The sequence below is a fragment of the Ruditapes philippinarum genome, unplaced genomic scaffold (genome assembly GCF_026571515.1).
Source record: "Ruditapes philippinarum isolate M1 unplaced genomic scaffold, ASM2657151v2 ctg3247_1_1_1_1, whole genome shotgun sequence".
NCBI classification, from domain to species: domain Eukaryota; kingdom Metazoa; phylum Mollusca; class Bivalvia; order Venerida; family Veneridae; genus Ruditapes; species Ruditapes philippinarum.
In genome coordinates, this window is record NW_026863213.1 from 123 (window position 1) to 144,301 (window position 144,179).

General features: G+C 33.7%; 7 protein-coding genes across 14 annotated transcripts in view; 3 read left to right on the forward strand and 4 right to left on the reverse strand.

Moving 5' to 3' along the window:
- Positions 1 to 1,959: 1,959 nt before the first annotated feature.
- Positions 1,960 to 15,117, reverse strand: LOC132721491 (very-long-chain 3-oxoacyl-CoA reductase-like). Of its 2 annotated transcripts, none has more exons than XM_060705803.1 (10): positions 14,901 to 15,117; positions 14,159 to 14,281; positions 11,880 to 11,990; positions 11,169 to 11,233; positions 10,294 to 10,338; positions 8,798 to 8,914; positions 8,242 to 8,307; positions 6,902 to 7,051; positions 3,678 to 3,809; positions 1,960 to 3,160 (listed from the first exon to the last, which is right to left on the reverse strand). In XM_060705803.1, the coding sequence occupies exons 1-9, from the start codon at positions 15,082 to 15,084 to the stop codon at positions 3,696 to 3,698; spliced, it is 975 nt and encodes a 324-aa protein (XP_060561786.1). In that variant the 5' UTR covers positions 15,085 to 15,117; the 3' UTR covers positions 1,960 to 3,160; positions 3,678 to 3,695. The 2 variants fall into 2 exon arrangements, with proteins under 2 accessions (XP_060561786.1, XP_060561787.1); XM_060705804.1 differs by lacking the exon at positions 3,678 to 3,809 and adding an exon at positions 3,885 to 4,016.
- An 8,954-nt stretch (positions 15,118 to 24,071) lies between these two features.
- On the forward strand, positions 24,072 to 66,349 carry LOC132721489 (serine-rich adhesin for platelets-like). Its single transcript, XM_060705801.1, has 21 exons — positions 24,072 to 24,220; positions 27,485 to 27,672; positions 28,919 to 29,048; positions 29,695 to 29,849; positions 31,499 to 31,635; positions 32,524 to 32,646; positions 33,295 to 34,375; positions 34,666 to 34,802; positions 35,616 to 35,738; positions 37,008 to 37,177; positions 37,716 to 37,887; positions 40,927 to 41,468; positions 43,815 to 43,889; positions 53,263 to 53,450; positions 54,830 to 54,959; positions 55,661 to 55,815; positions 56,848 to 56,984; positions 57,846 to 57,968; positions 58,838 to 59,007; positions 59,684 to 59,855; positions 60,774 to 66,349. Exons 1-21 carry the CDS (start codon positions 24,176 to 24,178, stop codon positions 66,347 to 66,349), a joined length of 9,729 nt encoding a protein of 3,242 aa, XP_060561784.1. The 5' UTR covers positions 24,072 to 24,175.
- A 350-nt stretch (positions 66,350 to 66,699) lies between these two features.
- Positions 66,700 to 70,519, forward strand: LOC132721490 (uncharacterized). The gene is made up of 2 exons (XM_060705802.1): positions 66,700 to 67,326; positions 67,458 to 70,519. The coding sequence occupies exons 1-2, from the start codon at positions 66,700 to 66,702 to the stop codon at positions 70,218 to 70,220; spliced, it is 3,390 nt and encodes a 1,129-aa protein (XP_060561785.1). The 3' UTR covers positions 70,221 to 70,519.
- Positions 70,520 to 84,140: 13,621 nt separating this feature from the next.
- Positions 84,141 to 98,372, reverse strand: LOC132721493 (uncharacterized). 3 transcript variants are annotated; one of them, XM_060705807.1, is made up of 7 exons: positions 98,305 to 98,372; positions 93,796 to 94,246; positions 92,809 to 92,880; positions 90,625 to 90,832; positions 90,349 to 90,399; positions 86,752 to 89,173; positions 84,141 to 86,047 (listed from the first exon to the last, which is right to left on the reverse strand). In XM_060705807.1, exons 2-6 carry the CDS (start codon positions 94,204 to 94,206, stop codon positions 86,769 to 86,771), a joined length of 3,147 nt encoding a protein of 1,048 aa, XP_060561790.1. In that variant the 5' UTR covers positions 94,207 to 94,246; positions 98,305 to 98,372; the 3' UTR covers positions 84,141 to 86,047; positions 86,752 to 86,768. The 3 variants fall into 3 exon arrangements, with proteins under 3 accessions (XP_060561790.1, XP_060561788.1, XP_060561789.1); XM_060705805.1 differs by lacking the exon at positions 98,305 to 98,372 and adding an exon at positions 96,288 to 96,560; XM_060705806.1 differs by lacking the exon at positions 98,305 to 98,372 and adding an exon at positions 96,288 to 96,560 and having other exon boundaries at positions 86,727 to 89,173.
- A 17,831-nt stretch (positions 98,373 to 116,203) lies between these two features.
- Positions 116,204 to 130,304, reverse strand: LOC132721494 (inactive hydroxysteroid dehydrogenase-like protein 1). 2 transcript variants are annotated; one of them, XM_060705808.1, is made up of 9 exons: positions 130,061 to 130,304; positions 126,023 to 126,145; positions 122,550 to 122,660; positions 121,844 to 121,902; positions 120,900 to 120,944; positions 120,078 to 120,112; positions 119,268 to 119,349; positions 118,140 to 118,367; positions 116,204 to 116,980 (listed from the first exon to the last, which is right to left on the reverse strand). In XM_060705808.1, the coding sequence occupies exons 1-9, from the start codon at positions 130,269 to 130,271 to the stop codon at positions 116,825 to 116,827; spliced, it is 1,050 nt and encodes a 349-aa protein (XP_060561791.1). In that variant the 5' UTR covers positions 130,272 to 130,304; the 3' UTR covers positions 116,204 to 116,824. The 2 variants fall into 2 exon arrangements, with proteins under 2 accessions (XP_060561791.1, XP_060561793.1); XM_060705810.1 differs by lacking the exon at positions 126,023 to 126,145 and adding an exon at positions 126,211 to 126,333.
- A 2,214-nt stretch (positions 130,305 to 132,518) lies between these two features.
- Positions 132,519 to 142,409, forward strand: LOC132721495 (protein ILRUN-like). The gene is made up of 5 exons (XM_060705811.1): positions 132,519 to 132,799; positions 134,471 to 134,625; positions 136,028 to 136,225; positions 136,817 to 137,121; positions 138,871 to 142,409. Exons 1-5 carry the CDS (start codon positions 132,645 to 132,647, stop codon positions 138,934 to 138,936), a joined length of 879 nt encoding a protein of 292 aa, XP_060561794.1. The 5' UTR covers positions 132,519 to 132,644; the 3' UTR covers positions 138,937 to 142,409.
- Positions 142,410 to 143,251: 842 nt separating this feature from the next.
- The window catches only part of LOC132721496 (thymidylate synthase-like), a 26,642-nt gene continuing 25,714 nt past the window's right edge, over positions 143,252 to 144,179 (reverse strand). For all 4 annotated transcript variants that reach the window (XR_009624468.1, XM_060705812.1, XM_060705814.1 and 1 more), the window contains one exon: positions 143,252 to 144,179. This exon is cut by the window's right edge. The gene's annotated coding sequence lies outside the window, so the exon portion shown is untranslated.

The window sequence follows — 144,179 nt, forward strand, 5'->3', positions numbered from 1 at the left end:
CACTGCGTTAGTCACGCAGTAGAAATTTAGTGATAAATACTGCAAAATCAGGCAGCCATTCATTGCATTTAACATGTATGGTATTTTTTTTGAACACTTTTACTTTTCTTAAAATCTTATACATTTTACTTTTCTTAAAATCTTATACATTTTACTTTTCTTAAAATGTTATACATTTTTCTCTAGGTTGATTTTCTTGAAATATTTTGGCATATCTAGAGGCATGCAGCTTAATAAATATATGATATAATTGCTAGTTATTTTTTTTGTTTTGTTTTGAATTTCAAATTTTGAGCTCACAACAAACGGCACAGGTTTGCCGACAGATCATGGTCTGCACCACAGGCGTTCGGCACATTTACCATGCCAATTATGGACAAATTATCAATAAGTAATCTCCCCTTGATCATCAACAACAATATTGCTATATATCATAAGTTGACTATATAAAGTATATAGTTTATATAGTAAACGGGTACTGGATCTTGATGATAAAGGGGAGATTATTTTATGATAATTTGACCATCATTGGCATGGCAAATGTGCCGAACGCCTGTGGTTTGCACTGGTCGCATAGACATGCTCTGTTGCCGACAAAGGCTCAATTTGAACACTTATGGTGACCCTGTATCTACACAAGTGAGCATTACCTGCTCGGAGTGGCACCCGAGGTCTACCTCGACCAGTAAAGCTTGAAAATCACCACATGGCCTTTACTGTGTTGGTGCGACGTTAATCCCAACCAAAAGAGACAGAAGCTATATTACTAGCTTTATTGTGATAAAACTTAAAGCAATTTTATCCACTCTCGATTCTGCTTCAGGACTAATGTCAAAGTACTTAAAGTGACGTCACTTGAGCACAAACTCACGATCTGTTGGGTAAAAGGCAGATAACTGACCACTAAGCACAGCCACCTTTAAAGTAACCACTAAGCAGCGCTACCTTTAAAGTAACTGTTTAAAATCCACTAATGATTTTGAACAATAATATTTTGCTCGACATAAAATGCAGAAAAACCGTCAAAGTAGATTTCAGATATAAAGAAAATCTACAGTGCAAGAAATAGAAAATGACAGTCACGGTATTTTAACACGGGATCTACATACATGCATATACATATTAGCTAATTTGTTCTAAGTCTACATACATGCATATATTCGCTAGTATATTGCAAGTCTACATGATTATGCTATATTGCGTGCAGGAAATCTAGAACAATCACCAAAGAATTCACCAAATGCTTTACAGTAGAACGTGCAAATTGAAACTTTTAAAATCAAAGGGAAGCAACTGTCAAAAAAGCCTTCTTTTTCAACAGCAAGGGAGACAACTCTCAAAAATGACTAGCAAGCTCTTAGTTAATGGGAAAATAAATCAAAGTTGTAACAATTTTGGGTTAAAAAACACCATTATTTAAGGAAATGCAGTGTTTGTTGCAGAACAATTATAATTGTTACTAAATAAGAAATAAAAAGAAAGTGGAAGACTGGCTTTGGTAATTAAAATTGCTGTTCTTAGTACATTTTTTAGGCTAGAATTTACAAAGATTTTAATCCAGGAAAGCAATAATGATTATATCCATCATAAACAATATTTAACATAGAATTTTACTTTCAGTAATTATATAATTGTTAAAAAATAAAACTTAAAAATTATTTACTTAGAAAATAACAGAAAAGACATGGAAGTTATTTTCGTAGAAAGAGCAGAAAGTCACTGTTATGGCAAATTTGAATGTTTTGCAGACATGTAGTGTCTGTACCAACATGAACTAAAGCATTGGCCTGGTCAGGTCACCAATTATATTGATAATCATCCATGTAAAGTTTGGCACAATTAAAGATGTTACATCTTTACCTTTATTGTGTTACAGTTGTATTATATGGGACAATTAGCCATCAAATATACATGACTTACTCATTTATGGTATATTTGGAAAAATGAAAATAAAATTCATCAGGTGAATAATTCTTTATTGATTATTTAAATTGCTATTGCATGATTTACAATGTACATACGAGAATTATCAAAATAAATTAACATCTATAAAAATGATTAAGTGCAAAACAGACAAAATTCAGGATAAAAAATGTAAGAAAATAAAATAGTTACACACCAAGTAATAGAAAATACACACCAAGTAATAGAAAATATACTATCATTTAGGGCAATATTAGTCTTTGTATCATCCGTTCACAATTCAGACAGTAAATACTAACTTTAATGTATCATGATCAGGTTTCACGGATGTACAATGTACAAGCTGATCTTGGCTTGCACTGGTCATATTGTAAAATTCAGTTGCTTCCAGTAGAGTAAATGAGCCACGTCACGACAAAACCAACATAGTGCGTTTGCGACCAGCATGGATCCAGACCAGCCTGCGCATTCGCGCAGTCTGATCAGGATCCATGCTGTTCGCTTACAAACCCTATAACAAGTAGAGAGAGATAGTGAACAGCATGATCCTGATCAGACTGCGCGGATGCGCAGGCTGTTCTGGATCCATGCTGGTCGCAAACCCATTATGTTGGTTTTGTCATGACGCGCCTCAATGGGTTTAACTACAGTGTTGGCATTAATTATGCTATTGAACACAATACTTTAACCATGTAGTTATCTCACTAACATATCTGATTAAAAAAAAAAAACATTAATAAAGAAAAAATAATAATACAAAGTAACAAATAAAGTAAACAGAAAGAAAAGCCTATATCGTAAGTTCTTAACATACATCCTTTGGAATACATTCATACATACATTCTTTAAATAAAGTGAATAAATAGTGTACATTGTATTTATATTTTCAGTAGAAAAGAAAATCAAAACAACAAAAGATGTTGAGCTTTGGTCCATAATGGAATTAATTTATTACTACATTATATCCATGATAAAGCATTGTTTAAATTCAACTTTGAAAGTTAATGTTGTTAGCAATATGTTAAATCTTTTTCTCTTTTTTTTCTCTCAGAAAATTTGAATTTTTTTAAACAACTTTCTTCTTATCTTAAATGTTTAACAAAAATTATTATCATTAACATTAAATGTTATAAAAGTTCAATAACAGGATCACTTGAAGGAAAAATATGGGTTTTATTTGGAATCTGCATCAACCAAAAAGACAGCTCCTGATTTTCATGTTTTGTTGAAACTCTCTCTAAAAGGAAAACAGAAATAACAGTAAGTAACCACATAAAATCTACCAAAATCCATTGCATCTACTTTACAACTAAACAAAATTAATATGAAATGAGGGTGATCAGAAAGTTTGATACTGTCTCTGACCTGGAACTATGACTTTGATCAGAAGAGATGTGATTAATGCATGCAAAACAACATGTCTAGAAAGTCATTTTAGCAATATTTGCAATGGTCCATCTAAAGATAGCATCTGATCAGCAGTTATGGAAGTATCATTTAAAAGTTTGTCTATTTTTAACTTAATATTTGATTCTTTTTTCATTTTATAAGTGGTTAAGAGAAAGAGATTTGTTTACAAAAAAAAAATTCAATAAACAACTCCCCAACAGACAGATGCTGTTCAAAAGACATCACCTGAGCTCAATCTAGCCACAAATCAATGTATCAGTCGAGACATCGAACATTTCAAATCTAAACAAAGTTCAGACATTTATTTTTCATGTCTACAAAATTGTTCAAGTTTTAAAACTTACATCAATAAACAGCCTTTATCAATTTGCTTTCTTGCCAGCCTGCTTCCTTTTTGCTCTTTTGTTTTGATCAAGTAACAGTTTATATTGATATTTCTCACGCAAAGCGCTTGGAAATGAGCCTAACAACCAGTCCTGGTGAGAAAACAAAACAAATACAGGATACGATTATATGGGAAACGATCATACGAGTCTAGTTCGACAACTTACTTTGTACGTATATTTAAATTAGTTAGTTTTCTTTGAAGCGAGCTTCTTTTTAGAACGAGCACCAGCTGCTGACAGGATGTTACATATGATACGTTGTGACCATTTTTCTGGTAACGTTTTAACAACCAGGTGCTAACAAGAAAAGAAAATAACTGGTGAAAGACAAGGCGAGCTATATAAAGTTGTGGCAATATATATTTTTGTTCAAGTTAAAAATATGAACAGGGTCGACAAGGAAGCAAAACTTGGGTGTACATGGAGCAGGAATGTTGATCAGGGGCGGTTTTGATAATGGAGACCAGGTAACTAGAGAGGGTTTATTACACAGAAACTAACTGCACAGAAACTACCTGGAAATGATTTATTACACAGAAACTAACTGGACTAGACTTATTACTGGGAAACAAATGGCTAGGGTGGACATTAATGGGAGCAATTAAAATATGAAAACCCAGAAGCATCTTTTCAAAAAATTTATAAGCCAATAGAGCACAAATCTTTCAATCAATAATTGAGCCGCATCACGACAAAACCAACATATTGCGTTTGCGACCAGCATGGATCCAGATCAGCCTGCACATCCGCGCAGTCTGATCAGGATCCATGCTGTTCGCTATCAGTTTCTCTACTTGTTATAGAGTTTGTAAGCGAACAGCATGGATCCTGATCAGACTGCGCAGGCTGGTCTGGATCCATGCTGGTAGCAAACCCATTACGTTGGTTTTGTCATGATGCGGCTCAATTATACATTCAGAATACCACCATTTATAGTAAGTTTTATTTAATCCTTACCATGCTAAAGATCTTAAATGTATATGGACAAAACCATTTATTATTTAAGAAAAATTTCTAAAAACAACTAGTACTACTGACTGAACTGGTCCTATCGGTTGTAACAGTTGCTGACAGCATGCAAAGAGGTTATATTTCTTTATGCATACATGAGATACAGTTGACTCTCTATAAGTCAAAAATCAAAATTTTGCCTTAGTTGAAAAATTTCTAAAGTCCCGTCAAATTTCCTTCTTTATCTTTGTACTTAAACTCCGTTTAGATCAAATTTTGACTTACTTAGACTCCTGATTAGTCGAAACGAGTTTTTGGTCCAATCAATTAAAGTCCAACATATATTCATGTAATTGAGCCGAAGAATAAAAACAGCTGACTGATCAATGGTGAGATGTTGTCACTCGGGAAGCGTACTCTGGTTCACACGTTTTATAGTTATTTTAATTGACAGCCATCAAAAGTGACATTTATCGGTATAAGGACTTAATCAGTTTTAACAGTTACATAACTAAATTAATATGTACTCCCTGTTCACGATATTAGCTACTTTCATTTTCGCCCGATGATTAATTCAAATTCTACAAGGTATTAGATATATTGTTGTTTAAATAAATGTGTTATTGTGCTTCTATAGTAATGAACTTTCATGAGTGATTATTATAAATATGTGCTTAATATTATAACTGATGAATACTGATCAACTTGATTTTCATTTATGCCATTGCTATTAAAGTTTGTGTTAATGTTTCACTATTAATATACATGTTTAAATTCTAAATAATATCTTTCTTTTCATTTATAATTTGTAGTTGTGAGTAATTAACCCTCATTTCAACGGTGATTTAACAATAACAATGATATTACTTTGAAAATTCAATCAGGCACATGTATATAAATGTACAAATGTAAATGTAATGGCAGCAGATCCCTGTTACTCAATTTCGTTTCTCTCAAAGTAAAATGTCAAGTCTCTTAAAATTTGAATTACCGAGAGTCAACTGTATTTATTTTCTGCAAATCTGTTAAATATACTTATAACTTTCCTTATGATGTAAAATTTTACTGTGGGAAAGTTAAAATTTAGACTGTAAATGAAAAGCTCTTGTCAAAGGGATTTAAGCAAAAGCCACACTTTTGATATGAAAATAGGGGGATCTAGACAATTAGTTACTAGACTTGTTAATATCCATTAAACAGGATAGATACATTTTGTGCATAGGGGTGCAATAGAGAGTGTTATCTACTTATAGATTAACTAATCACTATTAGGTATATATGCTTGACTATTACAAAATATAGCATAAATAACATATATAGAATACATGTGTGTTAAACAGAGTCAAATGTTACAGAAAACAAAGATTGGCAAACCAGTCTAGAAATCAAGTACTGCCATTGGTCAAAATAAAATTCTTGGTCAAATTCAACCAATCAGGATTGGATTTTAATCACTAACCTGCTGATAGTGTGAAATGGATTTGTCCTGCTTTGAATTTAGAACAGTCCATTCAAAGTTTAAGGGATCTTATTATCAATATATCACAACAAAACAAAATACTATTTTTTGATTGGGTTTTAGGCAGTATCAACTAAAAAGCTTCCTAAAATAAAAGATTTATCTACCAGCAATAAAGAGCCTGGCCAGAATGCTCAGATGTGCACGCTGGCCTGGCTCTATACTGATGTTAATGGCTAATCATTTAAATATCAGCAAGTGAACGGTTAGGACTGCTCTCCACTTTTTGTTATGATAACAAGGCCAAAAAACATATTGTTTGAATCACAAAAGTTGATTAAAATATTTAAACATTTCATATTTTAAAAGTACTGCATTTTTTTTTTATACCTTTCATATAAATGTATCAAAATTTTACAGTGTTCATGAGCAATATCCATATTTTATCATGACTATTATCTATGAACCAAATGTTGATAATAGATTTTATTTATACAACATAAGTGCAAGAAGCCACATTTACTACTACCAATATTTATCTCTATAAATACTGACTCGACTTTCTATAAATACTGACTTGACTTGAATTGTAAAAATATGAAAAATAAAAAGTCTAAGAACAAAGATATAAAAATAAAATCTTACAAAATCTATTGCCTTTTCCCATTTGTGCTCACACACAAAAAAAAGCAATCTGAAGTAAAAACAAATGCTAAATTTCATTCTCCAACCGCATTCCACCATTAAAATAAAAAATAAAAACATCACTTACTGTTAATGAATGAACCCAGTAACCATTGGTTACAGAACTAATTCCAACTGTGTTCAGTGCTGAACATACATAAGTCTTCGCAGACGGAATAAACATACTTGGTTTCCTTACTTTACTCATGTTACTACACACAAAGTAGGGGTTTACACACTGAAGATCAAAAATATAACAGTTTATAGAGCAATTTGATATTCAAATTTTTGTCGTTTAAAATTTGATCATGTGGGCTATGCCCACAATTTCTTTTTTTGTTTGTTTTACTGTAATTTTTCTTTTTGCTTCTACAGCTCCTTTGCCTGAGTGAATACCCTTGATATGCAAGTTTTCTATGCCGTATGCATTCTGTGTAAATAAAATAGGTACCATGTCAGAAAAGTATCAAACATGAACATTCAATTTCTACTTCCGTTTCAACAAATTTTAGTAGTTTAGTTCTTAAACAAATCATAAATGCTTGTGAAAAGTCATTTCAGACTGACAAGATAGTAAGTTTTAACATTAATATTCTATATGCTCCAATATTTTGGAATATTCTTCAAATTTTTCACTCCATACGTCGTGTCCTAAAACATTTTGTTGCACATGCAACACAAAGAGATTATCATCTACAACACAAATTTCTAATATACTACTACAGTGACATTTTAATGTTTTTTTTGTGTTTTAAAAAGCAACACCTATTAAGCTAAAACTTTCCTGGATATTCCTTTCAGATTTGCCATTAACCCTGCTGAAACCAAAGTGCTTAGACTCTACCACTAATATAGTGGTCAATCTGCAGATTAGTGCAGTCTGACTCTATTCTCAATTTTAATATTTTGATATTGAAATGCCTGTAACTTTATATGCACTGCTCAAAATTCAAATAATGGCAAATTCTTTACACATATTCAGCAGGTTACGGGTTAACCACTCTACAGTCCATCCTTTTTTTAAAGTCTTAAATGATCCACAACTGTGGGAGTTATAACCATTCCATCAAAGCATACAAGGTCCACAATGGGAAAAAGGTTTCAATCTCTTCCTTTTTTTGTTATCCTTAGTAATGCGTTGCCATGGACACGGTTACTACACATGCTTGTATTTTATTTTAATATTTTTCTTATATTTTATGATCACAACATGTGTCTTACCAGTGTATCATTTTGATACTGAAATAAATCTGTTTGTTTGTTGGATTAGGTTTTACGTCACACCAACATGGTATAGGTCATATGGCGACGTTCCAGCTTTACTGGTGGATAAAGACCACAGGTGCCCTTCAGTGCATTTTTCAAGATTGAACGGGCACCAGAGTATGCTATCTATTTAACCTATATATTAAACATATATCTACTCACCTGTACAGTAATTCCTTTGCTAGCATATTCAAAATTTAAACACTCAGATAGGTATCTCACATATGCCTGTAAAATAAATCATTATATTATCACTAGATAAGATTTTGTCTGAATGATAGCAAATATCTATTGTAAGAGATAAAATGCAAATATATGCACTGCTTATGAAAGTAACACGGAATATCATTTATCAATAAAATAGCAGATTCTTTTTCTGTCATAATGGTTTGCTTTATTTCACATTCAGACCTTTATACCGATATCAAGAACATACTTCTTTTAAGGGAAAGAATTCTATATGTTTAGTATTTCATTCTTATTCTCCTCCTGTATGACAAGTTGACAACTATGCCTTTTGAAAGTGTGTACCAGGAAATGTACATTTTTATATAAAATTGAGAAATTATAAGATACTCAAATAAATTTGTTCCTGTGACTTTTTTAAATTAATCATATACATGTATGAAGAATAAATCAATATGGACAATTAATTTATAACATTGTCTAAAGACAGATAACAAATGTGTTTATAGGATGAACAAGTTCTTTATATTACCTTACAAGCAGAGTACACGGACAACAATGGTGTAGGTGTACATCCAGCAGCTGATGCTACATTTATCACCACACCTTTCTTCTTCTCCAACATGTCTGGTAACACTATACTAGTCATCTGTTCATTTAAAAGTATATAAAATAATTATATCATTAACCCTTTCCATGCTAAATATCTTTAACAGATTTTTTCATCATTTAATCTTGATGAAACCATCATTTTAGAGAAACTAGAAATGTGTCGTCATGCCACGGATGCCCCCGCATGCAGCCAAAATTTCAGATGTTATAATATTTAGTTCCAAATTTGTTTGCACAAACTATTTTTTTCATTTTAAGTTCAAAGCCATTAAAACTATTCAATGTTAACACAAACCAGTCACTGAAACTATTCAGTGTTAACCTTTTGTAAATTGCATATTGCATATTTGTAGCCAAAACAGTGACTATATACACTTCCACAAAAGTATGAGAACTGAAACTGAAAATTCAAAATTTTTCCAACATTCAAGATAGATAACTTTGTCCAAAATCATTAAACCATGGCCAAATTCAATCTTCAACTGCTTATCCTAAAATGTATCAATATATCAAATTTGAGTTCAGTGTGTACAACCATTGGGAAGATAATGAACGAAAACTAAAAATTTCTGATTTTTTTTCAAAGTTCAAGACTGCCAAAAATCATCGAACTATGGCCAAATTTAAACTTGACCTGCGCATTCCTTTGACTTATCCATATGTCAAATATGAGTTGAATGTGTAATACTGTTGGGGAGATAATGAATGGAAACTGAAAATTTTATATTATTTTCAAAGTGTAAGGGGCATAACTCTGCCAAAAATCATCAAACCATGACCAAATTCGAACTTGACCTGCACATTCCTTTGACATATCCATATGTCAAATTTGAGTTGAATGTGTACATCTGTTGGGGAGATGATGCATGGAAACTGTTGGGGCATAATAAAAATCAAAATTTTTACTGACTGAATCGCGAACAGTGCAAACCTTGATCAGGCAGCATGCTGGTTACCATGCCAGCAGATCTTGGTCTGCACAAGTCCAAGTAGCATGGGTAGAATCTTTTGATGCCAGCAGCTTAAGGCTTAACTATCAGCCCACAGCCATAATTCTTTATAACTTTATTTATAGAACTTAATTTTGTCAGTACATTATGCGAGTGCAAATTGTAAGTCTAAACCATATTAAGATATAACTCCTAGTCCTATATTACTTGCACACTACTAAAAATAAAGCTGACCAGAACACTGACATCAAAATAGACTAGTGTGCATTAATTGCTGTTTATAGGTCAGGTAAAAAACTGACTGCTGTACTAACATTCATACTGAGATAAATAATTTAATTCATAACATGCTTCAGAATAGAAAAAATACAACTTGACAAATTACATAGCATTAAAGATAAGAAATATTATTTCACCTAATTTCTTCCAAGTAAGAAGTAAATAAAGATTTCACTTAATGACTTACCGCTGTCATAGATGTACAATTCACATGTAAAAGCTTCATGAAAAACTGAAATAATAGAAGACATAATGACATGTCAGTCTAATGCGAGATTCGAATCATTTTAAGAGATTCTAAGAAAATAAATATATGGCCTGAGGTTATAAAAGTTGAACTTTTTCTTGAGACCAATCTGTAATCTCAGGATTTTCTTTGGTCAGAGCAAATCATGTGCCAGTTTTTGACCTCTGAGTTTGAGCTTGGAAAACTGTTTTTTTATAACTTTGGAGGCTTGGACCCACTAAGAATCTTAACTTATTAAACTTAAAATAAAATTGTGATGATATGTATACTTATATAATTTTTTTTCCTGATATATTATATTTGAAAATGTTTTTATCATATCAAAAATAATCTTGAAACAATCTTAACAATTAATATACAAATGCATTGCTTTTTTGTTTGTTTAATTTTATGCTTTTCTCCAACAGTATTTCAGTCATATAGGCGGGTAGTTTCCTAACCATTGGTCCTTGAGAGTTACACCAGTACTGGATACCTTCCTCCGCGCTAAACTACCAAAGCATCTCCCGGGGATTGAACCCACACGAGAGAGGTAACTGGATTTGAAGTCATCGACTCTAGCCGCTTGACCACAAAGGCGGTTTCAAATGCATTGCAAGTTGTAGAGGATGCATGAGACTGGACAACTAAATCACTTCACATATTAGCCTCTGTCACCAGTATAGAGCTAAACCAGTCTGCATATATATGCAGTATATGCCTGACTACAAATTTTCATCTTGATATCCCAAAATTTCCATAAAATTAAACATGTACAAGTCTATTTTTCAAAAATTCACCATTTTTTAAACAATTTCTTTGCAAAATATACTTACATTATCCCTGTCTGGGACATCAAGGAAAAATTCTGGGAAATCATATGAAAGCCCCACATTGTTTACTGAAATTCAAAATATGTAAGCTCATAAAACTTAAATAACACTAATACGGTGACAGAATTTTTTAACATTGCTATCGTTTTTCAACTGAAGTGAATAAATTTACTGTGTCATAAATACATGCATGTTAACATGTAAATAATTTATTTTAACAGTTTAAAGCATTAATTTTTTTAAGAGAGCACATGTAACACATTTTTTGCCCGTAAATTATGCATAGAGCGTTTGCAACCAGCATGGATCCAGACCAGCCTGCGCATCCGCGCAGTCTGATCAGGATCCATGCTGTTCGCTATCAGTTTCTCTACTTGTAATAGGGTTGGTAGGCAACAGCATGGATCAGACTGCACGGATGCGCAGGCTGGTCTGGATCCATGCTGGTTGCAAACCCATTAAGTTGGTTTTGTTGTGACGCGGCTCATATTTGTTTTTGAGTTTTTATAATATCATACATTTTAACTGTTTATAAGCCTGTTTCCAGGAGCATAATACAGCTAGAGAGAAAACATGAAGATATAAATACAGTTGTGGCCAGTGTCAGGCCTGAACCTACAAGCACTGGGTTGATGGCGCTCACTTACACACTTTCTTTACTTGCAGCATATTTTCAATTTTTTTTTACCTTATCTAAAGAGAGGAAAAGCTCACCTAAAACACCTATATCAAGACCACGAAGCTTGTTTCTTATATCATCATAAATTGTTTCACCATTGGAATAATCTGCAGCTATAATTCTGGTCTTTACCTTCTGTGCGGATTCTGAATAAAAAAAAACAAGAGGGCCATGATGGCCCTAGATCGCTCACCTGAATTATCAAACTCATCCAAACAATTACCTAGACAAGCATTCTGACCAAGTCTCATGACAGGTGAGTCAAAAATGTGACCACTACAGTGTTGACAAGGATTATCCATATTTGAGCAGTGCGACCTAGTTTTTTACCCAGGTGACACATATTCAAACTTGACCTAGAAATCATCAAAACAAACTTTCAGACCAATTTCTAGGATACTTGGATCAAAATAGTAGCAACTAGAGTGTTAACAAGATTTTTCTATTTTTAGCTCCGGTGACCTAGTTTCACATGCGATTTCGAACTCATCCAAGCAATTACCTAGACAAACATCCTGACCAAGTTTGATGATAATTGAGTCGAAAATGTGACCACTAGAATGTTAACAAGGTTTTTCCATATTTGGGCGGTGTGACCTAGTTTTTCATCCAAGATGACCCATGTTCGATCTTGACTTAGAAATCATCAAAACAAACTTTCAGACCAATTAACAGAATATTTGGATCACAACAGTAGCCACTAGAGTGTTAACAAGATTTTTTCTATTTTTAGCTCCTGTGACCTAGTTTTTTCATCCGAAATGTCCCATGTTCGATTTATTCCCAGCAATGACCTAGACAAGTTTCCTGACCAAGTTTGATGACAATTGAGTCAAAATTGTGACCACTAGAGTGTTAACAAGGTTTTTCTATTTTTAGCTCCTGTGACCTAGTTTTTTCATCCGAGATGACCCATGTTCGAACTCATCCGAGCTATCACCTAGACAAGCATCTTGATCAAGTTTGATGATGATTGATGCAAAATGTGACCGCTAAAGTGTTAACAAGGTTTTTCTTATTTTTAGCTCTGGTGACCTAGTTTTTCATCCGAGATGACCCATGTTCGAACTCATCCAAGCTATCAACTAGATAAGCATCCTGACCAAGTTTGGGTGACCTAGTTTTTCATCCGAGATGACCCATATTCGAACTCATCCGAGCTATTATCTAAACAAGCATCCTGACAAAGTTTGATGATGATTGGGTCAAAAATGTGACCACTAGAGTGTTCACAAGGTTTTTCTATTTTTAGCTCCTGTGACCTAGTTTTTCATCAGAGATGACCCATGTTCGAACTCATCCAAGCAATTGACTAGACAAGCATTCTGACCAAGTTTGATGATGATTGGTTCAAAAATGTGACCACTAGAGTGTTCACAAGGTTTTTCTATTTATAGCTCCTGTGACCTACTTTTTCATCCGAGATGACCCATGTTCGAACTCATCCAAGCTATCACCTAGACAAACATCCTGACCAAGTTTGATGATGATTGGGTCAAAAATGTGACCTCTAGAGTGTTCACAAGGTTTTTCTATTTTTAGCTCTTGTGACCTAGTTTTTCATCCGAGATGACCCATGTTCGAACTCATCCGAGCTTTCAACTAGATAAGCATCCTGACCAAGTTTGATGATGATTGAGGCAAAAATGCGACCGCTAGAGTGTTCACAAGCAATTGTGGACGGCCGGACGGACGACGGACGACGGACGACGGACATTCACCGATCCTAAAAGCTCACCCTGAGCAAGCTCAGGTGAGCTAAAAAAAAAAATAAGAAAAAAAATAATATGAAAAAACAACCATTCATATAGCAAAAGTTCTTGCAGTCAAATGAAATCAAGCATATCTGATAATACACTATACAGTCAATAATGTGCTTACTTCCATCACCAGTTAGCGTTTTTTTTTAAAAAACACAATTTTGGCCATATCTCAGCAGGTTGTCAACCTAACAGGCTTTTCTTGATAACTAACCAGTAGTTACTACATGTACCAATATCTCCACATGTGACTGAATACTAATCAGACATGATTTCTGAATCAGTGTTTAAGAGACAAATGACCATTAGACAAATTGTCATACAGAAATTCACCCCCTCAACGATTTCAAATATTTCTCTTACATCAAAAGTTTGAATATTAAGGGTAATGAAGTGCAATGAAAATCTTATTTAACTTTACAAGTTAACAAACTTTCTTAGCTTGGATTTTTAACACCTATAACTAAAGTGCTATTTTTTATAAAAGATATTATTCAAACTTTCTCTAAAATAAATCCAACCAGATTATAATGAAATAAACTGTTTAATATTACCTATTTCAGCTGCAACTTGTTCAAGTTTGGATTGTGTTCTACTGATGAGTACAATATTAATACCATAAGAAGCCAGTTGTATAGCATATTCCTTGCCTATACCATCAGTTGCCCCAGTAACAACTGCAAAATTTACAAAACATCATTTAAGCATTTGTATTTGATGATGCAAAATTTCAGTGGATAAAAAAAACCCAAAAAACCCTGATGAAGTGTATTTAGAATGGAAGTTGTGTTCAGTCTTGGTAAAAAACCCAAACCCAACTGGTCCATTACCGATTTTATGTGCAGGTGCCAAAACATGATCATTTCTATGCAACAAACAATGTACAAGTAATAGAAAGAGCCTCACATAAACTTTTAACAAGTTCTTCAAAACAGAAAAGCAAAAAACACAGGGAAATACTGATAAGACAGTAAAAGACCTTAATTCAACACCATCATTTAATTCTGTTAAAAAAAAGTAACGGCAATGTTAACACTGACATTCTGTAATAATTTTTTCCTGAATACATTGATGGGATCTTAAACATTTAGTGTACATCAACCCAAAATTATATCAGGATACACATCTGAAATATTCAGTTAACAAATTTATTAGCAATTCCAAATTCGGAAAGGTTCAATACAATTATTCTTAATAGTTTAAATTTAATTCGGATATAAAGCTGCATTCAAATAAATGCTTTCTTATCATTGATATTTAGTGTACTTTGACCCGGAAATTGAAGCACGCACTGACCTGCCCACTCTCCCTTCTTGCGTAGATACGGCCCGATTCCTGCATATTTTGACAAAACGAAAGTATGCAGTGCTTTAAAAACTGATAAGCATAACCTCAATGCGACATATGAAACTGACACTGCTCCAGCAACTGCTAAGTACTCTGTAGCACCACCCAAAATTGTTCTCACGCTGTCTGCCATTTTGACGCTTTCAAAGGTCAAGGTTTCAAAAGAAAGAACAAAAGATATTCCTCGTACTCATTCCGGACAAAAAGGTTTTAGGTCAGACATATATATTGATTTTCTTGATTTGCAATGCTAATCCTACCTTAGAATTCAGTTTTCTTGCTAAAGAGATGATTTTTCTAGAAGAATAAAATGCCTGACACAGAATATGATCTTGTTATATGGGGTAGCAAGATCTAACCAATAGCAATACATCCTTTGCATGGACATGTACAATATGTGATGAATCAAATCTTTCGAATATTTCAAGCATCCTCTCAATCTCATCACATAACAGCTTCTCACCTCTAGTAGATGAAAATACAGATACACCTAGCTCTATAAATCCCAAAAATCCAAAACAAAAACAAATTGATTATGTATCCAAACTGAAAATTATATGCATAAACTGCCAGTCAATAGTCAACAAAAAACATGAATTTCAAAATTTATTAATAGATCAAAACCCAGATATTGTTACAGCCACAGAGTCATGGCTAAATAAAGAACACTATAACAGTGAAATTTTCCCACCTGAACTCGGCTACACAGTTTTTCGCCGTGACAGACTCAAAGGTAAGGGCGGTGGAGTGTTTATCCTTGTTAAAAACAACCTCCTACCAAGTGAACAACCAAAACTGAACACCGATTGTGAAATAATATGGATAAAAATAGAAATCAAAGGTAGTAAGTCACTCTTTCTGGCATCTTATTACAAACCACACGAACTTGATATGAAATAGTATCTTAGAATTTGAAAAATCCCTTGAACTTGTGCGTAACTTAAAAGGTACAAAGTTAATCCTTGGCGATTTTAACCTCCCAAAATTAAATTGGGACTCTGAACATACACCATATTTTAAAGAAGGCTTAAACACAAGTCCTGTGTATGATAAATTCCCTGAACATCATTGATGATCATAACCTCGTACAAATGGTCAATGAAAGTACACGAAATGACAATATTCTTGATCTATTGCTCATTTCAAACCACACTCTTGTTAACAATGTCAAGGTCATACCTGGCATATCAGATCATGACATCATATCCACAGAAATATCTTCTAGGCCTACCCTCCTCAAACAAAAAACCTCGTACTTGCACCTTGTATAAAAAGGCAAAATGGACTGAGTTGAAAACCTTCATTAAAACCTCAACATCTGAAATACTTCAAAAAGCTGAATCTTTTGTCTGTTGAAGAACTTTGGTCGCAGTTCAAACACACACTTGAGGATGGCATATCAAAAAATTCATACCCACTAAAAGAATTAACAGCTAAACCATCTTTGCCCTGGGATAACAAAATCCATTAAAAAATTAATTCATAAAAGAGATCAGCTCTATAAAATATTAAAAAACCAAAAACAAATAAAAATAAATCTGTTCATGATCAATGGCTAAAATTTTAAAAATTTGAAATCGCAAATAAAAAGCTAGAATTAAACAATCATATGAATCTTACTTAGAAAACATCCTGAACCTTGCAGATGATGATGATGAAACTAATAACAAAGTAAAGTTTGTACAAAAAAACTATACTCACTTATAAAAAACTCTAACAAGATTCACAAAAGTGTGTCTCCATTAAAAGATCAAAAAAGTCAGGTTCTCTCAAAATTAATAACACTGAAAAAGCAAACATTCTTAACAAACAATTTCAATCAGTTTTCTCACCAATTATACCACTCGCACTTAAAGATCAATGTATACAAAAACTGAGACTCATGGATCCCAGAAAGTATTGTCAGTACCACAATGAATGACATCATCATCGGTAGGGCAGGTGTACTAAAGCTCCTCGCCAACCTCAATGCCAACAAAGCTGCCGGCCCTGACAACATTAGACCAATTGTCCTGAAGGAGCTGAGAGAAGAGATTGCTGACATCGTTGCAGTTCTTTTCCAAAAATCCCTGACCACCGGTAATATTCCCAATGACTGGACCCGTGCAAACGTATGCCCTGTCTACAAAAAAAGGTGATACAAGTGATCCAGCAAACTATCGCCCAATTTCCCTTACATGCATCCTCTGTAAAAACACTCGAACATATAGTTGCCTCTCAACTATCCTCTCACTTTACCACCCACAACATACTCTTTGATCTTCAGCATGGATTCAGAGAAAGACGATCATGTGAGACACAAACATTGAACTTACTGATTACTTTGTAAACAACCTTTCAAATGGCAAACAAACAGATCTTATACTTCTTGACTTCTCCAAAGCTTTCGATAAAGTAAACCATCTTAAACTCTTAGATACCCTGCAAGAACATGGTGTTTGTCCTCAAATTCTAAACTGGATACAGTCATTCCTTATTGGCCGTAGACAGACAGTAGTTGTGGATAGTGACTGCTCATCTGAAGTCCCAGTTACCTCTGGAGTGCCCAAGGCTCGGTCCTAGGGCCCTCTGTTTCCTTCTATATATAAACAAGTTACCATCTTCTGTCCTCAAATCCCAAGTCAGATTATTTGCAGACGACACTGCTGTATACCTAACCATCAATTCCTCCTCAGACCCCCCAACTCTCCAACATGATCTAGACAATATGGTTCTGTGGGAGAAGCAGTGGGACATGGAGTTTAACCCTTCAAAATGCCAAGTCATCCATATCACCAAAAATAAGACCATAATTAAACACAAATATATGCTCCATGGCCAAATCCTAGAGTCTGTTACAAATGCTAAATATCTCGGACTAGATCTATCTGCTGACCTTAAATTTAATACACATATATCTCGAATAACTTCCAATGCAAAAGATCCCTTGGCTTTATTAAAAGAAATGTCATCACTAAAAATGAGAAAGTAAAAGAACTAGCATACAAGTCCCTGGTCCGCCCACAAGGTTGAATATGCCTCATCTATTTGGTCTCCTTATACTAAAACCAATATTGACAAAGTTGAGATGATCCAGAGACGTGCAATAAGATGGGTTAAAAGGGATTACTCCCCTCACTCTAGTGTCACAGCCATGCAGGAAGAACTGGGCTGGCGATCCCTTGAAACATCGCAGACTGGACTGTAGACTGATAATGTTTTATAAGATATACCATAACCTAGTTGCAATTAATCCTCCCAACTTATGTTCAAACCCCACATAGATTAACCAGACATATGCATCCCTTATCCCTACGTCTAAATACAGGTATCCTCCGACTACCATAAGTACTCTTTCTTCCCTCATAGCATTATACTATGGAATAAACTTCCTAGTAACATTGCCACCCTGCCCAACCTGAGTCAGTTCAAACAGGCAGTGGTGGGTTTGCAGTACTAGTCTTACTCACAGTGTTTTTAAACTATTTTATGTCTTATCATCTTGTTTCACTATTAACATTTTAACCATGACTAGAATACATTTTCAGTCTCACCTTCCAAGCATGTCAATGTTTGGACTTTTCTTTTTAGCTTTTCTCTTCACCTTTTACTAACAATCCGACGTGCACTAAATTCCTGCCTTTAACACTCGCAAGAGGGGTTGGCAGTATCCAGAGATAGATAGATAGATAGGTAGCCCACAGGCGCTTGTCACATAATCAAATATTTTACATAATTGGTCTATATATGTATATAAAGATATCTTTATATACATATATAGACCGATTATGTAAAATATTTGATTATGTGACAAGCGCCTGTGGTAGGTGGCGCCTTTTTCCAGAATTTTTATTTTTAAAAGAAAATTGCCCAAAAATTTGAAACAAAAAATTTTCCCCCTTTTTTAATTTCTAAATGGTCCCGGGTGCTTTTTTAAGAACTTCAGGGCCAAATTAAAATTTTCGAAAAAAAAGGTTAGTATCCCGGTTTTTCGCCAGTTTTAATTATAACTCCCGTTTTTCCCCTTAAAAGCCCCATTTCCATAAATCACCTAAGTCCCAAAAGATAAAACGGATTTTATGCCTAAAGTTCTTATTTAGTAACTATCATTTTAGTATGTTTGCTAATGGGCCCTTTTAAACCCTTAAATTTTTCTATCCCCCCCCCTTTATTTTGAGAAATTTTTTTTGATGAAAAAAAAAAAAAAACCGTGACGTTTAAAATAAAGGAAACAAATGTAAACAAAAAATTAAATGATGATTATTTTGGCAAAAATTGAAATTTCGGAAAAAAAATCTATCATGTATGAAAGGCATTTTTCATTGTTTTTACTATTTGTTTCTTAATCATAGAAGATGTTTTCAATTTCAGACATAGTCACTGGTCATAGTTGTTGGAACAGATGTGCCAGTCTTCTGCAACCCCGGTAAAGGGGTTTACGGTAATTGTTTTTAATTTCTAGAAAAGAATAAAAGTGACGATATACTGATTGCTTTAAATTCCAATAAGGGTTTATTGTCCGTAAGTTTATAAAAATTGTCCTCGCAGCAAACATTTTTACTTCTTCTATTTTAATGATAAACTGGCTGCTGAAAATAGAATAATCAGTCTTGAGTTAACTAGTACAGGGTCTTTCAAATATTACTATTTGAAAGACATTGACTAGTACATTACTGAATTAATTAAGACGCATGTTGGAGTTATGTACACCAGGATGATAATAAACAATAGCTTTGAAGAGGTAAATATACTTGTTTGTATACTTTTTTTTAATTCACACTGTTCCATCCTGCAGGGACATAGTGAATATCAAGTAGATAACAGTCCGTCATAGTGTTTTTCAAACAGTTTCTTTTTTCTTTCTTTTTGTTTCTTATGTTCAAAGGTAACAAGATATTTTTTTGCTGTTTGGTTTACTCGTCATTAGAGGACGCGTCATTGTCAGAAACGATTGCGATGCTTCTGTAACCCGATTCATCAAAGTCACTCAGCACCCTGTCAATGTCTATGGTGTGACTGAGGTAGATATGCATCAGAGCAAGACCATTGAGTCGCTGTTCTGAGATGGTGCTAAGGATGTACGTTTTCAGTTCCTTAGACTGCTGAATGACCTTTCAACAGTTGCTGTTGACACAGGCATTGTCAAGAGGATCCAAAAAATGATGTGGATGTTCGGCAGAAGTTGGTAGATTTCATCGACGCCTTCCACAAGATTTTCTTCCACATCGCCATGCGATAGTCGGTGCCTCCACACCTCAAGTTCTGTGTCAAGTTCCTCCGTGTCGATGAAATTGGCAACTCGTTTATATGTCCTCCATTATTTCAGGTGTGAGCTGACCAACTTTGTGCGGCAGGAGATACTGTGCTTTCATTCTTGGAAGAACATTGCACAATCTGTCCGCAAGTTCAGTAAGTAGATGATCCATGAAAGGGAGGTACAGATTCAGCCTCCAGTAGTCTTCAAAGGTGTCTGCAGGAATGTTGTTCCTGTGGACTTGTCTAGCAGCAACCCTCGGGCGACCAATTGGAATATTTTGCTGGTCAGCAAGCTCCACCGATTTCTGCCACAGCTGATTGAATTAGTCCACACTGCCCCGCTTCTCACTCAGGAGTCCATGGATCCACAGTGCATGATCAGACGCCTTTACAAGATCACAGTTAGGTTCTATCATAGAATCAGAGAGTGGGTTCAGGAAGTCAAGTGGGCCGCTAACAACACACAGGGCGACGGCAAATTCAAACGACATCATAGCCTTTTGCAAGGCCGATGCTGTTGGCATTGTTTTCGTGTCCATGCCCACTTGCAAATCAGTGAGTGTGTCAGCTATGGCCGAGAAGTTTTTACAGAAGACATTGACACTTGGGACCACCTGGTTGGGAAAAACGTTTTCACTTTTTCTCAATTGTCAGTGTGCTGTTGCATTGATAGATGGCAAGGCGTTTTGGTGCGTTTGTCAAAAAAAAAAACAACAACAAAAAAAACAAACAAACAAGATGTCACCGATAGTTGTGAACATAGACTCGACACGCATGGCAGATCGCTAGGTTTAGACGATGGTTTCGGCAGTGTACATACTTAGCATGTTGATACGCCTCAGCAAACCTTGCTTTTACGCCACGAATCCTGCCCGCCATGTTCCCAGCACCGTCGTACCATTGGCCAACAACCAATGCTGGGTCAAGGTCATGTTTTCTTATTTCTTCTGTCAGAAAAGTGGTCAGCGCCGCACCTCTTGTACTTTCAGCAACAACAAAGGACAAATATTCTTCACGGACCACATGGTCACCCGAACTTTCCCGATCCACGTAGCGTACACAGAACGCAAATTGTTCAATGTCGCTTACGCCTGCTGACTTATCTGCCATAACTGTGAAGTACTTAGCGTTTTGGCATCGTTGGGTAATCGAGCTAAAAAATTTGTTTACCATAGATAGAGATAAACTCGTACTGTATTTCTGGGCTCGTATACTGGGCATGTTTTGGTGCTGATGTCATGTGTACCTTCAGAGAGGCGTCGGCTTTTGCGAGCTAGTTGAGGAGAGCTCTTATGTTTCTGCGGTTTTCAATTTTACCGCGTAAGGCTATATTTTGTTGCCCACAAAGAATTATGGTCTCAATGATGGTTTTTTAACGCCTTCCTATTCTTTTGTACTTTCTGTCGGTAGGCCGTTGATCCAAACTCGACCACATTCTGCTTTTCCTTCCTGCAGATGCGTACAAAGTGGTCAGCTCTTGTGATGGAATTCATATGTTTTTTTTGAGTGTGCCAATTAAAGTCTATTATTGCGTTGCTCCAGTCAATCAACGTACGAGCAACAGGCACATTTTTCAGCCGCATTAAAGGCAAAACACGGAGCACAAAATACCCCATCAAGTAAAGGGCTGTACCTTAAGTAAGGGTGCTTTTCTTGTTCAAACACAAAGTCCGGCATTTGCCTACTTGTTGCCTTTTTTCCGAGTTTGCTGAGAGGTGCAACCCAACCTCTATGTGGCTCGAACCGTGTGGTGAGGACAGCATATTTTTTAGAATCTGCATGGCATTCTTAGTCCGCTTTCGATATCAAAACTTCCGATATCAAGGAATCATCCTGAAAGGGAACTTGTAACGGTTCTAGAGGGGCCAGAAGAAGAAGCGGGGGACAAAGAAGAGGAGGTGGACAGAGAAGAAGGGGGAGAAGGAGACGCGACATTGGTGTCTGATTTGCTGATCACAGGAGGGTCACTTGCCAGGACTTGTGAATTCTGTTTTGTTTCTGCCTGGTCAGATTCATTATCGACTTGTATGGGGTCCTGTTTTAGCACCTTAAACAGGGTCGCTTGTCCTGGAATTTGGCGGATGTTTCTTTTCAGTTTTATTGCTTATTACGTATCAGATTTAATTATCAGATTTATTGTTTAAGCAGCAGTATGATACTTTCCTGGGATTAAAACCGTTTAAAGTCGGTGCTAGGGGGCATAAATGATGCTGTATTTTCTTCTTACAACATAGAACCGACTCTGCGATTTTTAACAATGACATTTTTGTTTTTGTTTTTCTTGCTCTCCAGGTATTTCCTCTATATCAGTTTCCTTAAAGTGGAAATTGAGGTTTACGTTAAGTAAAATAACAACAAAAAAGTTGACATAGTTACAAAAAATAATGTTTTCGTTACCCTCGACACTTATACATAAATCACTGACAATATTTAAACAGTAAGTTAATTCATGGTAAGCATGTTGTGAAATAGAAGTTTCGACCCAAATAATAATAATAATAATGATGATGATGATGATGATGATGATGGTGATGATGATGGTGGTGATGATGATGATGATAATAATAATAATAAGAATAATAAATAATAATAATAATAATAATAATAGTAATAATAATACAATGTAATAATAATAATAATAATAATAATAATAATAATAAAACAACAACAAAAAACCCCGAAAAAACACGACACATTATAGGTCATATGGCGACGTTCCAGCTTTACTGGTGGAGGAAGATCTCAGGTGCCCTTCCGTGCATTATTTCAGATACGAACGGGCACCTGAATAGAACCACCGACGTTCCTTAAGCTAGCTGGATAGCTTCCTCACATGAAAGTATCGGGATTCGAACACACAGCGGTGAGGGGCAAGTGGTTTAAATGTCAACGACCTTAATCACTCGGTCACGGACGCCACACAATAAAACAACAATAACATCAACCACAACATACACATTCATGAACACTTTGCCTCAGAAAAGTTATACATGTATAATAATTTGCTTGATATATACCACTATCATGCATTTGAACTCTCACTATTTAATTTATTTGTGTCACCCTTCAATAGTTTCAATACCAAAATGTTTTGGTGCTTTTCATCATCATCATCATCTTTATCATCATCATCATCATCATCATCATTTTAATATTTATCATTATCATCATTATCATATCATTTTGGTGTTTATCATCATCATAATCATAATCGTCAGCGTTATCTTCATCATCATTTTGGTGCTTATCACTATCATGATGATGATTATCATTATCACTAAATCTGCCACCCCACCCTCATCATCATCACCATCATCATCATCATCATTATTGGTTCTTATCATCATAATCATCATAGCCACAAACCTCCTCCTCCTCCTCCTCATCATCATCATCATAACCACTAACTTCATTTTCATTACCATTGTTACCGTCATCATAACCATCATTTTATTGAATTTATTCTTGTCATAATCATCATCATCATCATTTAATCTACCATCATCATCAATATCATCATCATCACCTTCATCATCATTTTTGTTTCTTATCATCATCATAACAACCAATATCTTCATCATCATTATAATCATTATCATAATCATCAGCAGCCCCATCATTATCACCATTCGGTTTTATTTTTAATTTTCTCATGGCAAAATTAAAGAATGAACATTTTTTATGTCACCCACTTCAAACATAGAAAACAATATATTATTCGAAGTATTTACACTAACAATTAGTGTAAGTGTTTTTGAAGACTTCCGTTTTAGACTAATTTAGATCAACAGTGTCAAGGGAAACAGTGGCACAGTTTTTCAAGTACAGTTCTATTCTTCGAGTCAAATTGACATCGCTCTAAGATGTAAAGTCTACAATTTGAATGAAAATATTTTGAAGTGGTCATACACCATTCTCAGGGCACCAGTTATGAAGAGTGCAAGTACAAAATGTATTCTTAGGATGTTTTATATATTTATGAAATAAATATGACTGGGAATTCACTGTACTTTTTCCTTTTATTGGCATTATGCGTAAGTTTTTTTTTATTTTTCATTATTATGATATTAATTTTTTTAAATCATTAACAGCTTTCGTAAGCAGAAATGCATTTTATTTGATCGATTCGTACTTAGTGGTGAATAAAATGTAGGTAGATAGGTAGATAGGTGGAAATGGTTTTTGGTGTAGGTTGGTAGGTAAAATGCTTTTTATTTGACCGTACATAGTGGTGAATAAAATGTAGGTAGGTAGATAGGTATGTGGAAATGGTTTTTAGTGTTTGATAAGAATGAAGGTCGGTAGGTAAAATGCATTTTATTTGATCGTACATAGTGTTGAATAAAATGTAGGTTGGTAGGTAGAAATGAATTTCATATGACAAAACCTTGTGCTGAATAATGGATAATTCTGTAAGAAATGTAGGTAAGAATAGATACATTTTTGATAATTGTAAGTAGTGGTGGATAGAGGATGCGTTTGAAACAAATGTAGATAGGTGGGACATGGATTTTATATAACCATACACAGTGATGAATAAAGGATACTTCTGAAAAAAAATGTAGGTCGGTAGAATGCATTTTTATTACAGTACATAGTTTTTAATAATGGAAACTTTTGTAAAAATCAAGGTAGGAAGAAATGCATTTAATATGACCACAAAAGTGATGACTAAACGATTCTTTTGTAATAAATGTAGGTAGCTAGGAAATCAATTTACATGTCGGTACATAGTGGCGAATAAGGGATAATATTTTTGTAATTGATAGAGAGAAATAACACAGGTAACATTGAAATAAATGTTGGCATGTTTGTATGCATGTATGTGTTCTAGGCGTAATGAGGGTACATAAGCCCTTTCAGACACTGAGAACATGGACCCCGGACATGTGACCATTCATGTCTTTCAATGTTATTGCCCTATAAATTTTGAATTCAATAATTAACTCAATAATACTAAATATGTATGCAATTCAATTTTTATGATGTGCACGGGAGGAGAATGAGACCATTATGTGCATCATGTACAAAATAAGTTGTTATGCAGTTTATATAAAGGTACATACTGTATAGTGTAGGAAATGGACCTGTAAATCATGCTTATTTTGGGGATCAAGTAGTCTGAGTTTCCTACACTAATAGTGGTGAATAAGAACTCCCGTAAAATGTAGGTGAGAGTAAGATGAACGCACATATAAGCGGATAAGACTAATTCCAGACTGTCTATAAAATTATCTATAGATGTATTTTGTATGTATCTGAACGTACTATATAACTACGAAAAAAGGTAATAGTTTATATCTCATAAAATTGTTTTAACATTATAGAAGATATTTAGTAATATATCACGTGTGCGTTATAAAATCAGACGTTGAATGGTTAAAAGAATCCAATTATATCACTGGTTGTTCAGATCAAGGCACTTCTAAAGCAGCATACCTGAAGATTCAGGCTATTTTTTCATGAAACCGTTTAAAAGTACAATAGTGTGAAGTAAACAAAGACAGTAATTTATATATTGTAAATGGCTATTAAAATATGCTTAAATTACTCCAAATAGGTCAGAATATGTGAAAATAGACCTTACTGCGTTAGTCACGCAGTTCAAATATGGTGATAAATACTGCAAAATCAGCCATTAAACGCATCTAACATATTGTTACTTATACTGAACGTTGAATCTTTATACTTTTCCTAAAATCTTAGTACATTTTTCTCAAGTTTGTTTGTCTTGAAACATTTTGGCTCATCTAGAAGCATGCAGTTTAAAAGTACATACAGCTGCAATTGCAAGTTGCTTTCAAGCATTATTGAATGTAAGTTTCCAAAGCATTGTTTAAGTTCAGGGTACCGTGCTCATTTTAAGCTATTGTCGCCATATGCTATCAAAATATTCCATTAAATCATAAATTAAAGTCGGAATCATCTAAATTGAATTTTAAGACATCTTATTAATCTTTTTAGGAGACTGAATGAAAAATGTAAGAATCGTAAAAAAGCGATTTATCAATTTTGTGATCGTGATTTCTTCAAGCGTCTAGAGTTACAGCTCCCTCCTTAAACTTTGAAAGGGCTCGTCCAAATTAAAAACAGGGTAGATCCATTATGAAAATTTAGCTAGTTATGGATTGAAGCACTTTAAAAGTATATACCGGACAAGGTACTTGAATTATTAAATGCATAAATCTCGCTTTTTGTCCCACTGAAATGTACCTTAAGACGTCTAATTCATCATTTCCCAGTAATGAGTAAAAATCTGAGAATCTGCGAAAAAAAGCTATATTTCTATCTTTGGGATCTTGATTTCGGCGTCTACCTCTCCGACACCAGAAAATGTACAAACAAACAACAATCAAACAGATATTTTAAAACTCATTCGAAATAGTTTGAAAAAAAGAAATGTCACATTATTTCAAACTGAATTTTACAAACAAAAGTGATTTGTATTAAACACGTGTAGTCAATTCGGACGAAAATTAGGAACTCCACTTGCGATGCAATATAGAAAATTAAGGAACAAGTATAAGCATTGAAAAACATTGTTTGAAAGAACTGACAATTACAAATTATGTACACGATACAAAATTTCTAACTCAAATAAGGGCTGTTTAGATTTACTACGAGAAAAAAAATCGCGATTCTGAATTTCCAGTTATAAAACATTTGCCTATTGCTTTTAACTAACCTGAGCATAATTAATAAGAATTTTGTAAAAAAAAACAATTTTGTTTTGTCAGTTTAAAAAGGTCTACTCATCATGAGCTGTATGTAGTCTTGCATCTTAATATAATTAGGTAAAAAGAAACACTTGCCCCGATTTAAAACACAAGATATCAATACTCGTATCACGTCAAACAAGAGATTTCATTCATCATACTGCCCCTCGTTGTGCATATCTGTTAAATTTCGTAAAATGTTTTTTTTAAATATACTCCTTCCTGAACAATATAGCAAGTATTTATTCCTGATCTTTTAGAGAAATATTCCATATGTTATTTTTTCCCCGTAGGAGCCTACACATTGGTTTCGAGCTTCGTACATGAAGATAGTACATTTAAGTATTCCGGTTCAATAAAAAAGTGAAGCGGATGGCGTACCCTAGGTCTTTATGTCATCCATTTATATCATATGGTATTAAATTCTCCATTCTGGTTGGCTTGAGGCAGACGGGAGAAGGTAAGAAATGGTCAAATGTTAATTTTATATGCCGCCGTCCGTGGACATCGACAATCATAAACTGTTTGATAACATACAAGCATGTACGAGTCATATACTGTTGAAATATTATTATATTTTAGACAATAAGAGATGTTCATTGCCTTGGATATATAGAGACGAACTTCAAGGAATTTGTTAACTTCGAGGGAAAGCGTTTCGATGGGAAGTGTTGTGACAAGTCAGGATTTTGGAGCTGGGGCGGTAGCAAAGACAAATGCACAGACGAATGTGACCATACTTTCATCATCTGTTTGGGAAATGCCACGCAGTAAGTTTTAACAGATTACATGTAATACTCGCTTATATATGTATAAATAATATTTGCCGTAGTGGAATATGTAAAAAAATCATATCTCACCAAGAAAAGTGAAAATATCAAATAGGCCAAAGACCGTGTATAAGGAGTGAAATATAAAACAATTTACTTCGAAATAAGATTCATACCATATTTTCATATTCCCAGTATTTGAAAATGGCGACAGTGATTATCTGATGATTATCCCTGTCCGTTCATGCGTACGAGCGTAAGTTTGTGGTAAATTGAATTGATCACCGCAACGACTGCCACAATGATTTGTTAACAATATTAACATTGATTCTTCTTATCACTGCTATTTCTTCGTATAACCACTCATTAATACATATCTTATGTTACACTGACATTTACAATATTTTTTAGTAAACGACTATTGTATTTTGGAATCTTATCAAAGTGTTACTATAAAAATACATGTACTTGTAAAAAGGTGAAATCCAGCTATGAATGTTTCTCCCTATATCTTATATGTTACGGTTCTGACCAAAGTACATGTTAGTTCTGTTCAATGGTCATAAATCATTAACATTTATGTCAAGGTTTTATAGAAACTTCGTTTAAATACATGTACAGGGTGATCCAAAATATCTGATACTGTTTTGAAGTTGAATAAATAAGTCATACCTGATGCAATAATTAAGTTCTATATACCATTTTCAAGAGAATTGTCATAAGTGTCTGTCATAAGTAATTTACGGGAATGTTGACTTCACGACGTCAAAGATGTATAAAAATTGTATTTGATATTCCGGCTCTAACCAATTACATTAGATGAAGACTTAAACTCCACATGGAGTATATTTAAGCTGACGTGACATGGTTCTATCATACCTTGTGATATCTTTTTCTATCACACCTCATGGTATTTTTATCATAATAATAACTATAAGTACCATCAGTCAAAGTCCGAGAAATGAGGTTGTCAACCCTAGTATGTTACTTAATTAAGTTAGTTCGCGGACAGAACTGTACGATACAAAACAGATAGAGAAATGAGATTACACAAGATATTTGAATAGGTCCTTAAAACAAATAAAATATTCTTTCTGTTTCTACTTATAAACTGTAGGTATGAATATAGAAATCAACTCCAATTGACATAAAAAGACAACAACGCACACACGCAAAAATCAACTTTAAATTCTTCATCAGGTTTATATTCTTAACAAACTATGAAAAATTCTTCTCTGGATTTTAGATCAAGCAGCATGTCCGAGTGTGAATATGGTCAGCAAGAAATTGACCAGGTCGGGGGCAATAAAATCACGTTTAATGGTAACGTGGGAGCTGCAAGGAACCCAATTAAGTTTCAATTTGGAACATGGCCGGTAGGTATGAGCATAGGTTTAAATTTTTTGGTTGAGTTTATTATGACGCACCAACGCATTACAAATCATATGGCAACATTCCAATTTACTGGTGGTAGAAAACTCCAGTTGACCCTCCGTGAATCAAGCTCAGGTTATTATAGGTTCCATTATCACCTTATGAAACCATGTGCGGGTGTAACTTACATTTACCATTACCGACCATCTCAATCAATTAAACCGAGCAACATTTTCAGTTATGTTGTTTTGTGCGTTTTAAGGGATTCCGTTTTCTCTATTTTATAAGGAATTGTGCTGTATGAAATAAAGTAAAGGAATTTAATATTATGTTTATTTAAATATCTCAGAGAGGCCAATTACATGTGTGTTATTGCATTGCATATCATACGCAGTGTTATAAATAAAATAACACTAAAAATGGTTATTAGAAACATTAAGATCTATCTAGACAAAATTTTTAACAAAACATATCACACGAACATATCACACGTGGAAACAATGCATGCAGATTATTCTTGTTTGTAACTATACATTTCATATCTTAGTGAAAGTTTATATTAACTAGCCAACTAAATTGATCCCTAAATGCTTATAACAATTCTTTATGATACATACAACATAATAACAATGATACCATTTAATCCAGGGTGCTGTCAAGGTAAAAATTGATGTTCATGATACAGACGGTGACGACGAGTATGACTTCATTGATCATTATGAATACCAGTACAACACCCGGGACCTTCGGAGAGAAATTTATGCCCCGCAGGAATCAGTCGTGCTATTAGGTACTCGTACAAGGTTAGTATTTCCACTATATAATTATGCTATAATAGGGACACGTTCACGGACGGCTAGTATTTCCTCTACTCGTGTTAACAGGTACTCACACAATGTTATTATTGGAGAGGTCATCAGACCTCTCCACAGTGTTGAGACTGATTGCTGGTGGCATTCATTTTTGCGTATCTGATTGTAGTCAATGAATCTCATTTAAAGCGTAAAATCATTAGGAGCAGTCTACAAAAATTGTTTTGCGCATGCTCCGTTTCAAAATACGACTTAACTTAAACGAAAAATTAACATCGAAGTGAACAAATCGGTACAAAGAAAAATCGGAAAATATCATTTACGTTACTTAGCGCTACGTGGATGTTTCATACCGTTTTAATATTTTAAACTGTATAAGTCGATTACCGTATTGTTTTCTGAATAGTGTTTTACTATTTCATGTTCCGATAAATAGTAACAGTGAACATTATAGCTACAGTATCACCATGCACTATTATATGACCGAGTGAACCGTGTACCGAAATTTTGCTGCTCCTTAAACTTTTGAACTGGTATGACTAAATAACGCAACGGAGATTTTTTGGCGCAAATGGCACAAATTTTACTCAAGTTTGATTTTCATCAAATATTGTGGTTAGAGGCATGCAGCTTTATATACTGTTTATTCCAATCAAATGATATAAACATTTTTGTATGTAAATCCTGGACTTAAAATTGTTTGATTAAAATACTTTATGCCCGTTTTGGAAAATGTAGAAGAAATGTTTCCATATACTTACCGAAACTTCAACCGAAAATTTGCTTATTGAATTTTACAAGAAACTTTTATTTTGATACAACTTTTAACATATATATTAACATATCATTTATTTTATATTTAGTAACAGAAAGAGCATCGAAACATGAGGCTATCTGATTTGTATGTGGGGCGTAGCCCCAAAGTATTAGTCAGATTGCCGAGTGTTTTGATGTTCTTTCTCTTTTGTATCATAGTCAAACATAAAACACGTTCCCTGTTGTCACAATATGAAACCCCACAAAAAAGGAACTAATGAACGAGCATCTAAATATGATATTTTTGTCGCTTTCTCTGCCGTCACAATAAGTAAACCCCAGCAAATATGAGCCAACAAATGGGCATGCCAATGAGTGCGGGTAACTGATACCTGCACTCCAGTTAACTCCCTGTGCATGTATATGTATATGATTTAACTCTGACACATTTTCAACAGAAAGGTCCCCAAACTATGATACAAGTTCCCTTTGTAGAACAGGTATCCCTTTATGCGCCAAGAAAAAAGTCCATTTCTCCGGCATATAATCTTTCAAAACATTTTAAAAAATGAAGTGTTAAACAAACTTTCATTATGATACAATATTCAATATATTAAATAAATTATATTTTGTTAAATAATTGTGAATTGTAAAATATATCCCCGAATATTTTCGATCCACAGCAGCAAAAAGACCTCTTGCATGCTTCTTTTTAAAGAAGCAAAATCGTTTACACTTCTGATACTAACAGATTCTCGGACAATGTAAGTATTTCACCTATTCGTCCTTACAGGTTTTCGGTTGATATATTACCTTAAACATAAAACAAATGTTTTGTGTTGAATTGGTGAAAAATTCTTATTGTTCGTTCTTCAATTATTCAGATTTGTCATGGAACTAAAAGTTTACTGTGAACTAAATTTCTACGGTCCGGAGTGTGGTATATTTTGCAAGGAAACAGACGACGTTACCGGCCACTACAGGTGTGATCTTTCCACAGGAGCTAAAATATGTAAACAAGGTAACATTGTTATAATTCATGTTCACTTGTTTACTCATCCAACATCACTTCAGACACATTACACAATTAAATAGTATGGACCTGTTGTATTTTGTCTATTATTTGTTAACTTTGCTAATTCCTTAACCCAGATATACACGCCTTTGAACGCCTTTTTCACCCCCCCCCCTACTTTTGGTCACAAATGGTGAAAAAATGCCTTATTTAGGCCCCCAACTCTTGTTTTTGTTTGAAAAATGTTGTTTACAACGTGAGCACTTTTACGGCGCCGCCCCCTTTTCAAAAGATACATCAAGGGTTTCCAGAAAGGGGATGTGCCCCCGTTCTGTTTGGGGGGTTTAAAGGAGAGTGGCAGCCCCCTCATCGCCAATACACTTTTGGACTTTTGAGAGGCTAAAAATGACCCCAGGTCGATCATAAGATAACGTGTAACCAACGCTGAAAAGCCTTTAAGACTCTATCTCAATCCATTGAGAAGTTGCAGCACTTTGATATCAATTTATATGGAAAAAATTAACGCAAAATAGTGATTTTTGGCAGTTTTGAGATGTTTCCACGTTGTCATGGTAACAGGAAATTTAAGCCTGAGCATGTTGTTACAAAGGCAATGGTCCAATCAACATTTGTGCCAAGTATCATTAGTATTGAAGCAGTTTTTATTGTTTTATAGCAATTTGAACTTGTAACGGGAGACATTTTAATAAAAGCAGCAATTTTTCACAAAATGCTCATGCAATAATGGGTTAAGTGACCCATTCAAAAATATGTTTTTGTGTTATTTCTTACTCATACTCTGCACATATAAATTAGCAAACGATAAAACAGCAAATGGTTGAGTTCAGGGATTAGTTTGTCCAGGAAATAATGTAAATATAATTACATTGACAGGTTGGAAAGGTGATGACTGTCTGACAAATATTGACGATTGTGTCGGAAACCGTTGTTACTATGGTGCCACGTGCATTGACCATGTCAACTTTTATAGCTGCCTGTGTCCACAAGGCCGAACAGGTACGTCTTTGTAACATGATTGCTTATTTTATGCACGTCATTTCAAGATTACTAGCGTTAATGCATCTGGAAAGTAAGCTATGCCGATTTGCGGATGAATGATTTATAAACTAATAAAAAAAGAACATGAACAATGCTTTCAATTTGGGCTGAACCTTTCCTCATTTTTAGGGAAAATTTGAAAATAAATACTGATGAAATAGTTGACAGTTCAGAACATGATCGCCTGGTCTGCATCTGATCCAGTTGCCGCAAACAGGAAGCTTAGTCTGTTTGTCAAAGAGTCTTTCTGTCTTGTGTTTTTCAACTTTGAATATACAAACATAGATTGTATGCTGAATAAAACTTTAAAACTTTGGTTCTAAAGACCGCCTCCGTGGTCGAGGGGTTAGAGTCGATGACTTCTAATCCAGTTACCTCTCTGATAATCATATAATTGTATAGAAATAATTTCATTTGATATTCAATGCTAACTTTTAGGTGAACGCTTCTTAAAACATATGTTTGTCTTGTTTTGTGAAAGAAACTACCAGTTGCAATTTAGGCTTCTTTAGATGAAGAAATTCCGGTAAATGCTTGCATTTGTCAAAGAAACCCTGCTTTTTATTGGATAAAAATGTAAAGAAAGTCATGCCTTTTGATTAATAGGCAAGAACTGCAGTGAGCACAACATTGACGAATGTCTTAGTGATCCATGTGGGAATGGCGGCAGGTGTTTAGATAAAGTAAACTCTTTCGAGTGTCAATGTCAGTATGGCTATACTGGTGAACTCTGCGAAGCCCGAATAGATTATTGTGATCCCAACTATTGTCTTAACGAAGCTACTTGTTCAAGTTTAGAGACTACTTTTGAATGTTATTGTACTGAGCAGTTCTACGGTCTGTGGTGTGAATCAGACGTAAACGAGTGTGACAACGGTTCTGAAGTTTGTAATGGCAGGGGATTGTGTGTAAATACGTTTGGAAACTATCTATGTGCTTGTATGGCCGGCTACGAGGGAAAGAACTGTGAATTAGAAATGGACGAGTGTCTGATCGTGGAAACCCCGTGCCTTAATGGGGGACTTTGTATAGATTTGATTGGAAGGTATCGTTGTGATTGCTCCGGCACAGGGTTTCATGGAACTAAGTGTGAACAGGAAATTAACGAATGCGAAAGTGATCCTTGTGAAAATGGAGGTTATTGTAAAGACCGGCTAAATGACTTTTCATGTGAATGCCCAGTCGGTTTTACAGGATTTACGTGTGAAATTACATTAACAATATTATCATCATCATCAACAACATCATCATCATCAACAACAACGACAACACCGTCATCATCGTCACCATCTTCGTCATTAATACTAATCCTATTGCCACCACCACCAACAACATTATCACCATCATCATTCACAACAACAACAACAGCAGCAGCAGCAGCAACAGCAACAATAACTATAACACCATCACCAAAAACATCATCATTATCGTCACCAACATCATCATCATATGTAATACCACCACCACCACCACCACCAACATCATCATCACCATCATCATCATTAACAACAACAACAATAAAAACAACAACAACACATCCACCACCACCACCAATAACACCATCATCATCGTTACCATCATCATCATCATCACTTATACTACCATCACTACCACCACCACCGTCAACAAGGCCAATAACATCAACAGCAACTTCAGCATCTTCACTTGAAAACATCACTTCTCCAAGGTATGAATTAACTTATTCATTACCAAATAATGATTTTTTATCTTCAGCTTTTAACTGTTTATCGACAAAATCTTTGTCTCAAAATGTAACTTTAACTACAGCGCAACTACCCTCCACTATTGCAAATGTCGAATTGAAATATTTTTTTGAAATAAAAAACGTAGTACTATTGAAGTACATCTAAGTTAACTTGATTTTTTTATCTAAATGAGATGATATAATCTTAAGACATAACAAAACATATTTTAGGTTTTTATTTTTGAATAATAGTTTAAAGTGAAATTATTCAGATTTGACATGGAACTAAATATTTACTGTGAACTAAACTTCTACGGTCCGGAGTGTGGCACTTATTGTAGGGAAACAGACGACGAGACCGGCCATTACAAGTGTGATCCTTCCACGGGAGCTAAAATATGTAAACAAGGTAATATTGTTATAATTGATGTTTACTAATCCATCATAACTTCAGGCACAACACATTAAAAAAAAACAGCACATGTATCTCGTGGTAATAGTGCATATTAGCAACAATGCTTATTAGCAATCCAAGAGTTGTCATAATTATAGTCTCTTAGGGTAATAGTACTTTTTATCAACCAGAGAAATGAAATAATTATTTCAGTTCAAAGGTTGTTATTACGACATGTGTTATTTTTCATTATACCACTACGGATGGCATTCATTTTTTTATCAGGGGAGAGAACTTGAATGTTACGTTTTCGTACGTCTATATAGATAACTCACCCCTTGGAAATGTTGCAAACATTTTCTAGGATGATAAATCGAAATAAGACCATGTGACGTAACATTAAGCTTAAAGTAACATTTCGTAAGGTATGATACAAACAGTATGGTCCTTCTGTGTTTTGTCATAAAGTTATTTGTTAACTTTGATAGATCCTCTAATGACTCAGTCAAATGTGAATATGTTTGCGTTTGTATTTGTTATATATCCCGCACAACCACTTACAAAATTGACAAACCTATTACTAACTCGACATTTTTTCTGCGAATTGTATTTTCACTTTTTGAATTTGACTGTGTCTATTCTGGATGTTGTGTATTTAATCTGAAATATTCACAAAGATTAAACTTAGATTCTCATGGCGTATAGAAGTTATTGATCGCAAAGAAGTAGAAGTATAACAATCACAAGGGTATTAAAAAGAAAAAAAAACTGGATGAAATGCATGCATATGCACATATTCGGGAGAAATAAATGTCATTACATTGACAGGTTGGAAAGGTGATGATTGCCTAACAAATATTGATGATTGTGTCGGAAACCGTTGTTACTATGGTGCCACCTGCATCGACGGTGTCAACTTTTACAGCTGCCTCTGTCAACCAGGCCGAACAGGTAAGTCATATTGATATGATTTCTTATTTTGTGTGCGTTATTTCAAAATGCATCTGGACAGAAAGCTTTTTTGATTTACAGATGAATAATTTATTAAACTTACCTTTTTCCATGGTCGAGGGGTTATAGAGTCGATGACTTTTAATCCAGTTACCTCTCTGGCGTGGGTTCGATCCCCGGGAGATGCTTTGGTAGTTGGTAGTACTGGTGTAACTCTCCAGGAACGATGGTTAAGAAACTACCCGTCTATATGACTGAATACTGTTGGAAAAGGGCATAAAATGAAACAAACAAATAAACAAACAAACAAAACAATTTTTTTTTCAGTCAATCAAGAACAACGTGAACAATGCTTGCCTAGTCCAACTTTCAATCTTGACTAAATATTCCTCATTTTTAGGGAAAATTGAAAATAAATACTGAGCGAATGTGAACAGTTCAGAACATGATCTCCTTATGTTGGCGCGCATCAGTTGTCGCTAGCAGATTAAGGGTTAAATTACTTGATAAGAAAGACCTTTTTGGTAGTGAAGATGATTGACCTATAATGACAGGTTGCCTTCGGGTTGCTATTCTGGTGTGACTGGATTTTGTTGTGGGCTGCGTTCTGTGAACGTTGCCTTGCCTTGTTGTTCTTTATTCTAATTTGTTTTTATAAACATTCGAGACCATGCAGGGTCCAATGTTATAAGGTAAACTATCTAAGCTCACACTCAGATCTAAAGTATGTGATTGGTCAGAAAACAGCACAGAATGTACATGTATATTGACAAATGAAATCCTGAGATTTGAGACTAACTCTGGGCCTTAGAAAAGATATTGTTTGTTTCTTCTGCAGATACCCTAATTTTTATTGCAAAACGATATTTAACATAACATGGAAGCAGAGTATGTCTGTTAATGAGTCTGTCTGTCTCATGTTCCATGTTTCCATTTTGAATATACAACATAGACCTGATGGTGAATAGAACTTTGAAACTGTGAAATGATACTTAGCATTCACATTTTACTTCAAACGTAAATGAAATTATGCTCAAATGAAAAAAATAATATTTTGGATAATTTACCTTCCTACCTACCTACCAACCTACCTATCTACCTACATTAACTAACATGTGTCGCGGAAGGGGAAATAAAGATACTTTAATGACTGGTCTTGAAAAAAAGTATTATAACCTCAATGCACATTACATTCTGATGACTATAGATATCTAGGAAAATATAACTGTTTGGTTGCGTATTGTCATTGACTGATTTGTTGTTTACAAGGGTTTACTTGTGAGGCTGAAATAAACGAATGTGAAAGCGGTCCATGTCAAAATGGCGGGAAATGTTTGGATGCGTCTAACAGTTTCATCTGTAAATGTGCCCGCGGGTTTGTCGGATTATTGTGTGAAGTTGAAATAGACGAATGTAGATCGGGTCCATGCTTAAACACGGTAAACTATAGTTTATAACTGAACTACATTTCATAAAATACTTTTTATTTAATTTTGAAAATAGAAAAATAGTGTTGTTTATTTTTCTATTTATATGTTGTACATATTTGCCAATTTCAATATAATCTCCTTGATACAATGGACTGTAGGGGGGCACTTAATTGATTCTTATACTGTATAATTTCCACAGACGATTTGGGAAAAAGGATTTAACAGATAAAAGATGTGCGTGTTTTATTGTTTAAACCCTTAAGTAAATCAAGCAATCTGCAATATATAAATATCACATCCTAGCGAGGGTGTTCGCCCGAGACAGGTGATTATGATTATTAATTTGTCAAACATATTGGTTATATAGTAAGGTTATATAGTAAATAAATTAACTGAGGTGAAATAATATTCGCTCGAGTGTCATAACTTAAGAAATAACTTAATTATTCCTTCCATATTAAGCAAATAATGGTGAAACATATTTTTCTTAAGTTTCTTCACTTGAGATTTTATCCAGACAAATGACATACAAGCAAATCGGTTTCAGGGAGTTTGCATTGATCAGAGAGGTGATTATATGTGTGTATGTCAGGACGGGTTTTCTGGGGAGCGATGTGAGTTGGACCTAGACGAATGCCTGTCAAACCCATGTATAAATGCTGACAGGTGCATAGACTTACCTGGAAATTATATGTGTGAGTGTTTCCCAGGTTTCAAGGGTAAGTTTAAGTTGATTGATATTATATTATTAAAAGCACACCATCATGCCTCAAAAATATAAAAAAAATTGTTTATGTAGGAAGGGCAAACATGAATAGTTTGTAGATGCTTGTTTCCTTAGGAAAGAAGCTCTAAATATGAAATTATTTGTCATAAAAGAAGTAAAATGTAAACAGAGTAGTATTTTGACTTCCAAACAAAATACTCAATCACTTTAATTGCACTTAATACCAAAAACAACAGAAGAAACCGATGGTTTAGATAGTTGACCAATAAGCAACTTTTTTTAACTATAAAAGTACCTAAAAAGTCTTTAAGAAATGAAATTCAAAACATTTCTGGGCCTTTTAAATTGTTGTATTGTAGATATCACTATTTGATTACGACTGAAATAACTTAATTGTATGTGTAAATTAGGTCTATTTTTTAATAGATTCCATTTCTTCATTATTCATAACACAATATGATAATTATATAATTGTATATCAATAATTTCATAATGAAATGCAATGCTTACTACTAGGCGAACGCTTCTCAAAACATATGCTTGCCCTGTTTTATAAAGAAACAAGTTTGCTTCTTTAAAAAGAAGCATGCGAGAGGTCTTTTTGCTGCTGTGGAAAATTTGTTTAATTCGAAAATATTTGGGGATATTTTGCATAACAGACACAATGAATGTTTATAAATTAGAATTATTAAACAAAATATAATTTATTATATATATTGCAATGAAAGTTTGTTTTACATTTCATCTTTTTTAATGTTTTAAAAGATTATATGCCGGAGAAATGGACTTTTTTCTTGGCGCATTAGGGATAATTTTTCTACAAATTTTTTTTGTAAAATTACTTAATGTAAATTAAATGATATATACCATTTACATTTGTATTTTAAATTCAGTTACCTTTGTAGAAAAATTATATATATATTAAAAGTATTTTCAAAATAAATGTTTCTTGTAAAGTTCAATAAGCAAATTTTCGGTAACTGTTTTGTTAAATATAAGGAATTATTTCATGCTTTCCAGTGTTTTATTGTAATATATCAGATGATTATATTCTGATAAACCACTAGTGAAATTTATAAAATATAATTTTCACTGTAGCCGGACTATATCTGAATGCGGATGAAAAGGAAATCATAACTAAATGAAATAACAAGCAGAAATAATTGCCGTCATGCGTAAATTTTGCTTCTTTAGGAAAAGAAAGTCGATGTCATCATACATCATGTAAAAATGTAACAAAATTAGAGAAAATTAACAGAACTATATTTCAAAATTGATGATGTGACGTCATGATATGATGACGTCACATAGGAGAATGCGTGACGTTACGCGGTAAAATCAGTAAAAATATACCTAAAATCCCTTAAAAAGCATAAAATAAAAAGAAAATTTATTTGTTTTACATATAAGATTGAAATATATTTCATTCGTGAACACCAGCTATTATATTTTCACTCGTGGCTACGCCACTCGTGAAAATATTGCATCTGGTGTTCACTCAGTGAAATTATATTTCAATCTTACATGCAAAACAAACAAATATCCTCTATGCATTTCCTCTACATTTTCAAAAACGAGTATAAAGTCTGTTAATCAAACAAGTTTACATAAAAAATGTTGATATCATTTGATTGCAATAAACAGTAAATACTGTTAGATACTGTTATACTGTTATATACTGTTTATTGGAATAAACAGTATATAAAGCTGCATGCCTCCAACCACAATATTAAAAGAAAATCAAACTTGAGATAAAATTTGTGCCATTTGCGCCAAAAAATCTCCCTTTGCGTTATTTAGATATAACGGTTCAATACACGGTTCACTCGGTCATATAATATGTTTGTTTGTTTCATTGTACGCCTTTTCCCAACAGTATTTTAGTCCTATAGGCGGGTAGTTTCCTAACCATCGTTCCTGGAGAGTTACACCAGTACTAGACAACCTTTCTTCGCGCTAAACTAAAAAAAAGCATCTCCCGGGGATCGAACCCACGCCAGAGAGTTTACTGGATTACAAGTTATTGACTCTAACCCCTCGACCACGGAGGCGGTATATATTGTGCATGGTGATATTGTACATAGCTATAATTTTCACTGTAACTATTTATCAGAACATGAAATAGTAAAACGTTATTCAGAAAACAATACGGTAATCGATTTATACAGTTACGGAATGAAGCATCCATGCACGTAGTGTTAAATAACGTAAATGATATTTTCCGATTTTTCTATGTACCGATTTGTTCACTTCGATGTTAATTTTTCGTTTAAGTAAAGCCGTGTTTTGAAACGGGGCATGCGCAAAACAATTTTTGTAGACTGCTCCTAATGATTTTACGCTTAAAATGAGATTCATTCACTGCAATCAGATACGCAAAAATGGATGCCGCCAGCAATCAGTCTGAACACTATGGAGAGGTCTGATGACCTCTCCAATAATCTACTTGTTGCAATAAACACTTGAGAAAATCAAAAGATACCGGTAAATGCTTGCGTACATAAATGAAACCATGCTTTTTATTTGATAGAATAAATAATACATAAAGAAAGTCATGCCTTTTCATTAATAGGAAAGAACTGTAATTGTACTAAATACCAGAACGCAACAGAAAGATAAAACGGTTCAGATAATTGACTGATAAGCAACATTTTTAAAACTATAAACATTTCTGAGGCATAATGGTCCTTTAAATTGTAGATGTAGATGTCACCATTTGATCATGTCTGTAACAATTTACGTGTCTGAGTAAGGTAGTTTTATCTTTTTTAATGGTTCAATTGGTTCATTATTTATAACACAATGTGATAATTATATAATTGTATAGAAAATATTTCATTTGATATTCAATTTTAACTTTTAGGTGAACGCTTCTTAAAATATATGTTTGTCTTGTTTTGTGAAAGAAACTACCAGTTGCAATTTAGGCTTTTTTAGATGAAGAGATCCCTGTTTATGCTTGCATTTGTCAAAAAAGCCCTGCTTTTTATTGGATAAAAATATATAGAATATCATGTCTTTTCATTTATAGGAAAGAACTGTGAGCACAACATTGATGAATGCCTTAGTGATCCATGTGGGAATGGCGGCAGGTGTATAGATAAAGTAAACTCTTTCGAGTGTCAATGTCAGTTTGGCTTTACTGGTGCACTCTGCCAAGCCCTTATAAATAATTGTGATTCCAACTATTGTCTTAACGAAGCTACTTGTTCAAGTTTAGAGACTACTTTTGAGTGTCATTGTACTGAGCAGTTCTACGGTCTGCGGTGTGAATCAGACGTAAACGAGTGTGACAAAGGTCCTGAAGTTTGTAATGACAGGGGAATGTGTGTAAATACGTTTGGAAACTATATTTGTGTGTGTATGGCGGGATACGAGGGAAAGAACTGTGAAATAGAAACGGACGAGTGTCTGATTGCGGAATCCCCGTGCCTTAATGGGGGACTTTGTATAGATTTAATTGGAAGGTATCGTTGTGATTGCTCTGGCACGGGATTTTATGGGACTAATTGTGAACACAAAATTTACAAATGCAAAACTGATCACTGTGAAAATGAAGGCTCTGTAGGACCAGCTAAATGACCTTATATGTGAATGCATAGTTAGATTTACATGATTTACGTGTGAATTTACTTTAAAAATATGAACATCATCATCAACAACAGCAATATCAACAACAAACTGCACCACCACCAACAACAACAGCAACACCATCATCATCGTCACCATCATCGAAATCACTTATACCACTGCTACCACCACTAATACCACAACCGTCAACAGCAGCAATAACATCAACAACAACTTCAGCATCTACACTTCCACACATCAGTTCTCCAAGGTATAAATTAACGTCTTCATTACCAAATGATAAATCTTTATCTTCAACTTCTATCTCTTTATCGAAAAATTCATTGTTTCAAAATATAACATTAACTACGACGCAACCTACATCCACTCATACAAATGTAAAAATACGTTTAACAAATACACCGGTAACAGGCACAGTTAGTAATACATCTACAGCACAACCTTCATTTAACAAAGCAACAAATGATCACAATTTATATGGAACCGATTTTCATATACATGTATCTTCAAATGCCACAGTAATAGGAACCACTGAATCTATAAAATCTTTGAAACTTCAAAAGCCACTGAACACTATTCAGTCAACGCTAAATCGACAGCAGGGTTTGAAACAGATTCTCAAGTAAACGTGACATTCTTGGAAACACTTTCAGGCAATTTGACAACCTACAGTACATTTACTGAAACACTGACACATTTATTGACAGTCGATGACACTTCTGGCAAAAATCTCACATCAAATGAATCAACAACAATTTCTTTTGAATATTATTCAACTACAAGTGAAGCAAATAAGAAAAGTGATGAAATAGACTTGAAATGGACAAAGCATAAAGAAAAACATTTATCCTCAGATGAAATTGAGTCGTCTTGGGAAATGTCGACTTTCAGAAAATATCATTTAGTACACATGTAGATTTTGGTGAAGCACTAAGTACAGAACAAAAATCGTAAGGCCAATACCGGTATGACTATTCCAAAAGGAACAGAAACGAAACATTTATCATCTGGGGAATATGAATCTTCTGGAGAAAAAATCTATACACAATGGGTTGGAACATAATCGTCAGTCCGTCGAGAATATGTTTGCCGATGATCCAGAGGAAGATATCCCACTGAATAAGCTTCGGTTACTTCTACATGAAAATTACCCAGATTCCTCCGTCGATGCGTAGGTGTTTCAAACGTAATCGATTCACTAAAACATTACTTAGGTTCTTTGAGTGCGAGTCTGACGTTTAATCAGATACATTCTCAAATCTTGCGAATATAGAACAACTTTTGCAAGATATGGTGAAGACAAAACAAAGATAACAACATTTTTTTAGTAAATTTTGCTTAAATTAACATGTATGGAAAATTTTTACTTTTTAAAAAGTTTTAAATTTTACTGTCAGAGAAATCATTATGTTTTATTAAAAATTCGTATTTTGTTTTAAAAAGTTTTCCTTTTACTATCACTGACGGTTTTTATTCATTAGCTTTCAGTAATACATGTTCAAGTTTAATATATTATATACATGTATACGTTGATTCGTAGATATACATGCTATAAATGCAGTAGAATAAAATTACCAGAGTTACCTGCCTTTATGATTTTAGACTTCAAAAAGAAGTCCCGACGATCTCTTTCTATCCGGAGTGCACTGTACCACATATTTCATCTGGTGAATATGATTCTTTGGACAACAAGTGTCATCTATTGAATAAGAAATCTTCTGGAGAAGAAATCGATTTGCCACATGTATCATATAGCTGGTAAATATGAATATTTGAAAACAATCGACATACAAACAAGTATCATGTGGTGAATTTAAATTGGGGAGGAAATCGTTGTGCAACATTTTTTATTTTGTGAATACGAATCTTCTGTAGAGGTAATTGACATACCACATGTATCATCTGGTGAATATGAATCTTTGGAAACGGTCGACATACAACAATTATTACTTAGTGAATAGGAATCTTCATTTGAAACAATCTATATACCACCGCCTGGTGAAAAAGAATCCTCAGTAGTATTACTACAACAAAATCAATTATTGAAAATGTTACCAGAATTACTTATTCTTCTGATAAGTTAAATGAGTTCAATAAATAATTAATGTGTTCATCTGTCAAGTACATGGTCTACAACAACCGATCGAGTTACTTAAGAAACGGAATATGCTTTGATTAATTATATTGAATACAATATTGGCAGTTCAGGAGATGGTCCTTATCCTGAATTTCGAGTAGATCACAGTTCGTCATAGTCTTACTTCAAACCGTTATTCTTCATTGGACACTAAAAACATGCTAAAAAAACAACTTGAGCTTATATTTCAGGCAGTTCTTATAATGTTCACACCACCCCTCACCGCTGTTGGTTCGAATCCCGACATAGACTTTGGATTCGTACATGTGAGTAAGCTATCCAGCTAGCTAACGGAATGTCGGTGGTTCATGCCTGAAAAAAATACATGTTTGGGCACATGAGGTCTTCCTCCACAAGTTAAGCTGGAACATCGCCATATAAACTATACTGCGTCGGTGTGACGTAAAACCCAATCAAACAAAGAGACAAATGCTCACACATAAAAATGTCATGTGTGATACTTAATAAATATAAAAACCATTAAATACTCTAATGCCTGATTTTATTATTGCTCTTGGCGGATCTCTCCTTATCAGGTTTATTGTTTAAGCAGCAGCACTATTCTGAATACCGTTTAAAGTCGGTGCTGGGGGAGGGCATATTTGATGCTGTATTTTCTTCTCACAAAATAAAACCGACTCTGCGATTTTAAACCATACTAAACCAAAAAAGAAACTTTCGCAAAGTATGTGCCAGTTATTCAAGGGTACCACTTAGATGTACACACTTATATACATGTAGTAGCTTGTAAAACTCGTTTTGTTTGCAAAATCGGTCAGCTAATCCCAGTATAAAAGCCCGATATGTTTATTCAACGTAAAAATCGATTTTCAAAAGGATTGAAAAACTGTACTAACATATCTACATTCAAATTTGGAGAAAGTTTCTTTTTTTTTTCAGTATATAATTATTTTTTTGTTCTTCTTGCTGTCCAGGTATTTCCTCTTTAAAAAATTAAATCGGTTTTCCTTATGTTAAGTAAAATAACAATATTGATGACCACTCATCGCACCAAGATAATAACAATAGTACAAACAAACAAACAAACAAACAAACAAAAACTCGTAACCGGCGAGACTTATAATTCAATGACGTTATTTAAACAATAAATAAAATCGTGTTTAGTACGTTGTAAAATAGAATTTTCGACCCAACGACACCTTTGTATTACAAATCAGTAAAAATAATAATAACAACAACAACAATAATAATCATAATAATAATAATAATAATAACAATAAACAACAACAACAATAACAACAAAACAAATACCCATGTACACTTTTATGAACATTTTGCCTCCAAATTATGGTCAGAATAGTTATTTTATAACTTGCTTCACATATATCTGTTAAGCATTTTTGAACAATTACTATTTGATTTATTTGTGTCTCCCTTACAGTGTCAATATAAAATGTTTTGTGTTTTTTATTATCATCATCATCATCATCATCATCAACACAACCCTCATCATCATCATCACCATCATCATCAAATCTACTACCTCCATCATCACCATTTTCAGCAGCCCAATCATTATCACCATTCGGTTTTATTTTTACTTTTCTCATGGCAACAAAATAAAGAATGGACATTTTTTTCATGTCACCCACTTCAAACATAGAAAACAATATATTATTCGAAGTATTAACAGTAACAATTAGTGTAAGTGTTTTTGAAGACTTCCGTTTTAGGCTAATTTAGATCAACAGTGTCAAGGGAAACAGTGGCACAGTTTTTCAAGTACAATTCTTTTCTTCGAGTCACATTGACATCACTCTAAGATATAAAGTCTACAATTTGAATGAAAATATTTTGAAGTGGTCATACACCATTCTCAGGGCACCAGTTATGAAGAGTGCAAGTACAAAAATATTATTAGGATGCTTTATATATTTATAAAATAAATATGACCGGGATTTCACTGTGCTTTTTCCTTTTATTGGCATTAAGCGTAAGTTTATGTTTTCTTAAATTTTTAAGGTAATACTTTCTTTGATACATTACTATATGCAGTAACAGTTTTCGTAGGTAGATGTGCATTTTATTTGATGATACATAGTGTTGGAAAAAAAATTAGGTAGGTAGGAAAGTAGAAATTCATTCATATGACCGTACATAGATAAATCTGTAAAATATGTAAGTAGGGAGAAATGCATTTTATATAATCGTGCATAGTGGTGAAATAAATGTAGGTAGGTAGGTGGATATGGAATTTATATGACCGGACCTAGTGATGAATTATGGATAATTTCGTAAAAAATGTAGGTAGGGAGAAATGCATTTTAGATAATTGTGTCCATAGTGGTGGGTAAGGGATGCGTTTAAAATGAATAAATAAATGGATTTTATATGAATGTACATAGTTGCTAACACAAAACAAATGTAGGTCGGTAGAATGCATTTTTATTACCGTACATAGTTTTGAATAATGGAAACTTTTGTAGAAATAAAGGTAGGGAGAAATGCATTTAATATAACCACAATAGTGGGGAATAAACGATTCTTTTGTAATAAATGTTGGTAGCCAGAAAATCATTTTAAAGGAATAGGAATGGATGGATTGATGTCTGTCTAATATAAATATTCATCATTTAAAAAGAGGAACCATGACATTTTTCCTATTGACATCAACCCTATAAGAGAGAAATTCGTGTTTTAAGACACTATTTTTTACTTGAGAAATAAGTTCATGGGCGCCGCCATTTTGGCGTTCTGTCATTCTCGCGAGACAGACGGGACCGAGATTGTGACGTGTTATACCCACTTCCGGTGTAGGTGTACACGCTGGTACAACTGAAATATATCTTGATGAAGAACTTATTAATTTTATCGCGTACATTATATATTATTTATGAAAACATCATATGGAACTGAATTGCTTTAATTAATTAATTGAAGACGCCGCGACATTAATTATTATTTCTCCGATATTCAAGCTTGCTGATAATCCAACCACATGATTTAAGCAATGGCTGCTTAATTTTCAAAGATAAACCATAAATTTAATTTGGGTACTATGAGAAACTTCTTCAAATTGACGATATATCCTTTTATTTTGTACTAAATTTTCGCTAGACAAGCTGTCCAAATAAGGTACATCGCCGGTCATGTATCTTTTTTTCAGGTAAAATATCAACTAAATCCAATATATATCTACTTACCAAATTCCTTTCCCCGACAGATACGCATTTCTACTACCGTAAATTTAATCCAATAAAACAAAAAAATCATAAATCTACTTAATATTTAAAATGATTATTGGTAACTGAAAAAAAATGTGTTGCTATTTTATGACGTGCTGTAATTTACTACAGTATAATTTGATAGGTGTGGAACCTAATTCCCCCTAAGGTCATTCAGTTCACTGATGAAGCGTAAAAAAATAGATGTCTATTTCGTCATTAGAATATTTGACAAGGGTGATTAACCAATCAGGGCAACATTGTGCATGATCAAAAGGTCTGTCGGCACAGAGGCATACAAGGAGCAATAAAAATAGTCAGTACACAGTGTGACAGGAGCATTTGGTGCAAATTAGGAACAATTAAAATGGACAATGCGCAGTATTAGACATAAGTAGTAAGAACCAGCAATTGTGTGAATAAATTATGCAAATTAGACTTTTGAGCAGCCAATAAAAATTGTTTGCCTGCAGTTAATATTAGGCTACGATTACGATGCGCAGCATCATACGTTGACAGACATGTTAACAATTTACATTTCAAAAGAGTTGCTTATATTTTTGAAATGTGTACATCAATTATAACATATGTTCACACCTTTAAATTTGAAAGTCAGAATCAAACTGCAAAAATTTAATTATATGTACTATTAACAACACGTTTTAGTTGGGTTTTTATAATGGAAGTGGCTATCGTACGGGCCCGTACGGCTAGCCAAAAGTTTTAGCCGTACGTGAGTCGCGTACGACTAGCAAGGACACGCTGTATTGGCTAGCCGTACGGCACTTTTCAAAATTTTATGGAAGTCGAAAATGCATATGTTATTTTATGATTTAAAGCGAGGATTTTAACCAAGAAACGGCATTAATTGTCTTTGGATGTTAACTTTTTAGAGATTAATCGCCTTGATCGCTATATATATCGATCTTTGTCATCGCAAGATGTCGAGAAAAAAAATAGCCTTTGCTTGCATTTACACCAATTAAATAGTTTACAAAATTTTGATAATAATCCTTTTTTGTTTCATTAATTTTAATTTTCGACACCTTTTATATGAAAAAAAAACAACAAACACTGAAAATGATTGTTGTTAGGCTCTTGATAATTGCGACAATTACCGACGGTACTGTATAGAAGTTTGTCCATCAAGGAAAGTTTGCATGATCCGTGAAAGGCATTCTAAAATTCTATTGTTTTAATTAAGGCTAATTAATTGATTGACTGTGCTTTTATGTTCGATATTTATCTACTGTTTTGAAAATTATATAATTATTTTTGCATTTCACCGTTGTTTTTTTTGTTTTGTTTTTTTTCATTCAATGTTCTTTTTATTTATTTATTCCACTCCGATCATTTTTTATTCGATCCATGTGCTTAAAATTAACAAAAATGATTTAATAATTCATACAAATAAAACAACAAATGATAAGCATGAAAATCAACAATTTTATAACGTTCGACTTCCATATAATTTTGAAAAGTGCCGTACGGCTAGACAATATACGTACAGTGCGTCCTGGCTAGTCGTTCGTGACTCACGTACGGCTAGAACTTTTGGCTAGCCGTACGTTTCTTTATTTTTTATTTATTTTTTTGTCTTGATATTTTTACGTATTTTGAACCATAAAAAATCTCCTCTACACCTCCTGTGAAAATTAAATTGTCTGGTCATTAATATTTCCTTACGATTCAACTACATAGATTTATCATGAATCTAAAGATGTGGGGAAATGACATCACGCGCACCTGTTTTTATACGGCCAATACACAAACATGGCCGCGCTTACTGATTTGTAGAAATCGGTGATTTAGCGATTTAAATTTTGTTATCATTCGTTTAATATTATTATTTGGCGGCAGAAAATTTGCAGACTTATTATTTATAGTATTCTTTTTCTGAAATCAAGTTTTTATTCTAACCTTGTCTTTCCCTTTAAATGACGGTAAATAGTGGCGAATAAGGGAAAGAATTTTTGTAATTAATAGAGAAATGTGTTTTACATAAATGTATATAGTAGTGGATAAAGGTAACATTGAAATAAATGTTGGCATGTATGTATGCATGTATGTGTTCTAGGCTTAATGGGGGTCCATAAGCCCTTTCAGACACTGAGAGTCCGGACCCCGGACATGTCACCATTCATGTCCTTAACTGTTATTATCTACTAAAAGGTGTCCTATAAATTTTGAATTCAGTAATTAACTCAATAATACTAAATATGTATGCAAGTCAATTTTTATGATGATACTATTTTAATGCACGGGAGGCCAATTAGATCATTATATGCATCATGGAGAAAATAAAGTGATATGCAGTATATATAACGGTATATACTGGTGAATAAGAACTTCCGTAAAATGTAGGTGAGAGTTAGAAATTCATTTTTATATGATCGTACATATAGGCGGATAAGACTAATTCCAGACTGTCTATTACTTTATCTTTATATTTGGTATCTGAACGTACTATAACTGTAAAAATGTATTACTTTATATCTCATAAAATTGTTTTAACATCACAGAAGATATTTAGTTATATATCACGTGTGCGTTATAAAATCAGACATTGAATGGTTAAAAGAATCCAATTATATCACTGGTTGTTCAGATCAAGGCACTTTTAAAGCAGCATACCTGCAGATTCAGGCTTTTTTTTTCATGAAACCGTTTAAAAAGTACAATATGATGAAGAAAACAAAAACAGTAATTTATATTTGTAAAATGGCTATTAAAATATGCTTAAATTACTCCAAATAGGTCAGAATATGTGAAAATAGAGACCTTACTGGCGTTAGTCACGCAAGTTCAAATATGGTGATAATACTGCAAATCAGCCCATTAAACGCATCTAACATATTGTTACTTATACTGAACGTTGAATCTTTATACTTTTCCTAAAATCTTAGTACATTTTTCTCAAGTTTGTTTGTCTTGAAATATTTTGGCTCATCTAGAAGCATGCAGTTCAAAAGTACATACAGCTGTCCAGATATTGCTGAAGGTCAAGGTAACTTTCTCGTTTTAAGCTATTGTCGTCATACGCTATTTGAGAACGAGGGAGAAATTATAGAATAATTTTGAAACAACATATTCCATTAAATCATTCATTAAAGTCGAAATTATCTAAAATGCACTTTAGAAAAAAAAAAACGATATTTTTCAACTTTGTGATAGTGATTTCTTCAAGCGTCTAGAGGTACAGCTCATTACACTTTGAAAGGGCTCTTCCAAATTAAAAATAGGGTAAATCCATCATACAAATTTAGCTAGTTAAGGGTGAAAGTACTAAAAATGTGTATACCGGACAAGGCACTTGAATTATTAAATGCTTAATACTCGCCCTTTTCTTCCACCGAAATGTACTTTAAGACGTTTAATTCATCATTTCACAGTTATGAATGAAAAATTGGAGAAACGGCGAAAAAAGCAATATTTTTCAACTTTGGGATCTTGATTTCGTCGTCTACAGGTTCTTCTCCGACAAAATAACAAGTACACACTAACAACAATCAAACAGATATTTAAAAGTTATTCGACTAAGTTTGAAAAAGAAATATACTTTCATATTATTTTAGCCTGTATTTTACAGGTAAGTATGGAAAGTGGTGTTTTGGTTGGGTTTTACGAAAATAAAGGTGATTTGTTTTAAACGCGTGTAGTCAATTGGGATGAAAATATGGATCACCACATGCGGTGCAATATAGAATCAAAGCACAGAAGGCGCTGAATTTGTTTGGGTCTCAGAATGTCAGAAAGGTGAAGGTTGTGAGATTATAAAACAATTTGTTTTTGTATAGTGCCACCAATGCTTTCCAGCGATTTAATTGTAGTAGATTGGCTATAAGACTAATTGCAACACTGATATTCGATCCAATGTTTATTTGACTTAAACAATTTGAAAAAAAAATGAGTTGTCTTAAGAAAGATTTGAATTCAAGACCTCTCGTTTCCTAAGCGAGCGCGCAAACCGTTCGGCCACGGTAGATTTACATGTTAATGGCCTGAAGAAAACCATATTATTCTAGTTGGATTTAACTCAATACAGGATTGGAGCAGTACCTCTAGACGCTTGCAGAAATCATGATAACAAAATAGACAAATATAGTTTTTTTCGCCGATTTTTACATTTTTCATTGATTATCATACTTAAATCGGTGTGAAAAGATGAATTAGACATATTAAAGTTCATTCCGTTGGGTAAAAAGACAATATTTTAGCATTTTATGATTCAAGCGCCTTGCCCGGTATATACCGGAATACGGTATTTAGTGTGGTGCTCCAATCCTTTTTGGCTTGCAGCCACGGCTGCAAGCCCATTTGTTTTGGAAAAAGTTGTTCCGGTTAGGTGGTTTCCTGCTTACATTTGTTGGTGCATGATTGAATGGGAAACCAGCTGCAATCATGCCAATCGCAACTTTTCGGCCCTTTCCGTCACACTTCGGATTGATTATAATAGCCGAGGTTGTTCCGATTGCAATCGTGATAATTCGGGCGATTCCGTCATACTGCGTATTCAGACGAAGTAATATTACGGAAATCTAAGCTATTTTAGTTACTTTGGTAATCCCAGTTTGTTTATATAAATAGGATTTCTATTTTTACTTGATTCCGTTTAAATTCTTTTTCAAGACGCAAAAGTTAGTTTCTTTTATAATTGGTTTTTGTCTTTATTAGTGTTATACAATAGAGAATGGTTACTGTAGTAGTATTCCGTCTCCAAAGGGCGGTCCTGCTTACCAAAAGATCGTGACCGAATCAACGCAGAATATTAGTGCATGATCAAGTTATATTTAGATCTACTGACATAGTTAAAACGTTCTTGGTGAGGTAATCTAAAAATAGCCCATGCATATCATTAACCTTACCACGTGCTGATCTCCTGTGTTGTCGATCATAGATATTTTAGGTGTAACATAGTTGATACATGCTTATTAATTGGTACCCACCACGTACGAAGTCTTTTAGTGCATTCACTTGTCTCTAAAGCTGCTATAGAAATGAAAATTAGCAACTGCCAAAACGAATGACTCTCTCTGCGAAAAAAGTGGAAAATGAAGTGTGCAGTTTCCCTTCAGTACGATAGATTGATCTCCACGTGAGAGCCAATGATAGTATTTTACGATTGCTTATTTTCTTTATTAATAGTTTTATACAATAGAGAAGAGATTTCGAATAGTTTTTGACAAAAAATATTCGTTTTTACAAAAAAAGTTGCTACTGTCATCGTCAGCGTGTTCCGTTCAGTTATAATCAGTGGACTTCTGGTCCCTATTTTGGTCCAAATTTGCACGCATAACACTGGTGCTCAAACAAATGGGCACAGGTTCTCGTCCAATCTTGGGCTTACCCTACCTATCCCTTTAAAAGTGAAACTTTTTTTTCGAGAAAAAACTATATAAACCCTTTATGATATACAAATACCCTAATTAATTAAATAATTGTGAGAATAAATTGAAACAAAAAAACCCCACAATTTTAAAGGGAAGGGACGATGACACAACTGAGCAAGCCTTTCCTTTTAAAAGGAAACTTTATTTTAGTCTCACTCATTCTAGTTAGGGTTTGTAACGACGCTAACTGTTGTTAAACACTTGTGTAAATAATCATGGCGCTTACTATAAGCATGTATATCTATAAAGAATAAAACAATATTATAAATCTTCGACCATTCGGGAATTATTTTGCTTGAAAATTAATCCGCCTGTCATGTGACCATATTTACGCAGTGATCTCCCCTAAATTTTTCGGCCTATATGTTACATATAAAGGGAAGGAACCGCTTCAAAAAAGCGGACTACTTTCGGCACTTGCAATTAACAGCATTAGAGTCTGAAATTTCGCTACCATTATTTGTTTGGTCTGACGACCCAAACAAATAAAAAAATTGTAAATAAGGACCAAATATAAGCATTAGAAAAATTAAAGAACTGACAATTACAATTCATGTACACGATACTTACAAAATTTCCAACTCAAATAAGGACTGTTCAGTTCTGCTACGTCAAACAAGGGATTCCATTCATCATACTAGCCCTCGTTTCTATTTCATTTACGTGTATGTTAAATTTCGTAAACTAATTTTTTACGAAATATACTCCTTCCTGAACAATAGAGAAAATGATTATTTCTGATTTTTTAGGAAAATATTCCAGATTTTATTTACCCTGTAGGAGCCTACAAATCATTTCGAGCTTCGAACATGAAGATCGTATAAGTATTCCGGTTCATTAAATAATTAAAGCGGATGGCGTACCTTAGGTCTTTATGTCATCCATTTTTATCATATGGTATTAAATTCTCCATTCTGGTTGGCTTGAGACAGACGGGAGAAGGTAAGAAATGGTCAAATGTTAATTTTGAATGCCGCCGTCCGTGGACATCGACAATCATAAACTATAAGATAACATACATGCATTTACAAGTCATATACTGTTGAAATATTATCATATTTTAGACAATAAGAGATGTTCATTGCCTTGGATATATAGAGACAAACTTCAAGGAATTTGTTAACTTCGAGGGAAAACGTTTCGATGGGAAGTGTTGTGACAAGTCAGGATTTTGGAGCTGGGGTGGTAACAAAGATAAATGCACGGATGAGTGTGACCATACTTTCATCATCTGTTTGGGAAATGCCACGCAGTAAGTTATAACAGATTAGAGCCGCGTTACGACAAAACCAACATAATGGGTTTGCGACCAGCATGGATCCAGACCAGCCTGCGCATCCGCGCAGTCTGATCAGGATCTATGCTGTTCGCTTACAAACCCTATAGCAAGTAGAGAAACTGATAGCGAACAGCATGGATCCTGATCAGATTGCGCGGATGCGCAGGCTGGTCTGGATCCATGCTGGTCGCAAACCAGTTATGTTGCTTTTGTCGTGACACGGCTCATTAATGTATATGTATAAATAATATTTGCCGTAGTGGAATATGTTAAATAAATCATATCTCACCGAGAAAAGTGAAAATATCAAATAGACCAAAGAGCGTGTATAAGGAGTGAAATATAAAACAATTTACTTTGAAATAAGATTCATACCATATTTTATGTTCCCATTATTAAAAAAATGGAGACAGTGGTTATCTGATGATTATCCCTGTCCGTTCATGCGTACGAGCGTATAAGTTTGTGATGTAAATATGAATTTGATCACCGCAAACGACTACCACATTGATTATTTAACATTATTAACGTTGATTCTTCTTATAACTGCTCATTAATACATATATATTATGTTACAATGACATTTACAATATTGTTTAGTAAACGACTATTGTATTTTGGAATCTTATCAAAGTGTTTCTATAAATAAACATGTACTTGTAAAAAAAGTGTTATCCAGCTATGAATGTTGAGCTATGAATTTTTCTATATATATCTTATGTGTTACGGTTCTAACCAAAGTACATGTTTGTTCTGTTCAATGGTCATAATTCTTTACCATTTATGTCAAGGTTTTATATAATCTTCGTTTTAATACATGCATATAATCGTTTTTGATATTTCGGCTCTAACCAATTACATTGAATGGAGACATAAACATCCCTCCCCTCCCTGTCTGTCCACATGGAGTATATTTAAGCTGACGTGACATGGCTCTATCACACCTTGTGATTTCTTTTTCCATCACACCTCATGGTATTTTTTATCATAATAATAACTATAAGTACCATCAGTCAAAGTCCGCGCGAAAATGAGGTTGTCAACCCAAGTATGTTACTTAAGTTTGTTCGCAGACAGGACTGTACGATACAAAACAGATAAAGAAATGAGATTACACAAGGCATTTGAATAGGTCCTTAAAACGAATAAGTTATTCTTTCTGTTTCTATTTATATATTGTACAAGTATGGATAGAGATATCAACTCCAATTTACATTAAAAACAACAACAGCAACACACACACACACGCATGTTAGCAACAACAACAACAAAAGAAACGACATTTCAACTTTAGATTCTTCATCAGGTTTATATTCTAAACAAACTAAGAAAAATTCTTCTCTTGCTTTTAGATCAAGCAGCATGTCCGAGTGTGAATATGGTCAGCAAGAAATTGATCAGGTCGGGGGCAATAAAATCACGTTTAATGGCAACGTGGGAGCTGCAAGTAATCCAATTAAGTTTCAATTTGGAACATGGCCGGTAGGTATAAGCATAGGTTTATATTTTTTGGTTGAGTTTATTATGACGCACCAACGCATTACAAGTCACAACTTTCCAATTTACTGGTGGTAGAAAACTCCTGTTGACCCTCCGCGAATTAAGCTCGGGTTATTGTAGGTTTCATGATAATCGCCTTATGAAAACATGTGCGGGTGTACCATTTTTTAAACCATCAATTCATGTTTAATGTTGAATTCTGCTTAAGCCGGTGCTAGGGGGCGTGTACGGTAACTTGCATTTACCAGTACCGACCATCTCAATCAATTAAACCGAGCAACATTTTCAGTTTTGTCGTTTTGTGCGTTCTTAAGGGATTCCGTTTTCTCTTTATTTATAAGGAATTTTGCTGTATGAAATTTAGTTAAGACATTTGATATGTTTTTAAAAAAGTCTCAGCGCTACCCATTGCATGTGTGTTATTGCATTGTATATCGTACGCAGTGTTATATATAAAATAACACTAAAAATGGTTATTAGAAACATTAAGATCTATCTAGAAATTTTTTTAAAACAAAACATATCACACAATTCAATGCATGCAGATTATTCTTGCTTGTAACTATACATTTCATATCTTAGTGAAAGTTTATATTAACTAGCCAACTAAATGGATCCCTAAAAGCTTATAACAATTCTTTATGATACATACAACATAATAACAATGATACCATTTAATCCAGGGCGTTGTCAAGGTAAAAATTGACGTTCATGATACAGACGGTGACGACGAGTATGACTTCATTGATCATTATGAATACCAGTACAACACCCGGGACCTTCGGAGAGAAATTGACGCCCCGCAGGAATCACTCGTGCTAACAGGTTCTCGGACAAGGTTAGTATTTCCGCTACATAATTATGCTATAACAGGGACACGTTCACGACTAGTGTTAACTGGTACTCGGGTAAGGTTTGTATGATGGCTGATTTGGTACACTTGCGCGTTGCGTTGCCGATAGCGACAACACAACCTATATCGTTATTGCCTTTTCGTCTTGTCGCTAGCGACAGCACGACAAAACGTCAAACGGCGCATTGTCGTCTTGTCTTTCTGTCGCTTGCGAAGCACGTCAAACGGCGCGTTGTCGTGCGGCGTGTTATCGCGATGTCGCCCTGTCGCTTGGCTTATATAAATCGACAACACGCCGCATGACAACGCGCCGTTAGGCGTGCATCGTTAGCGACAGGACGACAAGACGACAGTGCGACAAGGCGCCGTTTGGCGTTTTTTCTTACTGCCGCTAGCTACAACACGACGCACAAAAGTGTTCCAAATCTGCCACCATAGGTTTGTGCATGTATTATGCATATTCGCGACTAGTGCTAAAAGGTACTCTCACAAGGTTAGCATTTCCTTTACTCGCGTCAAAAAGTTCTCGGACAATGATTGTATTTCCTTTACTCATCTAACAAGAACTCGAACAAGGTAAGTATTTCAACTACTTGCCCTTACAGGTTCTCGGACAATGTAAGTATTTCCGCTACTCGAGCTAATTGTTCCCGGACAAGGTTAGTATTTCCACTACTCGTTTCTAACAGATACTCGGACAAGGTTAAAATATCCATTACCCGTGCTAACATGTTCTCGAACAAGGTTAGTATTTCCAGTACTCCAGTCAACAGATTCTCGGACAAGTTTATTAGTTTCACTACTCGTGAAAACAAATGCTTGTACAAGGTTAATATTTTTACTTCTGTTCGGAAAAGGTTAGTATGTTCCTCGTGCTTGCAGGTTCTCGGACAAGATTAGTATTTCCGCTACTCGTCCTTACAGGTTCTCGGTTGATATATATTACCTTAAACATAAAACAAATGTTTTGTGTTGAATTAGTGAACAATTCTAACTGTTCGTTCTTCAATTATTCAGATTTGACATGGAACTAAAAGTTTACTGTGAACTTAACTTCTACGGTCCGGAATGTGGAATATATTGCAAGGAAACAGACGACGAGACCGGTCATTACAAGTGTGATCCTTCCACAGGAGCTAAAATATGTAAACAAGGTAACATTGTTATATTTCATGTTCACTTGTTTAATCATCCAACATCATTTCAGACACATTACACAATTAAATAGTATGGACCTGTTGTGTTTTGTCAGTTACTAAGTATTTGTTTGATAGATCCTTAACCCATTGCCAGATATACACGCTTTTTCACGCCTTTTTCAGCCGCCCTTTTGGGGTCACAAATGGTGAAAAATGCCTTATTTAGATCCCCAGCACTTGTTTTTGTTTGAAAAATGTTTTTAAAATATTGAGCACTTTTTCGGCACGCCCCCTATCCAAAAGATACACCAGGAGTTGCCAGAAGGGGGATGTTCCCCCGGTCTGTTTGGGGGATTGAAGGATGGCGGAAGGCCCCCTCATCGCCAAGATATTTTGGACTTGTGAGAGGCTTAAAATGACCCTAGATCGATCATAAGGTAACGTGTAACGTAACCAACGCTGAAAAGCCTTTGACTCTATCTCAATCCATTGAGAGATTGCAGCACTTTGAAATCAATTTTGATGGAAAAAATTAACGTAAAAAGTGATTTTTGGCAATTTTGAGATGTCCCCACGTTGCCCTGGTAACTTGAAATTTAAGATACAAAGGCAATGGTCGCCAAGTTTGATTAGTATTGAGGCAGTTTTTATAGTTTTATAGCAATTTGAACTTGTAACTGGAGACTTTTCAATGAAAACAGCCATTTTCCACAAAATGCTCATGCAGTAATGGGTTAAGTGACCCATTCAAAACATGCTTTTTGTGTTAATTCGTATTCATACTCTGCACATATAAATAAACAAACGATAAAAGAAGCAAATGGTTGAATTCAGGGAGTAGTTTGTCCAGGAAATAATGTAAATATATATTGACAGGTTGGAGAGGTGATGACTGCCTGACAAATATTGACGATTGTGTCGGAAACCGTTGTTACTATGGTGCCACCTGCATTGACGGTGTCAACTTTTATAGCTGCCTGTGTCCACAAGGCCGAACAGGTACGTCTTTGTTACATGATTGCTTATTTTATGCACGTCGTTTCAAGACTACTAGCGTAAATGCATCTAGACAGTAAACTATGCCGATTGGTAGATGAATGATTTATAAACTAATAAAAAAAAATGTGAACAATGCTTTCAATCTGGGCTGAACCTTCCCTCATTTTTAGGGAAAATTTGGAAATAAATAGTTAACAGTTCAGAACATGATCGCCTGGTCTACATCTGATTCAGTTGCTGCAAACAGGAAGCAGAGTCTGTTTGTCAAAGAGTCTTTCTGTCTCGTGTTTTTTTTTCAATTTTGAATATACAAACATAGATAGTATGCTGAATAAACTTTAAAACTTTGGTTCTAAAGACCGCCTCCGTGGTCAAGGGGTTAGAGTCGATGACTTCTAATCCAGTTACCTCTCTGGCGTGGGTTCGATCCCCGGGAGATGATTTGTTAGTTTAGCATGGAGGAAGGTAGTCTAGTACTGGTGTAACTCTCCAGGAACGATGGTTAGGAAACTACCCACCTATATGACTGAAATACTGTTGGCTAAAGGAGTAAAATGAAACAAACAAACAAACAACCAATTGGTTCTAAACTTTAAACTGATACTGAGCATTCACATTCTTTTAAATTCAAAAATAAATAAAATTATGTTCAAACGAAAAAATAGTTTGGATAATTAACCTACCTACTTTACTGCCTACCTACTTACCTACCTACCCTACTCTTACTGGCATATGTCGCGGGAGGCTGAAAAAAAGTTTTATAAGGAATGTCTACCACATTACATTCTGAAGGCTACTGAATATCTCGGAAAATAGGCAAATTGAATAGGTTGGTTGCTTATCGTTATTGATTGGTTTGTGGTTTACAGGGTTTACCTGTGAGGCTGAAATAAACGAATGTGCAAGCGGTCCATGTCAAAATGGCGGGAAATGTTTGGATGCGTCCAACAGTTTCATCTGTACATGTGCCCGCGGGTTTGCCGGATTATTGTGTGAAGTTGAAATAGACGAATGTAGATCGAGTCCATGCTTAAACGGGGTAAACTATAGTTTATAACTGAACTATTCTACTTTTCATTAAATATTTTTTTTAATTTTTAAAAAAGAAAATGAAATTGCTAATTTTTCCATTTTGTGTTGTACATATTTGTCAATTTGAAAATAATTTCCAAGATACAAAAGGCTGTAAGGCACTTAATTAATTCAGTTAAGTACTGACGATAAGAGATGATTAATTATATTTATTTATTTATTTATTTTTTAAAGTCTCATCTATACATTTATACATATATATAAAACTAGAAAAAACAAACATAAAATACATGAATAGCCATTCTAAAAAGAACTACAGGAGACAATTTACTTCTAAGGGGAGCAACTCCAACCCATATTACAGCAATTTACTGTTTTATACACTGAAGAATTGTCTCCCTTAGCTACACGTTGAATTGCTAACATTATACATGTATAAAGAGGGTGAGAGAACGAAATTTTTGCCCGAGTCAGGTGAAATCATTATTTTGTCAAGGTTGAACATTTAAGTTTTATAGCAAGGTTATATATTAAATAATATTCGTTCAAAAACCATTACATAAGAGATAACTTAATTATTTCTTTTCATATAAAGCAAATAACGGTGAAACATATTTTTCTCAGTTTATTCACTAACTCAAGAATTAATTCAGACGAATGACGTACAAGTATATCAATTTCAGGGAGTTTGTATTGATCAGATAGGGGATTATATGTGTGTATGTCAGGACGGGTTTTCTGGGGAGCGATGTGAGGTGGACCTAGATGAATGTTTATCAAACCCATGTGTAAGTGCTGACAGGTGCATAGACTTACCTGGAAATTATATGTGTGAATGTTTCCCAGGTTTCATAGGTAATATTAAAGTTCATAGATATCATATTATCAATGGAACATTATGTCTCAGAAATATTTAAGCCGCGTCACGACAAAACCAACATAATGGGTTTGCGACCAGCATGGATCCAGATCCGCCTGCGCATCCGCGCAGTCTGATCAGGATCCATGCTGTTCACCTACCAACCCTATAACAAGTAGAGAAACTGAAAGCGAACAGCATGGATCCTGATCAGACTGCGCGGATGCGCAGGCTGGTCTGGATCCATGCTGGTCGCAAACCCATTATGTTGGTTTTGTCGTGACGCGGCTTATTTAATTTTTACCTCCAGTAGAAAGGGCAAACATGAATAGTATACCGTTTAAATAACACTTAAAGCATTTTAGATGCTGGTTTCCCGGCAAGAGAAGCTCTAATTATGAAATTATTTGCCATAATAGAAGCAAAATGTAAGCAAAGTAATATTTCGACATCCAAACGAAATACTAAATCACAATAATTGTACTAAATACCAGAACGCAACAGAAGAAACAGATGGTTCAGATAATTGGCAACTTTTTTTTAAAAACTATAAACATTTCTGAGGCATAATGGTCCTTTAAATTGTTGTATTGTAGATGTCATCATTTCATCATGACTGTAACAATTTACTTGTATGAGTAAATTAGTTTTAACCTTTTTAATGGTTCAATTGGTACATTATAAAACAATATGATAATTATATAATTGTATAGAAATAATTTCATTTGATATTCAATGTTAACTAGGTGATTGCTTCTCAAAACATATGCTTGTCTTGTTTTGTAAAAGAAACTACCAGTTGCAATATAGACTTCTTTAGATAAAGAGATTCCGGTTAATGCTTGCATTTGTCAAAGAAACCATGCTTTTTATGGGATAAAAATATAAAGAAAGTCATGCCTTTTCATTAATAGGAAAGAACTGTGAGCACAACATTGACGAATGTCTTAGTGATCCATGTGGAAATGGCGGCAGGTGTATAGATAAAGTAAACTCTTTCGAGTGTCAATGTCAGTATGGCTATACTGGTGAACTCTGCGAAGCCCGAATAGATTATTGTGATCCCAACTATTGTCTTAACGGAGCTACATGTTCAAGTTTAGAGACTACTTTTGAGTGTCATTGTACTGAGCAGTTCTACGGTCTGTGGTGTGAATCAGATATAAACGAGTGTAACAACGGTTCTGAAGTTTGTAATGCCAGGGGATTGTGTGTAAATACGTTTGGAAACTATCTATGTGCGTGTATGGCCGGCTACGAGGGAAGGAACTGTGAAATAGAAACGGACGAGTGTCTGATGACGGAATCCCCGTGCCTTAATGGGGGACTTTGTATAGATTTGATTGGACGGTATCGTTGTGATTGTTCCGGCACAGGGTTTCATGGAACTAAGTGTGAACAGGAAATTGACGAATGCGAAAGTGATCCTTGTGAAAATGGAGGTTCGTGTAAAGACCGGCTAAACGACTTTACATGTGAATGCCCAGACGGATTTATAGGATTTAAGTGTGAAATTACATTAACAACAATAACAACATCATCATCAACAACATCATCATCTACAACAACAGTAGCAACCACAACAACAACATCATCACCACCACCAACACCAATAACAACAATGACACCAGCAACAACATCACCATCATCATCATCGTCACTAATACCACCACCACCACCAACAACACCACCACCACCATCATCATCAACAACAACAACAGCAGCAGCAACAACAACAACAACAACAACAACAAAACCACCACCAAGAACAACAACACCATCATCACCACCAACACCACCAACACCAACGACGACCACAACAACAACAGCAGCAGCAACAACAACAACAACAATACAACCAGCACCAACAACAACAACACCATCGTCACCATCATCATCATCACTAATACCACCACCACCACTAATACCACCACCACCACCAACAGTAATAACATCAACAACTTCAACATCTTCACTTCAAAACATCAGTTCTCCAAGGTATGAATTGACGTCTTCATTACCAAATAATGAATCTTCATCTTCAACTTTTATCTCTTTATCTACAAAATCGTTGTCTCAAAATGTAACATTAACTACGACGCAACCATCATCCACTCATGCACTCGTAACATTACTTTCAACAAATACAACAGAATCAGGCACAGAAATGAATGCATCTACATTAATACCTTCTTTTAACAATGTAACAGATGAGGACAATTTAAATGCAAGCGGCTTTCATATACCTTCAATTGGCACAGCTTTAGGAACCACTGAATCTATAAAACTTGATAAAACAGAACATGAACAATACATTGGCACAGCTACCACACCAACGGAATCTTTTGAATTTTCACAATCCACTGAAGGCTATTCTGTCAACTCAACATCGACATATGTTTACGATAATATTTCCATTACTGCAGGGGTTGAAACAGATTCTCAAGTGAACATGACAGCCTTGGAAACAGTTTCAGACAGGATGACAACTTACAGTTCATTTACGGAAACACTGACACATTTATTGACCGTCGATGACACTGCTGGCATAAACCTCACATCAAATCAATCAACATCAATTTCTTTTGAACATTATTTCACTACAAGTGGGGCAAATAAGAAAAGAGATGAAACTGATTTGCAATGGGAAAAGCATAAAGAAAAACATTTATCCTCAGATGTAATTGAGTCGTCTGGGGAAATTTTTGACGTACAGAACGTATCATCTAGTACTCATTATTTTGGAGAAGCAATTAGTTCAGAACAAGAATCATTAGGTCAATACAATGACTATTCTGGAGAAGAAACAGAAACGAAAAATATTTCATCTGTTGAATATGAATCATCTGGAGAAGAAATCGTTATACACCATTTATCATCTAGTGAATATGAATCATCTGGTGAAGAAATCGATATACCACATTTATCATCTAGTGAATATGAATCTTCTAGTGAAGAAATCGATATACCACATTTATCATCTAGTGAATATGAATCTTCTAGTGAAGAAATCGATATACTGCATTTATCATCTAGTGCACATGAATCTTCAGGAGAGGAAATTGATATACCATATTCATCATCTGGAGAAAATGAGTCTTTGGAAACAATCGACATAAAACAAGTATCATCTAGTGCACATGAATCTTCAGGAGAGGAAATTGATATACCATATTCATCATCTGGAGAAAATGAATCTTTGGAAACAATCGACATAAAACAAGTATCATCTAGTGAATATGAATCTTCAGGAGAGGAAATTGATATACCACATTTATCATCTAGAGAATATGAATCTTTAGAAACAATCGAAATACCACAAGTATCATCTAGTGAATATGAATCTTCTGGAGAGGAAGGTGATGTGCAACATGTTTCATCAGGTGAATATGAATCATTGGAAACAATCGACATACAACGAGTATCATCTAGTGAATATGAATCTTCAGGAGAAGAAATTGATATACCATATTTATCATCTAGTGAATATGAATCTTCTGGTGAAGAAATCGATATACTGCATTTATCATCTAGTGAATATGAATCTTCAGGAGAGGAAATTGATATACCATATTCATCATCTGGAGAAAATGAATCTTTGGAAACAATCGACATAAAACAAGTATTATCTAGTAAATATGAATCTTCTGGTGAAGAAATCGATATACTGCATTTATCATCTGGAGAAAATGAGTCTTTGGAAACAATCGACATAAAACAAGTATTATCCAGTGAAAATAAATCTTCAGGAGAGGAAATTGATATACCATATTTATCATCTAGAGAAAATGAATCTTTGGAAATAATCGACATAAAACAAGTATTATTTAGTGAATATGAATCTTCAGGAGAGGAAATTGATATACCATATTTATCATCTGGAGAAAATGAATCTTTGGAAACAATCGACATAAAACAAGTATCATCTAGTGAATATGAATCATCTGGTGAAGAAATCGATATACCATATATATCATCTGGGAAATATGAATCTTCTGGTGAAGAAATAGATATACTGCATTTATCATCTAGTGAATATGAAACCTCAGGAGAGGAAATTAATATAGCACATATATCATCTGGTGAATATGAATCTTTGGAAACAATCGACATAAAACAAGTAACATCTAGTGAATATGAATCTTCAGGAGCAGAAATTGATATACTACATTTATCATCTGGAGAAAATGAATCTTTGGAAACAATCGACATAAAACAAGTAACATCTAGTGAATATGAATCTTCAGGAGCAGAAATTGATATACTACATTTATCATCTGGAGAAAATGAATCTTTGAAAACAATCGACATAAAACAAGAATCATCTAGTGAATATGAATCTTCAGGAGCAGAGATTGATTTACTACATTTATCATCTAGAGAAAATGAGTCTTTGGAAACAATCGACATAAAACAAGTATCATCAAGTGAATATGAATCTTCAGGGAAGGAAATTGATATACCATATTTATCATCTGGAAAAAATGAGTCTTTGGAAACAATCGACATAAAACAAGTATCATCTAGTGAATATGAATCTTCAGGAGAAGAAATTGATATACTACATTTATCATCTGGAGAAAATGAATCTTTGGAAACAATCGACATAAAACAAGTATCATCTAGTGAATATGAATCTTCAGGAGAGGAAATTGATATACCACATTTTTCATTTAGAGAAAATAAATCTTTAGAAACAATCGACATAAAACAAGTATCATCTAGTGAATATGAATCTTCTGGAGAAGAAATTGATATACTACATTTATCATCTAGTGAATATGAATCATCTGGTGAAGAAATTGATATACCACATTTATCATCTGGTGAATATGAATCTTCTGGTGAAGAAATCGATATTCTGCATTTATCATCTAGTGAATATGAATCTTCTGGTGAAGAAATCGATAACCCACATTTATCATCTGGAGGAAATGAATCTTTGGAAACAATCGACATAAAACAAGTATTATTTAGTGAATATGAATCTTCAGGAGAGGAAATTGACAATGTCACATTGAAAGAAGAAAGAACAGAAACCATTCCTTTGATTTATGATGGAAGCGAACTGTACGATGGCAGTGGTGAGACAATTCTTTATGAACGTTCTACTAGTACTGCAACGATATCAAAGACCGAAAATGTTACTAGAATGAATTATTCTTCGAATAAGTTAAATGAGTTCAATAATGAAAGTGTTAATCAATCAATAACATGGTCTACAACGACCGATCGAGTTACTAAAGACACCGAATATGCTTTTATTAATTATACTGAATATAATATTGACAGTTCAGGAGATGGTCCTTATCCAGAATTTCTTCCGGAGAAGTCAGTGAGTGTTCAACAAACGGATTTAATAGATTTCAAAATCAATGAAACGAAAATCGAATCTGAGACTCATGATGATGAAATCAATACCACTTGGGTAAATATGACTTTTGCTAATAATAAGTCCGACATAATTAATCTCTATACAAAGACTTATGCTATCCATAATACTTCTGTATTGAAAGAAGCTGACCTGGATCTTAAAGATAGGACAATCACTCAATATCCGACTTTCGAAATGGTTGTAACAGAAAATGTTACTAGTGCATTTTACACTTCACCAATTCGCAGAGTAAATGAAAGTGTTTCATGGACTACAAGAATGCTTCCAAATGTACAAACAAAAGGAACATTAGTTTTAAAAGACATTACATTGTCTAATAATTCTGTTACTGATTCAACAAAAAATAACACACATTTTATTAGCTCTACAGTAGTCACTAAACCAATTTTGATAACTAGAAATTCAACTAAAATACCTGATCATGATATAAATCCATGGTTAGCGGCTCGTAAGCACATAAATGTCCCTTCCAAAAAAGTCACTAGAAAACCAAAGAAAAACAATTATCAGCCATTTAATCCATGGTTAGCGGCCCATAGACATCTTAGAAAGTTTAAATCAACGCAAAAGTGGAGAACAAAAAAGATATCTGCCAAACCACCAACAGTTGACTTGAAGAAAACTACATTGAACACATTAATAAGAAGCACAGGTACACCAGTTCCTACGACTGTCAGCAAAGACATAATTGATACAGGTACCCGACTAGTAACGAAATTTGTCACAAACCAAGAAGATAGCGTTAATACAAGGGAGTACCAAATGACGACTGAAAGTACTCAAATGTTTTTCAGAAAGAATGTCTCTTTTATATCGGGTGATAGTCACTCAACTTCAGTATACACAACAGAAAATGATTCATATATAGGAACGGAAATAGACCAGTCATATACAACAGAACCTACCGAGTTGAATTCTACCAATGTATCAAAAGCTGGTAAAAACAGTACAGAAGAAGGTTTTGAAACTGTGTCTTTTAATTCGCTATATGAAAAATCCTTCGTGTCGACCATGAGCAAGTTCTGCGGAGTATTTTGTTTCAACTATTTTGAAAAACCATATGCATCAAGCAGCCCACTTTCGAATATAGTATAAACACATCCTTATTGAGTACCGGTCAAAGTTCGAAGAAATGAACCAAACATCTACACCTGCTAATAGCAGTCCAGAAGTAAAATCAAATTAATCGTCACTTACAGACTAACAATGTTTCAGAAACTTACATCAAGTATTTTCACTAATCAATTGACAAGTTCTAAGAAGTACAAACACCATTCTTTAATTGACACACCGGACTGCGTTCAGTGAGTAACAGCCATTATGCATTACTTACAGTGACAGTTCAGACTACAAATCCAACCATCCCACTGTCAATCAACTAGTTTCAGTAAGTAGCAATTCTATTATCTTCATTGAATGTAACAAGCTCTAAAGAAGATGCGTCAATGTCACTGACTCTAAAAGGTTCAGAAGTATATTCTGCATCGTCCTTATGGACATCCACAAGTTCAGAGGTACATCAGTCATCGTCACTGGCAGTAGAAAGTTCAGAACCACACCTATCATCTTCACTGCGAATGACAAGTTCAGAAACACACCAACTATCTTCATTGAAAGTAGAAAGTTCAGAACAACACCAATCAGCTACACTGCGGATGTCAAGTTTAGAAATACACCCCTTAATTTCACCACCACTGTCAAGTTTAGAAGTTTATACATCATCTCCACTTACAGTGACAAGTCCAGAATTACAGCAAACATCTACACTGTCAATTTCTAGTTCAGAAGTACATATCTTATCTTCATTGAAAGTAATAAGCTCAAAAGAAGATACCTCAATGTCACCGACTTTAAAAGGTTCAGAAGTATATTCTTCATCGTCCTTATGGACATCCACAAGATCAGAGGTACATCTGTCATCGTCACTGGCAGTAGAAAGTTCAGAAACCACACCTATCATTCTTCAAACCTGCGAATGCAAGATTCAGAAACCACACCAACTATTCTTTCAGTTGAAAAGTAGAAAAGTTCAAGACCTCACACCGAATCATGCTACACTGGCGGATGTTCAAGTTTTGAAAATATATCCTTAATTTCACCACCAATGTCCAAAGTTTTAAGAAGTATAATACATCCGGAGTCTCCAACTTACAGTGACAAGTCCAGAATTACATGCAAACATCTAGCAATGTCAATGAACTAGTTTCAAGAAGAGCTATCTTCATTGAGAGTAACAAGCTCAGGAGAAGATACCTCATCGTCATTGACTGTAAAAGGTTCAGAAATATATACTTTATCAACAAGTTCAGAAGTACATCTGTTATCGGCACTGACAGAAGAAAGTTCAGAACTACATCCATCTTATACACTACGAATGACAAGTTCAGAAATACATCCCTTAATTTCACCACCACTTTCAAGTTTAGAAGTATATACATCATCATCACTGTCAGTAACAAGTTCAAAAATATATTCAACACCCACACTGTCAATAACTAGTTCAGAAGTACATCAACTATCTTCACTGACAATAGAAAGTTCAGAACCACACCCATCATCTACACTGCGGATGTCAGGTGTAGAAATCCATCCCTTAATTTCACTGCCATCTTCAAGCTTAGAATTATATACACCATCATCACTGACAGTAACAAGTTCAGAACTACATCCAACATCTTCACTATCAATAACTAGTTCAGAAGTACGTCAATCACCTCCACTAAAACTCATAAGTTCGGAGATACATTTAAAATCTTCATTGCCATCGACAAATCCGGAAATACATTTATCATCTTTATTTTCACTGCAAAGTAGGGAACCAGTTCAACACATGCCTTTGCCTCTTACAAAGTTGGAAATACTTCAACCATCCACATCAGAACTACTATCTTTAACATCAACTGTATTGAATGTAACAGAGATGGGGGAAAGATTAATGCCAACCTCTATATCATGGTCACCAACGTCACCTTCATCATCGTCGCCAACATCCTCATCATCTTATGCATCATTAGCGCGTCCTTCGTCATCATCATCATCATCGCCATCTTCGCCACAGTCGTCCTCGCACACACAATCTTCATCACCGTCATCAATCGAGTATTTCACACCGTCATCTCCATCGGCAACAAACTCTTCACATTCATCGGAAACCAAATATTACACTTTAGACCCAATAACAGAAATGTTTAACACAGATGAGTGGCCAGATTGGTTTAAGTCATTTGTAGAAAGTTCTACATCATTCATGACATCTGTATTTTCAGAAACATCTCCGGAAATAACGACAGACAGAACACAATATGACACTTCTTCTGCACAGAAAACCACAAAAGATGTAAACATATCATCCTCGCTTGAATTTTTCCAAAATGAAACGTTTTCAACACTGTCAACGAGCGCTTCCAAAACGGACATTACAGAAGAATCTCTGCATAATATTACTACAGCATCAGTAAGTACAACATTTACTCCTTCTGCATTATCAGAAACTGCGCTGACATCAACTAAACTTTCTACAACAATAGTAAGTAAATTATTCTCTTCAGTAAATACGACATCAACATCTGAGTCAGAAATTACAGAGCATGCCGTTAATAAAAGTCTTGCTATAGATGAAAGTACTGCCTCGACAGATAATATCAATGCTGATGTATCAAAGAATTATTCAACCCACGAAATTCATTCAACAACAGGCACACCGTTATCGATAACTCCTGAAACAACTTCCCCAATTGTTAAAGATACTCGGCACACAACGGAAACAACTCATATATCAAAGGAAACGCTATCAGTTTCCCCTGAAACAATTGAAGAAACTACAAAAGTAAATGCACTTAAGACTTCAATAGGAAGTGCACTTTCGTCATTGCAAACAAAATATTCATCAGCAACACCTGAAAGTAATAGGACGTCAGTTGGTGTGGATTCTTCGATACCTTTCCATTCTTCTTCAGTTACGTCTTTAAACACAACTTTGTCGGAGAGTGTGACACCTTACTCTAGGTACACTTCACCAGCAACAATTGGAAACAGTACAACACTAACGAATGGTACATCTTTTATGAATCTTACCACTCAATCAACGACAGTTTCTAGTTCTTTTACACCAGGAGTTGTTAATTCCTCTTCATCCCGTATTTCTTCGTCAATGATAGCTGAACGCATTAGCACATTGGGAGGTGTAGTGGTTTCTTATAATAATCACACTTTATCAACTCCTAGACATATGTATTTTTCGGTAGATAACACAACTATACCGCCGACAACAAAAAAGCCGTTTATAAAATTTGGAACAATTTTGACACAAGTATCTGAAAGTGACAGAAATAAATCAGAAAATCTCATTCGAGAACAAACTACCACAGCTGCATCTGTTTCTTCCCTAGCATCTCAAACAACTCGTAAATTGTCCGTTATCAGACATAAAACTGATTTAACTTCCAATAATACTTATCCTAATCCTAGAAAAGAAACTTTCGAATATATAAGAAATACTAAAGTCACTAAAGGTAAAGCGAAACTGTCATTCAAAAAAATCAAAGTCACAGTAATAAGAACGTATGAAGAAGGAAAACGAATTGTTTACCAGACGTACCAGAAGGTGAAAGACATAGCAACGACTGTTGTCGTGACAACATATGAAAACTCAAGAAAACTTTTGGAACAAGCGTTGCAAAGAGTTGAAGCATTATGGCAATATTGTAAAACCGGAATAGACCACTATATTGTGAAACCACTTCTAAATGCTCGAGTCTTAGTGAAAAATAAATTTGAACAGACGTATTCGCGATTGAATGAAATATTCAATAGGGGTAAAACGATATTAAAACAAACTACAAATGACGTGCGTGCAGAGGCATCTAAATATTTTGACAGTTTAGCTAAATACTACACAGATGTGTATAGACAATATTCTACAGAAGTGAGAGACATTTTTGAGTCATTGAAAGTTCCGGACAGCTAACACTGTTTACAAGTAAAATGCATTACATAGCTTTAAAGAATGAATAGTTCTTTTAATTGGCCATTGGTAAATTACCTACAAAATAATACGCCATCTGGATTTTTCAGTAATAACCCGTCTAGAAAAAAATCAATTTAGGAAATATGGTCATATCCAGTAATATTTACAGATATAATAACAAAGAATTCAATGCTAAGATATACCATGTAATAAAAAGAGAGGTAATTATATTCGGTCTATCAGGTAGAAAACAGGCCTATACATATTTCGGATAGATGCTCAGCTGTATTTTCCTGTATTTAATAAAAGGGATACACAGGCAAAATAATGACAAAAATACAAAAATGATCTTCTGTACTCAAATCACCCTAAAATGACTTTTCCTAAAGTCCCAGCATGAATTTCTGTATAGATTCTAAATATTTTGGGTTTGAAGCTTAAATATATTTATATATGTTGAACGAAATTTGGTCGCCAACAGAATCACCGAATAGTTTAAAAACAAGTCATGTGATTTGAACAAACCCTGGAAGTTACTATAACAGGTATTGCAGATATTGTATGATTAAAACAAGTCTAAGTAATTGATTTGACATGTTCTTTAACGTTTCCAGAGTACACAGTAACAACTATTTTGAAATCATACCGCTCTAACCTGACCCACGCGGGTCAAGTTAGGAAAACACCTTTTTTTTTCTTTATATGGAGAAAAGTTTTGTTCTTTTTACTGTTTAGTGTATTCATTTTGATGACATTTACAGAATAATGAATGAAAAATTAAAAACTAAGAAATTAAAATTTTGCCTGTGTCTCCTCGTAGCCTTGTAATCTACAATACAGTTTCTCGTAGCCTTGTAATGTACAATACAGTTTCTCGTAGCCTTGTAATGTACAATACAGTTTCTCGTAGCCTTGTAATGTACAATACAGTTTCTCGTTGCCTTGTAATGTACAATTCAGTTTCTCGTAGCCTTGTTATGTACAATACAGTTTCTCGTAGCCTTGTAATGTACAATACAGTTTCTCGTAGCCTTGTAATGTACAATACAGTTTCTCGTAGCCTTGTAATGTACAATACAGTTTCTCGTAGCCTTGTAATGTACAATACAGTTTCTCGTAGTCTTGTAATGTACAATACAGTTTCTCGTAGCCTTGTAATGTACAATACAGTTTCTCGTAGTCTTGTAATGTACAATACAGTTTCACGTAGTCTTGTAATGTACAATACAATTTCTCCTAGCCTTGTAATGTACAATACAGACCTTGATTAAGAACCGGACGTCATAGACAATTTTAACAGTTTAAAACCTGTTATTATGAAACTTAGTTATTATTTATTGGTATTGATATTATTATTGTTAAGATACAAATAGTTATATACGACAGATGTACGTTAAAATTACAATTGAGCCTGTGTAAAAGGTCAACTCTCAGTTAAAAGCAAATATGGGAAGTACATGTATATCATTTAAGGCCCTCACTTTATTGTACAATGTGTACATTAATAGTGTCAGATTTCCTTGTTTGTAGAGACGCATATTTACCAAAAATATCTTATTTTCCAATTACTGTATTTTTCTTAGACCTGTTGAACGGCATAGCGCAATGTGTCATATGCAAAGTTACGGTGCAAAATTTCCTGGTCTATGCGACCACATTATAACCAGAAATATTTAATTTTTCAGTTCTCTTCTTTTATTTGTTACGTTTGTTGAATGGAAAGAAGTAAAAATGTAATTCCTAAATCTTATCTTGTCATATAATGATAATTGCTCATTTAACTGTTCTATGATACACAAATGCACGAGCGTGAAAGCAGTCGCAACATCTGTTGAAATATCTTGTACTTACATGTTGCAATGTTTCTAAATACCTAGTTCAAGCTTATATCAAAATGTGTAAAGTGTCTTAAAAAGTATTGTTCCATGTTAACCATTTTCCACATGATACAATTTTTATCTAGCTCTCAATATATTGTTGTTGTACCATGCCAATATAATCAATGATGTTATAATTGCCATTGTCCTTGTAGGGCTTGTGTTCCGTTTATTGTTGTATCATATTGTATTGTTGATAACACTTGTCACTTCACGTCAATAAACAAGTTACTTACTATACCAGTATTTTACTTTGATTCTGTTTTACCGTACACTACTTTTTATGCATTGTCCAGGTCAAGCAAATATAACTGGCAAGACGAACTTGTTTGGTATGAGATAAAACACAACACTTAGGTTGAATGAAATAGGGCATTTATTAAATGCCATAAATGACAAATGTTACATAATAACAAACATGACAAATGTTACATAATAACAAACATGGCATGTACATATTTGTATCGAAATAACCAAACTGGGAGGTAAAAACCGCCACAAAGGGAACCTTCCGCCAGCTTGCACTATTAATTCAACGATAATGATTGCTCCCTTGACTAGTCTTGGTTTTTGCAGGATTTACTGAACATTCTTGGTGTTTGGCTTTTCCTTGTTGTGGACCTGAATAACAGGTGTAAGGAGAAATTGTGGCTGTTTCATCTGAAAAATATGAATTATTTTGTCATTAAGGTAGACTAAATGTATGAAATGTAATTGATTATTAAATTAATTCTGACTACATTGTGCGTGATTCATAAGCATAATCACGCAAACATGGACTATAGACTAAACCATGTATAATAGAATGTGTTAACTGTAAACTAACTCACACGGAATGTAAACTCAACTATGTGTGAAAAAATAAGCGAGAACTGAAAACTAAATCAAGCAGACATGATTATAGACTAAACCATGTATAATAGGATAATTATGTGTGAACTATAAACTAAATCACACTCACACTGACTGTAAACTAAACCATGTGTGAAAAAATAAGTGTGAACTGTAAATTAAATCACGCAGACATGGGCTTTAAACTAAACCATGTACAATAGGATATGTGTGAACTATAAACTGAATCACACTCACATGGACTGTAAACTAAACCATGTGTAAATAGGCGTGAACTGTAAACTAAATCACGCAGACATGGACTATAAACTAAGCCATGTATAATATGATAAGTGTGAACTGTAAACTAAATCACACTCACATGGACTGTAAACTAAACCATGTGTAAATAGGCGTGAACTGTAAACTAAATCACGCAGACATGGACTATAAACTAAGCCATGTATAATATGATAAGTGTGAACTGTAAACTAAATCACACTCACATGGACTGTAAACTAAACCATGTGTAGAAAATAGGCGTGAACTGTAAACTAAATCACGCAGACATTGTCTATAAACTTAAGCAATGTATAATTGGATATGCGAGAACTCTAAACTCAATCACACTCACCAGGAGTGTAAACTAAACCATGTGTAGGAAATATGCGTGTAAACTAAACCATGTGTATCATCGGTAGACTAAATCACTAAGACATGGTCTATAACCGGAGCCATGTATCATGGGATGTGTGCGAATTGTAAACAAAATCACACTTACATGTACATGTATTATAAAACTATGTGTGAACTGTAAACTTTATCAAGCAGACATGGATTATAAACCAAGTCATTTATCATACGATGCGTATAATTGTAAACAAAATCACACTCACATGGATCGTCAACTATGTTGTGTTGAAAATGTGTATTAAATGTTAACTAAGTCACGCAGACATAAACTATATATTAAGCCATGTATACTAGAATATGTATAAATGCAACTAACACGGACTGTAAACTAACCTTGTGTTGTAATCGTGTTTAAACTGTTGTAAAACCAGTCATAGAATTTAACACTGGTCCAAGGCCATTGAAAATTAGTTCAGGTCAGTGTAAATTTTAAGAAAATTTGATTAAGTGTATAGTAGAATAAATTCAAAATTAGAATTCAGAACAGTAATTTTGAATCTTAAATTCAATGACTGAAAAACTAAAACAGCGAAACATGAGTGTATGGAAATTATAAACTAAATCACACTAACTGTATTTAGTTGGAGTCAACAAAAAAATTTAAAATTAAAAAGAAATAAGACTAAATCGCTCCAATCTGGACTGTTACTTAACATGTTGCTAAATAATACTGCTATGATGATGTGTGTACAAATGTATAGTAGACTAGCAGAAAATCAACATGTACTATTATCTACTCTAATTAGAAGTTTGTGTGAACTGTAAATGAATTGGAAATAAGTGATAACTAACATGACTAATATAGAACTTCAATTATATGTCCAGGAAAATTATGCCCGATTAATACTGCATTCTTGTACATTATCATTAGGAGAATAATTGATGACCAACAACAAACCCGGCAATGCATAACCTTATATATTATAAATATAAAGAAATTTACTCACTGATAAATTCATTAAGTAGATCTACTTCGAGTCATAACCAAAGCTTATTATATTAATTTGTTAATACAAAGCAACAAACCTAGTATTAACGTATGAATCTGGACTTTCAGTCCAAAATTTTTATCAGTGCTAGACATGCGTATGAAGTAGCAATAAATTAATAAAATAAATACTATGAAATAACTACTGTGTATGTGTCATCAGAAATACAATTGTATAGTTGTTATCACTATTTCAAAGCCACAAAATGTGACAAATACAAAATAAATGCAGTGTATGGTCTGTTACAGAGTATATGTTGTGTCCAGTCCATTACTTTTTCATCGATCAAGGTATGTGAACGATTCACCAATGACTAACTTGGCATCAAACCTGTGACAGACCATTTTAGGCTTTGACCTCCAAGTGTGACATTGACCTTCAAGATAGGGGTCTGGGTGTTGCGAATGACATATTGTCTTATTATTGTAAACATCTGAGCCAAGTGATTTCAAAATCCCTTTATTGATGAAAAAGTATATATTCCGGACACAAAATATACGCTGTAGCAGACCATGCAAAGTTTTGACCCCCTAAGTGTGACATTGATCTTGATAGTTATGGACCGGACACGAAACTTGGACGGACGGACGTACAGACGGACGGACGGATCCCATTTTTCACCTTTAATTTTTCGAGAATGCGAGGGGGACAATAATCCAGTTACGATAATGAAACAATGCTCATATAAGATAAAATTTCATTGTTACAGAAACGATGATAAACTATTTCACATATATGAACAGTATCAAATCTCATATATATGAGCTGCGTCACGACAAAACCAACATAATGGGTTTGCGACCAGCATGGATCCAGACCAGCCTGCGCATCCGCGCAGTCTGATCAGGATCCATGTTGTTCGCTATCAGTTTCTCTACTTGTTATAGAGTTTAAGCGAACAGCAAGCTGGTCGCAAACCCATTATGTTGGTTTTGTCGTGACGCGGCTCATATGTTTTTTAACAGTGTCAGATATAGGAAAATTATTCAAGTAATTAATTGTGTATACAACTTTGTATAACGGTATCCCGTTAGGGCAATCGCAACACAATGGCCCTAACGGAACACCATATTGTGTTAATGATCTAATTTGCTGCCATTTTCCAAAAATAACTGTATATTTATATAAGCAAGTTATCTGTTTGATATGGATTACATAATAACAAATATCCTGATAGGAGTTCGATTTAAATTTGCCAGCAAACACGGGCCTTGCGCACAGGCGGAATTCTTATCAAATTTGCAAGCATACACGGACTTTGCTTAGAGGCAGAATTCTTAATAAATTTTCCGGCACACACGGACTTTGCTCAGAGGCGAAATTCTTATTAAATTTGCCGGCAAACACAGGCTTATTACCCAGACTTCATGATTCGATTTCGGGCTCTGTAGCCATACAACATTATGAATATGAGTCCGCAATAACAGATAAAGTGCAATTGTCTGATATGGCGTTTTATATGTCCTTAATATTTCATAATATTAGCAGACGAGACTGCATCATGTTTTAAATGCTGAATTTTCACTGTGATGATTCTATCAGAAATAGTTTTATATTGAAATTACTTGGCCAATTTCAAATTTGAAGAAGCGCAAATGCATAACTTAAATATAACTGGGTAAATGTTATCTCAATGTGTCTCGTGACAATTAAAAGTTCAAAACATATCACAACGATAAATGGACTCTGTAGTTTTTGTTCTTTCTACTGTGTTATCCAGTGTGAACCTTTGAAAACTTCCTACCTAAATGATCTTGTTTGCAAAATATTCTAACAAAAAAAAGCTCTTGTAGCGATTATTTTAATATTTTATGAAGGTACAAGAATGACTACAGCAGATTAACTTATTTCGATCTTCCGCTGCCTTGTTTATATACCATTAGTTATACTCTTCACTATTCTTATTATTAATTTTTAGAACAATATTACAAAGTTAAATGGTGTCTTTATTTGGCAGGTAATCTGTAATGAAGTGTTAAGGCTTGAAACGATATAATAAACATATTTAATCGTTGTTTGTTGGGTCACAATAAAAATAACAGTTAATACAGAAACTCTATTATTATTCAATATTATAAAATTGAAAGACATCGTTTCCTACACAAATGTATTTGTCGCGAAGCCAAGACCGAAACTAGCGCCATCACTCGTCAAGGCATTTCTTCAACCCCTTAGAATTAGATGAGAAAAAGTTTAAACATCATTCCTATTTTCGAAAAATTACACCACTCCCCGAAAAAATAAATTTTATTGCTAAGCGCTAAAATTAGACTTTTTGTTTTTGAAAAATTGTCTGCTGATAAAAGTTCACTTTAAAATTACCACAAACACTGATAAAATGTTATCTTACTTTGAAATCGTATGTACATTTATAACGATAAATTGACTTGTATATGTTGTACATACTACAAGTTATAACATAGATTTTTCCATTTGAAAGGACAGGACATTTTTAATACAAAGTTTTAAAACTGTCATTATGTTTTATTTAGAGAGAGAAAGAAGCATATTTATTCGCATCTAGACTTTGATACATTTATATCTTAAAAAATTATAATGGATAACAAACTCACGAATAAGCCGCATGATAAGGACAAGGCAGTTTTGGAAATTATAGATAATAACACTAACGAAGAGACCGATAACAAAAGATTTCTATGCGAACCATGTTTGTTTGAAAGGACAGAATTAGATGCAACATCATTTTGTGTAGATTGTTCTGAGCATTTGTGTCCTAACTGTGCTCGAGATCATAGAAAGGCGAAGCTTTTAAGAAATCACCATTTGTTGGAAGGTGAAGATATATCAAAGGAAATCAGGACATTTAAGGCTATAAGAAGAATGATGAGATGCCCCGACCATCCAGAAACCATGGTATCTTATAAATGCGAAGAATCATGAAATATATATCTGCATCATGTGCTTAGCAGACTGCCATCGTAAATGTGACGAGGTAAATGAAATTTCCGAGGCAAAATCCTCAGGCATTAAGAATACGTGTGACAGTGTTAAAGAAACCCTGTCACGGCAGGAAATAATTATAACAGCTTCCAAAAAGGCATCTGAAGAAAGAATAGCGACATTAAAAGGAGAGCTTGATCGGGTAAAATCAGAGCAACAATGTTATTTCAGCCGTTTATATGAGCAGCTTACACAGGCTAAGCAGAAGACTGAGTTAGAAACAGACGTTATCACGAAGAAAATATTGAACAGCTACGAACAGAATTTACACAAGTGCAAGGAAGCGTTGTCTAAAGAGCAAGAATACCAGACGTTACTTGAATACACACTTAAGTTTGGAAATCCTACAGAATTGACGGTGATACCTGATCTTATTATTGCCGAAGCTCAATGTCTTACAATGACACCTGAGACGTACGTTACAAACAAAGATGTGGCTTTACACTTTGAGCCTGGAATGGACTTTAAGGCGGTAGTTAATACAGGGAAAGTGTCCCTCTTACACTCTGATATGGGCAGTAATTCAGACCATGAAAACGATTTATGCGCTTCTAGTGAAGAAGTACTTGGAACTGAGCAAGCGACAAACGACACATCAATTTCCTTACGTGAATGTTTTGTTTCCAAATGTGATTTTGGAACGCATACTGATGAGTTATCAAAACTTGACAGTATGTCTCTTGATAACAAAATATTGTCAAAACGCAACACATCAACGCAGACCCATGAAATACCGTCACCATCGGCACATTCTGCTGAACAAAGTCATAGTAAACATGATGATTCTAAAGACCTTGAAAAAAGAAGCCTGATGAAACAAACTATCAGTCCACAATCTATTCCTTACTGTGTGAAATATAAATCTGATGATGAATATTAAACATGTCAAATCGTTGCCATTGTCGTACTATCTGATGAACGCATAGCAATCATAGATAATGCAAATTGCAATTTGAAAGTTTTGGAAAAGGATTTTTCTCAGTCTTTTTCAGTTTCAATACAACGACCAAGAGACGTATGTCATGTATCAGGTAAAACTATTGCTCTTGCGTACTGGAAATATGTCGAACTATTTGAAATCAGTAATACACATGCGTTAATAAAAAAAGATCATTTCTAACCAAACTTGCAATAACCTCAGAAGCCAAATTTGGAGATGACAACAAAATAGCTATTCTTTTTTCTGAATATACGATACAAATAAGAGACACCAACGATGGACGTGTTTTAAACACATTCAATTGTGAAAAGTCACCTGGTGTAGCATTTAAATTTGAAGATGTTGGAAATTATAAAATGTTATGTAGAGGAACAAATGAAATATTGTTATCAGAATATTGGACATTTCACTGCTTTAATATGTCTAGAAGCAACTATGAGTCCTATGAATCAGATCTTCATGAGGCTTGGTACTACGAAAGCCGAATAGGGAAATTTCTGAAAGACATTTCAGGTTTAGCCACTGACGAGGAAGGCAACATCTATGTTTGCGGGAGTGAGTCACATAATATTCATCAAATAGCGGCAAATGATTACCATTCTTACAGGGTTTTGAACACAAATATTGATGATCAGCAGTCATTATCAGTTAACGGCAAAAGGGGTTATGTGGTAATCAGCTGTAAAAATGATGACTTCATACATGTTTATCACTTTTGCTAGGTTTAGTTTAAAGTTTGTTTTAAAGATGAACGGATTGTGATGAACTGTGTACAATAGTTTGAAAAAAGATAAAGCTTAAATACCCAAAAACTATTGTTTACTGACAAATAAAAGTACATGTAATACATATACCGTGGACTTAATTGAACATTGAATTAAGATCAAAGATTGTGATAAACATCTTTAGATGTAAAGTGACTGACCAGTGTCATAAATGATTTACTAAATCTGCAAATAGCTATTTATATCTCAGTGACATTGTTCAATAGTAACTTACACGTAAGTTTGTATATATTCGTCATCTTGTAAATATGATGCTATTATATTATCTCTTGCTCCGCAGGGGTTTAATAGAGTATGACTCTCTCCTGTTTCTAATTGTTTTGTTTCTTTTGTTTGTTCTATTTACTGTTCTGTTTTTGTACATTATCTTATCACACTGATTTAACAACATCATGTGACAAGGCCCAATATGGAAGTTACCGGTAATTTGAAAATATAAATAAAGAATACGTTATATCATAGTTTGGGGACCTTTCGGTTGAAAATGTGTCAGAGTTAAATCATATACATAAACATGTACAGTGCGTTAACTGGAGTGCAGGTTTAGTTACCCGCACTCAAAAGCATGTCCATTTATTGGCTCATTTTGTCTTGGGTTTACATATTGTGACGACAGAGAAATGGATAGCGATAGAAATATCATATCCAGATGCTTCACTGGTTACCTTTTATCTGGGGTTTCATATTGTGAAAAAAGGAACGTGTTTTTATTTTTGCCTATGATACAAAAAAGAAAGAACATCAAAACAATCGGCAATCTGATTTATACTCGGAGGCTATGGCCCCCTCGCACACACCAGATAGCCTCGTGTTCCGATGCCCTTTCTATCACTTTTATATACGTCCGACAGTTTATTAATCAAACAAAAAAAGCTGCAACAACTCATATTAAGGAATTAACCACGTAAAAGCAAACCTTACAACGTTACAAATTAAAATTCAAAATTTCTTGCAAACAAAAGAAATGTAAAGAAAATGGCAAAATTGTAAAATTCAATCAACATCTTACAAGGATGTTGAGAAGTAAGATTGGGTTGTTATGTAAATAAGCTTGTAATAAGTATTGCCTATGTTAACCTCATTTGTTCTTGTATTGTGAAAGAAGTTAAATAAATAATTTTGAATACTAGTAAATCTGAATCTCATTGTTATTATATCATCTATTACATTGTGGTCACTCATTTAGGCATGTGTACGTAGTTCTTAAAAGTTATAAATGCTTAAACAACTGTCGAAAGTAACTTAACCTTCTGATTGATTCAATGACGGGAAATTTTCTACCATGATTCGCTCCTTCATGAATCAAAAAAGACTTAAAGGTATTCATGATTTTTTATTTTGTTATACAGTTGTTTTATTTTATTTTGGTTAGGTTTTACGTCACACTCACACGGTAGAGGTCATATATCGAGTTTTAAGCTTTATTGTTGGAAGAATACCACAGGTGCTCCTCCTTGCATTATTTCGGGAACGAACGGGCACCTGAGTAGAACCACCGACGTTCCGTAAGCAAGCTGGATAGCTTCCTCACATGAAAGAATCCAAAGTCCCTGTCTTAATTCAAACCAACAGCGGCGAGGAGCAGGTGGTTTAAGGTCAACGACCTTAACTCCTTGGCATCGGACGCTCCATAGGAAAAGACTGCTTGTATATTTTTGTTGCTTAGGTTGTACTAGATCAAAGTATAATTTAGAATAAGAAAAGGGAAACCCTTAGGGTCACTCAAAACATCAAAACTGAAAAAAAGTTGCAGTCTTTGTTTGATTGAGCATGTTCTTGAACGGTACAAGTGAAACAACCGTCTATTCCCGGCTTCTAGCTGCATCCATCTTACTGAGCCAAAATATTTCAAGAAAATCAAACTTGAGAAAAATGTTCTTAGATTTTAAGAAAGGTAAAAGATTCAAGATTATAGTAATAATTCGCATTTTATACAGAATGGGTTATATTTGCATGTTTGGCTTCTTTTTTTGCTATTTACGTGGATTGTAAATGCCGTTTGCAATGTGTCAATTAGGTTCTTTTTTCACTACACAATTTCCTCGGTTGGATAACTATTAGATAGCTATAAACATACCTTTCTGTTGTGACAAAATTTCATTTACACGTTTTATATTCCCTCGAAGCCAAGCGGTGTAGTTGAAAATGTCATATATCTTTCTACATTTTCGATGTCGGTTGGCCAAACAACAAACACAGATGTACAAGTATTTGATTATGACTATCGCATTTATACGTTAACATGGAGTAGCCTTAATTGCCAAAGCATCCTTCCAGATGCCCTCGCTATCTTGAAACGTATTATTCCTTGTATTTTGTTCTTAATATATCATTACTTTAGCAAAGATAATGAATAAACGGAAGACAAGGTGTTCTACGGTCCTAGTATCGATGGGTAGGAATGGGGGTCACGTCGCGCAAACGCTGTAAAGGTTATATTGCGAATTTCCAATTTTACAGGTAGAGGAGGAAGACCTCAGTTACCTTTCATGCATTATTTCAGCCATGAACAGGCCAGCCACCTGTTTTGATACCGTACTTTCATAATGAAGCCACATATACAGTTTTGATTCCTACATTTTACATTTTTTTAATGCAACCACCCATATACCGCAAATACCTTCTGTGTCGATGTATTCATAACTATATCTATATAAATCAGACTCCCAACTCACATATACTGGGATTATGCAATGATAAGTTAGGCACACGCTTTCTTGTGATGTTTTTCCTATCAGTTTATTATTTGAATTTCATATTAGTTTTTTGTTGGGTTTTACGTCAATCCAACACTGTACATGTCATCTGACAACTAACTTTCCAGCTTTACTAGTGGAGAAAGACCACAAGTGCTCCTCCGTGCATTATTTTAGGAACGAACGGGCACCTTCGTAGAACCAATTACGTTCCATTTTTTAAGCTGGATGAATAGCTTCCTCACATGAAAGAAGTCGCTGTCGGGATTCAAACGTACACTGGTGCAATTGGTTTGAAGTCGACCAACTTAACTTCTTGGCCACCATCAGCCAAGCATTGTTATCTTATTTGCAAAGTTACTTTAGTAAGAGTAGTAAATTTTTTTTTGATTACCCAGTATTAATGCCACAACATGATTATTTTCCAGTAAGACACAGAGCAAAGATCACTGAGTAGATGCCACCATTTAAAGATCTTAAATGACTTGAAACAATATTTCAATTTTAAAGTTTTATTTTCATAATATTTTCATTGTAAAGAAATATGATTTTGAATATTTTATAGACATTATACAAGAAAGATTTTTCTTAAACAATAAGATGTGTTAACATATACAGAACTATACTAATAATTCTTAGTACTGTACTTTATTATTATTTTTACAACAATGATACAATATGGTAAGCTCCTGTGATAAAATTATGCTTTAAACCTTAACCTACTGAATTTGTATTATTGGTCCATACAAAGTTAAAAGGAATTTTGCTACCAAAATACAACAAGAGCCGGTCAAAATGGGTGATGCTCCCCGAATATTTTTTGGACACAGAGAAGTAGTTTCTTGTTGATACAGACTTATGTCCAAGACAAAGTTCAAAGTGTAAAAATGAAGAAGGACAATAATTTCAAAAGTAGGCAAGGCAGGGTAACGGTTCTTCTAAATGAGATATATAGGCAGTGTTACGATTCCTATGCACTGAACATCTACTCATTAAGATCTATCTACATACAAAGTTCCTTGTTGATACCACTTTGTAGTTTAATAGTAATGTCCCGGACAAGAAAATGCGGACGGACGGACAAAGAGGCGATTGTATGCTCTCCAATCGGGAACCATAAACTTAATCTGCCCACAGTAAATACCCTGGTCACATTCTATGGATGTGCAGACTGGCCTTGGTTTACAATGGTGGCAAAGGAAAAGCACTTGCTTCAACAAAGCTTACATCTTCATCATCTTCATGATTTCCATGATTCTTATCATAATAACATTACATGTTTTATGAAAATATCTTGTCTTCAAATATCTTTTTCAAATTATCACAAATAACTGATTGATATATATTAAATGAGAACAGGTGGTGTTAACAGTTTAAACACAATGAAAATCACGAGCTTTGTCAGATGTACACAACCATACATAAGAAAACTACGTATACTGTAGTCTATCAACACTATAAGCACACTAAATACATATTTTCTATCTTTAAATCAAATAAAAATAAGCTTTTTTTATTAAAAAAACCCATTCAATTTTCAAAGAAAATAATCTCATGAACTGGTCCTTTAATAAGTTTAAGAGCATTTTATACATAAATGCATTGATATTATGCGAGCAAGTATTTCATTTTAACTTATGCTTATTATTTTCACATGATACCATTATGCTACTTTTTGTAATAGTAAAAAATGGTTCATATATTAATCTAAGGCAAGGCGCCTTAATTGCACCAAGAAGTACGTAAAAATTTGAAATATTGTGAATAAATAACAATATTTTATCATACTTGATAATAAAATATTCAATTACTCAAACATATACGTAGATAATGCATAAATGTCATGGACTATGTACAATTATAGTGAATATCATTTTGTCTTAAAACATGTTGTCTTAAAATGATGTCACTTTGACGTCATAATACTAGAACACCATAGAATGTAGTAACGTGCTGATATTAAATTTTCATCTTTCGGAATTGATGGATATAAACAAAATAATGTGACAAATATGATGTATACAGAAACTTCAAGATCAAATGATAATTTTATTATTTAGTGTCCAGCTTTATTTGTCATCCAATGAAAACGCTGCATTTCTTGTGTTAATTTTCATAGAAAGAACAAAAGTTGATACTAGATCTATATCAAACCTTCTATTTTTCATAGTGCGTAATAGAACCGCGTTCGTAAAATAAACATGTAGCGCCGTATAATAAAGTGAATATCTATGAAACCAAATAAAGCTTTACACAAATTATGTTAGTATTCATCCGTAGCTGTTCCTGTCGCTAACGCTCCCGTCGAAGTTTCTAAGGACATCACGGATGAACACTAACATAGAATCTATATACATAGTAACTGTTGTAAACATCGTAAGTATATACCTGTACATATTATGCTGTAATAACTGCATGAAATGACAAAATTAAATCCAAGCAAATACGAAATTTATATTTGTTAAAACTGTTATATGATATGATGTTGATAACGTCATGGAATTACGAAAAATCTATGGTTTAGGCAAAAATTGATAAAATTGTAAATGTAAAAGTGTATTGGCCTATTTCTTGTTTTTGGCTCTCAATAATTCTACTCGGCGCCCCGAGCCTCGTGAGATCCTTGACTACATAGATTTATACATTTGTTCAAAATCATGATCTCCTACTCTTACTCTGAAATAATCCTTTTTATTACATATTTATGAATATATTATTGAGAAATATTGATGAACTAAAATGAGTTTTTCCATTTTCCATATTTTCATTGTAAAGGTTATTTTTCATTGCAGTGAAACATATTTTCTACATTCATTTTCATGGGTTTCTTACCGGACTACTCTCTTCTAAGTTTAACCTATACACAAAATTTCAGGGGAAAGCTTTCAAGTTGTAATGTCAAAAAAGAGAAAAATGTAAATAATAAAAAAAATCAAGACTTTTTCTATAAATACTGGATTTATTTTCATCTTGTGGTATAAAAATTACCATATTTTACTCGTGGCTACCGTCACTCATAAAATATATATTTTCATATCACTCGATGAAAATAAATCCAGCATTTATAAAAATAAATTTGAATATCCATATACTATAACTATATACATATATATCGTGAAAAATATACAAATCAAAATAAAGATACAAAAACTTAAAAATTAAACAGAAGATGCACACATTTGTTCGTTGATTTTTATATACAGTACAACCTTTCAAGTTTCACATGTGACACTAATGCTGGCATGTGCAGTAAAATAGTTAATAAAATGTAAGCGTAAAAGTATCACAAACATCAAAATAATACTCAGAGTTCAAACCTGACTAGCTTCCTCATATTCAAGGCTATAAATCTATGTACATAAATATGATTTTGTTTTCAGAATTGACAATCATCTGAAATATAGACTATTTTTTCTTACCATTTTTGCTTGATTATCTTGTTCTTAAAACACAGAAAAAGTGTTATATCTAAATATAATAAATATTCATATAAAAGTTTCATTTGTGTGAATGTCTGGAAATGTCTTAATTATTGACTGCATTGTATTGCATTGCAGGATCTCTTTAATTTTGATAGTAGACTTTGTATAACTTTCCTTGTAGATATCAATCAAATCATTGCGTAAAAACAAATACAAGAAGCATGTGATGCAAAAGTTAGTTTTATCTCTTCCTCCTTGTATGTTAATGTTAAGCTTGGAACTGAAACCATGTAAAACAAAAACCGGTAAGGCAACATGTTTCTAAGCGGTACCCTTTGGTGCCCTTTTTCCGTTTTGCAAGGTACGATTTAAAGATTGATATTCCTCAATTTTATCTCAAAATAAGGTTATTTCTTTTCAAGTCAGCATTTATGCTAATAAACTAATTAATTGTAATCTAACATGATCAATTAGCATCCATAAAACAATAAAAGTATAATCAGAACCATTCGGCCCTTATTTTGTTTTGATTTTTTTCCATTGTGAACACGAAGCCAGGAGTTAATCCATTCTATTGAACTCTCGTAGAAGAAAATTTAACATTGTCCCTAAAGATTAACTGTAGCTGATCTTCTGCAAAAAAGAAAACATTAATAAATCAAAAACATAATTATTGCTCTTAGCGCAAATAAAAACCAAGCACCTTTGTATATTAAAAGAACTTATTTTAAATAGAACCTACATTGTTTAGGCATACGATGACATTTCACATTTGCTCGTGATGTTTCTATCTAGAGCGGATTCCTAGAATGCTAATACTTCAAAATGCAACTGAATTGATTAAGGTAGACACGACTGGAAATCCAAAAAGATACACCGGTCTTCTCTAACTCATATGAATGGCAATATTTTAGGTGCAGTCCGACTCTGGAGAAGATCCATCAATCTTATAAGCCAACTTAATTGTTTTATTTCAAACACAAGCGGTCAGAAATTTAAATTAAATTATTTCATTGCAAGGGGCTTAAGCCGAAATTAAATTTTAACATGAAATAGTAAAATTTAGAAATGACAAACATCCGCAAATGTGTTCATACGGCGGTGATAATGGAAATTGTCATTTGAATTACATATTTCGGCATGGACGGATATCCGAGTAGATCCAACAACCTTCTGTAGGTCATCTAAATTACATATTTACGATTTGACATCGTCTCATAATTAAAAGTACTAATCAAATACAACAGTTTGATATTTGATCTTTTGTTTAGTTTCTTGTAAAAAAAATATTGGTATTTTCACCGTACGCTACCTGTCTAAATGAGCCACTTCCATACCTTGTTTACTTCCTTGTCTATTCTTCACTTGTTTTTCTTGTTTTGAACTCAAACACCATGTAGTGGTCGTCTGCTGTCACATCAAATGCTTTAGAACTCCGAATATGTTCTCTAACACATGTATATTCTGTTTCCGGTATAATATCGTACATTTCTACTGTGACTAACTGCGGAAGATTTTCCAGCTCGGCAATAAAGTTATTTAAACACCCTGCAGGCATTTCTATCTCCCAAAGCTTCACGCGTTCAATATTCAACATGACAGCTGACAGCAACAATGAATTTTCATCTAGAATGATTCCTCGCAACTCAACATTTATTAACGTCGGTGTTGTGGTATTTAGTAGTAACGTAGGTAACCGCTCTAAGTATAACTTCTTTAGATTTAAATGTTTAGACAAATCCAAGTTCAATCCCTTACACTCACGGCGGCGGTGCTCTTTACAGAATAACTCGTTAAATGTTAATGCCTTCATTGACTTTTTATCCTGGATAGACTTGAAAATTATTTCAAGTATTTTGTGAGACAACCTGAACCATTGAATATGTAAACACTGCAAATTTTGTAATTGCGCAAAATTTTCACCCAGATTCTCTGTATCATTTTCTGTCCATTCACCCCACGACAGCGTTACACTTTGTACACTGGGAAATAGCAACAATCTTATCTCAGCTTTCTTCTTCCATCTACCATAATAGTATGATTTCTGGATATGACTTAAGTCTTTGAGGGAAAATAGCTCGACAAGTTCACGTAAACTGGTGGAAGTATTGTAGGTGTTTATTTGAAGTGATTTTATGTTGGTTTTATTTTGTTTTGACAAACGTTGTAACTGCTCATTGTGGTCATTTTTCCTGGAAATGAAAACGTCTTGCAAACTTAATTGCATATTTTCACTTTCAGGCTTTTCTTTTAAATACGATATGAACATGTTCTGTATATTGTACAGTGGATTATTTGACATGTACTCGACACCTGTCCTAGTTCTATAGATATGTGTTACTTCATCTCCATTTATCACAGACATTAAATCATTTGATATTGCAAACATCAGGTCAGCATTCATTTCACTTATAAATTCAAATATGACCGACATGTTAAGAATGTCTTGAACACTCTTACATTTTTCTAGAACAATTTTCTGAGCATCACTTTGCAAACTTATAAATATGAAGGCAAAGAATTCATGAACAGTTTTGTGTGCAAACGATACTTTACTGATTTCTTTTGTTAAAGTTCTAGCTCTACTTTCTGACAATATTCCTGAGACTAGACTAAATTGCATGTCGTCTGCTTTGAGGTAGTTTTCAGCAACCGATCGGTCAAATATCAACGTGTTTTCCCTTGCAACATTGAATAATGTTTGATAAGCTAGATCCGCTAATGATGTTAGAAGAGAGTAAAACGTTTTACAAAATTCATGGTTCAAGAAGAATACTGGTCTATCACTGGCAAAAGCTTCACTAGACGATTTTACCTTTGGATGTTTCTTTGCTGCTCTTGATAATAGAAATTCAATGATATTGGTGTAAACTTCATATTTGGAATTTCCTACAGGAATTTTATTACACCATAAACATATGATATACATGAGAAGAAGTGGAATTGTTCGCATGTGCTTAAGGCCTCGGTCACGTATTACGTCATTCAATTCCAATATTTTACTCGACAATATTTCGTCATCATGGATACCGGTCATTTTACTTATAGCATTTCTTTCTAGACTGCGCCTAGATTCTGTAGTAAGTTGAACCAACTCGACTTTTTTTGTTATTTCACTTGTTTTCAGATTTGAAACTCCAAGCTTCCATGGACGAGTAGTAGTTAGGACAACACAATTATCACGTACGTACCGATGTGGTATTTTTTCTGAAATGTCGCTACAGCCGTTATCAGGGTGAGTCCATTCATCAAGACCGTCCAATATAATCAAACACTTTTCCCTACATAAAACCTCTTCTACTGATGCTGACGGTGGAAGTCTGTTGGTGATTTGCTGTTCAATCATTTCGTCAATATTACAAACTGTGGAACAATCTCTTAATAAAACTAAAAATAAGAAATCAAAGTCAGATAAAGCTTTTAGCTCCTCATCTTTAAAACGTTTGCAGTTTTTGTCTTGGCGATGAGCTTGACACCACGTGATTGCAAGATATTTTGAGAAAGCAGTTTTTCCAAAACCTGCATCAGCTGATAAATATATTTCTTGCTGATCTTCACTTTCGTTTGAAAACAGACTCTTCAAAGAATCGATTGGGGTTCGTATTTCTTTGTCACTTGTATAAGACTCCTGCTCAACGGCGACCATATCTGGCATCACATAAAACCCAGCTAAAGGTGTCTCTATTTCATCAAAAAGCGGTGAGAGAGGTATTGAACTGCATTTGTTTCTGTAGAATTTATTCAAGTCGCTTTGAAGTTCTGAAATGAGAGTGAGTAGGGAATTGATGCTTTTCCCCTCTTTTCAAGTTTTAACACGCTTACTGATAAAGTTTGGCAATGCTTGTGTTTTTGCAAAAGTCAATAACGTTTGTTTATTTATGTGTTTTTGTAAGGCAGTTTTCTTCAATATTCATATCAATAACTTAACGGATTTGTCAAACATCGTATAGAGTGAAAACAAGACGTATATAAAGTTCGCTTGAATGGTACTTGTGTGATGTATTTTTAAATATTGCTTAACCTTCTACAAGCCTCCTAGAATTAATTGACTTTAGATGGACTAAGGAATTCAAGGTAATGGAATGCCTGTTCGCAAATCACTAAGATTAGTCGCTTAGACTAGTAAATAATTTACACCATTTTACGCCGCCGAATACCTTTAAAATAGATAGTAAAGAAATACACAATCAAAAAAACAGTATCAGCATGATTATAAAATCATTTAAAGAAATATGCCTAACAAGTTCAGCAGCGCAAAAAAAAGAAGATTGAATGCTGTACAAATGTAGATGAATTATGGAAAGCCTTGAAAAAAGTAAAAAAGAAACCTAGCGTTACGCGTAGTAACATAGCCTATATTGAGTGGTTGCTTATTTGAATGTCTTGTATTCAATGATTGCGTAGGCTCTACCAGAAGTTATGAAACTGAAGATGAGGAAGATTTATATTTAAATGCCAAGATAACTATAGAAGAAGTTAGCAATGTTATTGCCAAAACATCCGTTGAAAAAAGTGCTGGTTTTGATGGTCTGAATGCCGAATTCTTTATAATATTTGTGATGATATAGCACCATTGTTATATATACATCTTTTTAATCACACTTAAAATAGTGGTTACTTTTTTTCGAAACATGAAATAGTGAAACGCTATTCAGTAACCAACAAGAGCTGTCACGCAAAAGTGACCAATGACACCAAAATGTTTAAAAGGGTGAACTAAACCTTTAAGGTAGCGACATGGGTCTTGTCGCGACATGTTGTCTTTATGTGCTGGACATTTGTACCAAGTTATTTTAAAGTTATTCAGTACAGTCTTCCCGCATACAATGTTCGCTGAACATATATACCATAACATTTTCAATAGTAAAAACTTACAGGTTTATTTGCAATGAATATATGTTGTTGAATATAAACATTTAGCCAAATTTACTTACTCTTCTTGCGATTTTGATATTTTTCCTCCTCTGTCTGTACGGAAAAGTTACCTAATAAAATGAAATGATATTATAAAATTGGTTAATATCATTATTATATATTTTTGTTGTATACTTTTCTTGTCCTAAATAAAATAATTGTATAAAAACATGATATGGTGGCAATGATTAAAGCGATAATTTTGATGTCACCGGGGTTGTATGTAAACATTGCATGTAAAGACATTTCTCTTTATTACATATATTATATTTCGAATAGCTCACTCTATCACAAACCTGCAATTTGTCCCCTTTTCAGTTCCTCGATATCAGCCTTTACCTCTGTCATGTCCTCTTTCAATCGATCAACATCTGCTTCATATTTCTTCCACTTTTCTATTTCTTCCTGTATCCTTTTATCTTCCTCCGGATCAAGAGGGCAAGTTTTTATATCTTCAATTATTTTCCGAATATTCAGAGCTGGAGAACTTAGTCGAACAAGTATCTAAAAAGGAAGTTTGAATTTTTTCTAACTTTAGATTAGCAAGACATTTATTTTTGAAGTTCATCACAGCTTGGCCATGTTAAGGAACACGACCTTTTCATTCCAACGAATGCATGGTTTCTGTAGTGGGCGCTATTATTTAAAAAAGCATGAAAAATGAAGGACAAAATATAAACAAACAAAGCCAACGGTGTACTTTTTTGACAACCAAGCACATGTAAAACCACAACCTTTCTAACTGACAAACAAGCTTTTGTTTGTGAAAAGTTTTCTTAACCATGACTTTCGACCTTGAAATTTGAGCTGGGGACTTAATTCTTGCAAACAACACATGCAGTGTCTTTAGATACAGCGCTTTTATGCAAAGTAATTTTAAAACCCCTTAATGAATGATATGGTTGTTGACCGAACATGAACATCAAAACCTGAGGAGTTCTGATAGTTGCAAAATATGGGAAAGTATCGGTTTGGAAATTACATGTTCTTGAGCTGATAAAAATGTCTTCAAAGTAAATAGCAGTTGTTAGTCATTACATATAGAAGTAAAAAAATACGACAAAGTGATCACTTTATCATATTTCCGTGTTTTCGCCTGGCGCCAAGCGAAGAGAAAACACGACATGGCACAAATAAGCCGACATATTTATTAGAAGTTATGAAAATATTTCATTATATATAGTTTTATGCCCTATTCATGTTTACAGGCATTACATATTTAATATGCCGTCTTATGGTGCCGTCACAGCAAGACGCTCTGTTCAGCGTTCAACGTTCATGACGTTTGAGGGAACGTTGATAGTCGCCCATGGTTGCTGGAATAACACCAGAAGAACGTTCCTGTGAACGCCAGTGAACATTAGTAATCGCCGGTAATCGACGTAGAACGCTGGTGGTTCGGAAAAAAAACATGCACAAAACTTCTCACTCGGACCAGCGTTCTTCAACGTTTAAATTTTAAACGCTGAAGAAAGTTTAAGAACGTTCATGGAACGTTTTACTAATTTTCGTTTAGCATTGCACACGTCCGGCTATCGTTAGTCAGTCGTTTCTCATTCGCTACTTGGTTGTTGCTAATTGTTTGCTTTGTAGTGAACAACTCACTGGCGACTCACTGGCGAGCTGTCAACGACCGCTAAACGGTTTTTAAGCGCACAAAACGTGTGACTAAAGATAAACGAACGTTTGGGAGTCACTTGAGCTTCATTTGAGCGTCATTCGACCGTTTCACAAGGTTTGATTTTGGGCTATCTTAGAGAACACCTACTTTGAAGATCCTGAAAGATTTAGTAGGCTATATATGTTTGCTGTAGCCAAGCATCAAGTAGATGTACTGAACAAAGCTGAACATATCGAGGGAATTCATCCGCAGAGAAGGCCCCGACATTTATCCACACAGAAGAAGACCCCGACTGGACTAAATCATAGCTATAAAGACATCAATGATTTGGAAAAACAAATGTAGCTAGTAGGAGAAGCCCTCACCCCAATCTTTTTTTACATAGCGTCATGACGCTGACTATTCAAACTTACAAGATTAACTAAATTCACTTTGAAATTTTCAGCGTTTTTTACCCGTTTAGCCATTAAAATAACACGCTATCAAGATGCTTGTCTGTCGTTATTCACTCGTTAGTCACACACAACGTTTGTCGCCCCGCGCCAGTGACACGTTAGCACACGCTTATGGGTTTCAGACGTATTTTATTTGGTCGCTGTTACACGCTTCTCGTGCCGTAGACACACGCAAGTTATGCATTAGACGCACGTTAATTACACGCTAGATGCGTCGAACTCATTCAAGAACATTCAAAAATTGAACGATTGAAACGTTCTGAGAGCGTTGACCAGAACGTCATGGTGTGACGGACCCTTTAGATAATTAATATGAAATGATACTCTGTTTCTCAGTTTTGTAAAAGAAATATAGCTTGAAAGGTCCTACAGATGGTAAACAATGTTTCAATCAAAGTGCTTACCTGTTCGATATCATTCCACCAAGTTGTAAATTCACCGGGTTGCATTCCAGTTGTTGTCGATATATGACTGATCTGAAATGAGAACTCAAATTGTCAATGCCTTGGCAATAATAAGTTATAGTGCTTTGACACAGAACTTTTCCTCTGAAATATTTCCTAAACAACTTACAGGTATAAATAAATGTAAAAATGTTACTGATCTTGAACTATTGTGCATTAATCTTCATTCTTGAATACAAACTGCACACGCAGGTATACAAACAAGTATTAAGTGATTCTCGTGACCACGTGCTGTTGTTGCGCGATTTTAAAAAGCGTGACTTAGCAACAGCTTTATGCAAAGACGGCCCGGTAGGTTTTTTTTTATCAAAGCATTACTGTCGAATGACATTGCACTAGCACGTGGAGAGCATGGTACAAAAATGTTTTTATAGGAAATAGAGATAACGAACGCGGAATCATCGATTTTGATGTATAGTTGTATGCAAGAATAGGCCTAAGGCACCTTTATCTGCACAAGCTCTCGAATTTCTTAAACCCCTCGCTCTGCGGGCTTGTAGCTAAAATGCGCTCTCCTGTGTTTCTGCAAATATCAATGCACGGAATAGGGTGCATTTACCCTTTACTTAGATATATCCACCTTTCAAGTTTATACCCCTTAAGAGATATGTCCCATACAGACGAAAATCTGATAAAAATTAACGTTTCATCATTATGTAGTTTAAAAATTTATAAGATTGAAAATAACATTTTATCAATTAATCATACTTAATAAATTCTTGTCGAGATAACGTACACGAAAGATCATGCTATCAAATATGTTCTCAAAGGAGTGTGGTGTGTGTGAGTTTTTTTTTGTTTTTTTTTTTTTTTGCATTTTGTGAAATATAATATCTTTTGTGGTTTTTAACATTAAATTTATAAAATGTTAAAACATTCATGAAAGCTTAAATAAAATGACAGATTTAATTTCATTACCACACTTACATTATTTCGGGAAGCCTTTAATCGACAAAGATCTGCCTCAAGTGTTACATCAGTTGGTAAAGGTGTTGCGTTCCAGTTAAATGTCTTTGTTTTCAAACCGAAACATTTCAGGTTCCTTAGAAGACAAATGATAAGCGTGATGTCCATATCTGACGTGGTTGGGTCTTTACCACAAGCCGGAAACAATATGTCATATTGAACAGGAGTTATAACGCGGCCTTTCAGACGGTCTATTGTTGACTTTTCTTGTTTCAAGCATTCACTTAGAGTTATGCCTTGATCAGTCAGGGCCTGGTCGAATATATTTCTCAAAACTGGGAGGCTTCCATCTATAATGAGTACTTGCAACCGGAATAAGTGCACGCGATTGCTAGACGTCTTTTCAAACAAGATCTGATCACTAGATGCCATTTTCTGTACTTCTCCAGTTGTTAAATCTACATCACTTGATCTATAAACGTAAAAATGTCTTGAAAAATAAATAAACTATATAAAAACTAATTGTAACAGTCATCCTTGGAATAGATTAATATGTACCCGATTAATTTCTTGTTATTCCAACATGTGGAATTTAAGTATCTCATTTTAATCGTAATAGAATGAAAGCAAAGTGGTATAATTCAAAATTCGATATAAGGACGATAAATTTTTGGCAGCGGCCGTCAATCAAGATCCCACATTCCCCTCCCTGCCCCCCCCCCCCCCAAAAAAAAAAACGTGTTTCAAATTTCACGTGAATTCGACAAATGGTGGTGGAGATAGATACAACAGCAGGAATTCTTAAAGTATATATTGTAAAGGAAATTTAATTCTGCAAAAAAAATCATGTTAGAGTTATTGGTTCTTGGACAGTGGCCTACAATGTGATTCCGAAAAGATTAGTGCGTTTAAAAATATTTGCGTTTGGCTACGAATCTGCACAAACATCATGACTCAAGTGCTGACCCGAAGCCAACGCAAATGGCAAAGAACAGGTGAAATATAAATAGGATAAAAAAAATAAAAATTATGAATAAATAGATAAAGGTTATTCAAGATATTATGGTTTAACATTCTCAATTAAATTTACAATTTATAAAAGAAATTAAAGGACAAACACTACAAGTTAAAGTTTCAATAAGTTCCGATCGTATTACTCTCCTTCCTTCTCCGTATACGTTTCGCATTATTACAATGTCACACGTACACTGATGACACACAAGTGATGTATAAATACATTTTGTTTTAAACGAAAAATATGAATGTTATTCGGCATATGAAACATTAGACATAACAAACTAGGACAGGCAATTTAAAGCATTCTTGTCTAGTTTCGATAAGTGTTCGAGGAAGAAATTAGAAACTTTTCAGTCGCAGTTAACTTTTATCGCATGAATGTGTAATAGATATAAGAACATTGGTGCAAATTTAACAAACCAAAAAGAGAGAGATGGAGATATGGGGAGAGGGGGAAGGGGAGAAAGGGAGAGAGAGTATAAAAACTGAATATTCTAGATTTTTTAAGGATGCTTTTAAACCCTGTACATAGGTTCATTAAATATATGATTCGACAGTCACGTACTCTCCTGTCCGATAATTAGTTTTACAATTTTCTTCCTTGAAATTTTATTTTAGCTAACTACATTTGAATATTGTCTGTGTATTTTGTTACCTTAAGATAATGCTTCAACTCTTAATAGATTGCAATATCGGATGTAGCACTCCTAACAATTGCAAACAATGCAAATAATTTCTAAATCTACTTAAAACTAAAATGCCGCTATAATTGTTGACAGTTATAGATATTTATGAAGAGGTTTAATGAAACCTTTTAACCAACCCGGAAATAAAATGTATCAACATTGTATTGATATTATTTCCCTATCATAAAATACTTTCGTATTTTTTTTTAATGTTTTCCAAACTCATTGTTTTGATATTATTTCCCGTCTACTGATCTATCATAAAATACTTTCGTATTATTTTTCAAATGTTTTCCAAACTCTTTCGGTTTACTAATCTGAAATCTTTTTAACATTGATAATTTCGCATTTTTACATATTTCTATTCATGTCACATTGAATATATTCTGTTAGTTTCATTTTTTATGAAGAAGCTTGCAAATTGAGCCCATTTACACTCAGATTTCTACTGCATAGTATATTGTTGTTTTGTTATATTCAAGAAATAAAACCTGATTTGAAAATTCAAGGGGAATAAGTCATGTTTACAATTTTACAGTCTACCTGACAAATGAGCCGTCTATTTCAAATAATGCAATTATGTTACATACAAAATTTATTTTTACTACAGTTATTTGAACATACTGTTATATATACATGTATGTTTCTTTTCCTCTTTTACAAGACAATAACAAGATAATATGTTTTTAAACGCATTATCGATGTTAATAAAACAATATACAATTGTTATATTAAACATAAGTCGTACTAAAAAAGGTAATTAAATTATATTTTACGATTTAAGATTGTAGAAAATTGTACATAACTTACCTATTTCGTCATTTTTACACTCAGTTTTCATTTTCTTGAAAATATGAATATCATAATGTATCACAAAACTTGAATTAATCTCGTTTAAAGTAAGTTAGGTGCGTATAAATAATGCACGTTTGTAAAGTTGTCAATTTCCTTACTGGTTTATTGCGTTTGTAATTCAGATATCGGACGTTTCATTTAAGTCGATGCCGATTGGTTAATTACGCGGTAGACATGTCACTACATTGAAGCACTCCCCTATGGCGGGATACCACTATTTTAGTCTTAGATGATGTGAACTGTAGGCCTAACTACAAGTCTTAAGTAACGTGAGTGTATTCAGTGAGCTGCGAAGGGAGCGTAGCCTAACTACTAGCATTAAATCCAAACTGGTATGTAAATCTGCTATAGAATCCTTAATACTCCTAATGCTTCGCATATCAACAGCAATTATCATAAAGAACTATACCTGATTTATTGATTGGACATTTCCTTATAGAAAAAGTTAAAGTCGACAAATAGAAATGCCAGATAATTAAGGCCTTTTCTTCTATCCATTAAAATATTGCTTATTAAAATCAGAGAAAAGGTTAGACAGTTTAACACCAGACTTAAATATATTATTCATAGCCCGAAATATCTTCAGGAGTTTTCAATCTGATCAAAGATGATACCACACTGCTTGTCGATAATTGGAGTCTAATGATTTTTGTACCCATGAGAAAGAACGTGCTCTATCAGATCATACATGCAAATATATCACCGAATTGGGAGTCATGTAGCATATAATTACTTGCGAACAATTTCTCAATTCTTGTTAATACACCAGTGAATAACTGTTCAAGATAACTCTAAAGGTAACGCCTCTTTATGCTATCATTTCAATTTGTTGTATTTTTTGCTGGACTTAAAGAAGATTTCTCTGTTCAATAATTTTCAAGAATAACAACTGCACTTTCAAATTGAACTGGCCATTAAATAATATAAATGGCGGAAAAAACATATAAAACGAAGTTGATATGGTAGTTATCAATTTACAATAACTGTATATAGAGCAAGCAAACATCTCTGAAAAGTGTATACATATATAAAAATATATACATACATATCCCCAACGAAATATCAAAGGTTGGGTTTTGCCAATAATATAATTGTACTGGCCATGTTAACTCCTTATTAAAGGGATACTCAAGCAAATTAATGACAAAATATAAAAATGATCGTATGTACTCGAACCACACTAAAATGACATTTTGTAAAGTCCAAGTTTTATTCTTTATAAGGATATCTATGACTGCCTAGTGTATTCATTTTGAGGATATTTACAGAATAACCAATGAAAGATGCAAAACGAAGAAAAACTTGCCTGTCTCCCTTTAAGGATTGGTATGATAAAACCGTAAGCCTATTTTTCTGGGAAATATAACCTATATCAGAAACATTTATTGAAAAAGTCTGTAAGATGTCCTTCAATGACATCAACTGATTCAAATAAGAATTCATTTAGATGATCTATTTCGACCGAGTCGCTTGCGTCTACTACAGTAACATGCTCTGATAAGATAGGTAAATCAAGGTTGTTGCATGGAGGATCATGTTTGTTCAAATCAACATTATCGTTTAAGGCCTTCTACGTGTCGGAATATTATTAAAGATCCGTCATGCCCCAGAAACGTTTCATTTTTATTTTCTCATAAGCTTTTTGCTTTTTATTTTTTGTGTACTTTTATATTTTCAAGATAGTGACCAATTGGCCAGCTATCTGAGGCATCTTTTGCTTCTTTTGCTCGATTTAGTATTTTATATGGACGTCAAAATACTACTGGATGACAAGTCCATGTTGTCACGGCAAACGCAAATGTTACATGTTTTGTTGTTGTTTAAGTGTTTTATAGAAAAGACGAGGCATGTGAACTTTTAAACCTTTAAGTAAATACAACAATTTTAAATAACTTTCATTTTTTAAAAAGTGTGTAAAATCAAAGGTCGAATTCACCAAAAGGCAAAACTAAACTTGCTTTAAATATGTTACCGTAGCTTGTTTAATCCATGTTGACTTCCCTATCTTGTGGATTTAAAACAGTAATCTAGGTTAAAATGTCTGCCTTTTATGTATAGATTTAAAGCAGCACGCCACCAGATTTATGCAAATTTTCATGAAAATTTTTAAGAATGTGAAAACGTAAAATAATGTGAAGTTACCAAAAGGAAGCAATTTACTCCTAAATAATTGCACTTACAACTCACGTAAATTACTAAAATGAGGTAAAAATGTGCAAAAAAGCCCTTACTGCGTTAGTAACGCAGTAGAAGTATAGTCATAATGTTGAAAAAGTCAGTCATTAACCACATAAAACATGTCAATTATTACTTGAATCTTTAATATTATTACATTCCTAAATTCTAAGTAATATTTTTTTAAAGATTGATTTTATTGGAATATTTTGGATTATCTGGGTGCATGTAGCTTTAAGTCGCAATATCAACTGAATTATTAAAGTGTTGATAATTTCATATTATCATTCAACTAGGTGATTCTCTTGTCTGAATATTTTGGTATAAATAACTGTTTTAAATATCATTTTCACAATCCTATGAAAATAGGCCAATTAAATTTCAACACGTATGAACTTATTTTTTGATAAAGCCTATTACAAATTCTGTTTAGGCATCGATACATATATCACGTAACTGTTATGAAACACAACTTGTTAAACGTTTTGGTTCTGATGACTTTTTATACTTCCTTTTTCTTTCATTTCGCATAATTTAATGCCTAAAATAACTGAAATAAGGAACATATGTTTCTTGATAAGAACCCGACAACTGCTAGAATTTATGAGCTTGTGCCTCTTCAACAGCAAGTAGTTGCCAGTATACTTAAAACATTTTTAGTTCTCTTAATTATATCTATTTACCATTAAAATAGTTGTTCCCGAACCTTGACGATATTTCTTATCACCTATATGTTACTTTCCGACGTCTTTTGATGTGTTTTCAAGACTATGACCCCAACAACTGCAAGTTATATGCAAGTACAATGTATATGCTAATGATATCCCTCGAACGACTATATTATTGGTGCCTTATTTATATTAAAGTATATAAAGTGATTGTTTTACAATGGGTCGAAAATTTGATTGTTTCTTCATAAAGGAACTAACAAGGGCTAAAACGAGTGACGCGTGCGCAACAGTATCACTTACTTTTCATTGAACGTCGTTTTCTATAATTTTATTCAAGTCCTTTTGTAGCAGCGAATTAATAGATATTTTGATCATTTAATCTTGGGCAGAATTCTAGCACAGGTTTACACGTTATAAGTATAACTGTTACTGATCAATTGTGCGTATATAAATAACAAGAGGAACATGATGGCCCTGAAATCGCTCACCTGAATATAGAAACTCTCCATGACAAGATACAAAAAAACAGCGGACATAAAATTTAAATCTTAAACTAAAATCAAAAGGTTCATATTTGTATCTGAAATAGTGCATTTTTTAAAACACTACTAGTTGCAATTGCTAAGGGGAAAACAGTTCCAAAAAGATGTGTACATATAAGGAAAATCAATAACTCCCTTGGGGCCAATTTTGACCACAGGGCTTTTATTTCAACAAACAAGGTAGCCACTCACTAGAAGATGTTTCATGCTTCATATCTAAGCTCTAGCTTTTTGGCTTTTTAAAAGAAGATTTTTTAGTTTTTTTACTATATACATATAAGGAAAATCAATGACCCCAAGGGCGGGGCTAATTTTGACCCCAGGACTTTTATTTGAACAAACTTGGTAGACAGAAGATGTTTCATGCTTTATATCTAAGCCCTAGTTCTTTGGGTTTTTAAAACAAGATTTTTTAAAGTTTTTTTATTATATACATATAAGGAAAATTAATGACCCCCGGGTGGGGCCAATTTTGACCCCAGGGCCTTCATTTGAACAAACTTGGTAGACTCTCACTAGAAGATATTTTATGCTTTATATCTAAGCTCTAGCTATTTGTGTTTTTAAAGAAGGTTTTATAAGTTCTTATAATATGCAATGTACATAGAAGGAAAATCAATGACCCCCCGGGGGCGGTGCCAGTTTTGACCCCAGGCTTTTATTTGAACAAACTTGGTAAACACACATAAGAAAATGTTTCATGCTTAATATCTAAGCTGTAGCTATTTGGATTTTTTAAAAGTAGATTTTTTAACAGTTTTACTACAGTATATACATATAAGCAAAATAAACGACCCCCCCCCCCCCCGGGCGTGCCAATTTTGACCCCAGAGCTTTTATTTAACCAAACTTGGTAAAAACTCACTAGAAGATGCTTCATGCTTAATAGCTTAGCTCTAGCTCTTTGGGCTCTTTTGACATGGCAATCAGAGTTCTGCATGGAAATAAATTCTTTGAACAATTTTCTAGGTTACCACCCAAGGAACATTCCTGTATAGATTGGAGAAATTAGCTCAGTGGTTTATGAAAAGTAAAGGTTTACGGACGTACGGACGCCAGGCGAATTGTGATAACAAAATCTCACCTTGTTACTTTGTGAGACGGACGCGGGAACACGTACTTACATAATTGCAACACTTGGTCCCACTTTTAACAAAATTTCTGAATATTTACCTAAATGATTTTACCCCAAAAAGATTAGCTTTAAATAAGGACCAAACAACGTTTTTTTTTTTTTTTGTTATCTACAAATATCGTCATGAAACTTATCATTATATGATATGAAGTTCTTTCCATGAAATTTATGTTTAATTAAATTGGCCTTCAGATTTTAATAGATTAATGAAATGTTGTCTGTGCAGTAATGACCTTTTGTGATAATATTTTATAAAGCAAAAAACCTGAAAATAAAACTTCCGGATGTAACTGTATACATATTATTATGCATGCATTCTTTGCTGTCGTTTTAAACAAACCTGTTTGTCAAACTCGTACAATTTGGGAAATTGAAACTATCACGTCATGTAAAATGAATCATCGGGTATTTCATTCATAACAAAAATAGCCAAGACGAAATTTTAAAACTACGAAATTTAAAAACTAGTTTCGTAAATTTTCTTATTTTTCAGATCCGGGTTATTTTGATCAAATATATATGTCATTTATAAAAACAACAGCTCTGCTTTTTTCATATTTATAGTATATACATATCAATTTTCTTTTTGAAAAAAATATTTAGCACATATATAAAAACTGATTAAGTAAACATGACAAATCCATACAGAATGATTGAAGCAGAATAATAAGGTAATATTACACATTACAAAAAGTTATATTTTCCTTGAGAAAAAAACATTTCATCATTTATGGAAAAGATTTTTTTTTCAAATCGAAGAAAGAGCAATAAATATCTGTTAAAGAATAACAACTCAATTTTTGTGAAAACACTGCTTTATTTATTTTCAAAATAATGTCAAAATTCCTTGTAAAAGCTGCAAAACTTTTAATGTAGAAATTAGCGTGTCATTCCTTGACTCAAGTAACATTTCTTTATGAAGCAGTTGCCAAACTGAATAAAGGATTGATTTTATCAGCAAACTTTATCATAATGGTCTGAAAAGAAATGTATTTAAAGAAATGTTGCACTAAAATGTGCATGATAATTAGCTATATTATGTTACCATATATTTCAAGGTTGGTATTTACAATTATACATCCTTGTAATATGCCAACAATTATTCACGTTTTCCAAATTTTGAAATATTTCACTTTACCTAAAAAGGATATTGAAGATCAGTCATATTAATTATTTGTATCTTATCATTTAAACAAATTCTGTATCAAATTAATTTAAAGGCAAACTGTGCCTCAGAAATCCTTATGTTTTAGTTCTTAAGAAATGCCAAACATGCGTTTAATAATGTTTGTATCATAGTTTGGGGACCTTTCTGTTGAAAATGTGTCAGAGTTAAATCGTATACATATACATGCACAGTGCGTAAACTGGAGTGCAGGTATTAGTTACCCTCACTACAAAGCATGCCCATTGATTGGTTCATTTTGTCTGGGGTTTACATATTGTGACGACAGAGAAAGGGATAGCGATAGAAATATCATATTCAGATAGTCGTTCATTGGTTACTTTTTTTCTGGGGTTTCATATTGTGACATCAGGGAACGTGTTTTTATTTTTGACTATGATATAAAAGAGAGAAAGAACATCAAAACACTCGGCAATCAAATTTACGCCACCAGGTGCTCTTTCTATTACTAATCGAATGAAGGGGATACGACAATATCATCTTTAACTTTGTTTAATATTTCCTGTTTCATAAAATATCAATGTAAATCAATTCATTTAAATGATTTTGTAGAATTATTCATGTTAACCACAATAAAGGTACAATATTACTGATTTATATTATGAAATCATTAAGTTCAAAACGCAAACTAGCGAAGTTAAATTCGTGAACTGCAAAGTTCATTCATTTAATATGTTGGAATCTCAAACTCATGAAGATGAAATCGTGAGTCGAATTGAAGTCGAATTGATGAATTCATGACGTGAAAATGTCTCTACTGGTCTTTCGTAAATTGAACGATATAATTTATCACATTTTTACATGATGTCTCAAGGTCGGATGGCGTCCTACTTAAGCGTTTTACTGCAGTTTCGATAAACATTTGATATTGCAGGGTACCCAATAACCCACGTTACGTGTAATTTATCTTTAGAAAATTGTTTTAATTTAAAAGGATTGGGATTCGCTGTAATGCATTTTCGTTCGTTTGTGAGTCATAGGGTGTCCATAAAAAGGAAACTATGCATAATCTCGAGATCTACAAGTTTGATTCTTTCTATCATATGTTTTTTCATCTATTAATTTAGTGATTAAATCATTTTAAGTATTCTTTATCTATATGATAAAATGATGATGATTTTTTTACAATATATTATGTTCCTGAAGATATTTTATATGCGTATTTATATATATAAACAAAGTGACCCAAGGCGAGTCATATTTGACCCTGGGTGCATGATTTATATGATCATTATTGAGGACAACAATATGACCCAAATGCCAAAACTGAAAGCTCTCTGTAGTTTCTGTGAAAAAGTTTTTATAGCCAGTTTCCTATACAAGTCAATGCAAAATAAGTAAGCACCGACTTTGGCCATTATTAACGACGAACGTTATTTTTGTAACTTTTGTAGAAGAACATACGATGATGGTGTAGGCCAAATAGATCTACATGTATCTATGTACAAGTCATTGAAGTTTCTAATTTATGTTTCCTATAAAATTTAATGTTAACTAAATAACCCCTGGGGCGAGGCAAATTTTGACCTTGTGGCCATTGGTTACAAAATTTTAGTAGAGAAGCAAAATATTATGTTATATGCTAAATATCCAAGCTCTAACCATTGCAGTTTCTGAGTAAAAATAAAGATTTTCAAAATGTGCTTCCCATAAAATATATATTGAAATAAGCTTTACTTGCCAAACTGCATTAAGTAATAAAAAGAGCATCGAAACACGAGGCTATCTGATTTGTACGAGGGGGCGTAGCCCCCGAATATTCATCAGATTACCGAGTGTTTTTATGTTCTTTCTCTTTTGTATCAAAGTCAAACATAAAAACACGTTCCCTGTTGTCACAATATAAAAAACCCTGGAAAAAGGTACCAATGAACGAGCATCTGAATATGATATTTTTGTCGCTTTCCCTTTCTCTTCCGTCACAATATGTTAACCCCAGCAAAATGAGCCAATCAATGGACATGCTCTGGAGTGCGGGTAACTAATACCTGCACTCCAGTTAACACACTGTGCATGTATATGTATACGATTTAACTCTGACACATTTTCAACAGAAAGGTCCCCAAACTATGATACAAATTAGCGTTACCATTACGGTATTTTGAAAAAGTAATGTATTAAATATAAGCATTATTTTGTAACGTGTTATAAGTACTAAAGTTAAATGTTAAATGTTCAAGTTAACAAAGTGTCAATCTGCTACCAACATAAAACATTGTAGCACTTGATATACATCCAATTCTTTTTTTTTACATGTTTATGGACAAAACTTATGCATCATTTGTGGGAATTTGAGACAATTTAAAAACTACCATACTTGACAATACATATTGTGATTTAAGTATAAGTATCTTCGTTTGATTTTAAGAATTATAATCTAATTGTCTCAGAAGTTGAAACAGTTTGACTTTTATTGATGCTGATGGGATTATGAGAGTATTATTTTTGAAATTGAGAAATAAAGAGTTTATTTTGGATCGGAAATTGGGCCACTTGTGATATGAAAAACACTTTGTCATTTAGTCTTCAAGTATTCTGGAAAACTTTCATCAAGTTACAGATGTTAATGTTTATGACATCTCTGGCAAAAAACTAACCAAATCACCTTTTTTCATTACGCTCCACGCTATTCTTAGTCCGATTTGAGTGACGCTTTTCAATTATGAATAATTATTCAATAAATAATAATTATTCTTGAAAAATGGAGTAATGAACTGAATTTTTTCACACAAGTGACTGATATAGACCTCAATTAAATGAAACATTAACCTCAAAAAAATTATATCTAGTAACTTCATGTCAAATAAACCGCAGTGGGGACCCTTAAATACATGATTTTGCAAGCCGATGTAACAAATGTGACTCTTGGATGGGGTTAGTTTTGACCTCAGGGGAATGACTTATACACCCACTAGGTAATGCTACATAAAACAAGAAGGCCAAGATGGCCCTAGTTTTTGACCCAATGTGACCCATATTCGAACTTGACCTAGTAATCATCAGAACAAACTTTCAGACCAATTTCCAGGATATTTGGAACAAAACAGTAGCCACTAGAGTGTGAACAAAATTTTTCTATTTTTAGCTCCTGTGAGCTTCAACGATCCTGAAAGCTCACCATGAGCAAGCCCAGGTGTGCTAAAAAGCAACTTAGCTATCATTTCAATCACAAGTTTATGAATACATGATATCTTTTTTGCTTAACGAATTCAAGAAGACCTCTAATGTAAAGTCATTTTCCCGAGCGTTCATGGTCATCGTAATATTATCTTTTTGTAACGCAATCCAAATCTTCAGCTAACGATATCTGATACTGCTTGGTAAAAGATCTTAACAGAGAAATTCTTCTCTTCTTCTACAGTAATGGCTACGTTTATTTATGATAGGTTACAGCCATGTGTGGGGGTTAAAAAGTATACTGTGATATTGCCCAGGAAAAACTTATCAACAGTGACACAAAGGTGAAAAACCCTAACAACTTAAGCCCTTAAGACTTGAATACAATGATGTTTATACAGACAAAACTGTTGTGCAGAAGGTAAGAATGTAAGTCAGATTTAAGCAAGATAAAAGGATTATCTGTGATGTGATGTAACTAAGGATGGAACACTGATGCAGTCAGCGCTGACTTAAAACTGGGATTGCCATCGCTAACTTCATACCATGACAGTGTATTCTATTGTTTCTAAAATGTGTGTATGTGTAAAATCTGAAAAAGGGGAGAAGGGGATATGATTATTTATTCTTTGTCAGTTTTTGTTTGTTTGTTTGTTTTGTGTTGTGTGTGTGTGTGTGTAGGGGGGGGGGGTGGAGATTGTTTGACTTTGGAATTGGTTTATCGCAAATCGTCGGTATCCGAATGTTGGCTGATTTGTGCCATTCGTGTTTTCGCCCCTCAACTCTGCCAAGCGAAAAGTCGAAAATTAAACTAAAAAAGTTAAAATGGCGGGTGCAACAGAGACAAAGATAACATAAGCGATACAAAACTTTAACCTTACCAAACATTGATCGATTATTATATTACTAATCAGTCATGTGTCTCCCTTTATAAGTACCCAACTCTTTAAAGAAAACTTAATTGAAAATACGGATATAAAAAAACTTTGCTTAAACTGATAAGCGAAAACGGTTTTTTAGAGCGACCGAAATCAAAAGCACTCATATAAACTTATCAATAATTATGATCAAATAAACGATCTATTTGCATTTGCCGTTTCTGTTTTATCTCGGCTTAGTCAGGCAGTGACATGAACATTGATTATTGATAAGTCGAAGATAAGTCGACGAGTTTGTGTTGGCACGTTTATAAAAATCCAGTCCACACCGGTCACATCAGCGAGAAATTTGTAATCTTATATCTTGGGAAACAATGGATGTGAGCTTAAAATATGAAATAAATTATAATCTTTGAACTGTTAAACATGGATAAAAGTCATGTTAATGACATACCCTTGAAGGGAGGTAGAGAAAATATAGATATGGACAAATGTTTTGATGACAATACGTTTGAAGAAGGTGGGAAAAGGAAGATGTAGATAAATGTAATGTTGATAAGGAATTTCCAGAAACTAAAAACACATATAATCGCAAAGTTCATGATATATTTCTTGAGGAAGTAGGTGATAATACAGAAATTTATAAACATCATATTCCTGACACGCCGCCTAAAATGGCTGAGAATACATACATCGATAAATATCATGTTGATGAGACGTCCCTGGAAGAATGTGGTCAAAAAGCAAGTGTTCAAAAAGCAGACAAGGATATATGTATTGTTGAGATGCCCACGCGCGAAACCGGTGTGAAAAAGGACAACGATATATCTATTGTTGAGACGCCCACGGGGGAAACCGGTGAGAAAAAAGACAAGGAAATATGTAATGTTGATGAGACACCCATGTGGGAAACCTGTGAGAAAAGAGACAACGATATACGTATTGTTGAGGAGACAACCATTGGGGAAAGCGATGTGAAAAGAGAAAAGGATATACGTATTGTTGATGAGACACCAATGTGGGAAAGCGGTGAGAAAAGACATAAGGATACATGTAATGTTGATGAGACGCCTCTGGGGGAAACCGGAGAGATAAGAGACAAGGATATATGTATTGTTGATGAGACGCCCATGGGGGAAAGTGGTGTGAAAAGAGAAAAGGATATACGTATTGTTGATGAGACACCCATGGGGAAAAGTGGTGGGAAAAGAGACAAAGATATATGTGATGTCAATGAGATGCCCCTGGAGGAAAGTTCTAACATGCATAAATGTAATATTGATAAGATGCTAGAGGAAGAAAGTGGTGCAACTGCAGTCATGAATAAATGTAATGATCATGAGACACCCAAGGAAGAAAATGTTGACAAAGCAGACATAGATAAATGTTATGTTGGCACGTCCATGAAAGAAAAATGTGAAAAATCAGATATAGTTAAATGTACCGATATACCGCTTTCAGTGAGTGCTGAAAATGTACACATGGATCAATACAATATTGATGAGACAATCCTGAAACGAAGTGGTGAAAAAGCAGATATTAACAAATTCAACGTTGCTGAGATGCCCAAAGAAGAAAATGGTAAAGATGCAGACACATATAAAAGTAATGATTATGACATGCCCCAGGATAAAAGTTGTAAAGAAGCAGACCTAATTAAATGCAGTGAAGATAAGACGCCCATGCAAAAAAGTACTGTAAAAGCAAACATTGAAAAACGTTTTACTGATGAGGGTCCTCTTGAAGAATGTTTTGAAAAAGCAGACACAGATGACTGTTCTAATTATAAACTGACTCAGGAAGTTGGTGAAACTACTATTATATATACACGCCTTCTTGATAATACACTGTCTGAGAAAGAAAATGGAAACATACAACGTCGTGCTGATGAAGATATGAATAAATGGCTTGTTGGCGATACACAGCTTAAGGAAGTTGGTGCAGGAGGGATAACCAAAGAAACCGAAAGAAATATCTCAAAATGTGACCCTTGTCTTTTCGAGGACGCCGAGGTAGAGGCAACTACTTTCTGTACAGATTGTTCAGAGTATTTGTGTTTGAATTGTTCTCGAGAACATAGAAAGAACAAAAGTTCAAGGTATCATATGTTGTTAGATTTTGACGACATCATAAAGGATGCTGTGGTAATTGAGACATTAAAAAGTATGATGACCTGCCCTGACCATCCTGAAACCATGGTTACTTATAAATGCGAAGACCATGAACGGTTATTATGCGTTACTTGTTTGGCAGAGAATCATCGAAAATGTAACCATGTTAGTGAAATCTCAAACGCCAAAAAGCCTGGAAATGAAGACACGTGTACCCGTGTAAAAGAAACACTATGTCAACTACAAGAACGTATAACTGCTTTAAAACATACATCAGAAGAACATATAGCAAGTTTAAGATCACAATTAGCTGTGACACAATCTGAGCAACAGAGTTTTTTCAGCAGTATGCACGAAAAGCTGACTCAAGCAGAAAACAAACTTGAGTCACAAACTAAAATGCTTGTCAATGAAGAAATGAATAATTTAGAAAAAACTTTACATAAATGTAAAAACGCAGAGGCTGAAGAAATTGAATGTAGAAAAGTATTTGACTTTATTCTTAAATTTGGACATTCAAGAGAAATGAATGTTATTCCTGACCTTATATTAAAAAGAGTCAAGTGTATAAGTGAAACCATCGAGGAAGAACGAAGAAGAGACAGGAAAAGCCTGATTTTCGAAAGAAATATTGATGTAGACATAATGTCTAATATGGCAAACATATCAACAGTACCAGACGGACAGCATGAGCAGAAAAGAATAATCGCTGTTGTTAGTGCCTCCAGTGATGCCACGAAAGAATCAGCGAATGAGATGACAGCTTTATCGAACTCATTTATTGGAGATTGTACCCAACAGTTAAGCTTTTCAACCCACACTTATGATATACCGATGCAAATAAGACATCCAGACATCCCTGATAATAGAGGATTGTCGCATATACAATACTTGGATGATGAATCAAATCATACCATCCTCATGTCACGGAATATAGATCACATGGGAATTGCTTACAATGTTAGATGTCGAAGTGACTACGAACCCTGCAATATATATGCCATTGAATGCTTACCTGATGGACGAACTCTATTGATTGATAAAAACAATCAGAAATTGAAAGTTTTAGACAAGGCTTTTTCTGTTGCGACTTTAGTCAGTTTTTATTTCAAACCTATAGACCTTTGCCATGTCCGAAACACAACATTTGCAATAGCCTTTGAATATGATAAATCGATTGAAATGTATGATATTGACGGAAGATATGCCAGTAGAGTAGGAAAATTTCAAACGAAGCTCCATCCTATTTCTATTGCATGTTTTGGAAATAAAAAGAACATAGCAGTTCTTTTTAAAGATGAAGAAGGAGAATTCATCCAAATCAGAGATACGGATACAGGCCGAATAGACACAACATTATGCTTTGAAAGGGCGCCTGGTGTTCCTTTTATATTTGCAAACGATAAAATTAGACGTTTGTTGTGCATTGGAACAGATGAATTTTTTGTTTCGACAGATTGCAAGATTCATTGCTTCATTGGCAATTTGTGGCAAGATAGACATCGCATTCAAGAATCCTGGTCCTACAAAAACCGTACAAGCAGATCTCTTATCAATATTTCAGATTTAGCAGCAGACAGCGAAAGAAATATATATGTGTGTGGTCATGATTCGTACAATGTTCATCAGATTTCAAAAGACGATTTCAGTAACAATAGAATACTTCTCAGCAATATCCGAAAGCCAATATCACTTTCAGTTAACAGCAAGAAAGGTTTCGTCGTAGTTGGGGGTGCTTATGATGACTGCCTCCATGTTTATCACTTTTTATAATAACTTATACACAAAATGCACCTGATTTTGCAGCTTTAAAATAAATAGAGTATGAAACAACTTCTTTCTAGAGGCTTCTAGTTTAACGCAAGCAAAAAATGGATGCGGATGAATGGTGTAACATCGCATGCAGCTGTTCACTGCATACCTTGACAAGGGCCGAATAAAATACTACATTGAATAAAATACTACATTGACGAATGTTCATATCTGTGTAGTTGTGAAAAATTGTAGTTAAAGCTCGTTTTATACTTTGACAGGACGGGTACAGTCAAGTCAAAGCCGTAAAGGAGTATTTTTTGTTCAAAGTCCTTGCTAGAGTTGCGAGCCTTGGATAGTGACCTACAAAGAAATAATCACAAAGACATGTGATTCAATGATGAATATTAAAAGAGAAAAGGAGAATAACAATTTCTTTCAATCAAGTTATTTTTCCAATTTACATATAAATGTGTTGTGTAAAGAAATGAAATTATAATTTATAGACTAGATAAAGATAAGGCACAAATATATAACAAAACATAAAACCTTTTTTCCACAATTAAAATATTTACTTTTTTTTCATAATTTCATCATAAAAACAATACAATGTACACAGTAAAAAATACAAAACAAGTACTAATAATGAAAATATAAACGAAATAAGTTTTGAACGGGACAAAATAATATAACAAAACTTGTCATTCATGATCATATGTATGATACACATCCACTTTTGTAGTTGGGTTTTGTTTTAATGCAGTCATAAAAAACTTACAGCTTTTTGTATTTGGTTTTTTTTATTTAATCAAAATTATTTTTTTATATTTAGTTTTCATTATCAGCCTTTTATACTTGCGCTTTCATTGTTATAATACAGATTGGTCTACTTGGTTTTCAAAGTTATCATAAAAGTTGAAACAGATACAGCATTTTATACATGGTTTTAAATTTGAAATATTTACATTTGTTTCATTTTGTATTTAGTTTTCAATGTCATCATAATACATTTATAGTTTTGTGTATTTGGTTTTATAATTTTACAGATAAAAACATTAAGTGCTTTTTACATTTGGTTTTCCATGTCATTATAAATGTATAGCTTTAGGTATTTAGTTTTCAAATAATTCACTTAACATTGCAGCTTTTTGTGTCTAGTTTTCAAGCTATCCATAAAACATTTACTAGTATCACTTTTTTGTACTTGGTTTTTCAATGCAATCATAAAACAATTACTGATTGTTTTACTTGGTTTTCAATGTCACCATAAATAATTACCGATTTTTATACTTGGTTTTCAATGTAGTCATAACAATTACAGATTTTACACTTTCTTTTTAATTACACCATAAAACAATTACAGATTTTTATACTTCATTTTCATTGTAATCATAAAATAATTACTGATTTTTACACTTGGTTTTCAATGTCATCATAAAACAATTACAGATTTTATACTTTGTTTTCAATGTCACCATAAAATGATTACAGATTTTATACTTGCTTTTCAATGTCACCATAAAATAATTACAGATTTTTATGCTTTTCAATAAAACAATTTTAGCTTTCTTTTATACTTGGTTTTCAATTTCATCATATAATATAAAGCCGTTTTTACACAGTTTTTTTTTTCAGAATTCATTAAACACTGATAGGTGTTTTTTTCTTGTATTTAGTTCTTTTTTAATCTATTTTGTAAAAAAACATTGGTAGCCTTTTACAGTTATTTAGTTTTCAATGTAATAAATAAAACATTTTAGAGTACATTAAATTTTTAATGAATGTGATCAAATAAATATATGTGCCATCAACTAACAATGAACAAAAAATTAACATTAAAATTTCATTTCATATATCTATTTTGTTTGTTTGTTTCATTTTACGCCTTCCTTTTCCTAACAGTATTTCAGTCATATAGGCGGGTAGTTTCCTAACCATCGTTTCTGGAGAGTTACACCAGTACTAGACTACCTTCCTCCGTGCTAACCATATATCTATTTTAAGAAAGTAGCACAATATGATATTTTTAATGTATAACATTGAACAAATTCCTTAAATAGCACTTTATAATGCTGCAATGATCATTTAAACCTGTTATTACATAATGTGCTTGAGAATTCTCCGTATGTCATACTACCATAAGTGTCATACTACCATTAAAGCCAGACAAGAATTCTATTTTTTATGAATATGAAATATGTGATTTTGCACATTAATTTTATTAACTGAAAAATTACAGCAAAAGAAATCAAGTCATATAACAGTGTTACAAAGCACATTAGTCTGGATTATGTACCAGTATGAAGCAATGCCAATTTGTCAAGGAATGACACTAATGTCACATCAAGGAATGACACTATTGTCACATCAAGAAATGACACTAGTGTCACATCAAGAAATGACACTAGTGTCACATCAAGAAATGACACTGGTGTCACATCAAGAAATGACACTAGTGTCACATCAAGAAATGACACTAGTGTCACATCAAGGAATGACACTAGTGTCACATCAAGGAATGACACTGGTGTCACATCAAGAAATGACACTAGTGTCACATCAAGAAATGACACTGGTGTCACATCAAGAAATGACACTGGTGTCACATCAAGAAATGACACTGGTGTCACATCAAGAAATGACACTAGTGTCACATCAAGAAATGACACTGGTGTCACATCAAGAAATGACACTGGTGTCACATCAAGAAATGACACTGGTGTCACATCAAGAATGACACTTGTGTCACATCAAGAATTGACACTGGTGTCACATCAAGAATTGACACTGGTGTCACATCAAGCAATTACACTAGTGTCACATTAAGGAATGAAAAAAAGGAAAATAGAGCTAATCAAAACAGTCCTTACTGAAGTAACTGGATTAATTGGTTTTTAAAACAAGGGAGATAAATCATTTATAAACACAGTAGACATAATCATAATACATATGCTATACATTAATAAATCACACAAGGTTTATGCTTAAAGCTTTGACAAAGCAGACAAACACGTTCAAGATTATGTTTTGAACAAAAAGAACAGACTATTGTTCAAGGGAATGTTAACACACATACCAGGAATGCAAGATCATTATCGGAGCAAGCTATTTCAATACTTGAGAGGTAAAATTCAGTCCACTCACATATGTACACCTAATCTATTAACACATATTTAGGAAAATCAAGTGTGTGTGTGACTTAATTTTTTTGTTGTAACAATAATATACAGGATGGCAAACACATGCAACTTTTGGACGACTTCAGTAAATGAATTTTCAGTCATATAAATATAATGAAAAATCTGAGTTGGTAACAACTAAAGAAAGTGTGTTCTTATCTATAGTTATAGCACTTTATTCAATTCAATCTTAAAAGCAATACTCACCAAAAAAAAAACTGTTGGAATCAAGGCTTATGGTAGAATTCTTTAGTTTGTCTAAAAGTCACTTGGACCTGCCACCCTGATGAAATTTCTTTACATAAACATACAAAGTGAAATAAACCAATCAGCAACTATGATACCAGTAATTGTAACAAGAACCGGTTGAACCGGGTGATGCTCCCCGAGAAGGTTCTGGACACAGGAAAGTATAAAAAAAATGAACAAAGGGGAAAAACTCCAAAATTAGGCAAAGCAGAGTTATGTTTTTTTGCACTGCACTTCTATTCAATGAGATCTATCTATCTATAAAGTTTCCTGATGGTATCAGAATTATGTCCCGGGTAAAAGTCAAAGTGTAAAAATGAACAAAGGGCAATAACTCCAAAATTAGACCAGGCTTTGTTTAGGTTCTTTAAGCATTGCAATTCTATCCAATTATATCTAGCTACCTACAAAGTTTCATGTTGATATCTCTGATAGTTTTAAAGTATTGTCCAGGACAAAAGTCAAAAAGTAAAAATAAACAAAGGGCAATTACTTCAAAATAAGGCAAGGCAGAGTAATGATTCTTAAGCACTGCACTTCCACCCAATGAGACCTATCTATCTACAAAGTTTCATGTTGATATCTCTTATAATTTTAGAGTAATGTCCCAGACAAAGTCAAAGTGTCAAAATGAACAAAGGGCAATAACTCCAAAAGAAGACAAGGCAGAGTTACGGTTCTTGTGCACTGCACACCTACTCAATGAGATCTATCTACCTACAAAGTTTCATGTTGATACCTCTTATACTTTTAGAGTAATGTCCCGGACAAAGTTCAAAGTGTAAAATAAACAAAGGGGGGATAATTCAAAAATAAGACAAGGCAGAGTTATGGTTCTTGTGCACTGCACACCTACTCAATGAGATCTATCTACCTACAAAGTTTCATGTTGATACCTCTTATACTTTTAGAGTTATGTCCCGGGCAAATTTCAAAGTGTAAAATAAACAAAGGGGGGTAATTCAAAAATTAGGCAAGGCAGAGTTACGGTTCTTGTGCACTGCACACCTACTCAATGAGATCTAACTACCTACAAAGTTTCATGTTGATACCTTTTATACTTTTAGAGTTATGTCCCGGACAAAGTTCAAAGTATAAAATAAACAAAGGGGGATAATTCAAATATTAGGCAAGGCAGAGTTATGGTTCTTGTGCACTGCACACCTACTCAATGAGATCTAACTACCTACAAAGTTTCATGTTGATACCTTTTATACTTTTAGAGTTATGTCCCGGACAAAGTTCAAAGTATAAAATAAACAAAGGGGGATAATTCAAATATTAGGCAAGGCAGAGTTATGGTTCTTGTGCACTGCACACCTACTCAATGAGATCTATCTACCTACAAAGTTTCATGTTGATACCTCTTATACTTTTAGAGTTATGTCCCGGACAAAGTTCAAAGTGTAAAAATAAACAAAGGGGAATAATTCAAAAATTAGGCAAGGCAGAGTTACGGTTCTTGTGCACTGCACACCTACTCAATGAGATCTATCTACCTACAAAGTTTCATGTTGACACCTCTTGTTGTTTCAAAGTTATGTCCCGTACAAGAAAAGGGGACGGACAGACGGACGGAAAGACGGACGGACGGACGGACAAGGCGGCGACTATATGCTCCTCCGAAATTTTTTCGGGGAGCATAAAAACAACAAGAGCTGTCACAAGAACAGCATGCTCTATTCTCAGTGTGTGATAGTAAAAGAGTCTGGATAATGTAGAATTTTCTAAATTCAAAAAGGGCTATAATTCTGTCATAATCCATGTTGGAGTTATGGGCCTTAGTCAGTGACCTCCAACTATGCTTTCAAATAAGTGTGCAAAGTTTCTACCCAATCCATTCATTACTTTTGGTGATATCAACTTGCACGCAAAATCTTAACCAAAGTGTGATGCCGACACCAACGCCTGGGTGAGAACAATAGACAAATAGCCCTCCTTATTCTTGTAATAGTCATGCTTTAAAATCAGTCAATTTTCATCTACCAACATAGACAATTGATAACATAATTAAATCAGGTCTTCTACAGCAAGTATGATCATATTTTATTTGATACAATAAAACACTTGATAAATATGATAACAAGCTCACAAAATGCTTTTTAAGCTAATCAAACATAATTCAGTAAAAGAAATTTATTCATAAATCTATCACAATAATATTACTTATCACATTGTACAATAGTTTTGTCATCATCATTTGAGCAGCGCCATGAAAAAACAAACTTAGTGCGTTTGCGACCAGCATGGATCCAGACCAGCCTGCGCATCCGCGCAGTCTGATCAGGATCCATGCTGTTCGCTATCAGTTTCTCTACTTGTAATAGAGTTTGTAAGCGAATAGCATGGATCCTGATCAGACTGCACAGATGCGCAGGCTGGTCTGGATCCATGCTGATCGCAAACACACTATGTTGATTTTGTCATGGCGCGGCTCATTTATATAAGCTATCAGCTTTTCCTGTTTGTAAATATTATCTGTAACTCAAAACAGAAAGCAACAACAACAAAAAAAGCTTAAAAAAGATTATATATAGATACACATAAGTCTATTAATGCTTTGATGTTATAAAGTCGACAATTTTTCCTACATAAAATTAGTGAATAAATGTTTGTTCTATTTCTTACTTGCAAATTAACTAGTGATGTTCGATTGTCGCAAGTCGCCGATTATCACTTACTGTTATGTAAAACGACAATAATCGATTCACAAAAGTTTGTTCCGCGACGTCGTCAAAAATGTTTTAATTATCAAAGGGAATTTAATTCTGACGGTAATTTTCCTTTAGGAACACCTCGCGGATCGCAAAAAATCACTCAGAGACAATTTGGAGTTGAACAGGATCAATAAGTGATGTAAAACAAAAGAAATATAATGTGATGAAAATGGTATTATTTGATATCCATTGAAAAATAAAATCTATTTCGTAAAATTATGACTATATAAGGTTAAAACTGTGTTGAAAAGTGCTAAATGAAGTTCATGTTATTAAATATAATCAAGTGCCTTGGAAAGAAATGTTACTTCCCTATTATTTTTTAACCCGACTTTATTCGAAAGTTATCGATTATGTCCCATCCGACTGAACCGATTATCGATTGGGACAAATTTCATCCGATTTCCATCACTAAAATTAACATAACAAAAAAGTACATATGAATCAACATATTGTAAATGTAATATGTATTATAACTTAAATCTTCTTCAACTACTGACACCATATGAGGCCAGAATTCATTCTAAAATTTTTTGAAAGGATCAAATTAAAGTATTTCTAGTCATATTCCAATGGTCACTTTGTCACCTTAGTGCAGTAACGGGCTAACTCCTTATATGATTTAACATGAGTTAACCCGTTACTGCACTTAAGTGATCATTTGTTCTGCTGAACAAAATTCATTTACCAACTCAAACAAAATTGTGATATATGGCCACTTAAAAATTTAGCTTGAATATCTCAATTCAAAAACTTCAGCTTGTAGTACTGTTTTATATGCTAAGATTTGGCTTCTGATAAAGTGTTCATGCTGTCAGAAGATTTCATTTTATCTTTTCTATCAAGCCTCTCTAAAGCTTGACGTCGTAGAGCTGTGTTAAGTCGACTTGCACCCCACATCCAAATCCATTCCGGTATCAAGTTGGACATCCACATCTAGTAATATAACATAATTATAAACAAATTATAAAATTTCAATGTCTAATGGACAATGCTTCTAAAACACTCATCATGCTACAATTTCAACAAAAGCGGCTGAAAATACATACAGTCCAGGGGCGGCAAAATGAATTGTACGTATTCCCCAGATTGTTACAAAGTTAATACGGACATGTGTAAATATTCAAGAATTAACGGCATAGATATCATATGGACAAGTTAAGAAATGCTTCAGATATATAAAGACAGATAAATCCAGACAAGTAAGTTAAAATCAGATTTTTCTGGCCCTTAATATGGTACAACCTACACAGAGCTGTAGAGCAATCATCTTGCCACTGAATGCTGTGGGTCTGAATCCAACCTTGCACAAAGAATTATTCAATTTAAAGCAGCTATCCGGCTACATTAATGAAGGGTTGTGGTTCTACTCCAGTGATCAGTCACACATTAAACACTGCAAAGAGGGCTGACTGATGGACAGACGGACAGACCAACCGACCAAAACTAAACTAAACTGAATTGATAGATTTCTTTAACACTTTCGACTAATATTTTTAATATTTAATATGAATTTATTTAGCTATGAATACCTTGTCAGGGGGCATTGTTTAAGTAAGATTCAGCAACATAAAACATTCATTTTCATTGTAACCCTTTAAATGCATATTCAATCATATAATAGAAATTGATTTGATCAAAAGTGTTACCAGAAACAAAATTATTTTTTCAAAGCGTGTATAGTACAATACCAGAATAGCAATGCCAAATGTTGGCCACAAATAAGCAGCCAAATCATATAATGCCATGATTAAAATAACTGACCTCTATTAAAACATGTGTATTATTTGTATGGTTGTAATATATGAATGTATATAAAAGGAGCATTCAATCACCCAAGCATTCATTACTTCATTCTTACCCCACTAAATATCTTTAATGGACTTGTCCATATTGCAATCTGGACAAAACCATTCACCAATTTTAGGGAAAAATTCAAAATTACTGAATGTATAGCAACCACTGCAGACGATAATCAAACAGCACAGATGTGCCAGCTGATCTTGGTCTGTACTGGTTGCATGGGTACTATTGGCTCAACCAGGCTTAGACTTAAGTACTGTAACAAATGCCAAGAGCTTGCTATGCACTTTACCTGTATAGTATGAGGCCAGTAGCCTGTGGTTCTACCACTATATCCTAATGTAGCAACAGCATGCTTGGCGTAAACCTCTGCCGAAGGTACAAGAAACCCGTTACTGGTTAAAGTTTTACTGTAGCGTGTCATTTTAGTGTTGACATAAAACGGTCGCAAGGACTGGATTACTATTCCATTATTCTTGTATTCGTATCTCAGAGCTTGTGCAAAATAATCCAGAAAACTCTAAAAAAATACATAAAAGATTTTAAATTCAAAGAGTTTAAAACACAAAAGATTTTAAATTCAAAGAGTTTAAAAATGCCCAGGTTGGACTAGAAAACAAAACATATCTCGAAACTTGCAACAACAGTAAATCTGCCCAAGAACTGCATGTGTCTCTTTTGATCTGACCAGAAATATGTAACCTCAGATAAAATGTAATTCTGCACTAGGTAAAGTACCATTATATAAATAATAATACAAGACTTGAAATATCAAGTATTTTCAATGTTTATATTATCACATATATCATATAAGTACATATTAAGTTTACATCACATGATGGTTTTATGACTTGTAAGCTTAAACAGTCTGTGTATAGATGTCAAAATGTGAAAACTTTCATAAAAGGATGCAAATAACAAGTATAAAATGACCAAATTGTGTTAAGAACAAACTATACATTAATGCGGAGTTAACTCTCATCTGTTAAAATAACCACTTTTGTCAAAAATTTAATAGGGGCATAACTCCAACAATATATTTTTCAGAATCATGCCCCTTGTCTAACAACTGCACCTTGTTAAAATAAGCATGAAAATTTTTAAAATAATTGAATAATGGGCTACATTAAGTTTTTGCAAGATGACGACAATGAGGCTGCAGTGATGATAATTAACTCCATTTTTTCTTCAAAACAGACAAGCTGAAAATAAATAATGATCATGGAAGCATTCTGGATAGTATAAGAAGGATTCTGTCAATATCCTATAAAACAGTTTAACACTGATAAAATATTTTAATGTCAAAAACAGAATTATTATTAGAATTGGTTCTAACATTGATAAAAATTATTAAAATTTCAAAAACAGAATCATTTAGACTATAACTATGACAATGTATATTGAAGTATGCAGGACAAACCTTAGTTCCTGCATACACTGTCATCTGAGGTGTGATTTGCGAACATGCTCCACTTGATACAACAACGACCGCACCACGCCCTCTGAAATATTAATAAAGCTTTACATGATTTAGAAGTTTTATAGAAAATTCATTATACATTTGAGTTTAGTTGATAAAAACATTTTACACAATCCCAAAATAAAGTGCAAGAATAATGAGTAAATAGGTAATAAAGATACAGCTGTCTGTGGGTTGTTGTTGTTGTTATTTAAGAGTGTCAGTTAATTGTAATGTACCAGTCAATTGTAACAAACCTCTGTCCAACCCCAGGGCATAGCAGAGGTTAGTCTGTGAAAATGAGCTTTATTTTTCCCTTATATCTGTCCACACATTGACCTGGTAGAACAATGAAAATATCAGCAAAAAATATTGCAGTCCCACGATGCAAGAGGGCATTTGGCGAAGATTTTACCATCTTGTTTTCCCTACAGGATGAAGCATATAAAGAGAGTTAAAAAATTTAAAATCAGAAGTCCTGGCTATTGTCCGTTGTAGAAGGACTGGGCTATAATTGACTGCTGTTATAACAATATATCCTGAGGTAGAATATCTGAATATACATAAAACTAATGTATAAAGATCTGCTTCTCACAAAAATATAAAGATTATATCATGACACACATGTTTTTTATTAATAACATCTGTAGACGGAAAAAATTATATATTTATAATATACTTTGTTACTTTGGTAACTTATTAATAATATATATTATAATAATAATATGACTCATGTGGTACTGTAGTTAACATAGAAAATTCAAGACTGACCTTTTAACCATCTGTGGGAGAATCATGTGAGTCATCTACAATAGAAATATATCTAACATTAAGTTTTAAACTAGATGTTCAGCTGTAGCACTGTGTACAAACTCACTATAAACTACTTGTTTTTCTTACTTCAGGATTGGAAAATTGATCTACATGTATCTTGCATAATCCCCTTACAACATAAAATTGCAAAAATACTTCTGAAGGAAATGCCAAATTCATTCATGAAATATATTTCAAAGCTACAACTAGTAAATAAATAGAGGATATTCAAGTTTTTTCTTTAAATACAGGCTTTATTTTCTTCGGATGGTATGAAAATAAATACTTTCACAAAAACTTACCTTATCATATACATGTAGTAGCAAACTTTCAAGATAAATATACATTAGCCAAGAATGAAGAACTTATCCGAAGAAATTATTATTCCTCACCTCAATTATTAATCAGCTAAGACCTACATGTATAATTATGTAATATAAGATTTGAAGGAGATTGTGAAAAGATTTAAAAATAAAATTTTTGCTGGGTTTTACATGGCACCAACGCTGTATAGGTCATAAGGCGACTTTCCAGCTTCATTGGTAGAGGAATACCTCAGGTTCCCCTACGTACATTATTTCAGGCACGAGCTGGCACCTGAGTAGAACCATCAAACATTCCATAAGCTAGCTGGATAGCTTCCTCACACGAAAGAATCCAAAGTCCCTTGCGAGATTTGAACCCACAGCAGTGATGCACAAGTGGTTTGAAGTCAACAATCTTAACCACTCGGCTACGGATGCCCCATTCTCATTGTAATTAAAATGTGTTGTTACTCACCATAGTTGCTGCAGCAACATTTATATTTACTATCTGCCATAATCTCTGTAATATAGAGCAATAATATGATAAACATGATAAAACAAAAAGAAAATACAGTCACTGTGTGAACAACCACCTACTTTCAAGTAACAAATTGATATATTGTTACATACAGATTGTAAATCTGTGAGGTGGGCCAATTTTGACCCTAGGGTTTTTATTCGAACAAACTTGGTAGACACTCACCAGAAGATGTTTCATGCAGAAAATTTAAGCTATAGCTATTTGAATTTTTTTAAAAGAAGTTTTTTTAAGTTTTTACTATATACAAATAAGGAAATTCTTTTTTTTTTTTTTTTTTTTTTTTTATAAGGAAATTCAATGACCCCCGTTATAACAGATAGTAAATCTGTGAAAAGATGCAAAAGAATCATCCAAGTGATTCATATACATCCATGTCAGCTCAGCTGAAGGGCATAGCTTGGTTTTATGTTCAGGTTTTCTTCTAGGGTAGTATGGGGGCTTGCATCTACAAGAATGTTTTTGCTCTGGATTGTCAGATATACATTTTGGCATATATCTAGCACAGAAAATATGTTCCAGGCATCATTAGAAAATGCAGCCAGACAATAAAATGAGTCTTATTTTTTCACTTTCCTGAAAATATGAAAGCCTCGTCTTACACAGCCTATAGAAAGCTACACCATTGATTTCCTCAAGATTCATAAGGGTATTGGGATTGTTCTATAAGTATTACATACATTTTGGCTAGCATGTTCTCATGAAAGAATCTAGCTCAATGACACTCAATTAATTATTTTTATAGCTTAAACACATGACACTGTCAGTCAGTTGTGTCATTGTTTAAAAGTCTTGAGAGAAAAAAAAAGACTAATAAAATCACCTTTAAACTTAAAGTATATAATGAAGGCTTGTCGGTTGAGTATATAAAATACACTTACATCTTCAGGAACATCAAGAAAGTACTGGGGATGATCGTACATCACACCTACATTATTTACTGTAATAAAAACAATAACAAAAATAATTATACATGTATAACAAATATATAACTTTAACCTAACTTCAACAGTAATTTGATCATTTTTCATGCAGGTTTTAGGACAATTTTTCACTTGCATGTATGTAGATACATTTTGTACAAGTAAAAACCCCTTTATTACTCAACAGTGACAATGTGAAATAGGCTTATTAGTTAACAGTAAAATGGTGTCATAACTTAATTTCCTCACCATACTTGGTTTGTCAAGAAAGCTGTCTAAAATGTAAAATAAAAGTTTAAATAATTTCATAACTTAAGAATTGCTACTTATCATAAGCCTGATTGTGAAAGGAAGCTTGTAGATTATTTTAACTAGTCACGAGTCTGAACATGAAACAAACCAGGGTCCAAGGTTACAAAGAAACTCTCTGAGCTCATACTTTGGTCCCAAGAATTTGATTGGTCGAAAACTTCTACAAAATGTTCACTGACCAATGAAAATCCTCTGATTTGAGACAGAACTTAGAAAAAAGTTTTATAACCTCCAGACCACCCCCTTGGGCCACCACAAATTCTTATATATCTATAAATCAAGCTCGAATAAAAATAATCAAGTATAAAAGAAAAACACTTTTAAAAATTACATATAAATTCATATAACCTACCTAACACTCCAATCTCCTTGTCTTTAATACTGTCCCAGATTAAATTATATGTGTCCCTACCCACAGAAAAATCTACTGCTACACAGCTTGTTTGTACATTGAACTCTTCCTCTGAAATTTAAGATAATAACATTACATTCTCTAGATATAACATACAAGTTTTTTTAACCAGGTAGTTATCCAGGGCATCTTGCTTGTTGTAAAGCAATGTCACTTGCTCCTAATAATATCCTTGGTTAGGGTTTAAGTCTCGCAGACCATTTTGCAAAATTCCAGCCTGATTGGTAGAGGATGAAATACCTTTATAACAGCAAGTTGGATAGCTTCCCAAATTGCCACTGGCAGTATTCAAACCTTTAGTGTAGAAGGGCAAGAGAATGCAAGTCAGTAGCCTAAAAGGAACTCCACTAAGATTTTTGTTACATTACCAGACTGGAAATATTTTTTCAAGATCAATGCTTCGTTTGATGTAGGTCTAGACCACTAACTTATGTGCAAAATTTTAGATAATTTGTTCACTCTGTTTTTCCAGAAAAATTATTCTAATATTGACAAGGCAGTCTGAAGGAAAGCTAAATCCCCTTCTGCAGTGAACATGAATGTGTACTTCTTAACCTTGATGTTGTGTCACGCATATCATAAGCACATAATCTCACGATGGTCGTTATTTGTGCTTAGTTATTTAAAATCTTCCATAAAGGAGTACATATAACCTTGACCTTGGGTGTAGCAACCTGGATGTTGAGCTCTGCAGATTGTGTCATGGTGGGGATCATTTGTGCAAAAAAATTTTATAACCTTTGAATTGTCAATAAGTTACAGAGTTATGTTATGGACAGACACAAAATGTAGAATTTCTAACATTTGACCTGTAAGTGTGACCTTGACCTTGGGGGTAGCAATTCAATTATTGCGCTCTGCACATCATCTCATAAAAGTCATCACTTGTGCCAAGCTATTTAAAAAAAATTCAGAGGTTTAAAAGTTATGGAATGGACATGCAATGTAGACTTTTACACATTTGACCTTTAAGTGTTACCTTGACCTTGGGGGTAGTAACCCAATTATTGCGCTATGCACATGTTCTTATAATGGTGATCAATTGTGCCAAGTAATCTTTTTAAAATATCAGCGTTTAAAAAGTTATGGAGCAGACACGAAATGTAGACTTTTTAACATTTGACCTTTAAGTATGACCTTGACCTTGGGGGTAACAACCAAATTATTGTGCTCTACACATTGTCTCATTATGGTTATCACTTGTGCCAAGTAATTTCAAAAATTATTCAGCGGTTAAATAGTTATGGAGCAGACACGAAATGTAGACTTTTTATTATGAAATGAAGACTTTTTAACATTTGACCTTTAAGTGTCACCTTGACCTAGGGGGTAGCAACACAATTATAGCACTCTGCAAATTGTCTCATTATGGTGATCACTTGTGCCAAATAATTTCAAAAAGTTTTCAGCGGTTTATAAGTTATGGAGCGGACACGAAAGAGTTACGGACAGACAAATTGTTTGCACACAGCAAGAGATATAATTCTAAGTTATTGTCTTACAAGCATAAAAGTTTATATGACATGTCTATTTTCATTGTATGCAAAAATAATGTCGACAATATTAACAGTGACTTTTTTCACACTATTTCGAAACAAACCTATGCTTTTTAATTGGGGAAATTTAGCAAACTAACCTTAAGAAAATTTGAAACAATTGTAATAAACCTGACAAAATATTTTAACTTTAAAGCTATTGTCAAAAATAAAAACAATAATATGCCTAAAAATATTGAGAGATATTGGTTGCTTCTGTTAGGTTTTGCTCAAGAAAGTTTAAACTTAATTGTGAATGTTTATCTTGGGAAGAAATAATACTGATATTATAGAAGTAATTACTCTACAGAGGGCCAAGGGCCGCTTGGGGAGGTTTAACAGTACTATATTATGACATCTACAATAACAGCTTTTATAAATCAAAGCCATGCTACAACACCCAACATGAAAACTGATAATACACAACATTTTAGGCAATGTGATTTTATATACATGTATAGCATTGAAGATAGACACATTGATGTGATGTCTTAAAAGTTGTGCTTCAAATTTAATTTTGTGACCTGAAATCATCACAGAAATAAATTACAATATAAAACAAATTAGATCATTATACTCTACAATTCAAGTTATCATCTCAAATATTTATATAAAATTTAAATTACTTTTGGACATTAAATTTTCTTCACCACTGACTGGCGTCACATTAAACCTGTTAAATCTGAAAGTTTGTTATGCATGTAGCATTAGCAAAAGACAGCAAAATAATTCTGCCAATCAAAGACCAAATGCTTACAAAAAAGACAAATAAATAATAATAATTAAAGAAAAGACAAACAAAAAACACAAATTAAACGACTTGATTACATATAAAAAGTTACAAACAACAAAATTTAAACTTGCATGGACTAAATATAGAGCTTTAGTATCATAACTATACAATAATATACATTGCACCCATAAATTATTATCCCAGCACAGTTTATTTTTGTGAGTTAAGAAGACTCATCTGAATGTTAAATTTGAGCCTAGTATATGCATTCAAAATTTCTAAAGCATTAATGTACTCCATCCCTTCACAACATGTTAAAAATTTGGCCAACTTCATCACTTACAATATCTCATTCATATGTTCTAAAACAAGCATGTACAAAAGATATTTTTAACAATATGCATCAAGTCATACTGATAGGTTTTTATCTATTTAATACAGTAATAAAGTAAGTGATGAAATATGCTGATTTTCGAAAGTGTTTATGAATGTGCTACTTTAACCTGCTGGAACTGAAAGTGATTAGCCTTTGCGACCAGTAAAGAGCCCGGCTAGCCTGTCCAATCACACTACCCAAGTTACCCGTACAATGTGACCAATCTCTTTTCTGTTGGTTGCCAAATATATGCAGTATATAAAAATTTATTTGAATATTTAAAAATAGTTATAAAAATTGAAAGCTAGATAAGTGCCATTAAAAATTTCAGCAGGTTAAAGAAACTCCACTGAGGTCTAAAAACCTAAAAACATAAAATTTGAATTCCTTACATATCTTCATCTGGGGCACTTGAAACAGAAAGATATGCAAAAGATGATTGGAAATATTGTCAGAAATCAATTTATAATCATAATTTTGGGCTATTCTTAACCCAATCTGAGTGAAAGGCATTGCAACTCTTTTCAATTTCGGGTCATTTTTCACAATTAGAATAATTATTATGGAAAAACAGAGAGAGTGAATGATCTAAAATTTTGCACACTTATTATTAGTGTAGACCTACATCAAATGGAACATCAATCTCGAAAAATTATTTCCAGTCATGTCACATCAAAAAACATCAGTGAAGTCTCTTTAATGGTTAAGAAGAAGAAGCTGTTACTAAAGCTGAAATTTCTATATAACAACAGCGAGCACATTGTGATACCTATTTGTCTAGCAGCCTTGTACAGCCTATTCTCTGGCTTACTAATCAATACCAGATTTAACCCTCTACTTGCAAGCTCTCGTGCATAGGCTCGGCCAATGCCTTCACTGCTACCAGTAACAACTGTAAAAACAACAATACAAGTAGAGTTAAACACAAACCAAAGGGTTAGATGAAAGCTCAATTACCTATTTCTGCTGCAGCTTTTTTTAATTTAGTTTCGCTTCTGCTAATAAGTATAATGTTCAATTTTCTCCTTGCAAGTTCCTTTGCATAAGCGAATCCAATTCCTTCACTTCCACCAGTTACAACTGGAATAAAGTGTGCATATATTTGCATTATAAAGTAAATGTCCCAGCATGAATGTCTTATTTAACTGGTTAATAACAAATATAAAATGTTGAATAGTTTTAATAGTACTTTCACATTCAATGTTTAGAAATGACCTCTGCATCACACTTCCTTTTAAATATTACTTTTAAGTGTATGAAGCTATATATCTGCTACCTATTGTTTCAATTTGGAAACAAGAGCGATCAGTAATCACATGTGTCGCCTCATAATGGCCAATTTCATGTTGGGACAAATTTTGTGACAGACGGACAGACAGACAGACGGACAGTGCACAACTAGACTTGGTACTGATCATTCATGTAAAGCTTGGATAAAATTGCACCAGTAGCTTATGAGGAGTAGTCCGGACAAGCTTTTGCGTATCTGGCAACACACAGAAAAAAAACACCTTTTTATCAAAGGGCCATAACTCGGCCAAAAATCATTCAACCGGAAAACCCGTGCAATATGCGCAAGGACTTGAGCTACAGATCAGTCCTGTAAAGTTTCATTGAAATTGCATAAGTGGTGTAAGAGAACTAGTCCGGACAAACTTTAAAAATAAAAATTATTAAAGGGCCATAACTCTGACAAAAATCATTGAACCGGAAAATGCTGACAATATGCACCACTAGACTTGGTACTGATCATTCCTGTAAAGTTTGGATGAAATTGCACCAGTAGTTTATGAGGAGTAGTCCGGACAAGCTTTTGTGTATCTGGCAACACACAGAAAAAAACACCTTTTTTTTCAAAGGGCCATAACTCGGCCAAAAATCATTCAACCGGAAAACCCGTGCAATATGCGCAAGGCCTTGAGCTACAGATCAATCCTGTAAAGTTTCATTGAACTTGCATTAGTGGTATAAGAGAAGTAGTCCGGACAAACTTTAAAATTAAAAATTATTAAAGGGCCATAACTCTGACAAAAATCATTGAACCGGAAAATGCTGACAATATGCACAACTAGACTTGGTACTGATCATTCCTGTAAAGTTTGGATGAAATTGCACCAGTAGTTTATGAGGGGTAGTCCGGACAAGTTTTGTGACGGACGGACGGACAGACAGACAGACGGACAGACAGACGACGGAGAAGTGATCCCTATATGTCGCCACTACTCCGTAGAGGCGACACAAAAAGAATACTTCAAAAATACCTGTATGAAAGTTATATATTAGAATATTTCCTTAAAAGCAAATGGTGCATTCAATCATTGCTTAATAGTTAAAATCCTACTTAAAATAGCAGCATAATACTTTGTTCTGAAATATTTTATGCTGTTTATGCACAATGTCCATGCGTTTCAAATAACAAAGACATTCCATGTTACAACTCTTCCAATCAGAAAATGGAGTAGTATTACAAACATTTCAACAAGTTTACAAATAAACATTTAACAAGAGCAATCTGTGATCATGTGTCGCATGATGACAGCCAATTAAGGGGTGATTGGACAGTTTGTTCCCTTTATGTCACGCTCCTTTGTAGCATTTTGAAGCCACTGTGTAGCAGAAGATAAATTATTCATTAGCTGGCCAAAACACTTTTTTTATTCAAGGGCCACGACTCAGCAAAATATCATTCAACTGGAAATCATTTGTAATAGGGGCTAATATTGCGACAGACAGACATGCAGACAAACAGAGGGGCAGACAAAAGATGGAGAAGTGATCTATATAATCAGCTATTGCATTGCAAGCGACAACAAAAATCATTAAGGAGTCAAAATGCCTTTTTCATTCAAGGGTCATAACACAGCCAAAAACTTTTTCAACTATAAAACCAATGTAATAATTATGTGCATGAACTTATAAAGTACCTATCAGTCATGTTAAGTTATATTCATAAGTGGTATAAGAGAAGTAGTCGGGACAAACTTTAACAAGAACTGTCGGAGGACAGTATTGCCTCGACTATTCAAGAAAGTTGTCACAAGGGTGTTTTATTGAGTATAATAATGCTAATTTTACAAGCAAAACTTTACCATGAATTTCTAAGTTGAAAAAGGGGAGAAATATCAGCCTAAATGCAAGATAGAATTATGGATCTTGGTCAGTGACCTACAATTATGATTCTAAATGCATATGTGAAGTTTTAAATAAATATCTTTAATAGTTATTGAGATATGTAAAACTTGCATGTAAACATTAACCAAGAGACTAAGTAGAAAAGGGGAGATGAATCAGTCTAAATGCAAGATAGAGTTATGGAACTTGGTCAGTGACATACAATTATCATTATGACCCTCCAATTATGACTCTAAGTACATGGGTAAAGTTTCAGTAAATATCTTTCAAGACCTTTTACCTTTAACCAAAATTTCTAAGTTTCAAAGGGGCAAATAATTCTGCAAATATTGTAGGCAGAGTTATGAAATTTTGCAAACTGATGAACATTGTTACTAGAAATAAGTATTGTAAGTTTCAATTGAATATTTCAAGCAATAATTGAGATATTTGACTTAACAAAAAACTTTAACCAACGCAGACGCCGACGTGGATGCCGACACCGGGGCGACTACAATAGCTCTTATATTCTTCGAATAGTCGAGCTAAAAATAAAATCATCAAAATACCATAACTCTTACAAAGATCACTGAACTGGAAAATGCCAACGTAATGCAAAAATAGACTTGGTACTGATCATTCCTGTAGTTTGAATGAAATTGCACCCGTAGTTTTGTAAAGTAGTTTCGTTACAGACAGATGAACAGGGCGGATGAACAGACAGGTGAGGAAAAGTGAACCCTATTTGTCACCGCTCTGTAGCAGGCGACACAACAGACAACTTTAATTTAGTCATGTGTGCAATCATAACACATTTTGACTTGATAGGTATTATCTTTAATTATACATAAAAATATGTAAACAAATGAATTTATGTGAAATAATTGCAAAAATATACCAGGCTTCGCGAAAGTTGCCGGACCGTCGGACATGTCCGGCAAAAATCAGGCCGGTCCGATATTTTTTTTCGGAGTTCCGGACCTTATGTCCGGTACGAATACCGGGATATATCCAAGACCGATCAAGACCGAGTTTTCTCCCTTGAATAAAAAAATGTAAACCGAGTTTTGATTCGCCGTTTCATTATAAGTGTCCAATCAAATTCTAGATACATACGACTGTCAATAACCAAAATGTCGGTGTTACTACATTATTACGCTGGCGCTACGCCCGGCAAAAATCGTAAACTAACCAATGAAGAAAAAAAAGCGAAACAAAAGGAATACGAGTCCACGCGCCCGCCGAGAATTTGTGGGTAAATGGAAAAATGGCCGCTTTGATCATGAATGTTTTGATTTCCAGACAGAGTCCATCAATCTGGATAAACTAATGTTTTATTTAAGGGAATAAAATTGTGTTGCAAATCTTTAAAAGTTGTTATGTCTTTAAAAAAAACACAAAGGTATTACCATATACATATATTTGAAAAAAAAATTCGGTCAGACAAAAGTTCTTTCGGTCAGACAAGAATTGAAATTTTTCAGCAGTTTCGCGAAGCCTGATATACTGCCGGTTTTTGTCAATTTTAATTTGTTAGTGATCATAACTCTGATTAAATTCGTATTCCTCTTATCATAATCATGCTTATTTACTTTAAAACTTTCTGTTAACTAAAGGATCTATATCATAATTTTGTTTATTAGAGGACCGAGTTGGTATAGGGCCGAGTTGACCCTTTACCCATTTCCTTACGCACCTGCCCAACTGCCAAATTTTTCTGCTAAATCACAATTTGCTGAGAGCCTACTAATTAAATGCACATTGACAGATTCAAACAATGTTGCAGATAATTGAAAAGTTTTCCTTGCAGCATAAATCGCTCCCAAAATTGCAAAAGCATCTTTAATATCTGAGAAAACCTCTAAAATTTCACGCAGAAGGAACTCAAACCGGTCAATAGCAGCCATTTTTAAGGTCGCGGTCACACAGATGCTTGAAAATTAACCTTTACCATACAGTAATATTAAAACATGGTACCGGTTTCACACCACTACTACAGTAAATGAGCACGTTGGATCACGTATCATAATGATAAATAAATCTAACAAGTAACATACATGTATATCCATTAAATTGTCAAAAATGTGACTTTCGTTTATAGTTGAAATCTGTCTTGAGTTAATAAAAATCGGTATGCCTAAAATACGAAAGTGAGATTTTTGACGAAAGTGAACGAAAGTGCCTTATTTCACATCCAAACTAATCTCAAACCTTTCATTCATGAGATTCTCTTTTTCACTAGAAGTGCCTGATGGCATCAAATTGTGTGCACATAAACTATGCTACTGTCAAATGAAAATAATACATTGGAAAGGATATTTACATTAAATATTTTATTACTTAGTGTAATCTCATACAAATTTAATGTCGTGTTATAGTCATCTGACAACCACTTAATTGGCTGAACTAAACAGTAGAATTCAAGACATGCTTAAAGGCATAAGAGTATTTTAGGTCCTTTTTTAGAGTCCATGACAAGTTGTTAATTCTTTTCCAACTTGGAACTGTTTTTTTTAATTGTTGAAATTGCAGGAAAAATCAAATATTAAAGTATATAATTTTAATGAAGATATTTCTACTGATACTAAAAGATCTCATGAATGCTTTTAGAAGTTTGATAAATGATATCACAGCTGTAATGAAGATTTACAGTCAAATCGGCCCCAAGTCAGATCGGCCCCAAGTCGAATCGGCCCCAAAATAGTCAAATCGGCCCCAAATGAAATCGGCCTCAAGTCAAATCGGTCCCATTTTTTTCTTTATTCATTTTTCTTTTTTTATTTAATGTTGCAAGCATATTGATAAAAACAAATTGTGTGGATGGGTATACCAAATGACAAACCATGGATTACAAAGAAAAAAAGAACAAAACATATTATAATCAATCTATTTATTGTCTGAGTATAACAATTTTTACATTTATCTTTAATGCAGCATAAACATATGAAACAGTAAACATGTAACTGTATGAGGCATATTAGGTTTTTCATACGAATTATTGTCACTTTTTATCACAGACACTGATAGTTGTTTCTCATGATAGCTACAAGCAGAACAATTGAATAAAAGAATTAAAGAGTCAACACTTGTAATATAGATATATATTAATTTAAATGAAATACAAATTAGAAAATAATATGAATCATATCTATATTGTATCATACATTTTTCATGATCAATTATCAGCCAATCATCATAATACTAGCCACTGTTCAAATATATTAATTATGAAATTCAACTTCTAAAACTTATTATAATTTTTTTTTTTGATGCGTTTATTTAAGGTCGCCGCCGGAAAGCCCATATGGGCGACCGTACACTCAAGTCTGGTCATCCTAGAGCGTCCCGCCAAGATTTTTCGTCGATTTTTTTCCAGCTTTATTGGTGGAGGAAGACCCCAGGTGCCCCTCCGGGCATTATTTCAGGCACGAGCGGGCACCTGGCTCGGCTCGGCTCGGCCAAAAAAAAAATATATAGAATATTCCAAATAGTAACTGGTGTGTATTCTTGTGCATAGTACTTCCTGAAACCTTCCACTCAGAAATGAAATCCTGCAAAACAAAAACAACCTTTAAAGTACTCAGAAATGAAACTTTATGTACACAATTACTAAAGATATACTTCAAATATAACCAGTATCAATTAAGATGACTTGAAATAGGCCATTTCAAAATTTAAAAGAACTACTTTCTAGACTACAACGGGCTACAACGGGCTGGGTCTAATACCGTACCGGGTTGAGACCTTATGCACAGAATATATCCGATAAATCCGGCATGTACCGTGATTACCGCGTTTAAACACGGCGCTTATCGATCGATTCCAATTGGACACCAACATTGGCACTGTTTAGAAAGCGCGAGTCGCTTGTCCCGTTATAGTATGTCCCAGTTTTAACCAAAATATGACGTTTCACAAAAAAAACTTTAGGGCCGATTTGACTTGTTTTGAGGCCCATTTGACTAGTTTTGGGGCCGATTTGACTTTTTAACAATTGTTGTGTGGCCGATTTGACTCATTTTGTGGCCGATTTGACTAATTTTGGGGCCATTTCGACTTGGGGCCGATCTGACTTGGGCCGATTTGACTAGTTTGCGAAGATATATATACTACTGTATGGTAGTGTATTTCATTGTGCGATTGTCTCGACATGCATTTCTTACAATACACCGTTTCAACCGTCATCAAAATAAAGAATATGCACGTTATGGAAAATCAAGTTTCACTTCCAATTCTTCTTAACTTTTTGATTTATAATGTTTTTTATTGATTCATAAATCATGGATGTTGACAACGATCTTGATGGACAACTTTTGCAGCAGTTCAGTTCCTTAGGAACGACTGATAAAGAAGTTTTGATTGCAGAGTTTCAAAAATTGCTGGGAAATCAGTTAAATCCAGCAGGATGTGCATTTTTTCTTGACATGAACAATTGGTATGATTTTTTAACTATAGGAAAAAGATAACATGATCTAAAATTTGAAATCAAAGCCCCATAACTGACCAAAAAAAATCTGCCTACTAAAACATTTACTGATTGAGGTCTTCAGGGTACACACTTTTTGACAGTGACAGGACATGTTTGCTATTAGTTCTGTCTTCCGAAACTTGATAAGCCGCTTTTTAACATTTTTGTTTTTCATCTGATGCGGCATTAAAGTTTTGGATTAGACCTGTTATGAAACCTAACCAGAATAACAAACCATGATTTGACCTTATTTTTCATTTGCAAATACCCTTGTCCTAAGTAATTTTTGTGTATTTTGCGATAAAACAATTATTTTAATATTGTCGTATACCATTTAAAGTATCAAATTATTAATACCATCACTAAAATTGCCTATTTAACTGTGACACATCAATTATGCCGACTACAGTCGGCCATGACATTTAGGAGCCTAGCAAGACCTCGTATGACGTAATTCGTTGGGAACTGATTAGAGTTGTGTACTATATTTAGAAAGTCTTTGTTGACATGATTTCAATATTTATAATTCAAGATATCATAATGTTTTTGTTTTTTTTATTTTCTTTAATTTTTAGTACTCAAATAAAATTATATTGAATACCACAGTCAGTAAATCATCATTTTCAATTTCTTGAAAAAAAAAGTTATTTATATAAAAGTTGGAAGTACATGGGTTCTGTTTTCTTAACCGTCCGCGCAATTTAACCTGTAAAGGTCAATCTTGTAATCACATTGTCAAACATTTTGGTAATATGGAGGCAAAGTGCTGACTTATTTTACCTGTCGGAAACTATTAGGTTTATGTTCATAAGTTTTTTATGTGTCCTTCCTTGGCTTATGAACAGATTATACATAGTTCTTTCAAGGTATCCTTCATTTTACTTCATGGCATGTTCGATGAATGAATATGAGCGTGTCAGATTCCTGGCACAATTATTGGTGGACTTCCTTGCAGGTCTGTCTTCAGTGTTCAAGTCATACATGTCATAGTATAAAAAAAGGGGAAGCTGAAGACCTTTAGCTAGTTTGCTATAGCCAAATTATGTTCCATCTGACAAGTTTTTATTGATTAATCTAGTATGCCATTGAGTAAAGTAAAGTATATCCTGAGGAAATTATACATTTGAAGTTTAAAGAAAGAAAGGCATATAATTTATTAATATTGAAAACATGAGAAAAAGAATACCAAACAAGTGTCTGATATTATAAAATTTATCAGGCTTGGCACAAAGAAAAATGAAGGGCCAGGCCAGACACTAGCATGGTGTTCTCCTTAAGGGGCTTATCTATATGAAGAACTTGTCAGACAGCGGACTTATGCAGGAATTTAAAAGTCAAAGTCCCTGTTATTTCCATGGGATGCTGGAAAGGCCCCTGGAATTGTAATAAACTGGTGCATATTAGACACTCTAACCCACAGACTGGGGCATTAAAAGTTCAGGGTTAGATTTTCATATATGTATTGGTAATACTGGTATTTACCTTCTGTATGTCCCTGCACAGTCATGTCAGTGCAGTTGTTTTGTTTGGCATTGTCTTATTGTGTTTTAAGGTCCTTATCCATCATGAATGAATGTGTTATTGGATTTCTATAAATGTGGTATACTTTTGTCTCTATTCATTCTAATGTATTTACAGGAATTTACAAGCTGCCATTTGTTCATACTATGACTTTGATCAACCAAGTGTAAAACTTCCAGAGTTGGCTTTTATAAGTGATGTCACAATAGGTGATGGTGAAGCAGTACCACCAAATACAACATTCACCAAAACTTGGCGGGTAGCAAACTCTGGTAAGTCGCAAACTCTGGTAATTCTTAAACTCTTGTAGTTCACAAAACTCTTGTATTGAACTTTGGTAAGTCACAAACTCCGGTAATTCTTAAACTCTGGTAGTTCACAAAACTCTTGTAATGAACTTTGGTAAGTCACAAACTCAAATAAGTCACAGACTTTGGTAAGTCACAAACTCACGTACGTCACAAACTCTGGTGAGTCACAAACTCAGTCACAAACTCGGGTTCTTCACAAACTCTTGTAAGTCACAAACTCTGGTAATTCTCAAACTCTTTTCAGTTGCAAAATCTGATCATACATGATGCCCTTTTTCAAGAATTATGAATATTTTTTAATGTTATATCAGTTATTGAAACATTGACATTGACACATTCAAAATAGTGAAGAATTAAATGTCCAAGCATTTATATCTATTGATGTATGTTAAATAACAAATCATCTTTTAAAGTCATATCAAAGAAAGGCAAATGTTTGCAGTTGACATTTTCTGTATCTGGCCTATTTTTGTAAGTTGTTGCCAATAAGTAGTTTTTATTAATAATATTTATTATATGATCCCACATTATTCATAAATTATAGCCAATGAGGTAAAATGAAAACATATTTTAGGGTAATGTTTGTAAGCAACACTGAACATTGTAACCATACTTTCTCTATATTGGTTGAAGGTTTTCTATCAAATATAGCTTAAGAAATACAGTAAAGTGACTTTAGTGGGTGTATTCTATAGTCAATATTTATCAAAAACTTGATACTTGTGTTATAAAGAAAAATTTGATGTTTTAGAACATATTTTGCAAATGATATTTTGCTTATAGAATGCTTTGAGAAAAATTGTGTTATTGTTGTACAGGGCAGATGGTTACAATGTGTATTTACTTGCTTTTTTTTTTTAATAGTCCACTATCAATTTAGTGGATATCAGGATGAAAGTTTGGAATTGGTCATCCTAAAGTATCAGAGTAGAGCCTGGTCAGACTGTACAAAAGTGCAAGCTGGCCTGGTTCTTTACAAGTGGCAAAGGCTAATCACGTTTGGTTCAAGATTGGTACAGGTTAATATGCATATAGAATATCAGGAGGGAACACTGTATTTAGATGTTTGATAAACCTGTTGCTTCGTTTGATAAAACTTGTTGCTTTGTTTGATAAAAACCTGTTGTTTAGTTTGATAAAACCTGTTGTATTGTTTGATAAAAACCTGTTGCTTTGTTTGATAAAACATGTTGTTTAGTTTGATAAAACATGTTGCATCGTTTTTAAGTAAAAAATAATCGCCAGATTTTGTAGCCAAAATGCAAAAATAATTGCCAATCTTATAAAATAATTGCAAATGGCGACTATGGCGACCGACAGTGTGAACCCTGGTTTAATAAAACCTGTTGTTTTTGTTTCACAGGGGACGAGCCCTGGCCTGCAGGTTGCCAGCTAAGATACTGCTCAGGGGAAAACTTATCCAATGCCGACCGAGCTGTACTTGATACTTTAAATCCTAAAGAGACGGCTGACATAAGTGTACAAATGCACTCACCATCAACTCCAGGTGTATATCAGAGTCAATGGAGAATGTGTACATCTACAGGAATGTACTTTGGAGGTACAGTAAAATCTATATATTTACATGTATTGCACCATATTCGTTTATCAAGATGTTTTAAGTTGTTAGGTGGTCTCAGTGAATCTTGTTTTCTGATCTAAATATTTTATGACAGTTCCATTTCATAGCTGTTTACAAGTTCATATTATTTGTATACTTTTAATTACTTTTATATTTTCTTTGCATCAAGCTCTTGGAACATACATTTTATATATTTGAGTAATTTGATTAGAATATGTTTGTGTTTTGAGCTATGTAAGTGTCAGAATGTTGTAAGTTTTGTCTATGTGTGTGTGTGTGGGGGGGGGGGGGGGGGGTGTCTGCAAAGCTCTGAAATATAGTAGCCAACATGCATATGGTTGATATTTTTCCATGCATAAAATTATGTGTCAAGTGTAACCTTAATGTGAATTTCTTTCATGGAAACATCATTGTCTTGAAAATTTTATAATGAAACATTCTGCATGTATGTTTATAGTAAAACTAAACTATCATATACTCCAGCTATCGTAAAAGTTCATAATATTTTATATATAATGTGTCAATGAAACATACAGTATGAAATTTTTTAACTTACTTTTCCTATTACAGAGCCTATATGGGTAATCATAACAGTAGCGGAAGGTGGAGTATTAGCTGTAACTCAGCAATTGTCGCGATTCGGAAATGACTTTGTACGAAACCCCGCACCACAAAATATACCCAATCCATTTGCATCACCCACAAAATCTACAACAAATTGTGAAAGTGGTGTTCAGAACCCTGCATTTATGTCACCAAACAATTCAATGGTTGCTCAGCAAGGTAGTCCATATACAACCCAACTCAGTCCTAGTCCGGAGCGAACCCAGCACCCTGTAGGGATGCAGGGTGCCCCAACCAGATCTCTTTTCCAGGTAGGGAACCAGTATTATATAATTAATGTCGTTCTATATAAATGTGATATTGCATTGCTTATGTTAAGAGGTGGTAATTTTATAAAATGAACCGTTTATTTGATGTAATGCATATAAATATGTTGTTAGTTTGCCAGTTGTTTTTGTTGTTTAAATTATACAGTTTTCTTTTGATCGTAAGCTAAGGTAGCTTATCAGGTTTCAATAGATGTTTTTCACGTAAGTTGCTTAAGCTAAGACAAAAATCTCTCACAATTCTTCAATTTGTATGTAAGCTGTTCAAAATGTTTTTGATACTGGTGCTATAACAATATTTTTTCTTCACATAATGTTAAAGAATTTGACAATTCGCCTCACTTGTCTGTGTACGGAAATTATCTGTTAACTCGTGGGTGGGAAATGGGGGGGTTTTGGATAAGACTAAGTTAATATTGTAATATTTGAGTTCATTTCTAAGTTTGATTAGTGCTGTCAGTAGAGATTACCTTGACATTTTGTTGACATTTCAAATTTTATTCAGTAATAATGTTCAGCAACCTCAGATATTATCTAATAAGGGTGTAAAGAGGGTATGTTCACTGATTATGTTTCTCTAGAATTTTTCTTCTCCTTCATTTAGTGTTACATTTCTTTACCAAGTTTTACCTTTTCTTTTCAAGGAATAATGGGACTATTCTACTCACCTTTTCATCCTATAACACCTTGGTTAAAGTTTTCCTGTTGTCTCTGGGATTATAAAATTAAAGGTCTTTACCAAAGATTTGCCAGAGTTGTGGACTCTGTCTGGATTATGGCCCTTTTTGAACTTTGTGAAAATTTCATATTCAAGTTTTGTGCGCAAGATCAGTTTTAAAGATTTACACAAGCTTTTTGGGATTGTGATCAAAGGTAAATTTCCAAGAGGAATCTTACACGTGAATTTCTACACTTGAATTGTAATACATGCATTATCCAGGTTCTTGTTTTTTCTGTGAAGCACTGGGGATAGTCTAGCTAGTGTGCTGTCCTAATGGAAGCAATTAGCTCTTTGTCTTTTAGTTTTGTATAATTGTGTAAATGATGTATTAGTTTAAGAAAATGTTAACTAAAAAAATGCTACAATTTTGAGAGACCTTGGCTATTTTAATTGGATATTTTAACTGTGTATTTCAACCGAATTTAGTAAGAAAGCAATGATGACTTTCAACCCAACTAAAAAGAAATTGCACGGTTTAATTTTTACATTTGTATGAAAATCTTGATTGTCAGAATAGTCTTTTCATGCATAATAATAATATAGATTTGCATAAATTGGACGGGTTTACAAGTTTTTGTCAGGAAATTAAATTGTTACTTCTCCTTTTACACTAGTAGAAATATGATATTTTATTATAATACTTATTAATGAGATATTCAGAAATATTGATGAAATAAAATGCATATTCTTTCACTGCAGTGGAACACATTTTCCATATTTTCACTGGTGTCTTGCTAGACTATTTTTTTCTAAATTCAGCCAATACACTAAATGAAAGTAGAAGTCTTTAGAATTGTAAAGTCAAAAAAGAGAAAATAATATAATAAACAGGACATTTAAGTATTTATTTTTAGGAAAAAAACTTCAATATCCTCTATACTCATGTATGAAAATCATTTTCATAAATGTGTATGAAAATGACTTTCACTTTGCAATGTAAAGTAAATGTTTATTTGATCCCCTATACTTCCCTAGTTTAACCACAAGGCACAATTTTTGTTTTCACATTTCAGGCAGGGGGAGACAGTGGTGAGAATAGTAACTGTGATACTTCATATTCCCAAGAGGAAATGTCCTAGCATAATGTTCTACATTCCACGGATGACACAAGTTGTTATATTGTTGTTGTTATAATTCTGATAAAGAGTGTACGCTGCCATTCCAGCCAAGTTACACACGATTATCCTATGAACTCCATTTAAAAGTACCAAAATTCATGCTACAGCTTGTTTTAATATAGAAATTCAACCAGTGGTTTCATAAATCAGTACAGGTGTAGGATATGTTTATAAGAAGGATATCTTAATTTGACAAACTGTTTTAAACTGTCAGAGGGGATATTGAAAACTGGAATATTTGATCAGCGTGCAAGACAGGCTTTGACTTGCTGACAATGATTATTTTAAAGATAGAGAGAAAAATGCAATGCACCAAACTTATATACTACCATCAACATGCTGCTTACAGCTTCTAGCATTGAATATGCCATTGTTTCTATGCCTTGTATGATGTGAGCGGCCGACTTCTGTCCAAAATTCCACTATGAACGATGACATAAAGCTGTCGCACTACTGAAAGGGCTAGTTAAAGTGTAGTTTGTAAAGAAGGCAGAAACGGATTGTAAAAATTTTCATCTACACCAACATGCTACTTACAAAATTACACACCAATTTAATATTACATGTTTTTTAATAGGGCTATATTCCTGCAAGTAATACATACTAATATTTTAGAATGACTTTAAAAAAAATTTTTGTAAACAAATAGTCTAAGTTTAATGCAAGTTGTTTGACTCTCTTCTATTTTTAAGGTCTCTTGTTAAATATCTTGTATTAAAAATTATTTTGATGCCTAGGTACAATGTAATTATCAAACAGCTTTAGGATTGTATGTTATCATGTTATTTATTGAATAGAAATTTACTTAGTTTTCTCTTTCGCTCTGTTTAATTTATATATTTTTGAGGATGATAAATCAGTTAGCCATTACTATGATAAATTGAACAAGAAATGATGACCTTTTCCTAAATGAGTCTGGTGCTTTGCTTAAGGATGGTGTTTTTAACCATTAACCTTTTGAACCAAGAGTTTAGCCTTTGTCACTAGTATAGAACCAGGCCTGCCTGCACATCAGTGCAATCAGACCAGACTCTTATATTCTAGTCTAGATGGCTCTATTCCTGTATGTTGATTTTGAAATCCTGTAAATGTTGACTGGACTGTCTAATTCAGCAAATTAAGCCTTAAAGCAGAACCTTTCTTTTAGCTTGACTAGTCCAGGATTAGGGAGAGTTATGGACTCATGTGGGCATCGCCATCACACTTTTGAAAAGTTTTTTGTTTGCAAATTTGTATTTCAAAAGTACTGGAGGGAATGGGTTGAAACTTCACACACTTGTTCTCTGTGATTCTCTTACTTGATGGACACAGGTCCCATAACTCCGAGTTACATTTTTACAGAGTCATGCCATCTTTACTTACTGTCAAGCACTGAGAATAGTTGGGCATGTTTTCTCACGGACAGCTCTTGTATTTTGTATGGCACCAGTACTGAATAAAACTGGAAGCAAACTAAGTGATTTAAATATACATAAAGCTTTTATTTCCTATGATGGTGCTTAAAAAACTTTCAAACTAAAATGGTCTTTCTATAATATATTTTGTTTTCCTTTGTCAAAAAATATGATAAACAAGATCAACAAGGAAAGGCAGTGTTCAATGAACCCAAGCCATACAGCATATCAATTTCTTCTTCCTTGTAAAGTTGTAACACAGGTTTCCTCTTCTTTCTTTGTCTTCCATTTTAATGTTATATCATTTTTGCTTTATTTTTTTGTTAAGTTTACATTTTTGCGGCCATATTTAATCAGAACTCCAGAAGGAAAGAAATCTGCACTGTTTCTGTTTTACATGGGAAATGAATTGTTTTCATGTGTGTGATTTTGTTTGTAATTTTCCTTTTCGTTGTATTATTAATTAAGACAAAGTGTACTATAAGAAACTAATGTGTCAATAATTTTCCTTTTCGTTGTATTATTAATTAAGACAAAGTGTACTAATAGTAACTAATGTATCAGCTCTTCCATTTAAAAACTGAGTCAATTCTATCACTAGAAATTAATGTAACACAATTTGAAGATATCAACAAATTCACACAAAAGATTGACTCCTATAATACATGTGATATGTCCAGATTTCCTTTTTGTTACACTTCTTGGTGTATGTAAAAGTAGAGGGCAAACAGATTTTATGAACTTTTTTTTTTGATGAAACTTATAATACTCTATGCTTTCATGTCAATACATTTACATTATTACATCTTTTGTATGTTTTGTAAGTTACATGCAAACATTTTCAGAAATACAAACTGATCTAGAATACTTATTGAGGAAAATGGGGAGCTATTGTCATGACCTTTGTTGTTAGTGTTGTTTGACCTTTTTTGTGAAGTTTTTTTATTATGGTCATTAAGTTGATCTTCAATACTAACAAAGCTATACTATATTAAAAAACATCTTGGAGAGTTCTATCTGTCACACACCATTTTCAAGGTCAAAGGGTCACTGGGACCTATAATAACAAAACATAAATCTTGTCATTTAATTAAAGTGTATTGACCTAGAGTAACTTCAAACTTTGTATGTAGATGCATATTGAGATGTCTAACCAGTCATACTCATTTTGGATCTAAAGGTCAAGGACACATTGACCTTTGTAAGCGTATAAGTTTTTGTTTGTGATTAAAAATTTCAATTATGACATAGAAACTTATTATGTGGCCGGCATCTTAACAAGTGCTGCCTGCCATGCCCATTTACAGGTATAAAGGACCTGTAACTCAATTTGTTTCTTTATTTAGAAAGTGAGAAGTTTACTATCTAGCACTGTGAAAGGTGGAGCATGTTCGCGGACAGTTCTTGGTAACTTTCTTTCCATTAACATGTGCACATAATGTTGTAGGAAAAATATCATTCCTAGGAAAAGTTTGTGAATGAACTTGCTTGCACTAGCACTACTGCACAACAATGAGTATGAAAAAGTTGTCAAGATCATATATTTTGCTATTATAAATTGAAATATTTCTATTTCACCCAATTTCAAATGCTTGCTTTTTTGTGGTTTTGGTTGAAACATTGTTCAAGGACACTATCATCATATTTATGAAATTAGTTCAAGATTACATTATTGGACAAAGCATCACAGAGCATAAGTGTATTCTTTATGTAAGTTCCTATGTTGAAGCAGTAATCTTCCAGTGAATAGAGATTTTATATAAAAAATAAAATTACATTAAAGTAGGAAAAATAGTTTGTTAAATTAGAACTTGTGAATTAGGATTCTGCTGCAAGTAAATGGCTAAGTATTTTAAGAGCATGAGCTAATGAGAGATGTTTTTGTGTTACTTGTACTTTACAATGTACATTTGTACCTGTGTATTGCATGGATAAAAACATGTTCAAGATTTCTTTATTGCTTGCTTGTCTATAAAAAAATTGTCATTTTTTATAATACAAAAAAAAAGAATGTAAAGTTAAATAAAACTAAAAAAATTATGAATTGTTTTTCTTTTTACTTTCATGCCTATGTTTTTAGTTTCCATTTGACTTTTTCTGTGGAAATGTAAGCCTTATAGACAAAACTCGTTATATGATAAAATGGACACAATTCAAGTCAAACATCTTTATGGCCCTTCAGACACTGTTTCAGGCTAACAGGAACAGATTTAAACCTAGAAATAACATAAACTTGCTTCCTGATAGGAAGATTTCAATTAAAATTCCTTGACTCTACAGTACTTACGGTAAAAGATTTTAAGACAGCAACCTTTAACTTCTCTGACACACACTGCTGTATTTCCATTGTAAATTGCAAGTGTTATATGAACAGCCAAACAAGTGCTTATTTTATTTAAAAAAAAAATACAATACATAGTTACAAATCTTAGGAAAGAATTTTTTATGTTTAGAAAGGGTCAAAATCCATGTCGGAGTAGATATTGCATGCATAACTTTAACCAATAATTTTCTAAGTTCATAAGACCATAATTCATCCAAATCCATGCAAATGGCTATGAACCTGGGATAGTGAACTCCAGTTATGGTCACAAAAACTTGTATTAAGACTCAAACAAATAACTTCAATAGTTTTTGAAGATTGATTTTGCATGCAAAACTTTAACAAAATATTTTCTAAGTTCACGTTCAGTCAAAATCCATGCTAGTGTTATGGGCCTTAGTGATCTGCAAACTGAATTATGATTCGGCAGACATGTAATATTCAAATGTTCTAAGCTTAGAAAATATTCGGTATTTTCAATTGTCTCCTATAACACATCAACACCAAATGATCACATCCAAACCATCAGTGTGATCACGAATAAAACAAGTTTACAATGTTGTTTGAAATATTACTTTTATTCCTCTAAATAACAGAATTTTTCTTTTATAATTCTAATATTAAGTAGATGAACTATGAAGACCAATGAACATTTCATCGAAGAAAATATTTAATAATGTTCTCCCTTTTGAAGAAACTGAAATTTTCTTTGCATATCATTGACAATTTATTAACATTGAATCATGTATATTATACTAGAAGTAATGTTTGAAGTCCTCATTTGTAATAAACTTCTTCAGATCAAATGGCAACAGATTATTGGTTCAAAACACATCATCACAATGAAATACCAACCAGATTTTGACCTTAACCTGTTGAATTTCTGTGAAGTATTTTCTAGCTTTGAATTTAGGCAACAGTACACTTGACCTTAAGGTAGTCTTACTGTAATGCTTTTCCCGCCAAAAAATTATAATATCAGCCAATTTCATAGCAAATTGGTTATTTCCTGAACGTTATTTTTTCAAAATTTTGGGCATTAGATTTTTTACAATCACTCATCCTTTATTGCTTTGTAATTAATTCCGGTTATCAACGGTTAAAAAATTATTGAATACCGAAAAATAATGTTCTGGAAATGACCGATTTATTACGATATTGACCGATGTTAGAAATTTTTTGGCAGGAAAGCATTACAGCAAGACAACCATAATAAGATTTCAATATTGAAAGACAACATTCGAGATACCAACAGTTCATGTACTTAAAGCCTGATTAGACTACACAGATGTGCAGGCCTAGCTCTACACTGGTAGCAAAGTCACCTTCTGTCACAGAAAGTTAAGGGAAATCACCTAAAAATGATGTGTCAGGATTTCAGAATATCAAGTGTCTCTTTTTTTATAAATATCTGGAAAAAATTGATTCTTTGGATGCATTAAAAACAACAAAATTACATGAAAATTGTAGACTTGGCTCAATTTAAT

Bases quoted from the DNA above. Each gene is read 5' to 3' on its own strand.
- LOC132721491 (XM_060705803.1), bottom strand. From the start codon at position 15,084: ATGGCAGACAGCGTGAGAACAATTTTGGGTGGTGCTACAGAGTACTTA. The intron at 11,234-11,879 runs GTGAGCTTTTCC...TTTGAATTTCAG, and splicing joins TCTTGATATAGGTGTTTTAG to TAAACAATGTGGGGCTTTCA. The intron at 8,308-8,797 runs GTAATATAAAGA...TTTATTTTACAG, and splicing joins CCGTGTACTCTGCTTGTAAG to GCATATGTGAGATACCTATC.
- LOC132721489 (XM_060705801.1), top strand. From the start codon at position 24,176: ATGACTGGGAATTCACTGTACTTTTTCCTTTTATTGGCATTATGC. The intron at 43,890-53,262 runs GTGAGTAAGCTA...ATCATATTTTAG, and splicing joins TAGACTTTGGATTCGTACAT to ACAATAAGAGATGTTCATTG. The intron at 54,960-55,660 runs GTAGGTATAAGC...CATTTAATCCAG, and splicing joins TTCAATTTGGAACATGGCCG to GGCGTTGTCAAGGTAAAAAT.
- LOC132721490 (XM_060705802.1), top strand. From the start codon at position 66,700: ATGTCACTGACTCTAAAAGGTTCAGAAGTATATTCTGCATCGTCCTTA. The intron at 67,327-67,457 runs GTTTTGAAAATA...TCAATGAACTAG, and splicing joins CTACACTGGCGGATGTTCAA to TTTCAAGAAGAGCTATCTTC.
- LOC132721493 (XM_060705807.1), bottom strand. From the start codon at position 94,206: ATGGCATCTAGTGATCAGATCTTGTTTGAAAAGACGTCTAGCAATCGC. The intron at 92,881-93,795 runs GTAAGTGTGGTA...TTCTCATTTCAG, and splicing joins TAAAGGCTTCCCGAAATAAT to ATCAGTCATATATCGACAAC. The intron at 90,833-92,808 runs GTAAGCACTTTG...CTTCCTTTTTAG, and splicing joins GGTGGAATGATATCGAACAG to ATACTTGTTCGACTAAGTTC.
- LOC132721494 (XM_060705808.1), bottom strand. From the start codon at position 130,271: ATGGCTGCTATTGACCGGTTTGAGTTCCTTCTGCGTGAAATTTTAGAG. The intron at 122,661-126,022 runs GTATCACAATGT...CTTAAATTTCAG, and splicing joins CAAGGCTGCTAGACAAATAG to AGGAAGAGTTCAATGTACAA. The intron at 118,368-119,267 runs GTTTGTCCTGCA...GTATTTTTTTAG, and splicing joins CAGTGTATGCAGGAACTAAG to AGTTTTCTGGATTATTTTGC.
- LOC132721495 (XM_060705811.1), top strand. From the start codon at position 132,645: ATGGATGTTGACAACGATCTTGATGGACAACTTTTGCAGCAGTTCAGT. The intron at 132,800-134,470 runs GTATGATTTTTT...ATGTATTTACAG, and splicing joins TTTCTTGACATGAACAATTG to GAATTTACAAGCTGCCATTT. The intron at 137,122-138,870 runs GTAGGGAACCAG...TTCACATTTCAG, and splicing joins CAACCAGATCTCTTTTCCAG to GCAGGGGGAGACAGTGGTGA.